General features: G+C 46.0%; 1 protein-coding gene across 1 annotated transcript; it reads right to left on the reverse strand.

Annotated features, from left to right (window-relative positions):
- Window positions 1-8059: 8059 nt before the first annotated feature.
- Window positions 8060-115302, reverse strand: LOC147700978 (ly6/PLAUR domain-containing protein 3-like). Its single transcript, XM_086929811.1, has 5 exons — window positions 115067-115302; window positions 58743-58901; window positions 54318-54488; window positions 9597-9746; window positions 8060-8788 (listed from the first exon to the last, which is right to left on the reverse strand). Exons 1-5 carry the CDS (start codon window positions 115278-115280, stop codon window positions 8343-8345), a joined length of 1140 nt encoding a protein of 379 aa, XP_086785937.1. The 5' UTR covers window positions 115281-115302; the 3' UTR covers window positions 8060-8342.
- Between the last annotated feature and the right edge of the window lie 28877 nt (window positions 115303-144179).

The following is a 144179-nucleotide window of genomic DNA, read 5'->3' on the forward strand; positions in this document are numbered from 1 at the left end:
CACACTTACAGATGATCACCAATCAGTGGTCCACACACCTACAGGGGATCACCAATCAGTGGTTCACACACTTACAGATGATCACCAATCAGTGGTCCACACACCTACAGTGGATCACCAATCAGTGATTCAAACGCTTACAGAGGATCTCCAATCAGTGATTTACCCACAGAGTTTCACTAAGTTGAACCAGTGCTCCACACACATATAAGCCGTAGGGATATAGACCACTGGACACCTTCGGTTATTCAAATCATGTTACTGATCTTAGTGGAATTTTGATTAGTAATGTGTTTTTAATAATTATTAGGGTGGATTTAGCACATAGAACCAACAGACAACTCTCACACCATGCAAAGCATTACACCACCTCCCTTCTTTATGAGTACTCTTAGGGAACCATAAACGATTTGGAGTAAATGGAGAACGTTTTCAATAACTGTGTCTTTGTTTGTGTTCCTAATGTGAGCATTGAAAGAAAAGTGGCATTGTTGTTACATTGCTTGGGTACTGAGGGGCAAGAAACCTTAGAACACTTACCGGAACTAGCTGAGGATGATGCAAGGGATTTCAGTAGTTTTAAAATATGTTTAAAGAATCTAGATAACCATTTTTTTACCCAGAATAAACACCATGCTGGAGAGATATCATTTTGGGGAAAGGAAACAGAAGGATGGTAAAAGTATGGAGGAGTTTGTATCTGACCTGATAAAAGTAGCGATAACAGGCAAGTTTGGCGAATTACTTAATGAACAGATTCATGACCAGTTCTTGTTAACATGTAGCATTGATAGGGTAAGAGAAGAATTATGTCTCAAAGGTTACCCTCCTTAAATGAAGTTTCGAAGTAGAACATATGTTTTTGTGTGTAAAAGAACTGGAAGTTGAAGCTAAATATAGCACACATGCAGAAAAGTGGGAGGCAAATGTTGTGAAAGAGTTGTTTAAAACAAATGACCAGACATTGAAAGGGCAATGTTACAGATGTGGAATGACAGGCCATTTGGCTAATTGGAGATCGCCCTGGATGGAGGGCTATATGCAATTGTTATGGCAAGAAGGGACACTTTGTTGGACATTGTAAAAATAAGAAAGGATGAAAAAGAAAACAGAAGCTCTGGGGTATCAGAAATATGTGATGAAATAGTATTACAGATGGGTGACGCAGATTCAATCCTAAAGATATAGAGAAAATAGAAGAAGTAAACTTAGAGACAATGATCGATTCATGTTTTAGGCAAGCTAACTTTTCTGAAAAGGTGTTTCTCGAAAAGTCCAACATAGAACCGCCTAAACGAATGGACATACAGCCTGGTGGGTATGAAGGACAACCTATAAATATGAAAGGATACTTCTTAGGAAGAATTCAGAACCAGGGAAAAGAAGAGAAGTCCAAACAAAAATGTATGCATCTGAGAAGGCAAATACTATTTTAGGTTGGCCTGCCCAAAGAATATATTAGGAATATATCTTGACTAAAAATGCTTGTCCTCAAATCCAAATACAAACAACTCAAGAAAACAACTTGGTGAATAAATTCACAGAAGTTTTCAGTGAGAAGTTAGGGTGCATTAAAACATACATTCACAAAATAAAATTAAAGAATTACACTACTCCTGTTGTATCCAAGGTCCATAGGCTTCGAGTGAATGTCCAAGATGCTGTCAAAAGAGAGTTGGAAAACTTGTGTGAACAAGATGGTATTGAACCAGTGGAAGAGCACAAGTGGCTAGCACCCATTGTGGTAGCACGTAGGGCTGATAATAATGTACGGCAATGTGCGGATTTCAGGGCACTCAATAAAGAGGTTGCGGTTGATAGATTTCCCTTACCAACCATTTATTTCTGGAATGTTCACAGCTCAAATGAGAGCCAGACATTTCTCAACTCTAGATTTATCATCAGCCTACTGCTAGCTATAAAACCTTGATTGCCATGTAACTCTACTGAAAACTTGTAAACACATTGATTGATAAGGCTCTGCCTCAGGTGAGACAAGCCTGACACACATAGTATTTAAAAAAAAATCTATCTGGCATAACTGCATATGTCTCCATTTTTATATTCAAATCGTTGTAAAATGTGAGTTTTTGCCAAAATATTTAATTAATGCATTTTAGTATAATGGTTTTAAATTACTAAACACTTGAATGAAAAAAAAAATGTAAACTTGAAAACATCAGAAAATTGCCACGTACATCTGCATTCTGAGTCACAGTACCAATTTCCCTTTATTACACCATGTGGCACTTATAAGTTCAAATCCATGCCCTTTGGACTAGTGTCTGCTGCCTCAGTGTTTCAAAAAGCCATATCAAACATGCTACACAATATTCCATGAGTCTTTTACTACCAAGATGATGTAAAGTTATGCGGGGCCATGAAAGCAGAGCACGATGGCAGAAATAAATAGGTACTAGAAAAATGCAAAGAATTTGCATTGATAGTAAAAGCAGACAAGACATGAAATATTTGTGTACACAATCACCAGCAAAGATATTGAGCCCAAAGAAGAACTTGTAAACTCTATTTTAACCCTAGCATCTCCAAAGAACAAAGGAGAACTTAAGGCATTCCTTATAATGATAGCATTCTACAGCAAATTCATAAAAAGATTTTGCTAGCAGAACATTCCAAATGAGACCACTAATAAAAACCAGAGCAGATTTCGATTAGGATCACAAGTGTGAAAAGGCGTTTCAAGATGTAAAATGTTGCTTAAACATGCTCCTAAATTGAGTTCCATTGTACCAGGCAGAATAGTGATAATAACCATGGATGCAAGCACAAACGGCCTGGGTGCTGTCCTATCCTAAACAACAGATGAAGGTGAAAAGACCATCGCCTTTGCTTCACGGTCACTACGTGGGACAGAAACAAACTACTTTGTTATAGCGAAATAAGTCTGAGTGGTATTCTGGGCTATTAACAATTTGAAGAATGTTGTCTGGGGAAGTGATTTAAAAATCAGGTCCAACCATAAACCCAGTTGTTGTTGTTTCCATCTGTCTTGAGCGCCTAAGGACCTGACGGTGATTTGGCGCTATATTCGTCCCAGTTAACATTAACAATAACAATAAAGTATTGAAAGAGATCTTTGGGAAAAAAAGCTTGGGCTCGATCTCCAGAAGCATCAGAAGATGGATCCTTAATCAACAGGAGTTTACGTTTAGCCTGAAACACATCCCGGGAATAAAAAACAAAGGAGCTGATTGTCTTTGTAGGCTGAATGCCAATGCTGAGAATGTAAAAGATAAGGGGATATTGGAAGATTCAGAGGATTTAGCACTAGAAAATGGTTGCATAATATCTGATGGTGTGATTGCGGATGGTGAATGGAAAGAAAGATTAGAAGATGAGCAGATTCTTAAGAAGATGAGGAAATATGTAGGTGAAGGCTGTCCCTACAAGACACTGTCAGGAGTGACTTCAGGGCATATTGAAATGTGAAAGACGAGCTTTCAGAAATAGATGGATGTTTGTTTAGGGGAACCGAGCTAATTCCCCCAGTTGGTGTACGTCTCAAACTCATAAACATGGCACATGAAGACCACTTTGGAGTCTCTAAGACAAAAGAAAGACTAAGAATGGACGTCTGGTGGCTGGGTATGGACAACCAAATGGAAAGTACCATAAAAGAGTGTGAGGTGTGTAAAAAAAAGTGACAAAGTTTTAGTCACAAGAAAACCTCCCATGCATCGATATCCTTGATACATCATGGAACAATCTGACCATGGACTTATTGGTTCTTTATGGGGCGGAATCTCAACACAATATATAATAGTTTTAATAGTTTTAATGGAGCTCTAATTGTGATGGCCTGAAATTAAGATTGTTCTTGACACCAGCACAAAAAACGTCCTAACATTTCTAACTGAAATTTTGCAAGAGACGGTCTATCATCTACAATACTCACAGACAATAGAATACAATTCTGCTGGAAGGAAATATAGATGTTTATGGAAGAAAAATTGAATCACCCACCTATGTTCGGTATCATACCACTGAGAAACCAAAGGAAATATGGAACTTTTTAATAAAACCATAAAAGAAGGAATACAATTAGCAAATGTGAAAAAAGTATGTTTGAAAATAGAAATATTCAACAGACTCAATGCGTTCCACCTTAGGCCACAATAAACCACCCTACAAACCTCATTTCAACTGCTAAAAGGCAGGCAGACACACTCACAATTGGTTCTGGCATTGTTGTAGTGGCATAAATGTTGGGTAAACATCCATACTAAGCAGACCTGGAGACAATATGAGAAGGCACTCCAGGAAGTGAGAAAGGAAAGATGTGACCAAGACTACCAAACCAGAGAGTCTAATGCTCATGTGGGAGATTGGGTAAAATAAAATGTCCCTGGGAAGATGTTGAGAACTATAAATTCTCAAAAGCCATGAGATTAACAAAATTGTGTTGCACCACCATTAAAATGGAAGATGGCAGGATATGGTTCTGGCCAGGATAGCGAAGCTCAATTACATAGCTGTCAAGAATAATTCAAGTCAGTCTCTAGTGTGGAAATTAATAACAATAACAGTATGCTTGATAATGTGACCCACATGATGAGTAGAGGCACAAACAAACATCCCACAGGTGAAACTCCGCATAGAGTGCGGACATGACCCATTAGACGACCTGAGTTCTTGAAATAAAAACCCCTCTTAAATTTAGGCCTGCTTCAGGTCACTGTTACATGGGAGACTGTGGGTTAAAGGAAATGCAGATGAGCTGTCTTCTTTCTTATCCATAGTCACTGGTTTTAATGTTCTACTAATTGTACTCATGAAAGGTAAATGCAATACATATCCAGTAAGGTTTTTTACTGTTCTGAAAGTCTGCATGATCATCCCCTAATCATAAGAGTGCACCTTTTCTTTCCCTTTTCTTGTGACACCACTCCCTGCCCTCCTTCCATGTATTATGAAGAACGGGAGATGTTTGGTATCTTCCAAGTGTTTCTTCCCCAGCTCCTTCCGCCCCCTCATGTAGAATGGAATGTTCCGTCCTCTTGTTCAATCAGCGATTGACTGTCATTCTGATCGGTGTTCTCTCAGCTGTGGCCGGGGTGTCTTGCAATAAACTTATGTCTCCTCCACGTGGGGTTCCTTGTGAGGATTTCATCTTGCTTTCCCACAGCCTCCTTTCAACAGAATTTGCCTCAGTGGATGTGTAAGTTTAGTAACTTGACACCATTAGAGTTACTTCCATGTCTTCAGATATTAAACTGGATGAAGTATCCACTGATGAGTCACCAACACCCATGCACCTGAGCTCAAATTTCAGCAGATTCCAGAGGATCATGATTGAAATTTGTTCTGATGTTTATAAACATAGAAGCCTTCTGCCACAAGTTTTTCCATAGTTACCCGCTTGAACACAAATGATCATATTATCAAACAAGTCTTCTTCATGGAGGTTTAAAAGGCCCACAGTCCCCATCCTTATCTTGTTGAGTACTAGACAAGGATGTTGTATAGAACTTTACTTTCTGACAACTTCACATGTAAACGAACCTCAAAGTCAACTTTTTGCTGAAACAATTCCACAGCATCATCTTCCTGAAAACAGCAAAGGTCTTCAACACTCATAGGCAAAGTGCTGAATATATGACATGTTTATAGTCAAGAATCATTTCCTATAATGTTTATTGATATAAATATCTAAAGCTAAAAAGGTTGCAAGATGTGCAAGTCTACAGGATTAAAGTCAGTATCCTCAAAGAGGTCATATGTCACTGAATTTTTTCTAGAAAACACACTTCAAGTACAAAGTTTGGAGTCTTCCAACCCACACAGTTATCCTACATTTGGTGAATAAAGGGGGTGGCAGCAATGTTAAAGCTAATGTTACCTGTATCTGACAGGTCAATAAATCAATACATTCTACTTGGTGCAAGAAGGTCATGACTACAGGATCATCATCCTTAGAACCGGTGAATAGGGTGGGCCTTCTGACGCATCAAAGACATCGCTGATGAAGCAGATGGCCCAGTGCCAAAGACTGGCTGCTTGCAGAGTCAGCGGATGCTCCACCAGCTGTCAGTCTGCAGTTCCTACCCCTCTAAATGGGCCAGCAAAAGGGTTGATTTGTGTTTCTCTCCAGCACCGGCAAACACTACATTACCCAAAGGTTTATTTTTATATCAGTAGTAGTAGTAACAGCAGAACTAAAGACAACTTTCTAAAGTCTTCATTATGAGTTTGTTTGCCCTGAACAGGGACTGACCACACGAACTGGGATTCAGGTCTTTTTCCAGAATTCTCCCCAATTCCATGGATATATCTGATGGCATCTCCACCCTGCTCGGAGCAGGTGGAAAATGACAGCAGAGAGATGGTGGCTCTTGGGGATTGGGCAGTCTGCAGGCCTGGGCATGGTAGCATCAGTCCATGGGGAACATGGTATACTCAATGTTTGCGGGGGCAAAGGGTCCGAGGCCTCAGCAAACCAATATTAATAGAGCTAATCTGGTGAGTTTTACTAGTTTGTTACAATGGGAAACCCCACCCCATTTTGGTTGGTTATAGTGAAGATGTGGGAATGAGTAAGGATAGTAATCAAAAGATCCTGGGGTAAAATCCAATTTATTGTTGTTGTGTATCATAGCCTGCTGAGACATTTTGTAGCCAACACGTGTTTCGTTCCCTTATATCGGTCGTCTGGCCTGGGGCTTCCTCAGGGCGTTTGGTATAAGTAGGCTGCAAAATGGAGGGACAAACGGTCCTTTCCCTGTAGTTATTTGTACTCGGTTAGACGATGTAAATTCTCGCCCCTTGCAGTCAATCGGCAGGTCACCAAAACATGTGTTGGCTACAAAATGTTCTCACCAGGCCATGATACACGACAACAATGAATTGGATTTTACTCCAGGATCTTTTGATTACTCTCCTTATTTGTTTCGACAACATTGTATACTCAGCCTGTGGTGCTGCAGAGGACGGTGGGGGTTGAACACTGCTCCCGTCATCAGCCCCCCGCTTGCCTCTCCAGGAACTGGACTGGGTGTGGGTCCAGGGTTACAGTATCCACTATTTGCAGATCTAGTAATCTCTGACCCAAGTACCTAGCAGCATGCATTGGCCCCTGGTGGGATTCCCTTCCTCAGTGTGAATTCTCTAAGCGGAATTCCACCACTCACAATGAGATCCTCAGTATGTTTAAAATTATAAAACTTAACTTGTGCAAATAGCTAGAGCATAGTGCGCGACCTAACTTCTGAAGATTGTGCTTGCATACATTTCTCATACTGAATCTGCTGACAATATTGTACTAGGAATCATCTAGCAATAGAAACATCTGAGAGTCTGACAAGAGCGTGTGGTGTCTCCTGCTTTCCCTGCCAAGAAGCCAAAAACCAAAAACATGCCTTCAGCTGTAAAGGGCTGAGATTTACATAAAAACAAATGAAATTTTGACTTTGGGCGTCCCTGGCCTCTAGCCAGTCTCCCCATGGTTCCATAAAAGTTTCATCTTTGAGTCAATACCTTGTCCTTCATCTAATCACTGTTGCAGCAGCACAGAGGGGCATTTGCCAGGAACATAAACTCTGCTAACCTGTCAAAGCTTGCAGCAATATTTGGTTCTGGAGAAGCCTTGAAACAATGAACTGCTTGGAAGGGAAGTAAAAGTATATTAGCCCACGTCTCTGGGGCTAATATACGTTTACTTCCCTTTCAAGCAGTACATTGTAGCCAGGCTTCTCCAGAACCAAAGATTGATGGAATCATGAGCACTTTCATCCCAGCTAGGCAGCTCCAGAACATGTGCACCGCCTGAGGGTCATGGGTCTATAGAGACATGGTGTGACCATGGAAGTGATGAGCCATCATTCACACTGTTTAGCTGAAGAGGGTCCTCCTGGTCAAGAAACCCTTTAAGTTCTCCCTTTTGTAGGGTCATGACTGTGTGGTGGGGTCCTGACGGAAACATCTAGGCATAATTGTTGATCTAGTAGGTCCAGTGATTGCCCAAGTTTCCCCTTAGTGCCCCCCACCAACCCAAAGCATGCCAGCAACATGAGCTCATTATGAATGTGATTTTCTTACATGATCTTGTTTCAGACCTTTATTTCATCCTGCAGTTAGCCATGGGAGCTTGTACTGACTACCATGTGAGAGTCTCAAGCACTGATACTGCCTTGTTACCCCTGGATGCCCACCGACAGATGGCAAAGGCCTCACATTGTTCACAACATGTTATGAATCAGCAGAATTCACACTCAGACTCAACTAGCATGGAAGCTGCTGTCCTTCAACAAAGCCTACCAGAAACTACAAAGGAGGGTAACTCAATGCAGCAAGAGGAAGTTGTAGACAGAAAGAATGGGTTTTACTTATAAATGGAAAGAGGCGAGAAACAGGAGTGCCCAGACTGGGCTGAAGACCTTGGAAGCGGAATTCCTCTCCCTTATGTCTGCTGCGCGTGTTGTTGTTCCATAGGTGGGTTTGTGGTAGAGGGAGTTGGAAGTTACTGTTCCTGCCTTCACCCTGGTCATGCTAAGGGTCACGTTGGTGCTCGAGGTGGTATTTGCCATGGCCTGTGTGGCACTGTGGCCGGTTGAATGATGTCCTGGTTTAGCTTCTTCGATAATTCCAGGGTACATCTCCAGCACGGGGAAGGATTCTTGTTGAGTTATGTTGGACAGGTCCTTGTTGCACAGAGCCCCGGAGCAGCACGCACCTTTAATAGTGAACGTCGCCCCACCCAGTTTCAAGGTCTCCTTGGCACAGATGGACCGTTTGGAGCAGCTTTTGATGGGTATGGACACTGTGGAGTTACCTAAAGGCAAAATCACAACATTGCAAATTTAATTCAAGAACGATCATTCCGTAGCAACAATATATTCATTCACGCTCCATGCCAACTACACAAAACGGTCAGCAGAACTCTTCACCATCACCCTTATACCTCAATTAAAAGAAGGTGCTGGCTTCCTAGAAGTTCAGGAAATAGCTTTACCCAAAGAGAACTTACTGACAGTGGCGGACAGCCTGAATCTGAGCCTGAATCTGGGGTGGTGGGCCGGGGAGGGGCAGCCAATAAGGAGGTATAATGGAAAAAAAAAGAAAAATTCACTGACCTCCTCACCGCTCTGTCCCACATAGTCTCTCCTGTGCCAAACAGGAATCAGCCAGGCTCCTTGGAGCCAATCACAATGCTGCAATGGAGCGTTGTGATTGGCTCCCTTAAACCAATCACAATTCATAATAATAATCTTAATGCAGTCTGCATGAAGGACATGCTAAAGTGTGCATGACTGTTTGTCCGGCTGAGAGTGCCAGTCAAAGCATCATGCGCACTTTAGTGTGCCCACCACTCCTCCCCTGCTCCGTCAGCAGAGCAGCTCCGCCCTCATGCTGCCGTAGCAGGGAAGAATAAAATGCCAATAATGTCGTGCTATTATCATTTTATTTTTCCTTTCTTTTACTGTTGCACAGCAGCAGTGGGGCGACGCTCCTCCGCCTTAGCAAAGGAGCCGCCACTGCTTACTGAGTCATATTTTCATTTGTTCCTGATCGAATGACTTGTTGGAGTTGGATAATTGTGATGTAGAGGCATGCATGGACAGGACACAGCACTGACTCACCCACTTTGACAGTGGTGTTGCCATCGAAGCAAGATGTGTGGCCACTGAAGCAGGAGACCTCGAGGGCGTCCGAAGGGAGACACTTGTCTTGCACTGCCTTCCCCATGCAGCTGTAGCACTTCAGCTCCTTGGGCACTGTGGTGGAGGTGTCTGGAAAGAAATCCAAAATGGCGTTGGGAAAGGTTCTTATGTATATTAGTAATAATACGCAAACACAACAGGTGATGGACCGAATGTGGATCAATGTCACACACTCACCCCAGTCCAAAGATCTGGGCCCAAATCCATCGTTTTTTTGCACTCCACACCACCCTGGGTTAGACAATGGCGATATGCAAATCAGCTCTGACCCTGTGCCCCATGGGAACAGTCCAGTCTGAACTACAAAAGCCATGTCCTTCCCAGAACGGAATCAAGCATCCGAGGACCGAACCGGTTTCGAGGTAACACCTCTCATCAGCCCGACTAGCTTGACTCCAGTGGTGTGGAGTGCCTGGGACCCACGTCTGGGCATCCCCAGCGCACTTAGGGCGGAATATGCAAACACAACAGGTGATGGACCGAATGTGGATCAATGTCACACACTCACCCCAGTCCAAAGATCTGGGCCCAAATCCATCGTTTTTTTGCACTCCACACCACCCTGGGTTAGACAATGGCGATATGCAAATCAGCTCTGACCCTGTGCCCCATGGGAACAGTCCAGTCCGAACTACAAAAGCCATGTCCTTCCCAGAACGGAATCTAGCATCCGAGGACCGGACCGGTTTCGAGGTAATATAGTATATTAGTAATAATACAGCAATACATAGCCCATGTGAAGCTCATTGCATCTATCTTTACATTGGTTTGCGTGAGGATAGATTTCAAAATGGTTGTTGCCCTTGCAGCCATCTTTTTAGTATTGGGCATCTTTTTGTTTGTGTCTCACTCTACACAGACGTTTCGTATATAAGCGACTTTGCAAACACTTCTTTTGAGATGCAATGTCACTTTCGCAGGTGCAGAGTGATGTTTCTTTCTTTAGAGCTCTATAGTACAATGCTCTAAAGATAGTGCATGTTCCAAGGCCTCTCCTATTGGGACCCAGGTGGCTTCTAATGAGAACTTGATGTATAACAAAGTGGCATAATTTGTACTAACAGTTCTGGTGTCTGGAGAGAACTTGGCAACTGCATTATGTTAATCTGTGGTATAGTGCTGTATAATATGAATTGAAATTTTGTATCTTTCTTAAACTTGATTGGTCCAAATCTTCAGACCCTTATACAATGATATATTCGTGTCTGGGATCTATTGTGTATTACATTATAAAAGAAGCCTCTTCTTGACAGTTGCCTTCCTTGAACTTTAGGACGCCATACTATGTTGATCAGACCTCTGATTTACAACTTTGATTTATTCTTTAGAGCTGAACTATACCTGTTTCTGTTTGTTTCATTCCTGCATTTTATTCTGAGCATCATACTATTTCTTGATTTGATTGTCCAATTGACGGATTGCAAACCATTTCACTTTTTTTTCTGTACACAATTTGAATCCGTTGTTAAACCTTCATAGTTTCATTTTAAATGCGTTGTAAATTCTCAAGTGCTTTACTATTTACATTGTAATTTGCATTGAATGTTGTTGGACGGATCCAGTTGATTAGCAACAACATCCTTAGCTGATTAACACAGCTCCAGGTCCATCAGGAGTAATTTAAATTTATGTTAGTAGGATAAAAGTGCCTTGTGAATCCCCAGTCGGCGCGTTGAAACGCTTTTGGAACATGTGGCCACCGCAGGCCACAGTGAGATGTAAGATTCATGCTCTGGGGCCCAAGAGCGGACTTGTACCCATTAGTCAGGACTAGTTGACTTCCAGAGATGTCAGCCTTTGGACAATTGAACCAGTGGGTTGTTCTCAGGCACAGTACCTCTATCAGGCATTGTGGTGAGTGGTCGAATTCGCAGCGGAGATGAATCCTCTGAGATGGGACGATTATAGATATAATTTACTGATAGATTTTTAAATTTTTTTTATTTTACAAAGTTTTATATAGCGCAAACTTCACCCGAATCGTGTATCAGAGCGCTTTACATAGCACCAGTTGCGTTACATGAGGACACAATCATTTTTTTGTAAGGCACGGGGAGATCAAGTGATTTGCCCAGAATCACAGGATGCTCAGCGTCATTGCCGAGACTCGAACCCGGTTCCCCAGATTCGGAGGTCCACCACCCTAGCTGTTAGGCCAACATGTGAAATGTAACAAAAGGGATTCAGGCCTTCAATCAATCAAACAAACAGCATTTGTAAAGCGCAGCACTCTCACCCCTAGGGGTATCAGGGCACTGTGTCTACGTTGAAGAGCCGGGTCTTCAGTCTCTTTCTGAAGTCTGCCCGTGAGGGGGCTGTATGGAGCTGGAGGGGATGGTGGTTCCAGGTCTTGGCCGTGATGTACAAGAAGCAGGAGAAGCCACTGCTGCGGCTGTGACCAGCCCAACAGGTATGGAGCAGGCAAATCCCACTCTATATCCTTGGGCTGGCTAACTAGATGCCACGATTTATGAACAGTCCTTATGGCAGAGTTGTTTGCCTGCGCCTAGGGGATTTTTTATAGAGAAATGCGCTACATAAGCAGTACAGTGATCCCCATGGGAGTATCTACCATTGCGTGTTCCTAAGTTTTGGAAGGAGGTTGCACTGCAGACGATGAAAGCACTTCTGTGTGTCAGAAGGAAGGCTAGAAATGGCTCTTTGGCAAATGGACTCACACCGCTGGGGCCTTTTAGACCCTAGACCCCTGGAGAAGGGAGCTGTTGTTATCCTCTGGTACTTCGAGAATGAGGCTGTGAATGTACCTGCCTACTAGAGAACGAGAGGGAATGTATTTCCCTGAAGTAGAAACCACCACTGTTAGGGTGGATGAGCGGGCCAACCCAGTGGCCGCAGAGGTGCTCCTGTTTACTACCACCGAGCCATGGCATGGGACCAGGCATCAGCAGCATTTGTGAATGAAGATAGCAACAATAGCTCTAGGTGGCTGATCTAGGCAGTGGCATCTTTGAGCCCAAATGACTAGCCTTTGGCATTGGCTGTAGCAGCACCCAGTGGGCAAAGCATCTGGTTTTCAGCAGTGACACCTAGTGGTCAGACTATGGCATTAACAGTAGTAACATCAACTGAATGGTCAGAGTTTGGTATTAGTGGCGCTGACACTAAGGTTCAGATTATATAAGATAAATGTTGTCCCCGAGCACAGATCAACAGTTATCAATAGTTTCGGAGAAAAAAGAAGAACCAAATCAAAATCTTTCTCTTTCACAGTTCTTTAAACAGGGAGAGTATACACTCTCCCTCTTTGCACATTAGGGCATTGATGAAGCGTTGGATTTTAGTGATCTTGCTTTTGGCGACACATGTATATATATTTACATTTATATTTTCCAATTATTTTTCTCTTCCTTGCAGACATAATTTTATTATTCCCTTTGAAATTCTTGATCTGTGGAGTCAAACTGAGGTAACCCAATTTTGAAAAAGGAGTTTGTTCTGAATCCTCCGTTTAGTTTATAAAGCTAAAAAGGAACGTTGTTATAACAAGGATGAGTTTTAGTGGTAAGACACTTATGATGTCTACCTATTTCTCTCATTTAGTGATTGAGCGCATTGATGAAGGATATAGATTATCACACATGCAGAATAATTGAACTTAAGCAGGTATTATGAGCTGTATTATTAGTTGGATTTTAGATACTGTCTTTGGATATATTTTGAATCTTTATCCACTTTTATTTCTAGTGATATAGTACTACATGAGTAATAGATAACAACTTGGAATGACATTGGTGTACCTGTGAAGGAAATTCCCTTATGGTGAGTGAATTTATTACTATGAAGATAGCGGTGTTCTTTGGGTAGTAGCTTTCTCTGATAAAGATATACTTGAGATCCCCAAGCGAAATTATGGAAATAGGGTCTTCTTTTAATTGTATATTATTTTACTGGTGGCTATATATTTTAGGCGAATGCTATCAGTAGTTGGTATTCTTTACTCTCCGCCAACATTCTAATATGTGACTACAGGTATAATGATGAGTGATACTGTAAAATAATTCTTCTTTACTCTTTTGTATTCACTGTGTTATTGGTCGGTGTTTTAAGTGACTGTCCTTTCTTCTGCACCTCCTTATCTTGTTTATGTTTTCTTTTTGCTTAAAGACGTGGTGGTAATAGGTGTCTTTGCTATCACAATAGGTGTTGGTTGATACTATTAATTTCAAGGAAATTGTATATATTATTTGCTTTTGCATTTTTCTGTTGTAGCCCTGAAGAAGTCATTGGTGATTGTTTCCCGTGACGAAACACGTTTTGGCATTGTTTCTGTTTTATTGGCTACATTCTGTGTGAACTGAATGAATTATGAAAATTGAAATGGCGATCTTCTGATAATTTGAAGAGGAAGAAAAAAGAAGAAAGAAAATAAAAAGGAACTGTTTAAAGAACTGTGAAAGAGAAAGATTTTGATTTGGTTCTTCTTTTTTCTCTGAAACTATTGATAACTGTTGATCTGTGCTCGGGGAAAACATTTATCTTGTTGCATCCTTTGTTTTACAGAGGATTTTTGGGGACGTGAGTGGCCGTTTTTCCCTTGTTACCTTGAGCAATCTAATTTGGAAAATTACTAATGTTAGTTGGTGTTGCGCAAAGCTGACTCAGCCACTAGATTGCAATTGTAAGGTTCAGATTAAATGTCTTTCACGCAATGGGCCGAGGACATAAAAAAGAGGAGCATCAGAATTTGTAGCCGTTGCCGTTTACATCATCAGCGTCACTCATAGCAGATCTGGCGTTATGGTATCCTCATGCGTGAGGTACAAATTCCTAGGTATAATAAACAGCCCAGGTGTCAGACGCCGAAGATGTATCCTTTTAGGTTAAGCAAATATGACATGGCCATATCCTGCTTAACCATACTTTTGTTGGGTGTTAGGATTTTGGAAAAAGAGAGAAAAGGGTAATATAGCAGGTCTGGTTTTGCACCAAATCCCAAGGTTTCGGTGCCAGCGCGCCTGAAACACACTCCTTGCATACATTAACTGGGGAATTGTGTGAAGGGATTGGTCGAGGTCCGAGGGTCAACTTTCAGTGTAAAAAGTTTTTTTTTCACATGAAAGTTGGGCCATTGCTACTGCTTGGTGCTTCTTTATGCAGCACTACGTCACACAATCACCTGTGGAACCCTTGGGGCTAAGTTACAAGCCCAATGCGCCACCGGTGTATCACTGTTTTTTGCGCTACGGCGGCACAGTGAGGCCGCCCATAATTACAAGGCCACGTAAAGACACACTGCATGACTTTTCATGGCCTTGTACATATGGCCCCATTTCCCGCATGACTCTGCATTCCATGAGTGTTGCAGTGGATGTTCCAATGCAACATCCATGTACCTGATGCTTTCCCAGATTTAAAAGGTTTCGTAAACCTTGGATGCATCAAATTCGTATGCCTCGCCAGGAGAGGCATAGGGGAGGTGCAACAAGGAGAAATACCATCCTTTCTCTTCGTTTTTCCTTTTTCTTTGTGTGCCGCTCTCTGCAGCATAGATAGAAATAAGAAAACACCTCTCATGATTGTTTTTATGCAGGAAGGTATCTCTTCCTGCACAAAAACACCACCTGCACAACATAGATACCCTTGCACCATGGAGCATAGGTGTCTGCATTGGTGCATGGTAGCCATTTTGCACCAGCAAAGGGGAAAAAGACAGGAGTGCACTTTATCTCTTATATACAGCACATTTCTTCCCTTTTCTTATGACACAAGGCAGCACAGCAGGCAGGCTTCCTGCGCTGCTGTGCTTCATAATATTGTAAATGATGCCCCTTGACTGCAGGGGAGAAGCTTGGTCATTAAGATTTTGGGGGGGGGGGGGTGAGCTTCATATTTTCCAACAATCACGCTGTCATATAATGCTAAAATACATCACAAGCAGGGTGCATGAGAGGGCGTAAGTGACAGTAAAAAGGGAGAGGAGTGGTGTTGGAAAGAGTACCAAGTGCGAGAAAACATAATATGTTAATAAATAACCAACATTTTGGGGGGACTTCCAATCCAGATAGGAGAGAGAGTGTGTGTGTTTATGTCTGTGTATGTAAAATCATCTGGTGAAATCCCACAGACATCTCACCATACCAGACTGAATGCACATGTACGCAACTATTTATCAGAAATTACATATTAGAAGGGAGTAAAACACCAAACACCCCTACACCCCACATCTATGCCCTTGAGTGAATCTGGGCCCTGGAGTGCGACGTGGGCAGGAGTGGATGCCCCCATGACTGGTCTGAATTTGATATTGACAGCTGTGGCACCAAAGTCTCATTTGTAGTATTGGAAAATGCAGCTTTTTCAGGGAAAATGTTAGGAAAACTTTCTCACATTTTAACTACGATCACAGCAGAAAACAAGCATTGGCATATTCAATAGGTCTCACCTTTGAGACATTAGAATTGTTTCTAGCCATAGCTATTGGCTTTGCCATTGTCTTTAAGCTACGATGCAGAGCAGCGTGGCTGCTGTGCAGCATGTTGAAAAGTTATAATAAAGTGTGATAAACATTTTTGTTACCTTATATATAACCAAGTAAACATTATGTACTACTAAACAACCCTATTAAAAAAGAATTAGCATATACAATTTCTTCTAGTTTGTCTGTTCTGGTGCTGAGGTGATGCTGTGCTGATGCTCAGGTGATGCTGACTTATACTGACATGGTGTTGATGTAGTGGTGTGGTTGTGCGGAGGTGGTGCTGAGTGATACTGAGGTGGTGCTGAGTGATGCTGAGGTGGTGCTGAGTGATGCTGAGTTGGTGCTGTGCTGTTGCTGCACTAATGCTAAAGTGGCGCTGCATTTGTGTTGACGTGGTACTGTGCTGATGCTGTGATGGGGCTGCACTGGTGCTTAGTTAGTGCTTTGCTGGTGGTGGTGCAATGATGCGAAGGTGGTGCTCTGGTGGTGTTGTTGTGTGATGCTAAGGAGATTCTGCACTGGTGGTGAGCGATGCTGTGGTGGTGCTGAGTGTTGCTGTGCTAGTGTTATGCTGATGCTAAGGTGGTGGTGCTGCACTGACACTTAGGTGGTTGTGCTGCTCTGATGCTGAGGTAGTTCTGCACTGGTAGTGAGGTGGTGCTGCACTGGTGCCGTGCTGAGGTGGTGCTGCACTGGTGCTGAGTTGATGCTGCGCTCATGCTCAGGTCATGCTGAGTTAAACTGAAGTAGTCCTAAGTAACCCTGGGTGAAGCACTACGCTACCCTCGCTTAGTTTGTGAAGTTTGCGAAACTTCGCACTACGGGAGCTGCACGTAGCACAGTGCGAACACGCGTAGCATAGTGCAGCGGTCATTTTTTGCTTGTTCTCGGTCCTCAATGTCATGTTCGCGACCACGAGCAAGCAAAATGACATACCAGCGAGACTCTCAACGTGGGGATGTCAGGTTTCTCAATGCGAGTGGTCATGCATGCTCGCGACCGCTCGCAATGAGAAACTACCAGTTCGCGTTGAGAAAGCTTCTGCTCGAGTAAAAATCTACTTGAGCGGCAGAAAACTACAGCTCGCACTGTGCAAGAGACTGTTTTCAATGATTGCACAGTGCCAGATGCTTGTTCGCACTGTGCAATCATTGAAAATGCTTCTTGCACAGTGCGAACATGCTACTACGCAGCTCGCGTAGTGCTACGTGAAGTTCGCATAGTGCGAAGTGCACTTCGTATAGCTTCACGTAGCGCTACTTCGCAAACTACGCCCACCCCTAGTCCTAAGGTGGTGGTTTACTTGTGCAGAGGTGGAGCTCAGGTGGTGCTGAATGATGCTTTGGTGGTGCTTCGGTAATGCTCTGATGGTGCTCAGGTGATGCTGAGGTGGTGCTGTGGTGGTGTTGAGTGATGCTGAAGAAATGCCGCTGCTGAGATGGTGCTGAGTGATGCTGTGCTGGTACTGAGGTGGTTGTGCTGCACTGATGCTGAGGTAGCGCTGTTTTGCTAGTCAGATGGTGCTTCACTGGTGCTGTGCTAGTGCTGAGGTAGCTCTGCGCTGCAGCGCTGGTGCTAATGTGGTGCTGCGCTGTGGCTAAATAATGTTGAGGTGCTGTTGTACTGGTGTTGTATTAGTGATTAGGTGCCTCTCAGTGGTGTTCAGGTGGCGCTGCAATGCTCCTGCTTATGTGGTACTGAGTGACGCTGACTGGTGCTGAAGTGGTGCTGCGCTTATGCTGACGTTGTGCTGAGGTAGGGCTGTACAGATGCATTGGTGCTGCTGTGGTGCTTGCTGATGCTGCAGTAATGCTCAGGCAATGCTAAAGAGACTCTCTGCTGGTGTTGAGTGATACGGAGGTGGTGCTCAGGTGCTGAGGAGGGATGATCGGGTGGTGCTGCAGTGGTGCTGTTCTAGTGGTGATGAGTGACAATGACTGGTGCTGAAGTGGTGCTGTTCTGTTGCTGCAGTAGTGTTGTACTGATGTAGGGGTGGCGCTATGCTGATACTGTGGTGCTAGAGTGGTGCTGTGCTTTTGCTGATGCTGAGTCATGCTGAGTCGATGCTGTGCTGGTGCTGAATGGTGCTGAGGTGGTGTTGTTCTGATGCTGCGGTAGTGTTGCCCTGATGTAGGTGTGGTGCTGTGCTGATACTGTGGTGCTAAATAGGTGCTGTGCTTTTGCTTAGGTGGTGCTGAGTCATGCTGAGGTGGTGATTCTGTGCTAGTGCTGAATGGTGCTGAGGTGATGCTGAATGATGCTTTGGTGGTGCGTGGGTAATGCTGGGATGGAGCTCAGGTGGTGCTGAGTGATACTGAGGTGGTGCTGTGGTGGTGTTGAGTGATGCTGAAGAAATGCCGGTGCTGAGATGGTGCTGAGTGATGCGGCGCTGGTGCTCAGCTGGTGGTGCAGCACTGATGCTGAGCTAGCACTGTTTTGGTAGTAAGATGGTGCTGTGCTAGTGCTGGGGTAGTGCTGCGCTGGTGCTAAGGTGGTGCTGCGCTGTGGCTAAATAATATTGAGGTGGTGTTGTACTGGTGTTGTGTTGGCCCTCAGGTGCCACTGAGTGGCACTCAGGTGGCGCTGCGGTGGTACTTCTTAAGTGGTGCTGAGTGATGCTGACTGGTGCTGAAGAGGTGCTTCGCTTATGTTGACATGGTGCTGAAGTAGGGCTGAACTGATGCATTGGTGCTGCGGTGGTGCTTGCTGATGCTGCAGTGATGCTCAGGTTATGCTAACGTGATGCTCTATTGGTGCTGAGTGATACTGTGTGGTTCTGAAATTCTCAAACCTGTCTGCATTTCAATCTTGCCTTCACGTAGGCCAGTAAAGTAGGCCCAAAACAAGTGGCTTTGCCTTCTGAGTTCGTGCATATATTAATTTGGGTTTCTCTGACTCTGAATGAACTGCAGAGAGAGTTACCCTTTTCACCTGAAGCTGACCTTTTGCAAAGCCAGTTTCGCTAGCTGAGCGTTGTCTGAGTTTTTCAATCACTGTTCAGGACCTTGTTAACCATTAGTTTCCTTTGTGCATATGTTATCTTAAATAACATCTAAATGGTTTCTTTCCTTAAAGACTTTCTTTTCTGAAACTTGGGTTTTTGCTATGTGTTGTGACTGCCCTCTAGTGTTACTTTTTATGTAGGCTTCAGAAGTTAGTTTGTGAGCAAAGCAGTCTGACCTGTTGAGAATCACATATACACATTAACCAGGGATTTCTTCGTGCGCTGGAGTTAATTTTAGAAGCTGGCCTTTCACCTAGGAATTGACCCTGCCAAGCCAATTTCCCTGCAAGATCGTTATTTACCTTTTCCAATCACCATTCAAGACATTTGTTAACTTTTAAAGTTTCTTTACGTATTTGTTATCTGGCACATTATCTGAAACTACTTTTCCTGACTAATTCTCCATCTCATGGGTTATGCTTTCAATTAAGGGTTTGTGGGGGCCTTCCAGATTATTATTTAGATATGCCTAAATATTAACTTGTGGGTTGGGACACTGTAAAATGAGCTTTACTGTATGATGCTGTGTGATGTCATGTACTTTCTATTGCAGGGGTGTGCATTTTAAATGTACCTTTTTGTGTATAAATAGGGATGTCTGGCCTTAGTAAAATTGAGCAGTTTCTTGAGTTGTACACCGTGTTGTATTGCTGGGATTTCTGCTACTAGCTGCAGCTAATAAATTTGATCTCTGACGCCACCTAGAAGTATTCCGTGTCTCTGTATACCAAGGCAAGGGAACCTAGAGGACTCTGGGCGTGTCCCTGACGCCGCTGGGTACTTGAAAACCCGGTTCTTCAGTTGGCGCGACCAACACGGGCCGACTTCAGTGGTACCGGTCCAAGCCTGAAGATTGCGAGGAGCCACGTTGAGGAAATATAAATTTCTGGTCAAGTTATGTTCCCTATCGTGTACCCCACCGTCTCCATGTACGAGTTAAAGTGCATGTAACTTCCCTCCTGTGCCAGCTATGAAGACGCAAATACATTTGCGTCCAACGTTAACATGTCCTCTTTCAGACCCACCCTGAATGGGTTGGATAGTCCGTTCCTAAGTATGCTATGCCAACGTCTTTTTGTAGTGTACTCTACATGTTTTTTCAGCTCTGGCAAAGTAGGCCCAGAATTTCTGCCATCGAGCCTTTTCCTTCCTTCTGACTCTGAAAGCCTCAGCCCAGGCTGCCCAGGCCACCCCCGTACCTGTGAACTCTGCCTTACTTTCAGCGCGGCCCACCACGCTCCGCTCAGCCTGCTGCCTGCCAAGACTGACTACAACCTTCGAGTTATCTGTTCCGCTCCTCGAAGATACATTCCTGCCTACTAGTTTCAGTAAACATTCCCCAGCTGCAGAGCCAAAGGCCCGGCCTGTCTCCGTGCAAGTAATTCATAGCCTCTGTTACCATGCTCCCATGGAAGGCCCATGCCCCCACGCTTCTCATGCAGACACTCAGGCGCTTATACACGCACTCACAGTCAGTATAGAATAGCTTCTGCCCCAGAGACCTTTCCGCCCAGATAGCTCCGTTCCTAAAACATCAGATATCAGATATGATAGAAGCACAAGTTGATCTGACATGCCAGACTTCTGTCTCTTTCCGTCAGTGTAAACGTCAAGCCCCCTGCACCCTCCAGTTTCACGCCAAATCACACGTCATGCAGCTGCGCGCGCATCCAAGCTTCTGATTTCTGCTGACATTGCAACATTTCTGTTTTAGTGCCACCCACATGTGACACCTACCTATGACGTTTCTAGAGCACACCTCCAGTTACGCCTAGTCCACGCCTTCTGATTACGTGCTAGTAACACGTGGATGCTGTTATCTTGTCTACTCTCAGCTGTTACGCCTACTATATTGCTTCCTATGATGTAAATTAAGTATATAAGCTATGTATTGGCAATAAAACATTGCTCTATCCCTTCCTGAACCCCGTGTGGTTGCGGGAACATGATATCCTATTCCGGAATAATTCCTTTTTAAGGAATAAAACCCCTAAGAACTCTAACACCACGGACTCTGTTTTCTTTCTTTCCGATTGAGTTATTATTGATTAAGTACTTACCTGCATAGAAATTAAGATAGTAAATTAAATATTTACGACATTTTGGCGCCCGAATAGGGACCCCTCCCCCACCTCACGCGCCGGTAGGTGCGTTGCAAGCTCTGTCCCCTGCCATCAGTTAGAAGGAAACTACGCGTACCGGCAGGATTTCCTGTATCTCCCTCTGGCCCACGGAGGTGACGAAGATTGCGATCAGTACCCAGACGAGGCGGTGAGGAGTGCGGAGGATCCCGACCAGAGCCTAGCCGAAAGAAGCAAGGTCCGAGGTGTCAAGAGGCCCACCAGTTTTCCGAAGTGTCCACGTGTCGAGTCGAGTCGAGTCCGGTCCAGTCCAGTCCAGTCGAGTTTTCCGAGGCCTTCTGTTTTCCGTGCTTCCCGGTGAGTACCATTGCTGGGACGTATCTAGACGGGTTTGGGTACACAAGTCCGGTCTGCACTGTTTTAGGCAGTGTATCTGTACTGTTTAGCAGTACATCCGATGATTCAAGTTCTTGCACTGTTTTCAGCAGTGTATCTGTGCTGTTTAGCAGTACATCTGATATAGGGGGTAGTCGTATATGTCGCAAATGTCTTTTTTTTTGTGATTAATGTCGTGGTATGAGTGTGACTGTTTTTATGTGCATTATTGTGTTCTTGTATAACTAGCTGTACCTAGTATTAAGTAGCAAGGATTGAGCGTTCAGTACTGAGTAAACAAGATGCCGTTTTTCAACAAGTTAAAGCAGATAGGAACTAGGAAAGGGATACTAGAGGAAGAAATTCCTATCCCCCCTAAGGATACTCCTGGAAACTTTATGTACCACAAGCATGGCATAGATGCCATAGTGTATCTAGATTTATGGGCCGACTATACTAAACATCTAGACGAGAGACACAGATGGCCAGTTACTGGAACATGGGATGCCGAGTGCATCATGAAGGTAGAGGAAGCATTATGGAAAAAGAAAGCCAGACAATCTCAGAAAGACGCCATAGAGTTTTGGCGTAAGGAATCACGTAAGCGTGCTGAAAAAGAACTACGTAGAGAGGACAGACTTAAAGAATCGGAGAAAGCCCAAGAAAACGAACTAATTACTGAGGGGATCCGAGTAAAGTCAGAACAGATAGACCGTGCACGAAATAACCTCGTAAACGGTATGTATCTCGCGGCCGAGGGTTCGTCTGAGGCCATTTCAGAAATACCGAAAAATCTACCGTCACCATTGGTTCCAACTAAAGTAACTCACAAGACTACTAAAGACATATTCCTGAATTCCTATCTAGAGGATGTAGCACCCGCTTACACCAATCTGCCTGTCCGCACCCTGCCTAACGACAGGGATGGGGGTGGTAACCCGCCCCAAGATCATATTCCGCCTGTTCCACCCCCTCCACCGCCTCCCATACCTAAAGTTAATCTACCGAAGCCACGTTTACCTGACCCTACTAAAGGACAAATTCAAGTACAGATACAGACTCCACAGAGAGATAATGTCCAAACTTCCGCCTCGGGAGGTGCGATGGGGGGTCACCAGACCCCGCCATTAACACGCAGGTTACAGCTCGGGGACTTGCAGAGTCCCTACACGTACAAATCACCCCGTCTCGATATATTCAAAGGGCAACTTACAGTTTGCAGATATGATCCAGTACCCGGCAAAGACGATAGAATGATAATGGCATCACTACGATTACGATCTGCTACTGATTTCCTGCTGATGTTTCCAGGAATGAACGAGCACCTAGATAGAATATATCAGTTTATTCAGACTGGGAAAGACCCCGACAGTATTAAGGATGCCATGGAGCATCAGAAAGTTGACGTTCAAAAACAGATATTAAGTTTTTTTATAAATTGCCTAATAAGAGAACGAGACAGGCCCGAGACAGATCAGGGTGAATTAGATGCACTCAACAGGTGGGGTCAAAATATATATGAAGGAAAACACGACAAGGGGACTTGCATAGCCAGTATGTACAAGAAGATAAGAAAAGCAGTGATAGATGTACACTAAGAAGAGAAAGAAAAGGCTTCCTCTGAGGGGGAAGAAGAACCTGAAGAACCAGAAAAGACTACAGACACTATAGCGTATGTAGGTAAGGGAACTTACCTTAGGAAAGGCATCCGTCCAGAAAGCAAGAGAGTTCTTTTCTCTGCCTTGACAAACCCAAACTCTGCTGAACATCAGTTCCAGGAGACTGATAAAAGGCTTCGAGATCGAGTAGGGTACCATGTACTCAATTCTATGGATGAACAAGAACTAGCCCGGTCAGCCATATTATGGACTGAAAATCCGGATATATACAATGATGACACCGTAGCACAGACATTCTTGAACCTTTCCCCAGACGAGCAGAAATTAGCAGGTGTATACATGATTCAGCACCTTCTCACGAAATACAGAAATCAACATTCTGATCCAGGTCCCTTACACGAAACATTAGAAGAACTACTCATGGACAGATGGAGAGGTTTAAGTACCAAATTAATTCAAATAATTCTAGAACAACGCCATAGATATGATACTTTCATAAGCTCCGAATATGTTCCCGCCCCGCCCCCAGAAAGGAAAATGTATCATATGGAACGTCGGCATGGCATTGAAAGTCAGAACCCCTTACGAGAAGTGCACCCAGTTATGGGTGACGATCATAACTTGAAACGAGTATATGTACACACACCTCTGACTAAGTTAGAACTGTTAGAAATGAAGAAACTAGTCCCGTGCCATGATAAAGACCCTGCAGGTTTTCATAGAGAGCTTAAAGACATGTTACTGATGGGGGATTATACGTACGAAGATATCACGAAAATGTTAAAGGTATTGCTGCCCACGGGCATTTACGAGAAACTAAAAGAAAAAGAATGGGAGGTGGGAGAGAAAAAGATTGTATGGACAGAAATAGAAGACGAAGAGAACAAACGGGTCCCAGGGGTAGGCCTTGGGGAGAAAACTAAAGCATTACCAGGCCTGATAGTACAGGTTCTGCCAAGATTATTGACAACTAGAAAGGAAGACTGGGATGCAATATCAGCCTGTAAACAGAAACCCGACGAAGATACTAGTGACTTCTATTCAAGATTCGAGAAATGTTTCATTATTAATAGTGGTCTTAAACCAAGTAGCGAGTCGTACCCGCATCTTTTTGTATCAAAGTTAGTCGAAAATTCCCTGTTAGCAGTTAAAAACCGTGTATACAAGGTCGAGAGTACATGGCAAGCCAATACGCCATCCCAGATGTTACAAATGTTACAATATCATCAGAACAGAATTAGAGAAGAGCAGGATCAGGAACAAAAACGTATGAAAGACACGAAAATGAAAATGCTAGTAGCCCAATCGGTCCCAACCGATGGCCACAGAAAGGGTACGACCCAGACAGGTCACACGGCAGCTCCCGTTAAAGGGACATGCAACTATTGCAAGCAGCCAGGTCACTACGTACATGAATGCCCAGTTCTGAAACATAACATAGCGACAGGTAAAACTAAAGAAAGACCGCATCCGCCTAGACAAGACCATAATCAGCATCAGTCTTCACAGAATATGCAGCCCATGCAGAATACACAGCCTACGCATGCTCCATCACATACAGCACAGACAGTAGCGGTATCACAGCCACAGCCCATTGCCGCAACACAGCAAGTTTCACAACAAATGTACCAGTATGCCCAGTCCGCTTACCCCGATTATCCACGATATACATGAAACAGCCTAGAGAGGGAGGGTGGCTTGCCTCTTATTGAGATTCCTGTAGATCAAGAGGGTCCTTATGTACACAGTCAAATATTGGGAAAAGACAGAAAATTTTTAATTGATAAAGGGGCAAGTCGCACCACAATCAGTCATGAGGAAGTTCCAGGGGCACCCCTCTCAGGCTCACAAAATGTTTCCCTTGGTTTTTCAGGACAGCCCATTGTAAATGAGGTATCAGAACCAGTTCCCCTGGCTGTGGGTCCATTATCACGTGTTACAGACTTGTTACTTACGAAATCATGTCCAGAGAATCTGTTAGGAATTAAAACATTGAAGGCTCTAGGAGCCGTGATCTGCTGTTCCCCGGAGGGAGTTAGACTCTTTTTGCGGGATTTCAAGGGTCATTATATGTTACGTGAGTTTGATGTCAGATTGAAAAATGTACCAGATCACCTGTGGGCAAAAGGCCCAACTGATGTAGGTTGTATGCACATTACCCCATACCGTGTTACACTCAAACAAGGTGTAGTTTTACCCAGAATCAGACAATACAAGTTACCACCCGATGCTGTAGTGGCTTTACTGGAAATCATTGAAGAGCTCATTACCCAGGGAGTGGTCGTAGAGACCGACTCCAATATCTGTAATTCACCCATCATTCTGATTCTTAAACGTACTGATCCCAATGCACCGCCAGTATATCGGCTGGTGATTGATCTAAGAGAACTGAATAAATGCATTATTCCACAGTACCCTGTGGTTCCCGACATCTCATCCTTATTGACTGCTATTGATTCAGAAGCGACGTTCTTCACTGTAATTGACCTCAAGAACGCCTTCTTCAGCGTACCTATTGATCCAGAGAGCCAATATCTCTTCGGATTCAGTTTAAATGGACGCAGTTTCAAATTTTCACGCGCACCTCAAGGATTCACAGAAAGCCCCAGCATCTATAGCCAAGCACTGAAAAGACAACTTGATTGTATCACAATGCCAGTTAACACCGCTTTACTGCAATACGTCGATGATCTGCTGATCACCGCACGAAGTGAGCCCGAATGTGAACAAGCATCACTGACAGTTTTACATTTTCTGGCCGACAAGGGGCACAAGGTGTCTCCTTCGAAGCTACAATTCTGTGTTCAGCAAGTTGTGTACTTGGGTCACTTGCTGTCCAAAGTGGGGAGACAGCTCACTCCCGATCGCATTCAGTTAATTGCAAATATGCCACAACCCCAGACACAAAAGGAAGTGCGGGCCTTCATAGGCCTCACCTCGTACTGTAGACAATGGATTCCTCAGTATGCATTTCTAGCCAAACCACTCATTCAGTTAACAACGCAGGAGGCAGCGACTTCGACTGTCCTCCCCTGGACTCAGGAACATACACAAGCCTTTGAGGAATTAAAGAAAGCATTATGCCAAGCAGCTGTTCTAGCGACACCATGTTACAGCAAACCTTTTACACTTTTTGTTACAGAACGTGAAGGTACAGCACTGTCTGTCCTCACTCAAGACCAAGCAGGTTCATACAAGCCTTGCGCTTATTTTTCGAGTACATTGGATTCAGTAGCCCAGGCACTCCCTGCGTGCTTAAAGTCAGTAGCAGCAACAGCATTAGCAATGAGACAGAGTGATTCAATTGTTTTAGGACATCCATTAACAGTTCAAGTTCCACATTCTGTAGAGGTTCTTTTAAACAGAACCCAGACTCAACACTTGACCATAGCATGATTGACAGGTTATGAATTGACACTATTCCAGCCACACATAGAAATCAGACGCTGTAGCATCTTGAACCCCGCAACATTGTTGCCTGCAATTATGACCGATCCAACACCGCATGATTGCATAGAGATCATTAATACAGTAACAAAACCTCGACGAGATCTAACAGATGTTCCGCTGATAAATCCAGACCTGACACTTTATGTGGACGGTTCATGCATGAGAACAAGTACAGGAGAATTAGTGGCCGCATATGCAGTGACCACTGAAACTGAAGTTAAAGAAACACACCGTATTGACACATTGTCTGCTCAAGCAGCGGAGCTCATCGCTCTGACCCGAGCTTGTATTCTAGCCAAGAACAGAAATGTTAACATATACACTGATTCCCGCTATGCGTTCGGAGTCGTACACGACTTCGGCATGTTATGGCAAGAAAGAGGTTTTTTGACCTCTCATGGTGCCAAGATCCAACACGGTCCCCTCATTCAAGCATTATTAGAGGCAATACATTTGCCCTCAGGCATATCAGTCATGAAGTGTAAAGCACATACTAAGGTTACAGATTCTGTTTCCCAGGGTAACGACCTGGCAGACCAGACAGCGAAACATACAGCATTGACTCACACCCAGACTACTGATGTGACAAAGACAATAGTACCAACTCAGTGTATGTCAGTCAGGGATCCCACCCTAGACGTAATCGATATCCAGACACATGCCACTTCAGATGAAATAAAGAAATGGACCGAACTAGGAGGGATCCAGACAGATCAAGGATGGGTCACAAAGGGAAAACCTACATGGTTCCTCCCCGACTCCATGGTTCAAATCATGATAAATACAGCACATAGTCCTGCACATCTAGGAGAAAAAGCTATGTTAGACAGTTTACAGAATCTCTGGTACAACAAACACTTACGAGCAGCAGCAAAACAGAAAGTGCGTACTTGCTTGATCTGTTGTCAGTTCAATCCAGGTAAAAGCGTCCCCGTAGAGCAAGGTGGATTCCATCCTCCCGATCACCCTTTTGAAGTCCTCCAGATGGATTATATCCAGATGGACCGTTGTCGAGGATTCAAATATGTCCTCGTAGTTGTTTGTGCACTGTCTCGTTGGACCGAAGCATACCCAGTCTCAGATTACACTGCCCCGACCACTGCCAAGCAGCTGGTTCGAGAATTCTTCCCACGATACGGCCTGCCTCGTGTCGTGTACTCAGATAACGGACAGCCGTTCTCATCCGAACTCATGAAGCATGTCTCCCTTTTGCTAGGATATCAGTGGAAATTCCACTGTGTCCGACATCCCGAAGCCGCAGGCCTTGTAGAGAGGCATAACCAGACACTCAAGATACGCCTTGCCAAAATATGCCAGGAGAAAGGGGTCGACTGGATAGCCGCCCTGCCAGTTGCACTGTTCTATATGAGAATGGTTGCACATTCGAGATCAGGACTATCCCCGTACGAAGTGGTCTTTGGCAGACCACCGAATATGTGGGGGACGCCCATTCCTAAGAAAATTACCGATGTTGATTGTAATATGTTGACAGATTACCTTGCCTCCTTGATGTCTGCACTCCAATCATGTTGTTCACAGGTTGCCGCAGCCTTTCCTGACAACACTGATGTAAAGCCACATGATGTCCGTCCTGGCGACATAGTCCTTGTGAGGAATTTTGACAGGAAAAGCCCGCTGGAGCCCCGCTGGAAAGCGCCGAAGACCGTCCTTCTTACTACGAGGACCGCTGTGAAGTTGGAGGGCAGAAAGGGGTGGGTCCACACGAGTCATATTAAGTTATGCAATGAACTGAAACCAGACCTTGACTCGCCCACCCCCACCAAAGACTGTATTAAACCTAGTGACTTTAAATTACCTGAACGAGAGAAAACTCCCCAAGAGGAGTACCGACTCAAGCTCCGATCTAGCAAGTCAGACAGTTTAATTGTTTAAGTCCTCCCCTAGGTGAATCGGTTAAATAGTTTCTGACATGTATCCCCTAGATCGAGATAGAGAGAGAGAGAGACAATTCAAGAAACGTACATACTGCAAATCACTGCGTAGTCACTGTATAGTGACATTATTAATTATGTTTTTTCTAAGTATTCTGATAATTGTTGCAAGTTTACTTCTTCTAATCTATTGCCCTATTTTCAAGCGTGACCAATCTGCTTACAATGTTTCTGCTGAACATTCTTTTAGCGAGTTACCTCCACATGAACTTTCTTACAGACTTGCGCTGCGCAACAACACATTCATTAGTATGTTACACCACTCCCATCAGACTAATAATGCTACAAATTGCTGGATATGTGGCCGACTCCCTCCCTACCAGAATTACAAGGGAGCTCTGCCCCTCTTTCCGTACCCGTTCACTCATAACGGCTCCTGTGGTGCATGGTTCAAAATAATTAATTCCTTAGATCCTGATATTGCTGTTCTCGACGGGAGCTGGGTTTGGGGAAACTTGAACTTAGTCCTGCTCAACGTCTGTTACCCTGATAAGGAGAGACTCCCCATTAGAATAGGAACTGATCTAGAAAATGAAGTATATGGATTAAGTAATTACACAATTAACCTTATGATTCTTACTGTTGAATCCGAAGCTGCACCAGTTCTGCCCGCTATGTCAGTATTACCAGTCACTGGTGAATTATGTGTCAGAAAGAAAGGTTCAGTACACTTAGGTCATAGTAAATGTACTACTGTGGTCGAATTCAGTGATCATGGTAAATCATCCTTTAAGGCTACCCGTCATTCTTATTTTGTTTGTGGTCATACCGCATACATACGTCTGCCTCCAGATTGGGATGGTACCTGTTATATTGCATTCCTTCTGCCACCTGTTTTTCTAGCTCCTCCTGATTACCACAGAAACACAAATCTAGTAAAGAATAGACTCCGAAGAGATCTCCCGCTTGTCGACTATACAGAAACGGCATGGGAACAATACACCGATTTTAATAAAGGATTCTTTTTCTTTTTAGGCCCCGTCCAAAACAGTAAATTAATACGTAGATTAACTAGAACCCTTGAAGCTGTAGTACATGAAACTGCCTCCGCCTTAGGTAACCTAACAGAGGAACAGTCCGCCATGCGGGTTGTTGTCCTTCAGAATCGTCTTGTTATTGACGTCATCTTGGCAGATAGAGGTGGAGCCTGTAAGGTCATCGGGTCAAGTTGCTGTGTTTTCATTCCAGAAAACGCGCCATCTGTATACAAAGCTATTACACGTCTTCACAAAATTGCAAGTTTAATACATCAGAATCCAGGCACCTGGACTTGGTCCGGTTGGTTCTGGACAACGTTGTCCGCTTGGGGATGGAAGATCCTATCCTTCCTAGGCTTCGGCCTTGTCATAGTATTCAGTTGCTGCCTGTGCCTACAGTGTGGGCCGGCGATATGTGGGCTGTGTGCCACATCGTGCATTGAACATTCCAGTTTTCTCTCAAACAGACAACGGAAGAGAGACGAACAAATTATGTTACAAGAACAAACTGATCAATTTATGATGATCGATATATCATGAAGGGTCCGTAGGGAACAAGGAGGGAATGAGGAAATATAAATTTCAGGTCAAGTTATGTTCCCTATCGTGTACCCCACCGTCTCCATGTACGAGTTAAAGTGCATGTAACTTCCCTCCTGTGCCAGCTATGAAGACGCAAATACATTTGCGTCCAACGTTAACATGTCCTCTTTCAGACCCACCCTGAATGGGTTGGATAGTCCGTTCCTAAGTATGCTATGCCAACGTCTTTTTGTAGTGTACTCTACATGTTTTTTCAGCTCTGGCAAAGTAGGCCCAGAATTTCTGCCATCGAGCCTTTTCCTTCCTTCTGACTCTGAAAGCCTCAGCCCAGGCTGCCCAGGCCGCCCCCGTACCTGTGAACTCTGCCTTACTTTCAGCGCGGCCCACCACGCTCCGCTCAGCCTGCTGCCTGCCAAGACTGACTACAACCTTCGAGTTATCTGTTCCGCTCCTCGAAGATACATTCCTGCCTACTAGTTTCAGTAAACATTCCCCAGCTGCAGAGCCAAAGGGCCGGCCTGTCTCCGTGCAAGTAATTCATAGCCTCTGTTACCATGCTCCCATGGAAGGCCCATGCCCCCACGCTTCTCATGCAGACACTCAGGCGCTTATACACGCACTCACAGTCAGTATAGAATAGCTTCTGCCCCAGAGACCTTTCCGCCCAGATAGCTCCGTTCCTAAAACATCAGATATCAGATGTGATAGAAGCACAAGTTGATCTGACATGCCAGACTTCTGTCTCTTTCCGTCAGTGTAAACGTCAAGCCCCCTGCACCCTCCAGTTTCACGCCAAATCACACGTCATGCAGCTGCGCGCGCATCCAAGCTTCTGATTTCTGCTGACATTGCAACATTTCTGTTTTAGTGCCACCCACATGTGACACCTACCTATGACGTTTCTAGAGCACACCTCCAGTTACGCCTAGTCCACGCCTTCTGATTACGTGCTAGTAACACGTGGATGCTGTTATCTTGTCTACTCTCAGCTGTTACGCCTACTATATTGCTTCCTATGATGTAAATTAAGTATATAAGCTATGTATTGGCAATAAAACATTGCTCTATCCCTTCCTGAACCCCGTGTGGTTGCGGGAACATGATATCCTATTCCGGAATAATTCCTTTTTAAGGAATAAAACCCCTAAGAACTCTAACACCACGGACTCTGTTTTCTTTCTTTCCGATTGAGTTATTATTGATTAAGTACTTACCTGCATAGAAATTAAGATAGTAAATTAAATATTTACGACAACGTGAGGAAATTCTGGAGGAGGGCCCCCACTTCATCGACCCCTGCATGTCGGCGTGGACCAAAGGACTTTTCTGCGAGGCTTCCCACTTTCCAACAGCTGCGAAGGACTGCTGCCCTGTCTTGGACCCTCCGATTGATGTTTGTAAAGCGAGACGATAGACGGTCTTCTGGTGGCGTGACAGATATTTGGTTAAGTTTAAGTGGGTCGCTCCCACGACTTTGTCTGGTTCCTTGGTTTTGATTTGATTGTCTTTGATTTGGCTGCTGCTGCAGTATCCAAAGCCGAAGGGCTTGTATATTTACAAGTGTATCATTTTTTGATTCCCTTTGAAGTTTGAAACCAGACTAGTGAGCAAGATGCCTGGTCTTGGTAAATTTGGTCATTGGTTTGTTTGTGGTAGTAACAGGGATTCCCGATTGGAGGATTCATGTCCGATACCTCCGGTTGGAACTCCGACTTATGAACTTTACTCAAAACATGGAGTGGGCCCTATTACTTATAATGAAGTATGGGTCCGCTACACTAAAAAGGATGGTGTTTTACAATGGCCCCCATATGGTAGTTTTGAAACAGAGATTTTTGACAATCTAGAAGTTAAGCTATTTAAGAAGAAAGCCCGGCCGGCAATGTTTGACTATTTCCGCCTTTGGCGTAAGGTAGGCAAACAGAGAGAAATTAAACAAGCAAAGAGAGATAGGAAAGATAAAAATATGTCAGTATTACAAGCTGCTAGACAGTTTAAGGAAGATGGAGAAGAGCGTGCGAGTGAAGTCTTAGATAGACAGCGTCGCATGGCCATAGATAAATGTTATCCGGCCTTGCCGTCTTGTCCTCCGAAAGTGATGGATGACCTTGAAAAAGATCCTTTGATCTCTCATTTACTGAGATTGCCTCCTCCCTATGTGCAGGATGCTACTGCGCCTCCATTACCCCCAGTTGTCCCACCCTTTGTTGTTCAACCTCCTGCTGTTGTTCAGCCACCCGGTGCTCCACAGATGGTTTTGCCTTCTCCTGCGCAACCCATCTAGGGTCGCCAGCTTTGCTACCAGCTTTGCCTCAAACTCCTTTGCCTTCTGCTTCTGCATCTTCGACTTCTACTGTTCTTGTCCCTACGCCTTCCTTGCCTCAGAATACTTATTCTCCTGTTCTTATGTCTGCTTCTTCTCCTTCTGTTTGAAAACGAATGACAGAAACTGTTTCTAATTTGTTGTCACCATTGTTTGGGTCACTGAATATGACCCCTGTTTCGGAACGTAAACAGAGTCGTAGTCAGCTTCCTAGTTCTGAAGAACAGACAGTGTTGGATTTGTTGGCTCGTAGGTGGATTTTAAATGCTTCGAGGTATAATTTGCCAGCAGTTATGGATGTTTTCTTTCAGTGGGAACCGCCTAAGCAAAGGTATGTTTTTGATGTAATGTGTACCTTTGTGCGTCAGGAATGGGAAGATAATGAGTTGGGTCCGATTCTGCAGGATGTGCTTGATGTTCAGTCAGATTTTGCCAAAGGGATGATAGTGGAATCTGATGTTACAGATGCCGTAGAGCCGATACTTGCTTTCAGATCTAGGCTTTCACCTCAGACATTGTATGAACCTGATTCTTCTGTTAGGAGGAAAGTGAAACAGTACCCTATGAGAGAAGTTCCTCCTGTATGGAAAGAAGCAGTTCAGGCTAATGTAAATTTGGGTATTCAGGACGCTCCGGCTCATTTTCAGCGAGTATGGGTACATGTCCCTTGGAAGAGATCAGAGGTCTTGGCTCCAAAGCAGACCTTACCTGACCCTCGTAAGAATCCTGCTGGTTATTTCAAGGAGTTGTCCCAGACAGTTAAAGCGTGTATTATGAATTTAGCTGACATCGATATGTTGATGGGTAATGTAGTCCCTCACCCCTTGTGGGCGAAGATTCGTCATGAGAATCATGCTGCTGAATTAGGTGATACTTGGGCGAATATTGTTGCTGCAGATGGTAGACAGGAGGGAGGTGCTAAACCTGAACCTTTAGTTTCAGAATTACCAGGTAGAATTATTAATCTGATGAAAACGATGATGCCCGCTTTACGAGTGAATTGGGATAAGTTGGCAGCATGTAAGCAGAAGAAAGACGAGAGTGTATCTGATTTCCTCACTAGGTTTGAAGAAACGTTTATTGATCATAGTGGTCAGGATATGAGTATGGAGGGTGGTCAAAGGTTGTTTGTGGATAAATTTGTCTTTAATTTGCTTCCCGAACTTTCTAATAAGTTAAAGGACTCTGAGAGTTCATGGGCTGTCTCTTCGTCGGCCCAGATATTGGCTACTGCACAATATTACTAGAATAGGGATAAAGATGAGAAGGATAAAGTGGAGAAGAAAACTAAAGAGTTAAAGACGAAAGTTCTTTTGCAGCAAGCTTATCCGCCTCGTCAGAATCAGCCTCAGTTTCAGCAACCTCCACAATTTCAGAGATTGTTACAGAAGCCCGAGCCTTATGTTCAGAGATTCTTTCCTGGCCCTAATCAGTGTGCTTATTGCTGAGAGGAAGGTCATTACAAGAATAGTTGCCCAGCTTTGTTACAGCGTGCAAATGGTGTATCTGGTCAGAGAGGTCGTGGTAGTTTTCAGCAAGCTCCTAGGGGTAGGGGACGTGGTGTGATCCCTCAGAATGATCGTTCCTCTTCCCTACAGAATTCTGCTAATTATTTTGACGGACAGAATGTTCCGAGTGGTCAGTCTGCCCAGTATTATGTTGAGGATTACTATGTCGAAGGTGAGAGTTCTGGTTATAATGATAACAAGGACAGCCAAGGACAAAGTGAGGGAGTAGTGTCAGTTCCAGTAGACCAGAGCGGACCTTATGTTGAAGTAAATACATCAGGTGTGGTAGAAGCTTTTCTTTTGGATACTGGTGCGATGAAGAGTTCTATTATGCACTCTAAACTTCCTGGCGCACCTTTGTCTGGCTTGATCAATGTTTCAGTAGGATTTTCAGACGCCCCAGTTCGTAATCCGGTGTCTAGTCCTTTGTCCCTTTCGATTGGCCCTTGTGAAGTGGAAGCTCCACTTATTTTAACGACTGGTTGTGGTGAGAATCTGTTGGGTTTGGACTTGCTGAAAAGATTGTATGCGACACTACATTGTTCTCCTTCAGGAGTACAGCTTACCCTTGGTAAGAAAGTGATTTCCCCAATGTATTTGTCTAAGGATTGTTTGCCACTGGAATTGTGTTCGCTTCCTGATACACTTTGGGCTACAGGTCCAAATGATGTTGGTCTTTTGCAGATTCCACCTTATGTTGTCACGCTTAAGTCAAATGCTAGGCTACCTCGTATTCCACAATACAAGATCTCGAGCGATGGCGAGAGAGCTCTTTTAGCGATTGTTTATGATCTGGTTGAGAAGGGTGTAGTTGAGGAAACGAGAGGTAATGTTTGTAACAGTCCTGTTTTGCCTATCCTTAAACGTACTGATGCTTCTCAGCCACCTGTGTACCGGTTTGTGATCAACCTTCGAGAAGTAAACAAGATAGTCATGCCACAGTTTCCTGTGGTACCTGATATCACTGCTTTGTTGACTTTGATTCCTGCTTCGGCAGCTTGGTTTTCTGTCATCGATTTGAAGAATGCTTTCTTCAGTATTCCTATTGCTGAGGAGAGCAGGGATATTTTTGGCTTCTCATTAGGAGGCCGAAGCTTCCGCTTTAAGAGAGCTCCCCAAGGTTATTGTGAAAGTCCCTCCATCTATAGTCAGGCGTTGAAAACTCAGCTTGACGGTTTTGTGTTACCTGTTGGTGCTACTCTTATTCAGTACGTTGATGACTTGTTGATTACTGCTGATGATGAAAAGATTTGTAAAGAGGCTACTCTTTCTTTGTTGCAGTATTTGTCTGACCTTCATCATAAAGTGTCACCTTCAAAGCTGCAATATTGTCGCCAAGAAGTGACCTACTTAGGTCATCTCTTGTCGAAGGAGGGAAGGAGATTGACCCCAGAACGAATTCAAGCAATTATGTAAATGAATGTACCATCCACACAGAGAGAAGTGCGTGCCTTTTTAGGTATTACATCGTATTGTAGACAGGTGATCCCCAATTTTTCACTGTTGGCGAAATGTCTGTTAGCATTGACTCTGAAAGATACTCTGCATCCTCTTCCTTGGTCTGACGAATGTCAGAAAAGTTTTTCTGAACTACGCGATGCATTGTGTTCGGCTCCTGTGTTGGGTACTCCAGACTATAGTAAGCCTTTCACGTTGTACGTGCACGAGAGAGAAGGTTGTGCGTTGTCAGTGTTGACACAACCATTTGGGGACAAGCAGCGTCCATGTGCGTATTTCTCCTCTACGTTAGACCCAGTTGCTAAGGCGTTGCCGAGTTGTCTGAGAGCTACAGCTGCAGCGGCTGTTTCTATCCGACAGTCTGCTAGTTTGGTATTGGATAACACGTTGATAGTGATGGTCCCACATGCAGTGGAGACCTTATTAAACAGGACTAAGACACAGCACCTTACTAGTGCACGTCTGTCAGGTTATGAGGTGACACTGTTGGCTAGTCATGTTCACATTAAAAGATGTAATGTGCTGAATCCAGCTACGTTGTTACCGATCTCTACAGAGACGGATCCTCCGGAACAGCATGATTGTTTTCTTCGTACAGAGGAAGAAACGAAAGCTAGAGTTGACCTTAGGGATACTCCCCTTGCGAATGTTGATGGTACCCTATGGGTAGATGGTTCGTGTTTTAAGCTTCCGAATGGTGAGCCGACTGCAGCATATGCTATTACAACTCTACATACAGTTGTTGAGACAGCACGCGTACCACAGAATTCTGCGCAAGCAGCAGAATTGATTGCACCGACTAGAGCATGCGTGTTGTCAGAGGGAAAGCGAGTGAATGTTTACACCAACAGCCAGCATGCGTTTGGAGTTGCCCTTAGTTGTGGACGCTTGTGGAGAGAGAGAGGATTTTTGACATCGCATGGTACGAAAATTCAGCATGGGCAGTTGGTGAATGAACTTTTGGAATCTCTCACTCTCCCAGAGCAGATTTCAATTATGAAGTGTAGTGCTCATAAGAAAGTTGTGGACGATGTTGGTCGAGGGAATGCGTTTGCGGATGAAGTTGCGAAGGAAACGGCGAAAGATATGATGAGCCGTATGTATGTTGCAGGCCCAGCTAATTGGGTTATGGCTGGTGGAATGTGTGAAGACACAATAGAAAGTGTGAAAATGATTCAGGCTGAAGCGACTGAGAAAGAAGTGAGTGTTTGGAGAGAAACTACGGGTATGTTGAATTCGGCAGGTTGTTGGATTGAGTTGTCAGAACACCAGCGATGGCTGTTGCCAGATGCGTATGTGCTCCCAGTGGTTACAATGGCTCATGGAATGGCTCACATAAGTTCGAAGGGAATATGCAAGTTGTTGGCTCCAGTTTGGCAGAATGCTGGCATTCCGAAATGTGCAGAGAACGTGGTGAAACATTGTATGTTTTGTCGGAAGTATAATCCTGGTAAGGGAACTCCAACTCCAGCTGGTCATTTTGCTCCTCCTACGTATCCGTTTGAGGTGATACAGCTAGATTATATACATATGGAGAGATGCAACAATTTGAAGTATATCCTTGTGGTTGTTTGTGCCTTTTCCAGGTGGATAGAGGCCTACCCCCTAAAGGATAATACTGCCTTGTCTACAGCCAATGTTTTGCTGAGAGAGTACTTCCCTAGGTATGGTTTGCCGAGAATCGTATGGTCGGACAATGGGAGTGAATTTGTGGGTCAAATCATAAAGAAAGTGTGTGCTGGATTGGGAATAAATCAGAAGTTCCATGCAGCAAATCACCTCCAGTCTGCTGGACTTGTTGAATGTTACAATGGTACCTTGAAGCTGAAATTAGCTAAGGTACAAGCGAGCACTGGCCTTACATGGCCGGATGCCTTGCCGTTGGCTCTTTTGTCAACAAGGACGACTGTGCATTCTCGAGTGGGACTTAGTCCGTATGAAATTGTGTTTGGTCGTCCTAAGAATGTTTGGGGTGTGCCTCGTCCTAAAGAATACAGCAGTATTGAGTACCCTATGTTGGTGGATTACTTACATGACTTGACTGCTAAATTACGTGTTCTCCACCAACAGGTCCATGACAGTTTGCCGACAGCTACTACAGATCCAGGACATTCAATCCAACCTGGTCAATACGTCCTCATCAAGAACTTCCAGCGTACCAAGAATTTGGAGCCTAGATGGACTGGACCGCATTTAGTTTTGTTAGTGACTCGAACTGCTGTTAGAGTAGCTGGCAAGAAAAACTGGGTGCATGCCACCCATACGAAAAAAGTTCCTTTGCCTTTACCGTATGATCAGTGGGTGAGGGATGGTATAGCTGATACAGATTGCGAGCGAGTCCCCACATTTGTGCCTTTTAGTGATGCTCATTTGACATGGACACGGTCAGAACGCCAGGATGAGGATGTTCTGCAAGCTGCTGTGCCTCCTCATCTAAAGATTGACACCACCAATCCAGAACTTTTGTTTACGGACCAAACTGTGCCGACTAAATCACGTTACAACCTCCGATCTCGGAATAAATAAAGGGACTTTTAACATTATTTTTTTTTCTCCACACTGAGATCAAAAAGAGACAATTTCTTCAAGTATTTTGCATTTGACTTTTGTTTTTCTTTTTCTCTTGCTTTTTTCTGAAATTGTATTATGGTTTTCTGTTAAATTTTTGATTGGTTACAATTTGCCAGTTGCAGGGTCACGTAGGAGTACCAACGGTTCAGTTTGTGACCTGAGTAGTGGCAGTAGGTCTGCAGAACTTGCAGGGTCCCTATGACCTGCTAATAATCACAGCTGAAGTACTCTGTCAAGATTGCGTGAGCGACATTAGAAAATGGAGATTGTATTGAGGAATGACGATAAAAAGCAAGAGATGAAAAACCGATATTATAGAATGTTGTTCTCTAAGTGTGGTATAGCTTTATCTATTTTAATACTTTTATGTATTCTATTAGCTACTATATTCTGGTTTGTTCCTTCTACACAATTGACTTCTGCACCAACTTCTCAACCTACTCTTTCTTTTTCTACTGTTTCTTCACATGAGTTTCATATGTTACCTGAACATGAACAGACACAAAGATCAGAATTTGTGAACAATTCGTTTATACAGATGTTACATCAGCATCAGCTAGTCATAAATACCACGAATTGTTGGGTGTGTGGTCTTATGCCACATACTACAGATAAGGGAATGCCATATTTGGTTTTGCCTTTTACGCCTAATGGGTCAGTTTGGGCACTCCAATCAATGTTTATCTATGCGAATGAAGCCTCTCCTGTACGTTCCGTCAAAGACAATGCAAGTAATAATGCCTTGATACAGGGAATAGTTGATATGATTAGAGATATCGATGCGTATAACGCTATCCCTAGAGATGAGGTACGAGCATATGTCGGTTGGAATAAGACGACATATAGTGCTAGCTTGACGGAGAAAGAAAGACAGCGAAGGCCTCCTCCTATTTGGATTGTACCCCACCGAGGTCATCTTTGTTTGCAAGGTAATGGTCAGAATCGGAGAGCTCAGCTTGGTAAGAGTGTGTGTGTTCACACATACGTTTATACGTCCCAGAAATCTCCTCCGTTCGTGCCAGCTAAAGGCACGTATTTTGTTTGTCACGATAGAGCATACACATGGTTGCCATCTGATTTTTCTGGCACATGTTATGTGGCATTTTTGCTTCCCCCTACATACACTGCTGTTTTCGACTACCATAAGACAAGATATGGTAGAGGTGTAATTGATGCGAAAGATACTGTCGCACAAGAAGCTGGAGACTTCTTTAAGGGTTTCCTACCCTTTTGGGGTCCTATGGCTAATAGTAGGAATATTCGTCAGCTTACGAGAGTGGTTGAGGCCACTATAAATGAGACTGCAGGTGCCCTTAGCAATATTACAGCTGAGCTTCAAGCGGATCGCCTTATGACATTACAGAACCGTTTTGTTTTGGATATTATACTTGCAGGTAGAGGTGGAGTATGCAAATTGATTAGATCTAGTTGCTGCGTTTTCATACCAGATATTGCCCCGACAGTGTACCAAGCCATCTCTAGACTACATAAGATCTCTGAGTCTATTCATATGGACGAAGGAGACTGGTCATTGATGGGATGGTTATGAGAGTCGTTGTCCAAATGGGGATGAAAGATTCTGACGTTACTTGGTATGGCGTTAGCTATCCTTTTCTCGTGTTGTTTATGCATCCAGTGTGGTCCCGCCATTTGTAGTCTTTGTGCTACGATCAGTGTGAGAAGACTAGTTCCGAGAGAAGTGAAGGATAATAAGATGATGTTACAGCAACACCTTGATGACCTGATGAGAATAGATATAGACCTAGATTCAGATTGACATGAGTTTAGGTTATTGCCTACGTAATGGCAAAAGGAGGGGCTGTGGTTCTGAAATTCTCAAACCTATCTGCATTTCAATCTTGCCTTCACGTAGGCCAGTAAAGTAGGCCCAAAACAAGTGGCTTTGCCTTCTGAGTTTGTGCATATATTAATTTGGGTTTCTCTGACTCTGAATGAACTGCAGAGAGAGTAACCCTTTTCACCTGAAGCTGACCTTTTGCAAAGCCAGTTTCGCTAGCTGATCGTCGTCTAATTTTTCAATCACTGTTCAGGACCTTGTTAACCATTAGTTTCCTTTGCGCATATGTTATCTTAAATAACATCTAAATGGTTTCTTTCCTTAAAGACTTTCTTTTCTGAAACTTGGGTTTTTGCTATGTGTCGTGACTGCCCTCTAGTGTTACTTTTTATATAGGCTTCAGAAGTTAGTTTGTGAGCAAAGCAGTCTGACCTGTTGTGAATCACATATACACATTAACCAGGGATTTCTTCGTGCGCTGGAGTTAATTTTGGAAGCTGGCCTTTCACCTAGGAATTGACCCTGCCAAGCCAATTTCCCTGCAAGATCGTTATTTACCTTTTCCAATCACCATTCAAGACATTTGTTAACTTTTAAAGTTTCTTTACGTTTTTGTTATCTGGCACATTATCTGAAACTACTTTTCCTGACTAATTCTCCATTTCATGGGTTATGCTTTCAATTAAGGGTTTGTGCGGGCCTTCCAGATTAATATTTAGATATGCCTAAATATTAACTTGTGGGTTGGGACACTGTAAAATGAGCTTTTTCTGTATGATGCTGTGTGATGTCATGTACTTTCTATTGGTTGAATTTTGGTGCAGGGGTGTGCATTTTAAATGTACCTTTTTGTGCATAAATAGGGATGTCTCGCCTTAGTAAATTTGAGCAGTTTCTTGAGTTGTACACCGTGTTGTATTGCTGGGATTTCTGCTACTAGCTGCAGCTAATAAATTTGATCTCTGACGCTACCTAGAAGTATTCCGTGTCTCTGTATACCAAGGCAAGGGAGCCTAGAGGACTCTGGGCGTGTCCCTGACGCCGCTGGGTTCTTGAAAACCCGGTTCTTCAACTGAGGTTGTGCAGGTGATGATGAGTGATGGTCAGTGGTGCTGCAATGGTGCTACTCCAGTGGTGCTACTCTAGTGGTGATGAGTGACAATGACTGATGCTGAAGTGGTGCTGTTCTGATGCTACAGTAGTGTTGCACTGATGTAGGGGTGGTGCTGTGCTGATGCTGTGGTGCTAAAGTGGTGCTGGCTGGTGCTGAGGTGGTGCTGAGTTATGTTGAGGTGGTGATGCGCTGCTGGTGCTGAATGGTGCTGAGGTGGTGCTGAGTCATGCTGAGGTGGTGGTGCTGTGCTGGTCTATGACATTTGTTTCCTGAAATTCTGTCTGCTTACAGTGTCCTAAACCCTCTGAAGAAGTTAAAGTGCAACACTTTGGCAGCCAAAACAATTAAATAAGATAGATATAAATCAGCTTAAACACAAGACCGCCATCATTAATTTATAGTAACAACAATTTTGTTGTTTAAAATAAATACGGTGGAGGTGAGCAAAGAGAAAGAGCTGCAACAAAAACAAGGCTTTTTAACACTTGGACTAAAAGACAAGTGCTTTGTGTAAGGTCAACAGCACTATATATATTCTGTGTGCAACTGCAAGAGTACTGAACAACAGCCTGTAAAAACAAATACAAATTCGGACTGTTGAGTTGTGGTTACATTGGTATGCTGATCATGGAGTTTATGCAGAACACAGAGCTGGCTGGAAAGGTAAGTCTGTCTCAGCTCTCACCTTCTGTTCATCATCCAGAAGTGCGGTGGGGCCGTGGGGGATTTCGAGAGACGACCACAAGAAAAAAAAAAATTATTCATTTAATTTTACTACCTTCCTCATTAATCAGCTTTCTGAGAAAGCTGATTACTGAAGAAGGTAATAAACAGCAAGCTACTCGGCCCGCTGGCAGGAGCTCGGCAACCGCTGTGCATGGAGGAGGGGACAGAAATCTGGCACATACCTGTGGCGGCTTCAGATAACATAACATAAGGAACAGCGGAATCTAGACATCGTACTTAAGAGGGTCAAAAACAAGAGACAGCAAGAGGAGGGCGGGAGGAGGCATCAAGATGAAACTTTCAAATATTGTTTCGTCTAAAAATGTGAAGTCAGGCTATTATTCTGTATTTATTATTATTATTATTATTATTATTAGAAAAACATTTCTTGAGTGCGTAGCTACCCGAGGGCATCACAGCACTAATCACAAAAGAGAGAACTACTAATCAACATTAATGAAAGAGACATGTTTTGAGGGATTTCCGAAAAGCTAAATAGTTAGATTCAAGACAGAGATGGAGGGGGAGGGTATTCCATAACCTGGAGGCATTAAAAGAAAACAAACGGCCCCCACTTCTTGTCTTTCTGATTCTGGGAACTATAGCAAGGCGGCGGTTGTCCGAGTGCAGGCCACTGTTCGAGCAGTAAGGTGAGATGATGGAGCGTTTAATAGGCGCTACCTTTCCAGCTAATGTCTTGTGTGCAATACAGAGAGCCTTGAACTTAATTCTCTCCTGTAAAGGGAGCCAGTGAAGGGTGACAAGAGCTGGTTTAGCTGATTGATGATAAGGGATCCGCAGGGGCATACGTGCTGCGCAGTTTTGTACAGTCCGTAACTTAATGAGGTGGCACACCTAATTAGAGAGCATTTGCATGGTTGAGGACCATAAGTCTTCTGGCGAGACAAGGTAGAAGAAGGAGGATTTTTTGCAACATCCTAAGGATACCCTAGCAGCTGGCTGCAACTTTCAAGGCCTGCTGCTTAAAATTCAGGTTATGATCAAGCCAAATACCCAGACTTTTGATCTGGTCCTAAGGCTTGGGAGCTGGACCAAGACAAACTGGCCATAGCACTCCTACGTTAAAGTTGGAAACATTTCCTAGGAGCATCAGCTCTGTCTTGTCACCATTCAGTTTCAGGTATGACTGCTGCATCCAGTTTGTAAACTTCTTCAAGCAGGGTCGTAAGCCTGGCAAAGAATTGTCGGAGTGGTTAAGGGTGACAACAAGTTGTGTGTCGTCAGCCTAGGTGAGCCCCGAAAGGCCTCACTATCTCTGCTAGCAGGCTCATATAAACGTTAAATAGAGTGGGGTTCAGATACGACCCATTTGTGACACCACAGCTAAGAGGAATATGTTTTGAAGTAGCATTTTCTTCAAAGACCTGGAATGACCCATCATCCAGAAAGTACTGTAGCTAATTAACGCCCTCCCCCCAGTCCCTCCCACCCCTTTAAGTCTCTAAATCAGAATGTGGTTGTTAACAGTGTTTAAGGCAGCACTGAGATCCAAAAGAATGATGACTGCTCCGCCTCCCCGTCTAAGATTTTCTTGATCTCTTCAACCACTGCTAGGAGGGTGGTCTCAGTACCTTGTTGGGGTCGAAATCCAGTCTGTGAGGGGTGAAGGTAACTATAGCATTCCAGAAATGTAGAAAGGGCTGAGTTAACGTGCTTCTCAGTGATCTAACTAATACCTGGCAGAAGTGACATGGTGGCGATAGTTTCCCAGTAGATCAGGATAGAGAGTCGTTTTTTTTAGCAGCACCTTCCTGCTTCTTTATTCTAGTGTTTGCGATAACAGTCCAGAGCCAAGAATAACAGGGAGGGTATATCCAAACACGCACTGTCCTGTGTGCCCTTTTAAATATCATAATTGTTTGCCGATCTATGGGGAGAGATATAGCCATGCTGCTGCGGGATTGAAAATAGGGTATAGTGATAAACGCTCACAACAAGGGAAGAGGGGCATCAGCACAGGGACGACAGTGTCCTGCAATAAACTACATGCAGTCTAAGACAACCTAGAAACCATTCGTGTGTAACCCTTACCAGGGCAGGGGACTGAAAAAACATTACACAAATATCTGATTGATTGATTGTGGCCAACGAGTGCTAAAGAACACTAACTAAACTATGAGGCATGCCTCCTACGTATACTTTAGCCAGGTTATGAATTACTGTGTATCAATTAAAACGCAACACTTTTGCCCCTCTTTAGGTCTTGCCTAGTGATGCAGCGCATGCGCTGATCGCCTTGGCGACATCTATTGTCGTCGATTTGGCTAGCGAAGGGGGACAGGAGATGTGCACATGCCCCGTCTCCTTTCTGGGTCGCCCATCTGGACTGGAGATTGTGCACGTGCACAGTGTCTCTTTGCTCGCGGCGTGCACGGCATCTCTTTTGTTGCAGAGTCTCTCTGCCTTGATTTAGGTAAATAAACTTTACTGCTTCATAGGCCAGGAAACTACCTAAATATCCAAGCAGAAAAACACAATTTTGCACAACTGAAGTTGTGATTTTAAAACTCACCGATCAGCTGAGAAGTAATACACCCCGCTGTTTTGTGAATGTTACATGATATCATGGTGGAGACTCTCCCTTTTGCCTATTTGCTCTGGCTCACAGTGTTTCAGCTGAGTCAGATTAATTAATTAATAAATTAATTGTGGGTTTGTAATGCGCTAGAATCGACTCCCGAAGGAGTATTTCTGTGCAGCAGACCGCTGGGGAACCCGTCCTGGCTTCCCCTGTGAGATGGTCCTTACTGGGTTTCTCCAAGGTGAAACCAGGCATCCCCGGCATATGGGGGGGGCCATTGTGGAGATGAGGCAAGCTAATGCCCAGAGTTGCCGAGTGTGATCCCTGGTTAGAGTAGGCACTGAGATGAGAATTATCGAGTCCGCTGACCCTGGTCCACAACCCCGCCGCGTCGGGAATCGAACCCTGTTCCCAGGCCGTCCTCTGCTCTCGGGTCTGCCGCCTCTAACCGGTGAGCCATTCCACTCTATCAGATGAGGCCATTCCAAGCATGTGATGCAGTGAGGTTAATTAAGGGCTTCGGAAGGATGAAAGTCTGGGAAAGAAACACTGGGCCCAAACCCGCCATCCGAGGAAACAAGCAGCTCCCGAAATCCACTCTGCATGTGAAGCAAAGCCAGCGCCAGTCAACAGAAGTGCAGAGCACTGATAACCCTGCCCCATTGTCCCACCGGCCTGTCACCCTACTGTGACAGCCACCAGGAGATGACTCCCCTCCCCCCATCCAATGGCCCCCTGCATCCTATTGTGCTGTGCCACGGCTATCCCGGTGTCACAGATGCAGCAAAACACCTACTGAGACAACAAAACATTATATCCAGCAACAGTTGACTTACGGCGGCACCCTATTTGCAACAGCTACATTTCAAGCCGAAAGCGTCTCATTTGCACCCCCCACATCAAAGTGCCACCGTGCTCTGCACAGCATGAAGGACGGCCGACCCTCCCGTAGGTCAGCCCCGGCCTGCGTGATCATAAACTGGGATGCCCATGCCATCATCCCTGCTCATTCCCTGCAACTCCTGTGGCAGAGCCCCAATGCCCCGGGACTGCACTGAAGGTGTCACCGCGGAGCCCCTCCAACCGCTGGCGTCCCTGTAAGAGCACCCCTGAGGATGGCACAGTCCACAGCCAGGTACCGAGGGGAGCCTACATGCACACCGTGCGTGCCACATTCACACTGTTGAGCCACACCAAGACCCAAACTTCACTCCCCTGCTCCAACGAAGGGGGACAGGAGATTTGCACGCGTACGGACAGGAGATGTGCACGCGCCCTGTCTCCTTTCCGGCTCGCCCATTCGGACTAGAGATTGTGAACGCACACAGCGTCTCTTTGCTCGCAGCATGCACAGCATCTCCTTCATCGCGGCATCTCTTCCGCCTTGGTGTGTGCCACGATTGTGCTGCTGAGCTCAGCCGGTGACCCCGATTTCGCCATTAAATCGCAGTGGAGTATTCAGCTTTTGCTCATAACTGCAGCTGGGTCTCACTGCTTTCCCCTCCACCTACAGCCAGGACCCTGACTTTCACCCCTAGACTACAGCTGAGTGTTTCTGCTCTTGCCATTGACTGCAGCTCCGTTTCCTCCTTTTCTCATTCACTAAAGATGGGCCACATTTCTTTTGACCACTGACAGCATATAGCTCTCCTGCTTTCACCACTAAAACGTACCTATTTACTTCCGCTAACACCACTAAGGACCTCTAACGTGGAGGTGGAGGGTGCTAGCGCCTTTAGTAGTGTTGCAAACGCAAATTGGCTGCGACGAGGCCGTCTCAGAACATCACTTGTGTGTTTTTTATAGAATTTACATCAAAACTGACTGCAGCTCTGTTTCCTCCTTTTCTCTTTCACTAAAGATGGGCCACATTTCTTTTGACTACTGACAGCAGTTAGTTCTCCTGCTTTTAAGTAAAGGTCGCAGACCAGTCTTCCCCTGGAGTATTCACACAACGGCTGGAAGGACAAGGAGGGGATGGGATTAGAGGGGCAAAGGAAGAGGCGGGAGCTGGGAGGGGATATAAGGTATCAGGAGTGGAAGATTCAGCCTCTTCCTGACACCTGAGCACCACCTGGGGGTTAGAAAGGAAAGTTTGTACACCCCCCCCACCCTACAGGTCTTAAGCAAGGGCTTGGGGTAGTTTGTTGGGTCTGAGCGTGCCAGCTTAGGGCAGGTTACAGAGCAGCGATGTTACGGTGCTTTAGAGGGGTGGTGAGTCACATACAGGCAGGTCCACCCCTCGGGGGGTGAACGGTGCACGGGTGACTGATAGCAGGGCTCGGGAGGCAATGAAGGAAATTCAACAGAGGATGCTTGGAGGGCAAGTGAAGGTGAGAATTGGGAGAAGAAGGAGGTCACAGCGTAAATGGGGAAAAGATGGTTTTGAGAAGGGTGAATGAAGAATGACTCAGTATGGGTGGTGAAAAATATATTTATTGCAGTTATGTACTCTTTAATAAAGACTAAATGTTTGCAACCTTGCCCTAATAAAATGGCCTTTTACGCTTCAAGTAACAGCGTGGAGTGTGGTTCTTGCGCGAACCTTAGCTGTCGTACAGCTTGCACTACTGACCACAGTGTCTGTCTATTTTGAAATAATGCACCTTGTATTTGGATTGTACACAAAAAATGTTTTATTTAAACCCCGTTTTCCTTTGGACTGCAGTAGTGTGAGATTGAACAAGAAAATCTTGTTTTTGTAATACTATTTTGTGTTTGACCCACTCTGGCCACTGTGTTTTTTTTTAATAAGAACTTTAACCTAGGGTTCATATAAAAGGCGCCTGCCTTCCCTGACCACTGTCTGAGTTGCTTTGCTCCATCATACTTATTGCTTTATGCTCACCCTCCCTGTAGTTCGTGTTGCTTTGCCCCATACTCTTCAAATGTCATCTGTTTTTCCCCTCCCTGCATTTTGTCAGTGTTGTTTTGCCCCTGCTTCTTGGACTATGTTGCTTTGACCTCACTGTCCCTGTCTGCTGTAAGTGTACCTTTGCCCCCACCTGCCCACAGGACACGCCATAACAAGCATTTGCAATGCAATAGGTCTCGCATTTACACGAGTTTGAGCTATTGACATTGCAAATAACAATGCTTTTTATTTTTGTTTGCGTTTTTTAAACATAAATACCAGGCAGTGTCATTTACAATGCCAATAGCTTAAACTTGCATAAATGTGAGACCTATTGCAGTGCAAATGCTTGTTTCTATAGCATTGCATGCTGGTACTTGTTTCTCATCAACTGATTGTAGTAGCCAATGCCACAAAAGCCACCGGAATTCACGCTACCCTTAATTACGTATTTGAATTCGACAGGGGAAACGTTTAGTCTACAGCAAACTGGCTCATTGTTGCGATCTACTAAAATATATATTTATATCCATGTTCATGATGCTCAGTGAATTCGTACCCCGACTAGTGTGCCTTTTATTTTTGAAGTAACATAACTATTTCTGGGTCGCTCTATCAGGTGAGATCTCTAGTACATTGTCAATGTTCTTTGCTGTAACTGTGTAACACGCAAACACAATTACAAAGAGATGGCGAAGTCTGCCGCTCCCTTTCCTCCCACTCCCTAAGCTACAGCAGCTACTTCCAGGGCCGTTTCTACCATTAGGCAAGACTAGGCGGTCACCTAGGGTGGCAAAAGGAGGAGATTTTTTTTTTATTTGAAATCAAACAGCGAAAACATTGAGAAAATTAGGAGAAAAAGGGAGGGGTGGCTTTTTTCTATTCTCGCCTAGAGCGGCAAAACACCTAGAAACGGTCCCCTACTTCAATAATTGCCTCTGATCAGAATATGGAAGCATTTAATAGTTATGATATGGTGGAGTACATGCTCTGTTTACAGAAGGAGTGTTCCATGCCAAGGAGGGCAGCCTCCCAAGCCTCTGGTATCCAGGGATTCAAAGAGTCTGTCCGAGAGACACGCTGCACCGGTGCCCTGGCCCCTCCGCGCATAGCTCTTTGGAAGTTTTTTCCATGAGCACCAAGTACTAATCTGAAGTGTAAAGAGAGATGTGCGTTATGAGTTTGGTGTATTAGTGACCTCATGCGTGAATCTTAACGACTCTCATTAGGTTATGTTGACTTGACCCCTCACTCGTTAGGCAGCGGATGGCCATGGGCCGCTTCATTTCAACACCGAGGTACATTTTGTTGTTAAATTTGATTTTTTTTCTGTAAATAATGGTGGATTTTTCTTATGTGTTCCCTTCTTCCCCTCCCCTTTTTTTCCCTATTTTTCTTTTTCTTTTGTCTTTTTATAGAAATACTAGCAGCCCGTCCCGACATTGTCCAGGTATGAATTGCTGCTGGCAAATTGTCGCGCCCATTGGCCACGCCCCCAGAAATCAAAATATTGCCCAATAAAAATGACCATAACAAATGCCTAAATCCTAATATGTGAGCGCCCTCCATAGAACTTCTGGCGGGAGGTGTGTCTACAAGTGTATCTCGGTGCTGGCCAATAATGAGAGAGACCTGTGCATTTTTCAAATGGGTGGTGAAACAATATGAGTATGTTGCTGGAGATGTGGCCCGCCGTGCCAGCAATGTACTTACCGGGGGAGGGATAGGCCGTTTCTTGCTATTTCCGTGGAGGAGGGCCTTGTTTCCGGATGGGCGTTGCACGAGGCCTGTGCGCAACGGAAGTGGTAAATCTCCAGTGTGCGCATTAGGCATCACCAGACGATAAGGCGAGATTACATTTCCTGCACAATGGCCCCTGTTTGCGCTCCTTCCGGCCCTTGGGAATAGCGCCATGCCTGACCTACATCAGTAAAGCAGGTGCACGTCACTGGGAGCACGGGGCAAGCACACCCGGAGCTGGAATGTACACTCGCTTTTTTTTTCATAATGCCGCGCCCCGCACACGCCCACGCCCCCAGCACAGGATATGAGATATGGCATGAAGGGCGTAACGTACCACAAGCCCCCAGGGTTTGTCACGCCCCCAGCACACGCCCACAAGGGACTACTTTGCTGGCACAGTTCTTTTACCTTCTAAATGTATATGGTGGGCGTATGCATAGCCTAGGTCCTTCTGCTGCAACTGCCCTTTCCAATGCTGTATTGGGTGTTGTGATTGGTGCTGTGGTTACTGAGATTACCCGCCTCAAAAGTTTGGGCTCCCTCTTTATTATATTAGTATGGATCAAAAATTTTAAGTTAATATGGTACATTTTTCCATTTTGACTTCCTCTTTTGCTAATTAGTTCCACTGTTGTATAACATATTCTTATTATGACCCTTATCTATATGTACTATGTCTCTCTGGTTACTTTTGATCCATGCTGTAAGTTGTACCCTTGTTCTTCTTATGCTTTAATAAAGCTACTTTAAACTTAAAAAAAGGTAAATTTTGTCTTCGTTAAGGTTTTTATTTGTTTTTTTTAAATCTCTGTTGAACAAAGTCGGTAAATTAATGTTCATATTGTTTCTGACTGCAGTCTCCTCAGTCTGCTTATTGCTTACTGCGAATTCTGTCTTTGACAGTACTCACATGCTGTAATTCTGAATAAGCTGGGTAGGGGAGGAGAAAACTGACATGGACAAAAGAAATGCATGCAGCCGCAATACTTATAGATGAGGCTGTGGCAGATGTCGCACTGATTATAACTAAAATGTTACCTGCAGGTGCCGGCCTACTGAAGCTGCCACCATTTTTTAGGTTGATTTGAGTTGCAACACTGTTATAAAGGGAAGCGCAAAAATGTGCGCAAAGAGCTGTTCAAAACAAGGAAACAAAAAAAAGGTGTAACAACTTGATGAAATAAAACAGAAGGGCAATACCACAATTAACAGGACCAGTCGCCAGGGACCGGAACCACCCACCAAAAGGCGGGATAAACATGAGAATTAGTCAATACAAGGATGGAAATGTCTAAAAACACACAAAGGAGCCAATGGGAAGCCAGGGGGCGTTATCAATGCCCCTGGAGGACATGCTGCATGTCTTGCAGAGCAGCCCATGAGCGCTGACTCTAGGCTCGACCTAAAAAGGGTGGTCTAATCAGAGCGGAAAATGCAGCCTTTACGTGTACAAAAACTGCACTTTCTTAATTCGCTCTGTTTACACACATTTTCCTCCAATCTCCAATTTATGGTTGCAGGAACCCATTGGAGTTTAGCCTGAGGCTAGATGGTGTTCTTTTTTCAAGACTTAAAGTAGTATCTTGCAATTTTGAATTGTTATTCTTTTATATTGCATTGAAGGTGCCTGAATTGCTATATGTACCAGAAGTGTACAGTAGTGGTTCTAGGAAATGCAGTTCAATCTATCAGGATTTAAATAGCGCATCTGCTTCACACCTGAGGGTCTCCAGGCACTATAACCTGTTCTACTCCTTGGTTTGAATGTACAGAGTGGTGCAGATAAAGCTTTTTAGGAAATCCATAGTGCTTGAAAATAGACTTTTGCATGACTCAGAACTGGTGCTACAAATACTTGTACCCCTCTGATGTAGGATCGGGCACCTTTCATCATGCAGGCCATAGGAAGAAAGATCAACCTTCTTCTGTGCGTGCAAAGAAAAGCAAGCGCTGGTAAAGCTGGTAGGTATCGTTTTGTCCAGATGCAGCAATGTCTAATTCTTACAAAAAAAAAAATACAGCAAGTATATGTAAAAAAAAATATATATATATATATACTGTCAATTTAATCAGGGCTGCCATACGCTTGCAATAAAAAAATCACAGGCAGCTACAGTGACAAAAAACATAAACACTTTGAGATAAAAAAAAGAGCGAGGACCTTTTTTGACGTATTTAAACAATGTGCAAAGGCTGTGTGCAATCACTAAGAGTGAAGAGAGACAAAGGATAAAGTAGACTTACCACTGCCCCATGCTGTTGGTGCAACTGTGACATCCAAGAAACAGAGGGGCATATTTACAATCTTGCAACACCACCTGGGCATCAATTTTTCCGCCGCTCCGGTGGCGTTGCTCCATACCCCATATTTACAAGGTGGAGTAAATCCACTTAATGTGGCTTAACTTAACGCCACCTTGTAAATATACCCCTTTCAGCAGCAGTCACCTGTTGCCATGGGCGTTCCACCGCAATACTCATTGCTTTTTGACGCGGCCCCATATTTACAAGGATGAGGTCGCGCTAAAACCTAGGGCCTGAAAAACCTGGTCTTAGGATGATGATAGTATTATGCTCTTTCATAGAAACAGCAAATTGTCTTTAATGATTGTTTATGTGCAGGAAGTCCTCCTTCCTGCAAATAAACAATTGCCCCTGCAGCGCAGACACCCCTGAAACTTGGTGCAAGGGGGCTGCGCTGGCGAGAGGCAACATATTTTAGTACTCGTGCTAGGGGAAACGCAGGGGTGTGCCATATGTTTGTAAATACAGTGCATCCCTGCATTTTGATAATGTCAGAGCATGGCGTTGCCAAATTTGGCGCTACACCACGCTCCAACATTTTCTTGTACACATCTCTCATGGTGCTTTGTGTGGTTCTGCGTTTCCCCTGTCTCAGGAAACACCGCATGAAGTCCACAACTCTGGGTGATTTTCAGTCACCCATGGCTGCCTCCCCTTGTGCTCCTGGGCTTATAGCTGCTGCTCCTTGTGCCTCGAGGTCCAAAATATCAATCTCCTGCCTGAGGTTATCCTGCTTCCTTTAAAAGCAGATCCACAGCTAGTTTGGAACAAGTTACCAGGTTACCAGTTCTATTCCTTCATTGATTCCTGTCTGGTTTTCCCAACCCTTTGTGTTTCTGGTCATATGATGTTTGATTTTATTTACTTTTCATGGTCGTGAAAGGTTTCAATCAAGTTGGAGTGTGCGTCGCAACAAAGCCATGTTCCTTCGTTTGTTTCCTCGCTCCCTCCTCTTGCTGATCTTCATTCCTGGCTCCTGGAAAATTCCACGATTGAATACCGGATTCCTGGTTTTCTTTAATCCTTTGAATCCTTCATCCAGCTAAGACGTTTTTCATACCCTTGCATTTTTTCTCCTGAGAAGGTGGCAGCTTCTCAAGGGGACGTCCCTACTACATATTCCAGTATTTGGCGACATTGTGGGTTCCGGAAACAGTTGCCCATCCATCGGACAGGAGAAGACCTGGACCGGAAAACGTGTAAGCGTCCAGACCTGAACAACTTTATGCTGTAGTGGGCGGAAGTAAAATGTGAATGACACTTTAACAGACCAATGGGATGATTTCCACTTACGAGAAGTCCCTCTGTGGTATATTTATTATGTATATTTTTCTGGATGACAAATAGCCAGGCGTAACAGCAAGATCTATCCCAAAGACCAGCACAAAAAAACAAAAAAAAAAAACAGCTGGACAGGAGCATGCGCACTTTCATGATTCCTGCTTTCAGCTCTGGTGACAGAAACAATCCGCAGACTGGGCGTATAAAGTTGTCCCTGCATGTACGCCATATTACCAAATAGTTACAAAACGATGCTGTTTTTTTTTTTTTTTACAAATAGTGCTGCAGACATGCATTATCTGCTTATGTGCTCATTAATTCCCTATGAGCGATTAATGAATGAAAGACACAACTGAGGTACCAGTAGCCATAAAATGATGCCTCAAAATATGGGGCTGGCAGCACCATGTGAGCAGTCAGTCTGCTGACACACCTAGTGGACAGAGGATGGCACTGGTATAAGAGACACCGAGAGGGCAGAGGATGGCATTGGCAGCAGAGACACCTGGAGGGCAGAGGATGGTATTTGTAGAAGAGACACCTAGTGGGCGGAGGATGGCATTGGTAGAAGAGACACCGAGAGGGCAGAGGATGGCATTGGCAGCAGAGACACCAATTGGGCAGAGGATGGCATTTGTAGAAGAGACACCTACTGGGCGGAGGATGGCATTGGTAGCAGATACACCTAGAGGGCAGAGGATGGCATTGGCAGCGGAGACACCTAGTGGGCAGAGGATGGCATTGGCAGTGGAGACACCTAGTGGGAAGAGGATGCATTGGCAGCAGAGACATCTAGTGGGCAGAGAATGGCATCGGCAGCGAAGACACCTAGTGGGCATAGGTGGCATTGGCAGCGGAGACACCTAGTGGGCAGAGGATGGCATTGGAAGCAGAGACACCTAGTGGGCAGAGGATGGCACTGGTAGCAGAGACACCCAGTGGGCAGAGGGTGGCACTGGTACCAGAGACACCTAGTGGGCAGAGGATGGCACTGGTAGCAGAGACACCTAGTGGGCAGAGGACGGCATTGGTAACAGAGACACCTAGTGGGCAGAGGATGGCATGGGTAGCAGAGACACCTAGAGGGCAGAGGATGGCATTGGAAGCAGAGACACCTAGTGGGCAGAGGATGGCATTGGAAGCAGAGACACCTAGTGGGCAGAGGATGGCACTGGTAGCAGAGACACCCAGTGGGCAGAGGGTGGCACTGGTAGCAGAGATACCTAGTGGGCAGAGGATGGCACTGGAAGCAGAGACACCTAGAGGGCAGAGGGTGGCATTGGTAACAGAGACACCTAGTGGGCAGAGGATGGCATTGGCAGCAGAGACACCTAGTGGGCAGAGGATGGCATTGGCAGCAGAGACACCTAGTGGGCAGAGGGTGGCATTGGCAGCAGAGACACCTAGTGGGCAGAGGATGGCATTAGTAACAGAGACACCTAGTGGGCAGAGGATGGCACTGGCAGCAGAGACACCTAGTGGGCAGAGGGTGGCATTGGCAGCAGAGACACCTAGTGGGCAGAGGGTGGCATTGGCAGCAGAGACACCTAGTGGGCAGAGGATGGCATTAGTAACAGAGACACCTAGTGGGCAGAGGATGGCACTGGCAGCAGAGACACCTAGTGGGCAGAGGATGGCACTGGTAGCAGAGACAGCCAGTGGTCCGAGGATGGCATTGGCAGCAGAGACACCTAGTGGGCAGAGGATGGCACTGGTAGCAGAGACAGCCAGTGGGCAGAGGATGGCATTGGCAGCACACAGTGAATGAGCAGAGTTTAGTATATGCCACAGCGATATGTTTTAGGTTTATAGGTGAACTCTGTAACTTCACAAAACTCTGAGTAGGATTAAGGAGACTTGTGCCCTCCCGCCCCTAGAATACTCTGGAGTTACCAGTGAAACAGAGACCTTGCGGATTTGACTGGTAATACTAGCAGCAGGACCGGCCTACAAGGAGGCGTGAGCGAGCAGCACTCACCGATGGGAATGAGCCTGTACTTGGCCAGGTCGATAATGTTGTTGCAGCGGCTCGTGTTGCATTGCTGCACCTGTATGAAGACCGTCAGTCCGTTGTAGGGCAACGCCTTGTCCACCTTGCCGGGTCCGCCCAGGCCACAGTGCTTGATGACGGTGCTGAAATGGTCATGACCTGGAAGAGGAAACCAGAGGTCAGGGTCACAGGTTCAACCACTGATGAGAGGTAATCTGTTGGGTAAGCATCACTTGGGAGACCCTCACTGCAGATACACTCTAGGACACCCCCCCCCCCCACATGCTGCCATTACTTTCGAATAAACCTGTTGTCCTCTTGCTACCCACAGACGCAAATGGAGAAGAAGCTCCCTGGCCCACGAGCACATATAATTAATTGTATTTTCACGTTGACATAGAATGAAGGATGTTTTTTAAAAGGCAAACATAAGGAAACGACTGGGAACATGTGAATCTCTTTGGTTAAAATAAGGAGTCAAAAATAGTCATAAATAGTGACAGCTTGTTTATTGCAAAAAAAAAAAGGAAGGAAACTCCATTAGGAATTTGCAACATATGTGAGCCACAAACGCTGACTGCCCTTTCAGTACATCAAGACTAGAGTGAAACACTGGTACTGGTGGGGGAGGTCAGTCGCATGTCAGGTGCTTGCCTGCATGTGACTGTCTTACCTTTAACAATCTTGGTAACAAAAAGGCAGTCACCATCCTGTCCAGAACTCCCCACATTTCCTGTGGGAGGCATGCTTTTCATTGGCAGAATACTGGAGTATGGTCCTTCATCTTTGACACTCCCAGTGTCTCTATAACACGAGACCAGTCACTTAATATAATCCTGAAGGCGGTTTTTAGAGCAACTGAGTAACACCACTCTAAAAACCTTTCTCTTTAAACAACCTTTATAAGCGTCAGCTGAAGTGCCTTTTATCTCACTGTACAAATTCACCCCACCCCCTTGAGCTATAACCCCAATTACTCTTGAGGAGTCAACTGTTTTGGACTGACACATAAATACATGTCCTCGTGCCTAAACCCTGCCCTCTTGTCGTTTCACCATAAATCATCTACACCCCCCTCTGATGCTTCGCTTGAAATCCCTCTTATTGACTTGACCATTTAACTATTGATCTTCTACTATAAAGAACTCTAATACCGCATGGGCAGGGTAGCGCTATATACACGCGGCAAATGAATAAATGGATACATTTTCCAGGCTCCGGCCAAACATCTCTGCCCTGGTTCCAAGACCTAAGTAGATTTTCACTTTCCAAGTTGTCACCAGCAGACTTGGACGCATTCTTGTGCGTCATCAGTATCCCATTATTATTCTGTGCTAAACAAAACGAATATGGCCATCCAACCGCTGCAATAAGTTGAGGGCAGACCGATAAGTTAGAATGAGAAGGCCTTACTCAATCTCTTGAACTGCAAGAAGTTGTACTTTTCCACTGGGAATAGGTCTAGAGAGATCCAAAGTTAGCAACGCAAAGAGTTTTATACACAGTATGTGGTAATGGTTAGAATTAGATGATGCGGTCATGATGCAGTGGAATTGCATCAATGTGAATGTTCTAATTTAAACCAGTATTTGTGGGTTTGCTGATGGTTGCTGTACTTGACTTGTACTGAATAAAAGTCCTCTCAACTCAACCTTTTGTGTGGATTACTACATATTTTAGCGACTAGGGTGGGATTGCAGATTGTCTTTCTAGGATGCCAGTAGAGGATGATATTTGTATAGAAATTTTAGAAGACTATGTGGTGAATATTGACAGTGAATTCGCTGTTAGTCAAGAAGAGTGGAGAGAAGCTTTGGAGTTGGATATGGAATACAAAAAGATAAAAGAATTGATTATGAATTCTTGGGAAGGATCTAGTGAAGAGATTGTACATAAGCAATTTATATCTGTTAAGGATGAACTTAGTTTGCAAGGTGACAAAATTTTAAGAAGAAATAGGATAGTTCCACCAATTTTGTTGAGGTCAAAGTTGTTGAGAATTGTACATGAGGGACACCTAGGTAGGAGTCTGACTAAATGTAGGTTGAGAGAATTTTATTGGTGGCCAGAAATGGACAAGAATGTGGAGGATCTTGTGCATGATTGTCATGCTTGTAGCAATAGTGATAAAGTGAAGATTACAAGGGAACCTCCGTTGAGGTGTGTGGAATTGCCCATGAAACCTTGGGAGAAATTAGCCTTGGATGTTTTGGGTCCAATTGACAAATTGGGTTGCAATAATCGTTTTTTGCTAGTGTTGGTGGATTACCATAGCAAGTGGTTTACTTGCAAATCAATGGGGCAAATTTGCACTTCAAATGTGATTGCATTTTTGAAAGAGGTTTTCCTGGAAGAAGGGGTACCCAAAACTCTCATAACTGACAATGGTGTTCAGTTAGTTTCTTCAGATATGACTAGTTTTCTTCTAAGTTTGGGCATTAGTCATGAGAGAGTGGCTTTGTTCCGTCCGAAGGCAAATGGACTTGTAGAGAGGGTCAATGGAATGATAATGGATTCCATACAGCTTTCCTTGGCTAATGGTTTATCTTGGAAGGATGAGTTGCGAAGAATGATGTGGGGTCACAGAATTACATCACATTCAGTTACTGGAGTTTCTCCTTTTGTGGCTTTGAAGGGAAGAGAACCAGGTACCAAGGAGTCTCCAATGTGGTTGAAGGAGAAAAATCAAGTTTGGGTTGATAGGGAAAAGATGAGGTCGAGAGCTGTTGATTGTCAGTGGCGCAACAAGATGGAATTTGATAGTAGGAGACATGTTAAGGATTTAATTTTCAAAGAAGGTGATTGGGTTGTTGTGAGGAAGTTTGGTTTTGTAAGAAAGGGGGAAAGTAAGTTTTCTCAGCCACATAAAGTTGTTTCAGTTAAAGGCTCTGTGGTTGAATTAGACGATGGGAAGAAATGGAGTTTTGGTAGTTTGTGTAAAGTGTCTCATTTGTAAGTATGTTTTGATGCAATGCAAATTGTGAATGTGAATTATTTGTAAAATAGTTCATTGATATGTATTGTACTTTGCAATGTGTTACATTTTCTAATGTTTTCTTACTTTCTTTCTTTTTGATTCTATAGGGGGGAAGATATGTGGTAATTGTTAGAATTAGATAATGCGTTCATGATGCAGTGGAATTGCATCAATGTGAATGTTCTAATTTAAACCAGTATTTGTGGGTTTGCTGATGGTTGCTGTACTTGACTTGTACTGAATAAAAGTCATCTCAACTCAACCTTTTGTGTGGATTACTACAGTATGTATAGCAGCTTGTGCTGTGTGAGTACAAATTTAGGGGTCTATTACAATTGCGGTTTTTCTGCATCCTCCGGGCCGGCGGAAGCCACCGCCGGGCCGGAGGATGCGGAAAAACCGCAGCGGACCCACCAAACACCCACCGCCACATTAGGATGGCTTGTGGGTCCTGGTTTCCGTCCGCAGCTTTTCCGTCGCGGTTGGCTTACAACCGCGGCGGAAAAGCTCTAATATGGTGACGGTGTCTCTCAGACACCGTCAGCCATATTAGAATGGGCTGTTTAAAATGCTTTTCCGCAGCGGGTTTTCTGCCGTGGAAAAGCATGTGTAACTTCACTGCTGGGGCCCATTGCGGTCCCCCTGGGTGAAGGGTGACATGGGGGGTACCTATGGTACACCCCTGCATTTGTATGCAGAAATCGGCAGGCAGCGCACGGTGCCTGCCGCTTTCTGCATACAAATGCAATGTATGCATTTTTACCATTGCGGCGGATGCAGCTTGAAGCCGCACCCGCCGCAACTGTAAAAATAGATGATGTGACCGCCAGGGTGGCGGTCACATCCTAATTGCACAGGAGGGAACTCCGCAGGCCATGCGGAGGTTCCCTCCTACTCTATGGTTGCAGACGGACTCAGGTCTGTCCGCCATCATAATCGGCCCCTAAGTGCCTGAGATAGATCTTGGAGAACAGGATACTCTTCCACAACTGTACCGATATACCATCAGCCAGAAGATAAATCCCAATATTTCCCATATGATTTATATCTCGTGATATACAGGATATCTTTCATTGTTGCGACAGAGTATCCAATCCGCCAAGAGATACATCAGGCCCTAAGTACTCTAGCATGCCAGGTCATACATAGCTTTGCGATTAATTGTTAATAAAGCACTTGTAGCTTCTGGATATGGTTGTTGGTACCTAAAATGACACTTACAGGCTCTACTAGTGGATAGTGGACCGATATCTCCCCATATCCTAGAGCTCCTAATACTTGGCGACAGGCTTGTGATGACAGATTCAGCTCAATGTTTTGCCCAGGTCTCAGAGAGCCTAATATTCTTGTGATGGCCGATGAGAAGTGCCTTCCTGCAACCATCCCTCCAGGTATAAGAAGCCCAACTTCCAAAGTTTTCCTTTAAAACCACTTACTGGACTGGACGCCCATCACAGCCTCAATGCAGACGTCATGTTCATTCACGCATTGCACAATCTCCAGCTTTTCTGTAGCGCAGCCATCATCACCCCTGTCAATGCAGCTGTAGCACTCCAACGGCTCTGGCTTTGCTGTCTGGTTCGGGTACTTCTGACCTGTAAAGATCACAGGAGGAAGAACTATGTAAGTATTACCCCAATAAGAAACAAGTAAATATTAAATTTGCATGTTAGATTTAGCCATGCTAAAATTTACACCTGCTATAAAGTCTTCAACCCTACATTTTATGCATTAATTTTTTTTTACTATTATTAATTTACTTGAGCACTCCTGGGTCCGTTTTTATTCCAGTAAACGTTGTAAATTTTCTCCAAACATAAGAGAAGTACTTCAGAAACAAATGTCCAACTATGAATGCTAGCATTAACAGATTCAGATGCATAATTCTTGGAAATTGGGTTACTGGTTGAGGGGCGGTATACCATACTCAAGAAGCAACCACAATTTTTGTCATGGTAAAATACAAGCAAACCACAAATTAACCTGCGCTTAACCTTCTCGTAATTTAGCACAAAAGCAATCAGGCTTGACTTAGAGGCAATGTGTAAAGTATTTATGCAACCCTTCAAACTGTAATAAAGTGAAAACACAACTCAAGAAAAACCCTAGACCAATTTCAAAAAATAGGGAAAAATGTGATAGATCATTTTACTCTAAAACAACAAAGATCTAATCAGTAGAACCGGAGATATGTAATTTTAAAGATATTAGGGGGGGTCATTAGGATGCCCGCCCGCCATCCTGACGGGGATTGGGACCGCCCGCCATAAGGGCGGGGGCCCCGGGGGTGGCATTAGGATGTGCCCGCCACTGTGGTGGGCACATCCTGCATTTCTAGCATTGTGGCGGGCGGTGCCCTCAGCACCGCCCGCCACAATGCTAGAAATGCTTTTCAGCATTGGCATAAACAAGGCGGCAGGCACCGCGCATTGCCTGCCGCTTTGTTTATGCAAATGAAAGGGGGTACCACAGGTACCCCCCCATGTGCAATTCCACCCCTCCTTCACTCTGGGGGCCCGCAGGGGGCCCCCACTGTGAAGACCGCATGCCTTTCCATGGCGGCATCGCCGCCACGGAAAGGCAATGCCCATTATAATATGGCTGGCGGTGTCTAATAGACACCGCCACCATAGTAAACATTTTCCGCCCCGGTCGCCTTAAAGTGGCAGGCGGTGTTTTTTGCTGCTGCGGTCTCCCCCGCCATTGTAATATGGCGGGGGAATTCAGGGAAGGATGTCGGGCGACCGCCAGCCTGGCGGGGGCAATCCACCCGACATCCTAATGGGCCCCTAGGTACGTAAAGCACCTAAAAGCACAAAGCACCAGTCATGGTTCTGGTCGTAACCGGATGAAAGTCACAAGTTCATGCCATGCACGATGGAATGCGGCAGGACACAGTGACTGGTTAATTCTCCTGAAAGAGTTACCTTCCAAGTCCAACACAAAGAGGGTCCAGTTGCTGCCAGCTTTGAAGTAGGAGATATTTCGAGCAAATCCCTTTGGAAGTCCTTGAAGTACCCTGCCTCCCATGTGCTGGATCCTATCTGGATGCACGAAAGATGTAGTGGTGACAAGTCCTTTGTGTGAAGGCAGGGCAAAGCCTATTCAGTTGTAAGTGGGGTTGTGCCAAACTCCGCCCCTCCCATCCCATCGGTTGATAGTCCATCCAGGCACACCTAATCCCTCTATGGTGTGGCTGTCTAGGGGGAAAAAAACAAAGTCCATCTGCCGACTACACCCAGTCATGTGACCAAGGAGCAGGCTGCAGGCACAAAATAGTAAGGGGCAGGAAAATGCCAACTTCTAAAAGTAGCATTTTCAAAATTCTTACTTAAAATCCGACTTTACAATTAAGGAGTATTTTTAATTACAATTTCTCAGACACCAAATGTGAAAGGTTCATCTGTTCCCAATCATATGTTAGCACATATTAAAAGTACTAAGGCAACCTAATGTTATCTTACTGAAGTAAAAACTAATTTAGGAGATTTTCATTACCAGGACATGTAAAACGTAAAAGTCCACATCCAACTTTTTATATACACCTCACCCTACCCTCTGGGCTCTGTAGGGCCTACCCTACGTGTTGAGAAATCTCACTGGGAGGTGGCTTGGAGTAAGATTTTCCAAGCTCGCCAACTTAACATTGGCGAGCACAAGCAAGGAAACAATTCCACAGAGAGGAACAGAGTTTTCTTCCAGAACTTTGCAGGTTATTTGGAGTGGGAAAAACTCAACAAACTCTGCGACCATATTGGAATTTCACGCCCAGGCCTATCGGTTAGTCACAGTATCAATCACGTGTCCCCGCTTCCTTTGACTTGTTTTGAAAAAAACTGCATAAACATGACCAGCTAATGTATAGATTCGTGCATTTTATGCTCCAACTGATTTCGGAGAGACTCTGGTTGATTGAAACGGTAATTGCCATGCCGTAATTTGCTTGCATATTGGCTATTTTGCATTAAACTCATGTTAGCCTTTATAGCCTATCCTGAGTGTTGTGTATTTCTCTGAAAAGGGTGCCTGGTTTTTATCCTGCATCTTGTTACCTGTGAGGGCAGGATGCGGGTGGAATGGTGTTGGTGGAAGGCTATGGGATTCAATGTTAAGGTAGTTCCAAAAAGGCGGTTGGACAGAGATTGCTCTGTTTTTGACTGTGATTGTTGGCTGCTCCTTTTGTGTGCAAATAAACTTACTTTGAAACCCTTGCACCAGAATATTTCTTTTGTGCACTTAGCTCCCACACCCACAGCCTTCATACGATCCGGAGTACGACTAGGTTTCTATTTGGAACAGAATATAAAAAAATCCAATTCAGGAACTAGAGATTGTGTCAATTACTTTAAATGTACGTGTTGCCATGGTGAGCACTGATGAAAGCGCATGTTTTATTCCCTAAAGTGTCTTCCACTGTTCATGACCTTTTTTTGCATGTCTCATCACTTTTAGCTAGGGACTCATCATCTTTCCTAAGATCCTTCCAAGACGCAGAAGCATCTATAAATTTAACCCCTGGGTTCAGGTAAGGCAGGATATAACTGGAACACTGTCAGCCTAGAGTCTGGTTTCTCCTTATTCATCTGCAGAAGGCTAGGCTACAAAGGACCTTCTCCATCAAACGCCATGACACTTGTGACATTAGACACCATTAATTCAACCCCTAATAATTGAATGTTATACAGTAGTGGATTCTCCCACCTGATCTTGAGTAGCCGAAACCTGTTTGTTAAAGACCAATGTGAACGCTTTCCATCAAAATTTAAATATTTGTCTAACACCTTATCAAATCTGTATGTCATCTCTATAACAAGTGCTCATAAACAGCCCCCCTTACCAAGCCTTCCAGGTACCACATTCTCTCCAACAAACCACTCTCCCTAACAAAAAAGACCAAAACACTTGTGATGAGAAGAGTCACTCTGTTGTTAGAGGGTTGGAATGTCTAACATCACTCCAACAGAGTGCCATGTACCCATGCCATCCAACACCGAAACAAGCCAAAAAGGCCCATGTGGCTGCGGGTCCTGTACTGGGTCTGTCACACGCTGCTGATGTAATCAACACAATCTTGTATTCCAAGTGTGAATCAGGGTATGCTCTTCTGACCATGCCCACAAGCGCAGTTAAGCAGGGGAGTTGCTTTATGTCTTGGAGGTTCAATGAAGGAATGTTTTGTGTAGTCCAATTTTACACAACCATTATTTTGTAGATCTCAGTGCTGTTGCTGGAGCCGGTCGCTGAGCAGCAAGTATTACATATGAATCAACAGTTGGGTTTAATTTGTGCATCTGTCCAGAGTATTGTTGCCTTTCCGAGTGTACACGGGTTGACCTCACGTAGGAAATATATGGTGTGCTATTGTTGCCTTGTGGAAAGCCTGGGCCCATGCCTATAGGAAGAGGGGAGATCATCAGGTGACAAATGAGCCCCCCCCCATCATCATCTGCAGTTCATGAAGAGTGTGAAGAGAAGATAGGGTCCATGGTGCGCTAGCACGGCTGTAGGTCATGGAGCTTTCTATGTACAGCCTATAGGAATTACTGACAAAATATCGAAGGTCACAATATCGACCTACAAAATAATCGCAGCAAAAATATCGAAGACAAGAATATCGACATCCTATGAACATTATGGTAAGTAGAAAAATATTGAGAAAAAAAATATTGATGCCAAAAATATAGTTGTTAAACATTTCGTTTTTTATTTAAGTTAAACAAATAATGTAAAATTAAGTAAATAATGCATATAATTAAAATAAACATAGTTAAATATATTTTTAAATGCTTTAAAATTATAAGTAATATATATAAATAAAAAGACATGAAAAATATACTTATAATATATAATATATACTTACTTATTAATATGTTTTCATATTATTTTATTAAGTTATACATTGTTTATTTTTTTTATAAGTTATAAATACATCCATACACATAAAACAATATAAATAACAGTTAAATAATTATATGTAACAAATTAAAAAAATGTTTTTAATCTTTCTAAAAATTATTTATACACTACATTAGCTAAAATAATACAAACCATATTAGATAGCAGAGGAAATAAAATTACTATTACTATTCCAACTCCAGTGAGTGCAACAGTAGGAAAAGTGTTGGATAGTGTAGGAGTAAAAATTACTATTCTCACTCAAGTGAGTGCAAAAGTAGGGAAAGTGTTGGATAGCGTAGGTAGGGGTAAACATTACTATTCCCACTCCAGTGAGTACAACAGTAGGGAAAGTGTTGGATAGCGTAGGAGTTAAAATTACTATTCCCACTCCAGTGAGTGCAACAGTAGGGAAAGTGTTGGATAGCGGAGAGGTTAAAATTACTATTCCTACTCCAGTGAGTGGAACAGTAGGGAAAGTATTGGATAGAGGAGGGGTAAAAATTACTATTCCCACTCTAGCGAGTGCAACAGTAGGGAAAGTGATGGATAGTGGAGGGGTTAAAATTACTATTCCCACTCCAGTGAGTGCAACAGTAAGGAAAGTGTTGGATAGCGGAGGGGTAAAAATTACTATTCCAACTCCAGCGAGTGCAACAGTAGAGAAAGTGTTGGATATCGGAGGGGTAAAAATTACTATTTCCACTCCAGTGAGTGCAACAGTAGGGAAAGTTATGGATAGCGTAGGTAGGGGTAAACATTACTATTCCCACTAAAGTGAGTGCAATATTAGGGAAAGTGTTGGATCGCGTAGGGGTTAAAATTACTATTCCCACTCCAGTGAGTGCAACAGTAGGGAATATGCTGGATAGCGGAGGGGTAAAAATTACTATTCCTACTCCAGTGAGTGGAACAGTAGGGAAAGTATTGGATAGAGGAGGGGTAAAAATTACTATTCCCACTCTAGCGAGTGCAACAGTAGGGAAAGTGATGGATAGTGGAGGGGTTAAAATTACTATTCCCACTCCAGTGAGTGCAACAGTAAGGAAAGTGTTGGATAGCGGAGGGGTAAAAATTACTATTCCAACTCCAGCGAGTGCAACAGTAGAGAAAGTGTTGGATATCGGAGGGGTAAAAATTACTATTTCCACTCCAGTGAGTGCAACAGTAGGGAAAGTTATGGATAGCGTAGGTAGGGGTAAACATTACTATTCCCACTAAAGTGAGTGCAATATTAGGGAAAGTGTTGGATCGCGTAGGGGTTAAAATTACTATTCCCACTCCAGTGAGTGCAACAGTAGGGAATATGCTGGATAGCGGAGGGGTAAAAATTACTATTCCCACTCCAGTGAGTGCAACAGTAGGGAATGTGCTGGATAGCGGAGGGGTAAAAATTACTATTCCCACTCCAGCGAGTGCAACAGTATGGAAAGTGTTGGATAGCGGAGGGGTTAAAATTACTATCACCACTCCAGTGAGTGGAAGTGTAGGGAAAGTGTTGGATAGCGGAGGGGTAAAAATTATTATTCCCACTCTAGTGAGTGTAACATTAGGGAAAGTGATGGATAGCGGAGGGGTTAAAATTACTATTCCCACTCCAGTGAGTGCAACAGTAGGGAATGTGCTGGATAGCGGAGGGGTAAAAATTACTATTCCCACTCCAGTGAGTGCAACAGTAGAGAAAGTGTTGGACAGCAGAGGGGTTAAAATTACTATTACCACTCCAGTGAGTGGAAGAGTAGGGAAAGTGTTGGATAGCGGAGGGGCTTGGCAGTGTGGGCTGGAATGTTCCCATGAGGCACAGGGTCAAGACTGATTTGCATATGTCTGAACTGGGGTAGCTTGGTGAGCAAAATAACAATGGATTAAACCCAGATCTGTGACTGGGGGTGAATGTTTTGCCATTGTGCAAATTTCCATCCATCATCTTGTTTGTTTTGCTGTTCACCCTATGTGGGAAGGGTATGTCCAGACGTAGGCCCCTTGCTCACCAAGCCACTGAAGTCAAGCTATCCTGGCTGAAGGCGGCTGATAGCCAGAAACCAGTCCTAGGATGCTTGATTCCGGTCCAGGGAAGACATGGCTTGGCAGTTCGCGCTGGACTGTTCTCATGAGGCATAGGGTCAAGACTGATTTGCATATGGCCATGTCTGTACTGGGTTGGTTTGGTGAGCAAAATAACGATGGAATAAACCCAGATCTGTGACTGGGGGTGAATGTTTTGCCATTGTGCAACATTCAATCAATCAATCAATCAGAACAATTTGTAAAGCGCGCTACTCACCCGGAAGGGTCTCAAGGCGCTGGGGGGGGGGGGGGGGGGGAAGGATCCGTTACTGCTCGAAAAGCCAGGCCTTGAGTTGCTTCTTGAAGGAGAGATGGTCCCGGGTCAGCCGCAGGTGGATGGGGAGGGAGTTCCATGTCTTGGCCGCCTGGTAGGAGAAGGATCTTCCTCCGGCGTTGGCTCTGCGGATGCGTGGTACGGTGGCGAGGGCGAGGCTGGTTGATCGAAGCTGGCGGGTGGGCCTGTAGAAAGTGAGGCGGTTGTTGAGGTACTTGGGGCCCAGGTCATGGAGAACATTCCGTCTATCATCTTGTTTGTTTTGTATTACAGATGTGGGCACAGAGGCAAAGTAGCTCTCAGGAGGCACTCTAATGGTGTGCCATCAAAAGGGTGCGCACTATCATTGAGCCCTCTCCGATTGCAGCCCTTTCAGCCTGTGCACTCACTCACTTCACCCGCCTGCAAGGAGATCTCTATTAACCCTTCAAAGTGCAGGCAGGTTGCCGTCTGCATTGTGAAAACACAGAGCAGCTTCAAAGCAGTCGCTCTGTTTTTTACATGAATGCGGTGCCATGCGGACAGAGCAAGTTCGCAGCTGCCTTGGGTGCAGTGCATTCACCCTAATACAGTACATTTTAGGGTTTTAAACAAAATTGACAAATTTAAAACATCACACATTTTACGTACCTAAAATAGCAATGGGATGGCAGATCTGTTGTCTGAATCCAAACAGTCCAACATACTATTTATCTTAGAATCTTTATTGGACCAGATACTGATCCATAATAAAAGTGGCACCTGTTTTATCAGATCACTAATATGCAGAAGCTTGAGTTCTGTATGCAAAATGAGATGAGAATTCTAAGGTGCAAGTGTATAATCCATCTACAGATACGATTTTCTTCGACCTGTGAGGCATCAGTGTAACCATGGACACAGAACCCACCCCCATAAAGAGTGTTGAAGACACATTGAGAGTTACAAATATAAAAAATTGGGGCAATGGTACCCCTTCCATCCCCCAAAGGTACATAAAGACTCATTCCAGCAGCTCTACTAAGCTTTCCGTGCATATTTTTGATCTGTGAGTGCTGTGCCCCCGCATTTCAAAAGGGAACTATGAAATAATTGAAATCACTCATGGCACTTAGGGTTTGTCTCCTGACCAATTCATTTGCCTGAGGTTTCTTTCCCAGTCCACAAGCCATTTTAAGCAATTTTCTGGATTTTGTGATCAAAGTCAGTTCGCTCATAAAGGTGGCCAAAGCTTCATTAAGTAAAATAAGGGCCACCAGCGTCCTTGCCATTAAATCTGCTTCATCTGCGTAGAGCAGTGCTGGCATAAAAGCTGTCTTGACTTTCGGAATATCCCTCGTGAGATTACCCAGAGAGGGGCACAGCTTGTTGATATAAACCACGAAAAGCAAAGGGGCCTGGATGCAACCTTAGTGCACCCCACCTTGCCAGCTGGAATGGATCTAAACACTTCCCAGCCTTCCACAATCGAGCCCTGGTAGGCAAGCTTACCTGCAGGAAGTATAGGAAATGAATCCCTTCACTGCTAGGCCTTTTCCCTCCTTGTGCTAATCCTTCTTTGGGCTATTTGGGGTAGTTCACACCTAAGCCCCTGTAATGTTTTGACCACATAAGGTATCCACGTCAAATTTGGGTCCTTTTCTTCCAACATCATGGGGATTCTAAAGGTACCCAGGGTTTGTGGATTCCCCTGGTGGGGACACAGAAATTAGCCAAATACAGCTAAATCTTTCTTTTTTTATTTTAAATGGTAAAAAAGTTATGCAAATTAAAGCATCTGGTTTTTACATTTTACTGGGACATAGACTATTTCTGTTATATTTTGTGCTTTCAACCTTCTTCCAGTTAATGGTAGAAATGAGTATGAAAGCAATAATGAATCCTGAAAAGCTATATATTTTAGAAAATGAGACACATTTCAAAATTCAACAAGGGATCATTTGTGTAGATCCATCAAGGTTTAAAAAAAAACAGCTATTTGTGGCAACGTTTTTTATATAGGACTTGTAGGTTCACCAAGAATACGACGAACCCAAAGCCAATAACTGAGAAGCGTCTTGCAATGGTTTTTTATTATGTACCGGGTATATAGCAATTAATTTGGGAGAATATATACAGTGAAAAATTGGGATGAAAGACACCTATGTTTTTCTGAAATTGGAACAAAATATAGAGTTTAGAAACATTAGATATTTGCACATTTCCGAAATTATGAGTAGCATGAGAAGTATAGGACATTTTTCAAAGTGACTTCTTTTTTACACTTTGTCTTTCATTTGGAAGGCAGAAATGCATATATAGTCAATAGGTAATAACAGTTGCTCTACATTTCTGTGTTATCCTTAGTCTCCCGATAAAAAAGGTACCTCACTTGTGTAGCTAGGCCTAGTGCCCACAACAGGAAGCACTGTAGAAACACAGGTTAACCCAATAAGTCTCTGGGATCTGGGTGAATTAATGATGCATACAAAGTGGTCCCAGATACTGGAGCAAATGAACCAAGATTAAATAAAATCTCAACTAGATACAAAGAGAATATCACAACATTGTTTTTAATCACAACGTGTTCAAAAATATTCAATAAAACACTGTTCATAAAATACATCAATTATTTAGTCATAAGTGGTGCCCCTAACAGAATGGAAAGGGAGGGGTGGTGATGTGGACGGTGAGGGAACTCTACAAGTGACAAGGCAGTGGTAAATTTGACCTAAATGAAAAGATGCTAATAGTTAATTAACACAGGCTAATGATCACAATTCATAAATTAATCTAACAGACTCATGCCTATCAAAACAAAACCGCAAATGATAAATGGGGAAGAAGGCTGAGGATGAAAAAAGTGTCGATGTTTCACCCAAATTGATGCAGGCGTAGGATAAAACCTTGCTAGAGGGTCTTCATCAGGACAGGAATGCAGGAGGGGCAATAAATCTCATTAGTAAAACATGGTCGCATGGTAGGTAGGGAATCTGCAGCATGGGTCAGGATTCTGTTGTTAATTCGTAAGCCACTGGCCCAGGCGGGGTGTGGGGGTCAATATCTGTAGATACGAAACTGCCGTTAAGATCGATCCAATGTCTTAGAAAGGCAATTCCCGGGCTTTGACGGGGGTCTGGTATGTGCAATTTAAGTTCGTAGAGGTCAGATTCTGTGGTTACGAAACGGCCGCATAAATCGGTCCAATTTTTGAGAAAGGGAATTCCAGGGCTTTGACGGGGGTCTGGTATATGTAATTCAAGTTCGTGGAGGTCAAATTCTGTGGTTACGAAACGGCCGCATAAATCGGTCCAATTTCTGAGAAAGGTAATCCAAAGGAACAACAGGAAGCAGCCCAAAACGGTTGTATGATTAAATAACTACCCCTGAAATCACGAGTGCCCTAACCACGAAGGCTAAACAATGACCAATAGCTAACCACTAAAGTATTGAAGCCCGACTTAACTGAACCACGAAAAAAATTCTATTGCCATACATACCGAATCTACCCATATTTTTAAACTGTTGGCAATTTAAAATGATATGCTATCTTTGAAAATGCCACTCTTACAGTGTTTTTTATTTTTTAACATTACTAATATTGACACGTAAACGCTTACCTCAGAATTTAATTACATTTTCTTCAATGCTACTAACTGTTAATCACCAGGCTTGAATTAATGAAAAATGTTGCTTGTATTTTCGTTTTATTTTTGAAATTCTATTTTCACTTTCCTAACTGGACCACGCTGTTTTTGGATGTTGTTATCAAACATGAAAATACTCGTAGTGGAGCCATTCCTAGAGCTACAGAAATAATGGCAGAAAAGAGAGAGGAATGGAGGAAAATAAAGTAATGAAACCCGCGAAAAGGGCGCTCGTAGTGATGAAAAAGAAACCTGCTAACATTGGATAAAGAAAGCGGAACTCCCGGGTGGACTGTTCTTAGAATGATAATTTATATTCCGAGCTGCTTGATGCAGCAGGCCACATCAACCTAATTTATTTTTTTGCACTGAGTATTAGAATCTGATTTAAAAAGTGCAAAATGCCAGAGATCACACAGAAAGACACTGTGAAGCTGGGATGTGAACGTGGGCATAGCTAGAATGCTAACTTAATTGGCGGCATATTAAATAGAAAATGTTACCCAAATGCACTATTTAAAACGATAAAAAAAATAAACATGTCAACATGAAAACTTCATTTGAAAACAATCCTACAGTGCTATCTACTGGCCTCAAAATGATCTTTAAATGTATAAAAATTTTTTTTCATGTTTAAAGTCGTTGTTAAGGCCAATCGTTGTTTAATTAAGTAGTTGTTGCAGTGGTCGTGGTTCAGTTGCAGGTCGTTGTTTATGACTCGTTGTTAAAAAAATTGTTGTTCAGGCTGTTTCCCGCCCAAAACGCAATGTAGACACACTTCATTTTCACAGTGAAAACTGACCCTTTTCTTGCAAAGTGTCTTGCTGTTGATTTTGAACCCTAGCTCTGCTGCCACCAATGGAAACCTAGCAAACCTATACATTGTTTTAAACTAGAGACCCAGGGGAAATCAGTATGGGGGGACTTGTCTGGCTCCTACCTGGTTCTGTTACCCAGAGTCCTTTACAAACCTCAAAATCTGTCCAAAAACACATTTCCCTCATATTCCTCTGGTAGAAAGTTCTGAAATCTGGGTGGCTCCACAAAATTCCACCCACCCCGCATTACAAGAAAAATGGTACCTCACCTGTGTGGGTATGCCTAGTGCATGTGACAGGAAATCGCCCAAAACACAACGTTGAGACACCACATTTTCACATTGAAAACTGACCCTTTTTTTGGAAAGTACATAGCTGTAGATTTTGAACCCTAGCTCTGCCGGCACCTAGGGAATCCTAGCAAACCTATACATTTTTGAAAACTAGACACCCAGGGAAATCCAGGATAGGGTGATTTGTTTGGCTTTCACCAGGTTCTGTACCAAGAATCCTTTGCGCACCTCAAAATGTGTCCAAAGAAATACATTTTCCTCACATTTCTGTTGTGGAAAGTTCTGGAAAATGTGTGGATCCACAAATTTCCTACCACCCAGCATTCCTTCAGGTCTCCCAAATAAAATGGTTCCTAACAAGCATAGGCTGGTCAAGTACCAGCGGCAGGCAAGGCCCCAAAACGTATTGAGGAGACATCAAAATGACCTATCACAAAACAACCTTGGTTTACAAGGGGGGGTCACCTGTGTTTTTGGCTCCCGGCCTCTGCGGCCATCTTGGTAAACCTACCAAACCCATATATTTCTAAAATCTAGACACAAGGGGGAATCCAGGGAGGTATGGCTTGCATGGGTCCCCCAACGTTTCCCAACCCAGAATTCCCTGCAAACCTCACATTTAGCTGAATAATTCACTTTTTCCTTACATTTTTGTTTGACTCACTGTGCCAGCACACATGTCCTACCAACCAGGGTTGCCCTCGTTTTCCTGAGTAAAATGATACCTCACATTTCTTGGAAGACTTAGGGAATGTGGGGTGGGTGGAATTCTGTGGATCCAAGCAGATCCCAGAACTTTCCATCATTGAAATGTGAGGAAAATGTGTTTTATTTTTAAACTAAGTTTGAGGTTTGCAATGGATTCTGGGTAACAGAACTGGTGAGAGGCACACAAGTCACCCCATCCTGGCCTTCCCTTGGTGTCTAGTTTCAAAAAATGTTCAGGTTTGCTACTTTTCCCTATGTGCCGGCAGCGCTAGTGCCCAAAATTAAGCATGGGCGAATGTTGCGAATTCGCGATCCGTGAATTTGCGGATTTGCGAATTCGCGATCCTCAAAATTCGCGAATTTGTGGGAATTTGCAGATTTTTTTATTTTTGCGTGTTCGCGGGGCGCTTGGCGTGTTCGCGGGGTGCTTTGCATGTTGGCGGGGTTATTTTTTGTGCAAGACCGCGATGCGCCCTCTGGTTTATCACTGCCACCCTCTCGTTTTTTGTGCCCTTCTGCCCCACTCGTTTTTGTGCCATTCTGCCCCCTGCCCCACTCGTTGTTGTGTCCTTCTACCCTCTGCCCCACTCGTTGCTGTGCCCTTCTGCCCTCTGCCCCACTCTGTGACCTTCTGCCCTCTGACTCACTCCTGTTTTATTTTAGAATGGCACCAGCAAGCTGCCAGCGCCATTCTAAAATAGTTAATAAGTTAGCTTCATCAGGAAGCACGAGTAGATAAAATAAAGCAGGTGCTCGAGCACCTGCATTTTATCTATTAGGGCTTCCTGTTGAAGCTAACTTAGTAACTATTTTAGAATGGTGCTGGCAGCTTGCCGGCGCCGTTCTAAAATAGTTACAAGCTTGAAGCTTGAACTTTTGCCCCCGGATCCGTTCCCCTAACGGATTCTAAGCAAATTCACGGGAATTCGCGGATCGCGAATTTGCCGAAAATCCGCAAAATCCGCGAGCTGAACGGATTTTGCGCCCATGCTTACCCAAAATCCACTGGTAGGCATATTGCTAAAATCAAGTCTGTACCTAGTGGGCTTTCTGCCGCCCTGGGCTTTCTGCGCCCTGGGCCGCCCTGCCGCCCTCAGATTCGAGGGGGCGGGCTGCCCTGATATGCCCCCAAGGGTGGGGGCATTGATATGCCTATTCTGGGCAGGCCCCCTCCCCTACGCATAAAAAAAACAAGTGTAATCGCTGGTGCCTAGTGGGGTATTCTCCGCCCCAGGGACAGATCAGAGGCCATTTCCCCCATCTGCCCCCCTGGGGGGGGCAGAAAGACTGGAATTTCTCTGGGGGGGTTTGAGGGTATTGTTATGCCCATTTTGGGCAGCCCTCACCCCTACATGAATACACAAAAATAATCCCTGGTTTCTAGTGGGCTGGAATTCTTGCGGGGGTGGGGTGGCGGCATTGGTATGCCCATTTCGGTCAGCCCCCACCCCAAATTCAAATTAGCAAAAATAATCCCTGGCGTCTACCGGGATTTGGCCCCCCCCACCCCCGGGGCAGCAGATTGTGGGTTACTGCCCCCATCTGCCCCCCAGGGCCAACAGAAAGGCTATCATTTTTGTGGTGGGGGTAGGGGCATTGGAATTCCCATTTTGGTGAGCCTCACCCCTAATTCAAACTGCCAAACAAACTCCCTGCTGTCTAGTTTGCTTTTTGCCCCCTAAGGAGGGAGGGTTGAGGGCTATTGTCCCCATCTGCCTCCCAGGGTGGGCAGAAAGGTTGTAATGTTGGCAGGGATGGGGGCCCATTTTTGGCAGCTCCCACCCTAATTTAAATTGCTCCAGACAGGGGGTGGGCAGATTGTGGGCTTCTGCCCCCACCTGCCCCGGGGGGGGGGGGCAGAAAGACTGAATTTAGCCATTTTTGGGGGGGGGCAAAGGGGCTTCCCAAGGGGCCGCTCCCTCTTCCCTGGTGTCTAGTGGGTGGATCCCTTCTTGGCGATTCTCCCCTTTCCAATGATACCTGAGGATTGAATATTTTCAGTCATAAGGACAGACCAAAAAGATCTTCGTGCAAGAGCACCCTCGAGGGGGCCGTTGGGCATTGCATTGCCCTCCCAATGAGGAACACCCACCAGTGATAAAGCTTGCCACCTTGGTGGGTAAGGGCTTAGGCATCCTAAAATAGAGGCTCTAAGATCTGTGAAAAGATCCTGTAACCTTAGTTGGTTCAGCTAGTAAATCCACCCCCCTTTTGTATTTTTCAGGACTGCACTCTTAGGGGCATATTTATCAAGGTTTTGCATTGCCCGTGAATCCCTTTGCGTGGTCTAAGGAAAACCTATCAAGCCCCGAGTGGCTTGATAAATCTAGAGGTATACAGGGCCGCGCAAATCGCTGCACTGCATTACTCTACGGCAAGGCGGCGCGCCATGGGTGGAGCGTGGGTGTTCCCACGCATCCACCCTTGGATTCTGAAACATCACAGATTTCCAGCATTGGTAGAACTGAGAATACGTCAGAATTGTACCCCTCCCTATCAGAGGTGCAACGAGGAGAAATATCTTTATTTCACCTCCTTGTTTCCTCTTTTTAAGTATGCTGCATTTGCAGCACACCTAGAAAGAGGAAAAATGCTTCTGAGAATTGTTGTGTGAAATAAGGTGTCCCTTCCTACTCAAAAACAATCCTGCTCGCAACGCAGACACCCTTGCAACATGACGCAAGTGAGCATGTAAAGGCGCTAGGCATCCAAAAGTATGCCAGCACTTGGAAAGGACAGGAATGCAGCGTATACATGTAAATATGGCGCATTCCTGCCCTTTCACGCAGCGCAGCAGGGCAGGGTGGCTTGCTGCATTGTGTTACATGAATGTTTGATAAATATTGCCCCTATTTTGCATGATAACTGTTTGAGAATAATGTGTGCTAAAAAGTAATTACTTCTCAAACTCCTCCTCTGGTTTTCGAGATTACAGTCACTTCTTTTCATGGATCAGTAACAGGATTCTGTAGTTTAATTTCAGCTTCATCTTTTAGAGCATTTTTTGTTTTCCGGACTGCAGGAATCATCTGATGCTTGACTGGTTCATTAAATTCAAGACTTTTACTTTCTGTATTAATGTTCTCACAAATTGTTTGGTGACCTGCTTATTCTGAGAAACACTATTGTATTCTGCACAATTTCTCTTCATGGTAAATTTCGAATTGTTTTATCTTCCAATACATAAGCCAGTCTTCAGTAAAAAATAGAATCTCTTCTCTTTCCTTCACCTTTCATTCCAGTATGTTTGATCCATATATGTGTTGCTAATGTGTGTGTCATGCCAATTCTGTTACAGCAGACACTCGCAGGTTTTCCTTGAACTATGAGCAATAAACACTTAATTGCACCTGTGAATGTAACATGGCCTCCAGAACTTGTTTGAACTGGAATTAACCTGATCATCAGCATTTAGTCTGTATTAAACACCTGGAACTTTTTCATACAGAGATTGTGAAATACAAAGATTTTCAGCAGGCTTGATGTTGTGTTTAGTTTCTGCTATACGTGTTCTGCAGGTGCCTATCTTACATAAAAATCCCCCAAAAATCCACAAATATATATATCGAGGCCAGACCTATTGGCTTTGCCAATGCGTGTTGTGATTAGCATTTTTTATGATTTGATTTGATTTCTGATATCTATAGCGCCCGAATCACCCCCATTGGGGTATCTCAGCGCTGTGACTGCTAGTGGCCAACTAAAGGAAAGTTAGAACAGCGTCGTTTTCAGCAGTTTTCTCAAGGCCTAGAAGTTGGGGCATTGACGCAGCTGGGGAGGGAGCTGGTTCCAATAACGCGGGGCAAGGTGGGAGAATGCTTTACCGCCCATGCGGGCTAGTTTGAAGCGCGGGACATGGAGGAATCGTTGGTAACTTCTTCACAAGGTACTGGGTGGCATATATCTAATTTTTTTGGTCAGGTAGCTGGATCCCATGCTGTTCAGGGATTTGTGAACCATGCAGCATATTTTGAATTTTACTCTTTGTTTCACTGGAAGCCAGTGAGTTCTCGAAGTAACAGAGTCACTGAGATTCTGGGAGGGGCAATGTTCACCAATCGAGCTGTGGTGTTTTGAACTACTTGCAGTTTACTAAGGGAGGATTCCTTGGCAGAGATAAGTAGAGCGTTGCAATAGTCAATGGAAATGTGTTATATAGCAAGGATAAAGGTTTCCACATAAATATATCATATTCATTAATTCCATATGTGTGACGGGCAGGCGTCAAACTGCTGCAGTATCAATCCTGCTTATGTGACGAACAGCGGTGGACATGGAACATTCCATGGATTCATGTCTGAACTTCCTAGATTTGAATGAAGTGGTACTCCTGGAATCAAGTGTACTCACTTAGAACATCAGTAGGTTGATGAGGTGATGGGTGTATGAAGGTTGTAGCTACAATAGTGCCTGGCAAGCTATGCAGCTGCCTTATTCAGCTTTTTGACTAAAATTACCTTCTTGTGTTTAGGTCTGAGCTAGAAACAGCTTTAGTTCTTTCTAAGATCTAAGATCTTTCTAGTTCTTTTCTAAGAACCTTAAATAACAATAAAAATCATAAATCAAAAAATACATAAATATATGCGTATACAGAGGTGTTCTTGGTCAGCCCCCTTTATCCTTCGTTCTGTACACGTGTCATTCTCATTTTGCTTCTGCCCACCGCATCATTCAGGATGGGGCAGTGCGTCAGCCCACTTCAACCATTGGTTCTCTTGAACTGTAAGTGACACAAGGGCAGTGGTTAATTTGTGAACAAAAAAGTGCTGAGGCTCTCGTCAGGAGGCAACTTGCACCAGCCCATTGCTACTATAAGCGCTGCCCATAACCAAATATTAACAATGAAACCCTATAGCTATCGATTACCTGCTTGAAACTTTCCCGCACCCAATGCCCTAAAGCTCCGCCCACTCCTCCCAACCCATATAAATAGCATAATGTAACCCCACCTACATATCAGAGTGCAGATTATAGGGTCTATGCAATAAAGAGAGAATTGCAGGAAATTGAGCTGGGAATTTCATACTTAAGGCCAAAGTAGCTAAGTTGGAAAAATTCTCAACGTCAGCTGCATTAGAGAATTTTTCCAACTCGGCTACTTTAGCCTAAAGTTTGAAATTCCCGTCACAATTCCCTGTAAGACACTTGCCGGGACTGTCCCAGGATAGTGAATTACCCAGAACAGTCTTCAATTTGCAGGGACTGTCCCAGCAAAAAGGGGAAAGTTGGCAGTTACGTAGCTGCCAACTTTGGAGCTGAGGTACTAGGTTTGGGTCTCAGCATAGGGTCAACATCCTGTAATTCTGGGCAAATCACCTAATCTCCCCATGCCTACAGACAACGAATGTGACCTTAACTGGTGCTCATTAAAAGCGCTTCAATACTATGGGTCAAGTTTTCGCAATAAGCACTGGTGTTGATGATTAAGTGTTGTGCAGAGCACTAGAAAACACCGACACAAATTAAGACTAGGATCTGGACAAGGGTGCTGCTTTGGTATTTTTGTTGGGCTCCTAATAATTAAGAATATGGTCATACTACCCTACAGTGCAATCTGGCAGTGCCGGAAGAGCTAGTCTCACACATCAGGGTAAGGGTTCTTTTTGAGCAGTTTGTGTGCTGGTTTGATGGTCTGCTGAGCCCTTTTTTACTGTTGATTCCTCTGATGTAACCACAAAAATTGCCTTTGGTGCACAACTGCATGCAGTCTACGATGCCTTGCTAACCACCCATACAAAATGTGTTTATAAATTTAAAACAACCCTGATTTGGCGATGTGGGCCACTTTTTTAAAATATCCGATTTGTTAGGAGAGGACACTTTTTAACTTGGTGCCTGGGCCTATTTTCTCCTCAGTCCAACCTTGCCTTGGAACAGGTTGAACTGAAGAGGTATGTGCTCAGGGTCACACCATGAGTCCTACAGAGGGAGCCTCCTGGATGGGACCTTGACTGGTAGCAGTTCATGACTTGGTGTTTTGGGGCATCATGGTGCATTCAGGAGAGCTGCATATTCGCCTTTCTCCGTAAATTCAAATCACCTGTACTTATATCATTTTTTTTCGCTTTATGCCTTCAGACTTTGAATGGGATGCTAACACCTGCATTAATCTGATCTAATATAAGTTTTTTCGAATTCCCATTGCTCATCCACACAGGAAATGGCATCACTGGATTTCCCATTATCCATCTGCATAGGAAGTGACATCACTGGTTTCCTGCCCACAGTACCCTGTGCTCCTCCTTCCTCGAAGGACCTATTTAATGGCTGTCCCAGCATCGATGCACAGTGGACAGTCACAGAAGGCAAGTCCATCTGTGCCTTATTAAGACTCGACTGCGCCTATCACCAGATACTTTGGTCCTTCCCATACCCACTGATACCCTGCTGTGGTTCTCCATGTTCTTATCCCCAGCTCCCGCTTGCTGCACTGCTGCCACACCCCACGGAAGGAGTGTTTGTATGCACCTCTTAAAAGTTCTTATGCTCTCTCACACTCCCCACTCACGCATCAATAGCAACCTACGGTCCACTTGCTCAAACTCACAAAAACCAGCCACCCTCCCACACCCACACAGACCAAACACCACCCAAACAACATGCCACACTTGCATGCATGCTCCTCAACACCAGCTCGCTCACCAAACATGCGACAGAGATATGGGTGCACAACCATACTCAGACCTGCTCTTTCATTTAGAAACATGGCTAAACCCTACCTGGCCATCATACAGCTCTATAGCTGTTTCTTCTGGCTACAAGACGTTGGGCAAGACTGTTAGTACAAGTCCAGTGGTACAGTTGCCATCATATTCAAAGATACCATCAGCTACGCCATTTACATGGACTCCTGCACCACGTAAATGAAAACACCTCATGTTCAAGATACACCTTGCAGCCAACCTCATACACAGACAGCCTGATGTCACCACCTGTGCATGTAAGAGTACTGGGGAAGTGGGATGGGGGTGCGGCATGGGATGGGGTGAAGTTGGCAGAAGACGACGAGGTAAAATAAGATTTAAAAACAAAGAAAACCACTTACATATCACTCAGTGCAGTGAGCACAAGGTAAGTGTCAACTTAACCTCCTCTATGCCCTGCCCTTGCCCCGCCCTACCGCTCCTACCTGCTCCAGTCGCAACTGACAGCCAGGAGCCCACACCAATTTTGCCAGAGGCATCACAAACTTTATTGCACCACTCATCGTCAACACCAGTCCCTTCATCCTCCTCAAAGACCTTTTACTTCACCTAGAAGACAGCACCAACTCAAGCCAAAGACCCTTCTAGAAAACCTCTGAAAACTTGGTCTCATGCAGACCATTACCAAACCTCCGCACACCATTGGATATCTATTGAACTTAATTCTCTACTCAATCAACAGCATCATAGTTGACAAGCCAGCATTTATGACCTGGACAGCTAACACCCTTGTCAGTTTTAGCATACCCATCCCGCACCATCACAGACCTATCAATACCAGAACTGCGCGCCACAGCTGGAAAAGCGTCTCTGAAGAGAAGTGGACTTCTGTCTTCTCCCAGCACCGTCCTGATCACACCAGTGACTTGCTGAAAGCCATCAAGAACCTTAACACCTGGAACACTGCATGTACTGGTAACCTTTCCAACCTCAACCTCAAATCAAAGGCAAGAGTTTGGTACATAGAAAAACCAGCTGGTACATAGAAGAACGCGGGCTGACAAAACACTGCTGCAAGCAACTGTAACGCAAATGGAGAAAAGTCAAGACACCACAGATAAAGGCATCTTCAGATAGTCTTTAGATGCGACCACCAGAAGATACGGAACTCAAGCACTTACAGCAGCAAGAAAAACTTCGCCATCAGCAAAGACTACACTGTCCCTTATGCCACCTTCAGTAATATCTCCACCTTACAAGACCTTTGCAAAAAACTTTGAGAATTGTTCTGTAACAAAAACACCTTCATAAACAGCAACTTCGACCCTCACCTGGACCACGTCACCATTGCAACTCAACTTCTCATCATGGCAGATTAAAGAACCCTGAACTCATGGCCTGCCATAACCACTATCAAAATTACTGCTACCATGAAGATGATCTACTAGGGTCCCCATCTGACCCTTGTCCCCCGCACTCTTTCACCACAGGACTCCAACTGATCACTGAAGTGCTTGCACCGATCCTCAATGCCTCCATCGCGTCAGGCACATTCCTAGACACCTGGATACATGCCATTGTCATATCCCTACTCAACAAATCATCCATGGACCCTGCCACGCCTGCCAAATACTGACCCATCTTGCTCATACCATACCTGGCAATCCAAGGACCCACTTTCCGTTGGATTTGCTCCTTCTTAACGATTGGAGAACGTAAGTTGTCAGCCTGGCATCTTACCCCTCAGCAGACCACAAACCTATCTTCAACCCATACATCATCCACACACACATCATCAACATTCTTTCCAATGCAGATGAAATGTAACTCATACTCTACATCTTACAGTAAACCCCCAACATAAGAAACAAGTTCAATGCCTGCCTGACCAAAGTCGCTAGCTAAATGAAAGTCAGGTTTCTCATGCTCAACTCCAACAACACAGAAGTAGTGATCTTCGGCAAGAATACCTCACCACGGAACTCCAACTAGTAGCCGGCTAAATTTAGACCCATACCTAACACCCTAGCCATCACTCTTGGAATAATCACAAAAGCAAAATAGACATGACTGCCCAGGTCAACACTGTCACTTCGTCCTGCTTCCACACCCTGAAGATGCAGAGGAAGATCTTCAAATGGCTCCCAAGCAACACTAGATAAACTGTCACTCATGACCTAGTCATTCACAAGTTGCACTGTGGGAACACCCTTTATGCCAGGTTGACCGATCAACTCACTAGAATACTACAGCTGTCCAGGACTTGGCAGCCAGACTCATCATTAACCCCTCACACAGAACCCACATCACATTACAACTCAACTCAGGTATCTGAACTCGATTCCAATACTCAAATACGCTCAATTAAAACTCCACAAACACACATTCAAGACACTACACAGTTCAGGCCCCATCTACTGGAACAGTGACAACACCTTAAACCAACCACCGAGAGAAATCTATTCCGCAGGACTCCTACTTGTACGCATCCCATGCATAAACCGAATCAGGTCAGGAGGACTAGCGATCTCTCACATCCCTCCTAAAGCTTGGAATGAGCTCCCACTCCACTTCAGGGCCTCCTCCTCTCTTTTTTAATTCCTCAAGAAGTTGAAGACGTGGCTTTTCAATTAACCCAGCTACAATAGGAAGGGCAAGGCACAGACACCTGCCCAGCACCAGGATACCCTCAGGGGAGGAGGAAGGGGGGGGGGGGTGGGAGGTGGTGTGACCTTTACGAATATATACATGACAAACCTTACTAGTTTGCCTCAGTTACAGGTTCACTCAAAGGTTTGGAAATATTTGTCATAAAAAAGGAATGGGGGTTGAAAGATGAATTACTCCTTTGTTTTAGTAGTCTGGAGAGAATCCAGAATCACTTGCATTCCCTACTTGGAGCCATCCCAAACTCCTCTGTAAGAAAAGAAACATTGCACCAGCCTGGCAGGCGAACAATTGATTTGATGTGAACTGGCACCTGCCCAACGTTTACAACCATTAGTATGCAGAGTGATACTGTATAGATTGTTCAGCCTGGAGTGTTGACGATGACTTTGCATATATGTTGCAAGTCTCTACTGAATAAAATCAGGCTGCCAATGCTGATGTACAAATATCTGCTGAGCCCACCAATCCCTATCCACAAAACAAACTGGCTGAGCAAGTGTAGCCGAGATGAATGTGACAGAACGAGCAGGGCACCCCCTTTTTTCTACCTCTTACCAATATTTTAACTATTCGTTTTCGTTTGTTGTCATGAAACTGCCATTTGTAACAAGTGACCTGGCACCAGATCAATAGCCACCTCGCTGGATCGAGGAGCCCCTGTCGTTCACCTTTAATCCCTGACATCTTTTGTTTCGGGCTGGACCTATTCATAGGGCTATACTGTTAGAGAGAGCACAGCCTTTCAGGCACAGCTAGAGGGGGCACAGCTTTTCAGGCACAGCTAGAGGGGGCACATCCTGTCAGAGCACCACTAGAGGGGGCACATCACTCAGGGCACTGATGGAGGGGACACATCCTGTCAAAGCACTGCTAAAGGGAGCACATCCTGTCAGAGCACCACTAAAGAGAGCACATCATGCCAGGGCACTTCTAGAGGGAGCACAGCCTGTCAGTGCACCACTAGAGGGGGCATATCCTATCAGAGCACCTCCAGAGGGGGCACATCCTGTCAGAGCACCACTAGAGGGGGCATATCTTGTCAGGGCACCACTAGAGAGAGCACATCCTGTCAGGGCACTGCTAGAGGGAGCACATCCTGTCAGAGCGCCATTAGAGGGAGCACATCTTGTCAGGGCACCACTAGAGAGAGCATATCCTGTCAGGGCATTGCTAGAGGGAGCACATCCTGTCAGAGCACCATTAGAGGGAGCACATCTTGTCAGGGCACTGATGGAGGGAGCACATCCTGTCAGAGTACAGCAGGAGGAAGCAAATCCTGTCAGTGCACCGCTAGAGGGGGCACATCATGTGAGAGCACCACTAGAGGGGGCACATCCTGCCGGAGCACCACTAGTGAGAGCACATCATGTCAGAGCACCACTAGAGGGAGAACATCCTGTCAGGGCACTGCTAGAGGGAGCACATTCCTGAGAGCACCGCTAGAAAGAGCACACCCTGTCAGGGCACTGCTAGAGGGAGCACATCCTGTCAGAGCACCGCTAGGGGGGGCCCAAACCGTCAGAGCCCCGCTAGAGAGAACACATTGTGTCAGATCACCACTAGGGTGAGCACATCCTATCAGGGCACTACTAGAGAGAGCACATCCTGTCAGAGCACCGCAAGAGGAAGCACAGCCTTTCAGGGCACTGAGGGAGCACATCCTGTTAGGGCACTGCTAGAGGCAGCACATCCTGTCAGGGCACCGCTAGAGCGAGCACATCCTGTCACAGCACTGCTAGAGGGGGAACATCCTGTCAGAGCACCACTAGAGGGGGCACATCCTTTCAGAGCACCGCTAAAGGGAGCAAAGTCTGTCAGGGCACCACTACAGGGAGCTCATCCTGTCAGAGCACCACTAGGGGGGAGCGCATCTTGTCAGGGCACTGATAGAGGTAGAACATCTGTTGGGGCACTGCTAGAGATAGAACATCCTGGCAGAGCACCGCTAGATGGAACACAGCCTGTTCGGGCATTGCTAGAGAGAGCATATCCTGTCAATGCACTGCTTGAGGGAGCACATCCTGTCAGAGCACCACTAGAGAGAGCACATCCTGCCAGGGTACTGCTAGAGGGAGCACATCCTTGCAGGGCACTGCTAGAGGGAGCACATCCTATCAGCGCACCACTAGAGTGGGCACATCCTGTCAGAGCACCGCTGTAGAGCGCATATCCTGTTAGAGTACTGCTAGAGGGAGCACATTCGGTCAGAGCACTGGTAGAGGGAGACACATCCCATCAGAGCACCGCTAGGGGGACCACATCCTGTCAGGGCACTGCTAGAGGGAGCACATCCTGTCAGAGCACAGCAAGAGGGAGCACAGCCTGTTAGGGCACCCCTAAAGGGAACACATCCTGTCAGAGCACCGCTAGAGGCAGCACATCCAGTCAGAGCACCGCTAGCGAGCACATCCTGTCAGGGCACTGCTAGAGAGAGCACATCCTGTCAGAGCACCGCTACAGTGAGCACATCCTGTCAGGGCACTGCTAGAGAGAGCACATCCTGTCAGAGCACCGCTACAGCGAGCACATCATGTCATAGCACTGCTAGAGGGGGCACATCTTTTCAGAGCACCGCTAGGGAGCACAACCTGTCAGGGCACCTCTAAAGGGAGCTCATCCTGTCAGAGTACCACTAGGGGAAGCACATCTAGTCAGGGCACTGCTAGAGGTAGAACATCCTGTCAGGGCACTGCTAGAGGGTTCACATCCTGTCAGGGCACTGCTAGAGAAAGCACATCCTGCCAAAGCACTGCAAGAGGGAGCACATCCTGTTAGAGCAGCACTAAAGAGAGCACATCATGCCAGGGCACCTCTAGAGGGAGCACAGCCTGTCAGTGCACCACTAGAGGGGGCACATCCTGTCAGAGCACCTCCAGAGGGGGCACATCCTGTCAGAGCACCACTAGAGAGAGCACATCCTGGCAGGGCTCTGCTGGAGGGAGCACATTCTGTCAGGGTACAGCTAGAGGGAGCACAGCCTTTCAGAGCACCACTAGAGGGGGCATATCTTGTCAGGACGCTGTGGTAAGGAGCACATCCTGTCAAAGCACCGCTAGAGGGAGCACATCTTGTCAGGGCACCACTAGAGAGAGCACATCCTGTCAGGGCACTGCTAGAGGGAGCACATCTTGTCAGGGCACTAATGGAGGGAGCACATCCTGTCAGAGTCCTGCAGGAGGAAGCAAATCCTGTCAGTGCACCGCTAAAGTGGGCACCACTAGTGAGAGCACATCATGTCAGAGCACCACTAGAGGGAGAACATCCTGTCAGGGCACTGCTAGAGGGAGCACATTCTGTCAGAGCACGTCAAGAGGGAACACATCCTAACAGGGCACTGCTAGAGGGAGCACATTCCTGAGAGCACCACAAGAGGGAACACATCATGTCAGGGCACTGGTAGAGGGAGCACATCCTGTCAGGGTACTGCTAGAGGGGGTACATCCTGTCAGAGCACCACTAGAAAGAGCACATCCTGTCAGGACACTGCTAGAGGGAGCACATCCTGTCAGAGTACTGCTAGAGGGAGCACATCCTGTCAGGGCACTGCTAGAGGGGGCACATCCTGTCAGAGCACCGCTAGAGAGAGCACATCCTGTCAGGGCACTGGTAGAGGGAGCACATCCTGTCAGAGCACCGCTAGGGGGGGGGGGCACATTTATTTATTTAGTATTTATTTAATGGTTTTGTAAAGCGCGTAGTAACTCAAAGAGCATCCCAGCGCTGACCTGCTTCTCCAAGGGTTTCTGCCGTCTGATGAAATTATGTTTGAGGGAAAAGGAGGGTCTTTAGGGTTTTTCTGAACTGGAGATAGTTCGGTTCTGTCCTAAGTCTTCGTGGTAGATGGTTCCAATGTTTGGCCGTGTGAACCGAGAAACGACGGCCGCCGGTCTTGGCTTTTTTGACTCTGGGAACTGCGATAAGATTTTCTACACTAGACCGGAGATCTCTCTCCGCCTTGTAGGGGATTAGGAGTTCTTTGAGAAGAGGGTGGCCGTTATTGTTGAGGGTTTTATGGGCCAAGCAGAGGGCCTTGAAGACGACCCTTTCTCTAACTGGGAGCCAGTGGAGGGATTTAAGAGCCGGTCTGGCGGAGGATCTTCCTGGTGTGCCCGTGAGTAGGCGGGCGGCGGCGTTTTGGACTCTTTGCAGCGTGTTCAGGGTGGCTTTAGGAGCTCCCAGGTAGATGGCGTTACAGTAGTCCAATCTTGCCAGGATTAGACCCTGAATGAGGAGCCTCCTTGCGGTTTCGGGGAGCAGGGGGAAGATCTTCCTGCAGGCTCTGAGTAGCCCAAAACATGTTCCTGCCGTCCTTTTTGCCTGGGTTTTAAAGCTCATGTCCTTCTCGATCCACACACCAAGGCTCTTGACCTCTTCCTTGGGTGCGGGAGGGTCACCTAGGCAGCTGGGCCAAAGGTGAGGTGGCAGAGAGGGCTCCTTGTGGCCCATCAAGAGTATCTCAGTCTTGGACCCGTTCAGCTTCAGTGAGGAGAGATTCATCCATCGGTGGACTTCGGAAAGGCAGCTGTGGAGGTCAGATGGAGCGTGGTGAGGGTGTGAAAGGGTTACGACCAACTGAGTGTCGTCGGCGTAGTTAATAATTGACACGCCGAACGAGCTGACCCTCTTCTCCAGTGGGGCCATGTACACGTTGAATAACGTAGGGCTCAGGGATGAGCCCTGCGGTACTCCACACCGGAGGGGGATAGTAGGTGAGTGGCTGTCATTTTCCTGCACCTGGAAGGAGCGTCCTGATAAGAAGGATTCTAGCCACTTCAAGGCCGAACCTTTTATTCCGATTTCTCCCAGTCGGTGGATAAGGGTGGGATGGTCTACAGTGTCGAAGGCCGCACTGAGGTCCAGGAGGATCACTGCCACTGATCCTCCTGTGTCCAGAATGCTTCTGGCCTTCTCCACTGCTGCCAGGAGAGCGATGTCCGTGCCCTGACCTGGACGGAACCCTGTCTGGGAGACCCCTAAGAGGTTGTTGCTCTCTAGGTAAAGCGATAGTTGCTTGTTCACCAGCTTCTCTGCGATCTTGCTGTTTCCAGGGAGAAGGGAGATGGGCCTATAGTTGGAGAAGTCCTGCGGGTCTAAGGAGGGTTTTTTTAGAAGACCTATGACTGCTGCTGCTTTCCAGCTGGGGGGGACTATGCCCTCCGAAAGAGAGGAGTTGATCAGGGTCGTGAGGGGAGGGATGATGGTGCTCGACACTTTTTTTAGGAAGCGGAGGGGAGCAGGGTCGAGGGGGGAGCCACTTTTAATTGAGGCCAGAGTTGCTCCTACCTCTTCCGTTGTTACAGGGCCGAAGGCGTCCAGGGAGGGTTGGAGGCATGCAGACAGTAGGGGAGGATTAGTGGTGGTGATGGTGAGATCCTGCTCTGTGTGGGCCTGTACGGGGGGGGGGGTATAGTAAGAAGAATTTTTTGAATCTTCTCATCAAAGAAGGTGGCTAAGTTGTTACATTTGGTTTCAGCTTCTTTGGGATCGAGGCGTTTAAGTGGGGGGTCAGGGGCGTGGAGGAGTTCTTTGAGAACGGAATAGGTTTCGTGGGCCAAGCAGGCAGCGTTTTTAATTCTGTTCTCGTAGAAGCTGATTTTGGTGTTGCGGAGCTCTTTTTTGTAGGATTTTACAGAGGTACGGAATGATTCTTTTTGTTCCTCGGTTTTTTCCTTCCTCCAGATGCGTTCATTCCTTTTGCAAGCCTTACGCAGAAGGTTGAGTTCCGGGGTATACCAGGGTGAAGGGTTAACTCTCTTGGTGTGTTTCAGACAGTGGGTTTTTGGCAGAATGGCGTCGAGCGATTGGGTAACCCAGGTTTTGAATTCTTTATCCCCTGCCAGGGTGTCGTGGGGGGGGTAGGGAACGTTTTCCCTGAGTTTGGCTGCCCAGACTTCTGGTTCCAGTTTCTGCCATCGTCTGGTATACGTTCTGATTTTGGGAGGTGGAGGGGGCGGAGTGATGATGTCCCATACTAGGGGGACCAAAAAGTGGTCCGTCCAGGGAAGGGGGATATGGTCAAGCGTTTTCAGGTTGGGGATGTTGGAGAAGATGGGGTCAAGCAGTTGCCCTCTTTCATGAGTGGCCTGTGGGTTTTTAAGGTCAAGGCCCATTGAGGTGAGGTCCTGGAGTAGTTCACTGGCCTGTTTGTCATCCGGGTCCAAGAAATGTACATTCAAGTCTCCTAATAGTAGGTAGTTAGAGGTGGACGTACATTTAATGGAGGTCTGGTCAGTAATTTTGTCCGGAAAGTCTCCTAGATTGCCTGGCGGACGGTATACCAGTGTTCCTGACAGCGAGGTAACTGGGGAGATTTGTATCGTATAGTGGCAGCTTTCGTATCCCTTGATGTTGCCGTCAGATGTTCTACAGGTGAGGCTGTCTTTAAAAATGATGGCTAGTCCACCTCCCCTTCCCTCTGGTCTGTTCAGTGAGCACATGACGTGCCCGGGGGGGAGTGCTAGAACGGTGTTGGGGCCACTGCTGGGAGTGAGCCAGGTTTCTGTTAGAAACAGAATGTCTAAGGCATTGTTTGTGATTAAGAGGTTCACTTTGTGTGAGTGTTTCACGAGCGACCTGCAGTTAAGTAGACCTAGGCGCAAGCCCTTTGGTGCCGGGTTCTGTTCGGCGGGGTCGCAGATGTTACATCCGGAGAATTGGGTATCTCCATTCAGGATGCGCGAGCAGGAGGGTTGTTTGTTAGGGTTTAAGGCTAATAAGTCCTCATGGGTGTAGGTCCGGTCGTTACGGGCTGAAAAGGGCAGAGTCGCTGACGGCGCGCCCGCTGCGCCCGTCCGCTGCGCTCCCTGTGCTGACACATGTTTTTATGGGGAGGTTATGGGCGTTGGAGGGGTGGGCGTGGCCAACAGGGGTGGGCGTGTCCCGTGGCTCCTCGAGGTGAGTGATGGCGGCGAGCAAGCGTTTCCTGCCCGACAGCGCTTAGATCGGCTGATTAGGGTTACCAGGTGAGCGCTAAGGAGTGGTGCCAAGTGGTTTAAAAACACAGAATACAATTTTAAAAGCAGTGAATTTTCGAAGTTTTTAAGCAAACAAGACTCCCGGCTTCCGCCTCAGGAGGATCAGGTACAATGCGGCACTAGGAATCAGGGCGCGCTTTTGTACTGGCGAGGGGTGGGCGTGGCCAACAGGAGTGGGCGTGTCCCGTGGCTCCTCGAGGTGGGTGATGGCGGCGAGCAAGCGATTCCTGCCCCTGACAGCGCTTAGATCGGCTGATTAGGGTTACCAGGTGAGCGCTAAGGAGTGGTGCCAAGTGGTTTAAAAACACAGAATACAATTTTAAAAGCAGTGAATTTTCGAAGTTTTTAAGCAAACAAGACTCCCGGCTTCCGCTTCAGGAGGATCAGGTACAATGCGGCACTAGGAATCAGGGCGCGCTTTTGTACTGGCGAGGGGTGGGCGTGGCCAACAGGAGTGGGCGTGTCCCGTGGCTCCTCGAGGTGAGTGATGGCGGCGAGCAAGCGTTTCCTGCCCCTGACAGCGCTTAGATCGGCTGATTAGGGTTACCAGGTGAGCGCTAAGGAGTGGTACCAAGTGGTTTAAAAACACAGAATACAATTTTAAAAGCAGTGAATTTTCGAAGTTTTTAAGCAAACAAGACTCCCGGCTTCCGCCTCAGGAGGATCAGGTACAATGCGGCACTAGGAATCAGGGCGCGCTTTTGTACTGGCGAGGGGTGGGCGTGGCCAACAGGAGTGGGCGTGTCCCGTGGCTCCTCGAGGTGAGTGATGGCGGCGAGCAAGCGTTTCCTGCCCCTGACAGCGCTTAGATCGGCTGATTAGGGTTACCAGGTGAGCGCTAAGGAGTGGTGCCAAGTGGTTTAAAAACACAGAATACAATTTTAAAAGCAGTGAATTTTCGAAGTTTTTAAGCAAACAAGACTCCCGGCTTCCACCTCAGGAGGATCAGGTACAATGCGGCACTAGGAATCAGGGCGCGCTTTTGTACTGGCGAGGGGTGGGCGTGGCCAACAGGAGTGGGCGTGTCCCGTGGCTCCTCGAGGTGAGTGATGGCGGCGAGCAAGCGTTTCCTGCCCCTGACAGCGCTTAGATCGGCTGATTAGGGTTACCAGGTGAGCGCTAAGGAGTGGTGCCAAGTGGTTTAAAAACACAGAATACAATTTTAAAAGCAGTGAATTTTCGAAGTTTTTAAGCAAACAAGACTCCCGGCTTCCGCCTCAGGAGGATCAGGTACAATGCGGCACTAGGAATCAGGGCGCGCTTTTGTACTGGCGAGGGGTGGGCGTGGCCAACAGGAGTGGGCGTGTCCCGTGGCTCCTCGAGGTGAGTGATGGCGGCGAGCAAGCGTTTCCTGCCCCTGACAGCGCTTAGATCGGCTGATTAGGGTTACCAGGTGAGCGCTAAGGAGTGGTGCCAAGTGGTTTAAAAACACAGAATACAATTTTAAAAGCAGTGAATTTTCGAAGTTTTTAAGCAAACAAGACTCCCGGCTTCCGCCTCAGGAGGATCAGGTACACATACTGTCAGAGCCCCGCTAGAGACAGCACATTCTGTCACAGCACCACTAGGGTGAGCACATCCTATCAGGGCACCGCTAGAGGGAGCACATCCTGTCAGAGCACGGCAAGAGGAAGCACAGCCTTTCAGGGCACTGATGGAGCACATCCTGTCAGGGCACTGCTAGAGGCAGCACATCCTGTCAGGGCACCGCTAGAGCGAGCACATCCTGTCACAGCACTGCTAGAGGGGGCACATCTTGTCAGAGCAAAACTAGAGGGGGCACATCCTTTCAGAACACTGCTAAAGGGAGCAAAGTCTGTCAGAGCACCACTAGGGGGAGCGCATCTTGTCAGGGCTACTGATAGAGGTAGAACATCTGTCGGGGCACTGCTAGAGGTAGAAGATCCTGGCAGAGCACCGCTAGATGGAACACAGCCTGTCCGGGCACTGCTAGAGAGAGCATATCCTGTCAATGCACTGCTTGAGGGAGCACATCCTGTCAGAGCACCACTAGAGAGAGCACATCCTGCCAGGGTTCTGCTAGAGGGAATACATCCTTGCAGGGCACTGCTAGAGGGAGCACATCCTGTCAGAGCACCGCTAGAGGGAGCACATTCTGTCAGAGTACCGCTAGACGGAGCACATCCGGTCAGGGCACTGCTAGAGGGGACACATCCTATCAGCGCACCACTAGAGTGGGCACATCCTGTCAGAGCACTGCTAGAGAGCGCATTTCCTGTTAGAGTACTGCTAGAGGGAGCACATTCTGTCAGAGCACTGGAAGAGGGAGGCACATCCCATCAGAGCACCGCTAGGGGGACCACATCCTGTCAGGGCACCGCTAGAGGGAGCACATCCTGTCAGAGCACCGCTAGAGGGAGCACATTCTGTCAGAGCACCGCTAGACGGAGCACATCCGGTCAGGGCACTGCTAGAGGGGACACATCCTATCAGCGCCACACTAGAGTGGGCACATCCTGTCAGAGCACTGTTAGAGAGCGCATTTCCTGTTAGAGTACTGCTAGAGGGAGCACATTCTGCCAGAGCACTGGTAGAGGGAGGCACATCCCATCAGAGCACCGCAAGGGGGACCACATCCTGTCAGGGCACCGCTAGAGGGAGCACACCCAGTCAGAGCACAGCAAGAGGGAGCACAGCCTGTTAGGGCACCCCTAGAGGGAGCACATCCTGTCAGAGCACTGCTAGAGGGAGCACATCCTGTCAGAGCACCGCTAGGGAGCACATTCTGTCAGGGCACTGCTAGAGGGAGCACATCCTGTCAGTGCACCGCTACAGCGAGCACATCCTGTCACAGCACTGCTAGAGGGGGCACATCTTTTCAGAGCACCGCTAGGGAGCACAACTGTCAGGGCACCTCTAAAGGGAGCTCATCCTGTCAGCGCACCACTAGGGGGAGCACATCTTGTCAGGGCACTGCTAGAGGTAGAACATACTGTCAGGGCACTGCTAGAGGGTTCACATCCTGTCAGGGCACTGCTAGAAGGAGCACAGCTGTCAGAGCACCTCTAGAGGGAGCACATCCTGTCAGGGTACTGCTAGAGGTAGTACATCCTGTCAGAGCACCACAGGAAGGTTATCACTCTTGGTAGTACGATGGTTGCACAGGAAGATTGTTATTTTCAGCTCTATTTTTATTACCCAGAAGACTTGTTGTTCTCAGTGGAATGATGTCTGCACAGGAGACTTGTTGTTCTCAGTGGTATGATGGCTGCACAGGAGACGTATTGTTCTCAGTGGTATGATAGTTGCACAGGAGGCTTACCACTCTTGGTGGTACTATAGCTGCATGAAAGGCTTATTGTTTTTGGCACAATGATGAATTCCCAGGAAGGAGGCTTGTTGACCTTGGTGGTAAGATGTTCGGAGGTCAAGGTCTAGATGTTCTCAAGCAGTGTCTCCTGTTCTCGAATGGTGTCTCCTGCGACCTATGACCCTGCTCACAGGCAGGTCGCTCCCCACGCTGCTGCACGGCTCTGCCTGCATTGTTTTTGCCTAATCTTATATTTTTCCCCTGTGCCTAACTTGCTTTCTAGCCCAGACTTGTTTTTATTCTCCTGTGCCTGTACTTGCTTTCTTGCCCAGACTTGTTTTTATTCCCCTGTGCCTGTACTTGCTTTCTTGCCCAGACATTTTTGTATTCCCCTTTGCCTAACTTGCTCTCTTGCCCAGACTTGTTTTTATTCCTCAGTGCCTGTACTTTTTTTCTTGCCTAAACTTGTTTTTCCTTCCTGTGCCCAGTACTCCCGCGCCCCGCCTGTTTTTCCCGCCGCTGCGTCCCTGCGGCCCGCCCACCTGTAATCCCATTCGCCGCCCCACTCCCGCCTCCCAGCTGCTCCTCCCTCCCACATCCCCTCAAATGGAAGCTGCTATGTGGCCGCATAGCGGCCGCCCGTAGTGGGGGCGCCGCTGGTGCACCTAAGGCAAGCCCATCTGCGCCTGGACCGCGCCCAGTGCCAGAACCCCTGGCCCCCGCCCCTCCCAGTGCACCCGACCCAGACTCAGCTACGACGCCGACTCCCTCCACGCTCTCAACACCGGCCGAGACCAACGCTGCAACCAGGCCACCCCAAAACACACCCACGGACCCTTCTCCTGCCGCAGCTGCAGATTCACCTGCGACAGAACCATCAAACCACCAAGAACCAGACCCAACCACCTCTGCTGCATACTCCTCAACACCCGCTCTGCACGTTAACATGCCATCGACCTTTGGGACCTGCTCGACACCACAGGCCCGGACGTGGCCTTCCTGACCGAGACGTGGTGGAACGACTCCTCTGCACCAGGCATCGCTGTAGCCATCCCAGATGGATACAAGATCACCCACAGGGACTGCACCAACAGCATCGGAGGAGGAATAGCCATCGTCCACATGTCCACCCTCAAGGTCACCACCTACGCAGACGACTCCCTCAACACCGCCGAACACCTGCACTTCCGGATCCACACTGACCCCAACACCACGCTCACAGGAACTCTCATCTACAGACCCCCAGACCCTGGGCCCGCTTCAGTGACTCTGACGCACACCCGGTCCCATCAACTGCGTATGATGGCAGCTTAATTTGTAGAATATGAAGTGCAGGTGCTCAAAAGTTTGTTGGAGGGCACACCTACTTTTCTCTGGCACCACCCACTTCCTCCACTGGCTTCACCCACTTACTATATTAGCTACACCATCAGCATGCCCTTGTGTAGAATCAACAGCAATTCATGGGTGCCATGCGCTGTCCATAGCATCCGCACTACTGTCGCTGTAGTGGCAGTAGTGCTATAATATAGATACCATGGTAGTCTTTCAGTACTCTTAGCATGGGCCTGAACCACCTTTGACCCTCATCTCTTGTAGCAGGCTGTATAGACCCCGAGGTGAGCTATCATCAGTTATCAGTAGTATCATCAGTCTAGGCACACTGCAAGCTGGGGTTCCACTTCCAGCACATTTTCAATAAAAAAAAAACCTGTGTACAGTCAGGGTGCCTGTGTATGACTGGAGGCGGTAAGTGCTTCTCATCATTCATGCTAATACCACATGGTGATGTGACCTGCTGCGACCGTCACGCCACCACCACACTGCACATTATGCCCCATTTCATTCTAAAATAATCAACACAATCTGTTTTCTTCAGTTACAAGAGAGAAGTTATATCATATGACCTTGTTGTTCGATAACTAAGGACGCATGGACTCCAGTCAGTCAAGTCACATGAAGCAACCCAGAGAAATGCAATTGCACTGCAGGCAGGCCTCTTGTCCAAACTGCGCCCCCATAAGATTAAATCCGCTTTGTTCTTACAGGACTTTGTTCAGGGTGGATTCCGAGGGTGGAGACACGCACCCAAACACAAATTTGCGTTTGTTGGCTTGCCATGGTTTGGCATTAGCACCGCCACCCACGGGCGGCATAATTATTCATGCCCATGGAGTTGGTGGCATGGCGGCTACGCTACTAGAAGTTACTATAACAAATTATTTAACTTCTTCAGTACTGCTTCTACTGTGTTACTGTTACAGTAACTGTTAAGTAAAACTTAAGTTACCGCCTCGGGCCCGGGACACACACTGAACTGCTGCAGTGCACTGACGGCTGCTGCGCAGCTTTTTAGTTAACTGACTGGGCCTGGCTCACCTGGTGCTGTTACTGGTGGGTGGCCAGTTCTAGCAGTACTCACTGGCAGCGGGGCAGCGGGCTCTCAACACTAAACAATGCAATCATAAGGCTGGCTGGTCGCGCTTGCTGGCTGGCTCTGAGTCTTTTCCACTTAGTGAGAAGAACTGAAGGGTTCGGTTCTTGAGCCACTGAACGGAGGCAGCTGAACCACCCACGATAACTTGGTGGTGGGGTGCAGTCGCGCAGGTATGTTGGGGCGTGGCAATCGAGGCAACGTGCACACAATGAATATGAAAACATCTGTGCACGCTGCCTGTTGCCGCGAACAGCCCCAACCAATGAATGTATAACGGGAACCAGAACCAAAATCCAGCCCGGGCCGGCAACATCAAACTAAGGGCCGCGGTCGCCACGCTATCAAAATATCAGTCGAATGTGAGAGATATAACAACATTGAGATTCATTCATTCATCATGACTGTCCATTCTCCTCTTGGCCAGGCCTGGCTCACACAGCAGGCGCGCTCGCAACACACTTCACGGGGACTGGGAGGGTGGGACCCATACAAGTAAATTGAGTGGGACTGACTCACTCGTGACACTCTGCCCTGCCTAAAGCTACGCAGCTTTATTATCTGATTAGGCCTACTGGCCCTGCCTCACCTGGTACTGTTGCTGCCAATACTGGCTACTGCCTACTCCCAAAAGGGCAAGGCTCAAAGCCAACGTTGTCCACTGTCCAGTTCGCACTCACAGAGCTTAGTTGAAGACAGTGAATGGCCGCTGAAAAACAATGACTCGGAAATGGGGTGCAGACATGTGGGTATGCAGGGGCGTGGCAATGCAGCGAATGTACTCGCAATTAATCTGAAACAATCTGCGCCTGCTGCCGTTTACAGCCCTAACCCCCGCAGATGACCAAAATCTAGCTTAATTCAGTGTCCAGTGTTGGGCCGGCAACTGAGAAGAAGAACTTAAAGAATAAGAGACAAACAGGTTCAACATAGTAACTATAACACTCGGTGCCACTGCCAAGTCCCATAGCGGCATAGTAAGGTAAATTACTATCAAATCAATTGTTGTGCAGCAATGCATGTAGACCCGGCCCTGACTGCGAAGGCCAAAGTTCGCACTGCTACATTTTTTTTTTTTTTTAGCATTACCAGCTCGACTGTCTGAGAATAAAAACAAGAATGAAACGAACCGGACTCCGGAGGTGTGGGGGGAGGTGGGGCCTTGCTGCTCCGGGGTTTTTCACTGCTCAGTGCCCAGCAGCCGGCCTGGTTCCTCCTCTGCGGCGATGCCTCGCTCCTACCTCAGACGCAGCTTCCCCCTGACGGTCTCGGACCTGTCCCCAGTGGCCGGCTGTGGAATTGCAGCGCCTGCGCCAGCAGCAGCGCGCGTTCGGAGCCAGGAAGGGAGCACGCGCACGCTGACAATCTGCACGTTCACAGACCCCAATCTGCCCCCTCGCGTTCACAGACCACAATCTGCCCCCTCGCGTTCACAGACCACAATCTGCCCCCTCGTGTTTTCACCGATCATGCTACGCAACCGCATTTTGTTTTAAATACAGGTATTTTTCAGCTCCCCCTGTTCTGCCGTTTTAGTGAGCATGCATGTCGTTTGCACAGGCTTTGGGCGGGTCTCCGGCATAATTAGGCATAATTAACCAGCAGGAATACAGCCCGCCGGCGAACTACTGCACGCGCACCAGCGCGAGACACCGCAAAAACGATCCCGTTCCCCAGGTTCAGGCGTGAGTAGTGCACGAGGTTGGAGAGCTCGAGACGCCGCCGTGAGCGTGCATGCAAGCAGGGGAGGATCGCCGGAGAAGACATGGAGCCTGATGCCGATGCCGAGACTGACCTGCTGCGGAGGGAGAGTGACACGCGGAAAGAGCCAGGTGAGTGGGGGTGTGTGGTATTGGTGGGGGAATGTGTGTGTGCATGTGTCTGAGTGTGCCGCTTAGTTGTGTGGGGTGGGGGGTGGAGGGGGGGTTCTGTGCGCTCCTGTGTGTGTGTGTGTGTGCGCGTGATTGAGAGGCGAGAGGCTGCCTTGCTGTGCACAGTTGGAGCAAGAGATGTGCACGGCTGGGGGGGCGGGGCCAGGGGGCGCATCCACGAGGTGTAATCGGCGCTCGTGGCCAGATCTAGGTCGCTTGACAAGGAACTCGGCAACAATAGGTCTAGAGAGACCTAAAAAGAAACACACATTAAAAGAGAAGCAGGTCTACAAAGAAAAAAAAAGAAACAACTATTACAAGAGTAGCAGGTCTAAAAACTAAAATAAAAGAAATACACATTGAAAGAAGTGGGTCTACAAACTAAAATAAAAGAAACACACATTAAAAGAGAAGCAGGTCTACAAACTAAAAAAAAAGAAACACACATTAAAAGAGACGTGGTTCTACAAACTAAAACAAAAGAAACACACATTAAAAAAGAAGCAGGTCATAGTACAATAGTCACAAATGCAGGCAATATTCTGGCAGCCTAGTTCATATCCTACCTGCTACATAAAAACTCTAGATGATATTCTGTAGCTGTGGAAGTTGGCACTCTCATAAGGAGACCAGCGTGAGATGTGTCATCCAGAAGATAATGAAACCAGTGCAGCAAATACAGCAAGATAGCATAAAAGGAGAGATTAGACACCACAGTGCAAACCTCAACAGCAAACATGTCAGAATTAAAGTACCTACTGATCTGTAAGAATCAGATAGATAGGAAAGGAGCCCATATGGATCCATGTATTTGAGCCTGATCTCCTAGTCTATCAATTATTTTTCCATGTGTCGTTCTCATTTCTAATCCCTGCATCCAGTTGGCATGATTGGGGCAATGACCTTGTCTTTATCTTCTCAATGTGCACATCTTTGCAACGGCCAGCGCAGTGTCTATCCACCTTTCCTGCGGCGAGCCTGTTCCAGAAGTTGTAATGTATAAGGCAAAAAGGCAGTGCTGAGGAAAAGCCCAGTGGAAGATTCAATGCTGCATTCATAGTGCTGGCTTCCTCTCTCCAAAAGATTTACAAAGATCCACAAGGCCATATAAAAGTTCTGTCTCTGCATCTCCAGAAGTATGAAGACTGAGAGAAGGTAAAAAGCTCCAGATGCTGTGGGGACCAATGGCAAGCATGCAATAGTTAAACTAGCTAGATTTCAACTTTGCCTCTTGAAACCCCCTGGAAGTCTCTCCAACGGAGTGGTCCAATTCCCTTCTGAGTAGTTTTTTTATTGAGTTTCATCTGTCATCATTCTCTCAAGTGGTGCCACTGCTACTTAGATGCTCAAATTGCGATTTTTTGGGAATCGCAATTAGAGAATCGCAAAATGAAATGTAGGTAGGATTAGCAAATTTTCTTGTGAATCCCAACTATTCCTTATTTGCGAATCGCTAATTGAGATTTGCAATTAAGGAATACCTTCTCATTCATTCCTATGGGTTAGAAGGCCCATAGGAATTAATTGGAAGACATTTTCAATTTGCGATTCTCAATTAGAGAATCGCAAATTGAGAATGAAATTTCAGGGTTACAAGAGTGTCAATAGGACACCCTGTTGCACCCCTGAAATTAACATGTGTGCACATGTGGCCCACATACATGCCCTAAGGGCATGTGTGTGCCCCACATGGCACTTTGAGAAATGCCAAAAAGAGCATTTTTCAAAGAAATCGCAATTTACCACCAACCTGAAGTTGGTGGTATTTTGCGATTCCTTAAGCCACAATTCGCACAACTTGTGTGATTCCTGCATTGCATTTAAGGAATCGCAATTAGCAATTCCTTAAATGCAATCTCAAAATAAGGAATCACACATTTTGCGATTCCTTATTTTTCGTGTGGCTTTTTGTGTGCTTCATAGCGCACTGCCCAAATTGCGATAGCAAACGCTGAAATTCCGTGAATTTCAGCATTTTGCGATCGCAACAAGTTGCAGTGCAGATTTGGGAAAAGTAAGAACAGTTGCCCTCTTAATCATCTGTTCTCTGCCCCAGATCAACAGCTTAACGCCTAACCATCTAGCAAAGTCACAGACTGTCTTAGTAATGAGCGCTGTCTCATTTTTCAATACTTCGGCCCACGTATCTGTACCAATATAGCCTCTGAAGTATTTGGCCAGCTGTGGAGAACATTTGAAGGGTAGGCCTGCTACAGAAGAGGGTTCAGTACAGGCATTCAAAGATAAGCCCTATCTCTTGTCTTATTAATTCTATACCCAGAAAACCCGCTAAATGTGGACACAATATAGAGAACTCCTGGCAATTACGCGCTGGTAATGAACCAGTTTTACTTTATCCACTGCTGTTTTTATGGCACACACCTGTAAGAATGATCTTATTTTTGCTGCTAGAGGTTCAAAGGTCAGGAGGAAAAGAAACAGTGATGGAAGGGGCACGAGGCAAGGGTGCCCCTTCCGAGAGCAAAGCAATCGGGTAAGTATCTGATATTTTGTCGAAACCTCTTTCTAAAGCCCGCTCTAGCTGAGGAGCTGTAGAGATAAGACCATTTAACTCAGTCAAAGGCCTTCTCTGCATTTAGCGACACAGATATAGGGCTGTCAAGCTTATCTCTGATCTGACAAAGAGATGGAAAGGAAGTCTCATATGATGGCTCGAGGACCTTGCTTCCTGTTGATTAGTGCTGGTCTAAGAGCCTGATCTCGATTATTTCCCATGGGATTTAGATTTCAGCGGACGGGATATATGAGATTGACCTGTACCTACCACATTTCAATGGGTCTTCATCTGGCTTTAGAAGGAAGAGTTTTGTTGCCTGATTAAACTCTAGCAGCAGACAGCAAGGTGTGCCTGCATGTTCGAAGACTTTGCACAATAATGAGTCAATGTGTTCCACATTCAACTCCCAAAACTCAGCAGCAAATCCATCATCCAAGGGGGCTGTCCCTGATGGTATAGATTTCATAGCTTCTGCTCCTTCTGCTGCAGTGGTTTCCATCTCCAGCTGGAGAGCCACTTCACTGCACATTCTGGGTACATGTAAAGTCTTAATAAAGCTGTCCTTTTGCACCAGGTCCTTGTCGCTGTTCTCTGATGTACATAATTCTGATCACAATTCTGATAATTAATCTGTTATCTGGTTTGGAATCGCAACCAGTGCATCCTCCTGATTTCTGAGAGTCCATGATAAAACATCTTTCAATGAATGCTCTCGTGTGACAATGGGTCACATAGTTTGGGGCTGGGCTCCATTATGTGAAACAGGTCAGAGTGCCTCAGTAAAGTGAAAACAGACAGGGTTTGCTGCTGAAATAGTTATTCACCAGTACTAGGACCCCTCCCTCGGCTTGAGGTAATATGAATTTTTATAGTCATGAAATGTCCCCTAACGTGTACCCCACCGTCTCCATGTACGAGCTTAAAGTGCATGTAACTTCCCTCCTCGACCAGCTATGAAGACGCAAATACATTTGCGTCTAACGTTAACATGTCCTGTTTCAGATCCACCATGAATGGATTAATAATTCAGTTCCTAAGTATGCCTTGCCAACGTCTCTTCATGGTGCACTTTCACGTTTTCCTAGCCCTGCAGAGCTAGGCCCTGATTTCTGCCATCGAGCCCTTCATGCATTCTGTCTCCTGAAAGCTGCAATGTGGGATACATCCCTGACCTCTGTCCTACTCCCTGCGTGGCGAGCGGTGCCCGGCTCGGCCTGCTTGCCTGCCAAAGACAGTATTTTGCCTTCGAGTTATCAGTATAGCCGAGCTCAGCTCCTCGAAAACACATTCCAGTCTAGCAGAATAGATAAACAATTCCCCGGCTGCAGAGCAAAGGGCCCGGCCTTTCTGTCTCCATGCAAGTAATTCATTGCTCCCGTTACCATGGTAGGCCCATGGCCCCTCGCATTACACGCAGACATGTAGTCGCATATGTACGCATTAATAGTCAGTATAGAGTAGCCTCTGCCCAAGAGACCTTTACTTCTAGATAATATAGTTCCCCAAACACAAGATATCAGATATGATTTAGGAACGAGTCGATCTGACATGCCAGACTTCTGTCTCTTTCCTCTAGTGTTAAATGTCAAGTCCCCTGCACCCTCCAGCCTCACGTCAGTCACACGTCATGCTGCTGCGCGCGCATTCTTGCTACAGATTTCTGCTGACACTGCAAGATTCCTCTATGTATCCGCCCATTTGTGACACTTTCATGTGACGTTTCTAGCACACACCTCTGTGTACGCCCTCGTGCACGCCTTTCTGTTACGCACATGTGTTCTTATCTCATTTCTCTCAGCTGTTACGCCTTCTGTATCCATCACCATTATATGCATTTACTATAAATATTGTAGTCTGTCAATAAAGTATTGTCTATCCCTTCCTGATCCTTTATGGTGAAAGGAACATGATACCTGGTTCGAACCATTCCATTTTTTGGAATAAATCCCTTATAAACTCAGATACCACGGATTCTGCCTCTTATTTCCGAGTGAGTTATTTCATTGAACTTTACCGCATAGAAATTCCGACGGTAAATATTTATTTACCACATTAATTTGGCGCCCGAGCAGGGACCCCTCCCCCACCTTACGCTCCGGCGGTGCGTTGCAAACCTAGCCCCCTGCCACAGCCAAGACGGACAATTACGCGTACCCGCAGGATTTCCTGTATCTCCCTCTGGCCAACGGAGGTGACTGAGACTGCGATCGACACCCAGACGAGGCGGTAAGGAGTGCGGAGGATCCCGACCAGAGCCTAGCCAAGAGAGCAAGATCCGAGGTGTTTAGAGGCCCACCAGTTCCGACGTGCCTGTGACGTCACGAGTCGAGTCGAGTCCAGTCCGGTCCAGTCCGAGGTCCAGTCCGAGTTTTCCGAGGCCTTCCGTTCCGTGCTTCCCGGTGAGTACCGTTGCTGGGGACGCATCTAGACGGGTGTATTACTATGCATCCGGTCAAGACGGGTTTGGGTACACAGACCCGGTCTGCACTGTTTTAGCAGTGTATCTGTACTGTTTAGCAGTATATCAAGTAATTAGTCAACAGTTCAATTTTTGTTTTCGTTATAGAATTCAAGCCTAGTTAATCTGTGTTCAAAATGTTTCTATGTGATTAATGTCGTGGTATGAGTGACTGTTTGATATATCTGTTTTATATACATTACTGTGTTTCTGTGTCAAAAGTGTGTTCAGGTTCAAGTAAGTATCAAGTACCGAATATCAAGATGCCACTGTTTTCCAAATTAAGACAGATAGGAACTAGGAAAGGGATACTAGAGGAAGCGATTCCTATCCCACCTAGGGATACTCCCGGAAATTTTATGTACCATAAGCATGGCTTAGATGCCATCTTATATCTAGATTTATGGGCTGATTATACTAAGAACCTAGACGAGAGATACAGATGGCCCGTTACAGGGACATGGGATGCAGATTGCATCATTAGAGTAGAAGAAGCGTTATGGAAAAAGAAAGCCAGACAATCTCAGAAAGACGCTATATAATTGTGGGGTAAAGAATCTCATAGACGTACAGAGAAAGAACTCAGAAAAGCAGAGAAACATAGAGAAGATTCAGATAAAGCCCGAGAAAACGTGCTAGTTGAAGAAGGAATACGAGTTAAAGCAGAGCAAGTAGACCGACAACGAAACACCCTTGTGAATGGTATGTATCCTCTTTTGGCCGAGGGTTTACCTAAGGCCACTCCGGAAATACCAAAAGATCTGCCCCCTCCATTGGTTCCGACTAAATTACGTCACAAGACCGCAGCAGACATTTTTATTTCTTCCTATTTAGACGATGCAGCTCCTACCTATACTACTGCACCTACCCATGTACCCGCACCACCTGCACCTGCTGACGGTCTTTTACCCCAAGACCATCCGCCCCCAGTTCCGCAACAGCAGATCCATCCAGCCCCGCTACCCGCACCCCTTCCCGTTGTCCCCCCTGGTATCCAACAACTGCATCCATTAAATCCTTTTGGGACTGGCGTGGTCCAGGACCCAACCCAGCTACAGCAAGTACCGCCAGGTTATGCTCAAGCCTCCGGTTCAGGAGGTGCTACAGGAGGTTATCAAACACCCCCACAGATACACCGAGTTACAATGAGAGATTTAGCAAAGGCGCGGACACCAAAAGGCGTTCCGGCCGAACTACTTAGAAGAGAACTTACAGATTGCAGATATGACTCAGTGCCTGGTACGTCAGGCCCCATGTTATTAGCGTCCATCCGTTTGAGGCGCGTTACAGACTATTTGATGCTACTACCAGGAATGCAAGAACATCTAGACAAATTGTATTATTTTATTAGAACAGGAGAAGGGCCGGAGTCTGTTGCTAAAGCCATGTCACGTCAGAAAGTTGAGACTAAAGGTTTAATAATGCGATTTTTGGTTAATTGTTTAATAAGAGAACAAGATCAGGCAGGCTTCCCGCAAAGTGAGATGGATAGACTGATTAAATGGAGCCAGAATATGTCAGAAGGTAAACATGATAGGGAGAAACAAGTACATCATATGGTTAAAAAGATCCGCAAAGAAATAATAGATATACATGCCGAACGAGCACCTGACGAAGATCTTGAATTAGACGATCCAACTTCCTCGCAAGAGGAGGAGGAAACTGAGGATCTAGCAGAAACTTCGCAACAGTCAGATAAAGGGACAATAGCATATGTAGGTAAGGGAAAATACCTTAAGAAAATAATACGTCCGGAGAGCAAAAGACTTTTTCTCTCTGCCATATCAAATCCGAGTTCACCTGAACATATGTTTCAGGCAACAGATAAAATACTTCAAGATCGAATGGGGTACCATGTACTCAATTCCATGGATGAACAAGAACTAGCCCGGTCCGCAGTACAATGGGCTAACAATTCCAGTACATATAAGGATGATGCAGTAGCACAGACGTTTTTGAACCTTTCCCCTGATGAACAAAAATTAGCTGGTATATATATGATTCAACATCTCATTACGTTATTTAAAAGCCAACACTCTGATCCAGGTCCCTTACCGGATATACTAGTAGAACTGCTCTCTAATAGATGGAGAGGCCTAGGTACTGATTTAATTAAAGAAATTCTAGAACATAGACACAAGTATAGTACTTTTCTGAAACCACAGTTTATGTCAGCTCCACCACCCTCAGAAAGAAAAATGTTTTACTTTGATAGACAGAATCCCTTACGGGAAGTACATCCGGTCAGAAAAGACGATAACACATTAGAACGTGTATTTGTATATACACCCCTCACTAAAATAGAATTACTGGAAATGAAGAAAATAGTGCCCAGTCATGATAAAGATCCCGCAGGTTTTCACAGAGAGATTAAAGATATGTTACTCATGGGCGATTACACGTATACAGATATAATGAAAATGTTAAAAGTACTGCTGCCTGCTGGAATTTACGAGAAACTGAAGGAGAAAGAATGGGAGGTGGGAGACACGAAGATTGATTGGGCTGCGCTAGAAGTTGAAGAAAATGGTCGTACCGCAGGTTTAGGCCTTGGGGATAAAGCTAAAGCATTACCAGGTTTATTAGTTCAGGTTTTGCCTAGACTGTTAGCAACTAAAAAGGAAGACTGGGACGCAATCTCAGCCTGTAAACAGAAACACGATGAAGACACTAGTGATTTTTATTCCAGATTCGAGAAATGTTTTATTATTAACAGTGGCCTGAAAACAAGTAGCGAGTCATACCCACATCTCTTTGTATCAAAATTAGTCGAGAATTCCCTGCCTCAAGTTAAGAACCGTGTTTTGAAAGTCGAAAGTACATGGCAAGCAAATACACCGTCCCAAATGTTACAAATGTTACAGTACCATCAGAACAGAATTAGAGAAGAACAGGACCACGAACAGAGACGTATGAAAGATACGAAAATGAAAATGTTAGTTGCTCAGTCAGTTCCAGCTGACGGTCAGAAAAAGGGTATGACACAGTCAAATAATACGGCGGCTCCCGTTAAAGGGACATGCAACTATTGTAAACAGCCAGGTCACTATGTGAATGAATGTACAGTTCTGAAACACAACATAGCAACAGGTAAAACTAAAGAGAGACCACGTCAGCCTAGACAGGACCAGGTCCAACACCAGGTTCAGCAACATATCCCACAGAACCTGCAGCCTATGCCTGCTCCAAAACAGACAGTACAGACAGTAGCGGTACCACATCCACAGCCCATTGCCGCGACACAGCAAGTTTCACAGCAGATGTACCAGTATGCCCAATCTGACTACCCCGACTATCAGCGATACTCATGAAACAGCCTAGAGAGGGAGGTTGGCTTGCCTCTCATTGAGGTTCCTGTAGATCAAGAGGGTCCTTATGTACATAGTCAAGTATTAGGAAAAGACAGAAAGTTTTTGATTGACACAGGGGCAAGTCGAACAACAATAAGTCACGACAAGGTACCAGGGGCACCCCTCTCAGGCTCACAGAATGTTTCCCTTGGATTTTCAGGACAGCCCATTGTTAATGAAGTATCGAAACCTGTTCCCCTAGCAGTTGGTCCATTGTCACGCACTACAGACTTATTGCTCACGAAATCATGCCCAGAAAACTTGTTAGGTATCAAGACGCTAAAGGCCCTAGGAGCAGTGATATGTTGTTCTCCGGAAGGAGTTAGACTGTTTTTGCGTGACTTTAAGGGTCACTATGTATTACGAGATTTTGATGTCAGATTGAAAAATGTACCAGAACATTTGTGGGCGCAAGGCCCAACTGATGTAGGTTGTATGCACATTATACCATACCGAGTTACACTCAAGCCAGGAGCTGTACTGCCCCGAATCCGACAATACAAGTTACCACCCGATGCTGTAGTGGCTTTGCTGAAAATATTTGAAGAGCTCATTGCACAGGGAGTGGTTGTGGAAAGCGACTCCAATCTATGTAATTCCCCTATCATTCCGATTCTTAAACGTACTGACCCGAATGCACCACCAGTTTATCGGTTGGTGATCGATTTGCGAGAATTAAATAAATGCATTGTGCCACAGTATCCTGTGGTCCCCGACATCTCATCCTTATTGACTGCTATTGATTCAGAGGCGACGTTCTTTACTGTAATTGACCTCAAGAACGCCTTCTTCAGTGTCCCCATTGATCCGGAAAGCCAATACCTTTTCGGATTCTGTTTAAATGGCCGTAGCTTCAAATTTGCACGCGCACCTCAAGGCTTCACAGAAAGCCCCAGCATCTACAGCCAAGCCTTAAAAAGACAACTTGACAGTATTCACATGCCAGTTAATACTGCCCTACTCCAGTACGTCGATGATCTGTTGATCACCGCCCGTAGCGAACCTGAATGTGAACAAGCATCACTGACGGTCCTGCATTTTCTGGCTGACAAGGGGCACAAGTTGTCCCCTTCAAAGCTACAATTCTGTGTTCAGCAAGTGGTGTACCTTGGGCACTTGCTGTCCAAGAGGGGGAGAGAGCTAACACCTGACCGTATTCAGTTAATTGCACACTTACCGCAACCCAAGACACAAAAGGAAGTGCGGGCCATCATTGGCCTCACCTCTTACTGCAGACAATGGATTCCCCAGTACGCATTTCTAGCCAAACCACTCATACAGTTGACAACACAGGAGGCAGCGACTTCGACTGTCCTCCCTTGGACTCAGGAACATACACAGGCTTTTGATGAATTAAAGAAAGCATTATGTCAAGCACCAGTTTTAGCAACACCATGTTACAGCAAACCTTTTACACTTTTCGTTACAGAACGTGATGGCACAGCATTATCTGTCCTCACACAAGACCAAGCAGGTTCACATAAGCCGTGTGCTTATTTCTCGAGTACATTAGATCCAGTAGCCCAGGCCCTGCCTGCGTGCTTGAAATCAGTTGCAGCGACAGCCCTAGCAATCAGACAAAGCGATTCCATAGTGTTAGGACATCCCCTGACAGTGCAAGTTCCACACTCCGTGGAAGTTCTTTTGAATAGAACACAGACTCAACACTTAACTATAGCACGACTGACAGGTTATGAATTGACATTGTTTCAACCACACATAGAAATCAGACGCTGTAATATACTCAATCCTGCCACATTGTTACCTTCGAACATTACAGATTCAGCTCCACATGATTGTATAGAGATCATTAATGCAGAAACAAAGCCCCGACGAGACTTGACAGATGTTGCACTGACTAACCCAGACCTGACACTTTACGTGGATGGTTCATGTAAGAGAACAAGCACAGGAGAATTAGTGGCCGCATATGCAGTGACCACTGAAACTGAAGTCAAAGAAACACACCGTATAGATACACTGTCTGCTCAAGCTGCAGAACTCATTGCTCTGACTCGAGCCTGTATAGTACCCAAGAACAGGAATGTCAACATATACACAGATTCACGTTATGCATTTGGAGTCGTACACGACTTCGGTGTACTCTGGCAGGAAAGAGGTTTCTTGACCTCTCACGGAGCCAAAATCCAACATGGTCCGCTCATTCAAGAATTATTGGAAGCAATACATTTGCCATCAGCCATAGCTATCATGAAGTGCAAAGCACAGCACATATTAAAGTTACAGATACTATTTCCCAGGGTAACGACCTGGCCGATCAAACTGCGAAACACACAGCTCTGACACACACACACGCAGCTGATATGACAAAGACAATAGTTCCGACACCAACACATTGCATGACAGTTAAGGATCCCGCACTAGATGTAATTGACATACAGACACATGCTACTCCAGACGAAATAAAGAAATGGGCTGAACTAGGAGGGATCCAGACAGATCAGGGATGGATGACGAGGGGAAAAGCCACATGGTTTCTCCCCGACTCTATGGTTCAAGTTATGATTAATACCGCACACAGTCCAGCACACTTAGGAGAGAAAGCCATGTTAGACAGTTTACAGAATCTCTGGTACAACAAGCATTTACGAGCAGCAGCAAAACAGAAAGTGCGTACTTGCATGATCTGTTGTCAGTTCAATCCAGGCAAAGGTATCCCTGTAGAGCAAGGTGGATTCAATCCCCCCGATCACCCTTTTGAAGTCCTCCAGATGGATTATATCCAGATGGAACGATGTCGAGGATTCAAATATGTCCTCGTAGTTGTATGTGCACTTTCCCGTTGGACAGAAGCATATCCAGTCCCAGATTATACTGCTCCGACCACTGCCAAACAGTTGGTTCGTGAATTTTTCCCACGATACGGTTTGCCTCGTGTCGTGTACTCAGATAATGGTCAACCATTCTCGTCCGAACTTATGAAGCAGGTATCACTCCTGCTAGGATATCAGTGGAAATTCCACTGCGTCCGACATCCCGAGGCAGCAGGCCTCGTGGAACGCCACAATCAGACACTGAAAACACGCCTTGCCAAGATCTGTGCCGAGAAAGGGGTAGACTGGATGGTCGCCTTGCCAGTTGCATTGTTTTACATGAGAATGGTTGCACACTCCAGAACAGGGCTATCCCCGTACGAGGTGGTCTTTGGTAGGCCACCGAATATGTGGGGGACGCCTCTGCCTCGTAAAATAACGGATGTTGACTGTAATATGCTGACAGATTACCTTGCTTCCTTGATGTCTGCACTACAATCATGTCGTTCACAGGTAGCTGCAGCCTTTCCCGACAATACCGAGGTGAAGCAGCACGAGATTACACCGGGGGACCTCGTCTTCGTAAGAAATTTCGACAGGAGGAGTCCGCTGGAGCCCCGCTGGCAGGAGCCGAAGCTTGTTTTATTAACTACAAGGACAGCCGTGAAAGTGGAGGGCCGCAAGGGCTGGCTCCACTCAAGTCATATAAAAAAATATCATGGACTACTGCCAGAGTCAGACTCCCAGCCCGGCCCCGTCCCAGAGACTGACACCAAACTCCCACTGGTAGAGAAAACTCCTCAGCAGGAGTACCGTTTAAAGTTGAGGTCTAGCAAGTCAGACAGTTTAATTGTTTAAGTCCTCCCCTAGGTGAAGCGGTTAGACAGGTTCCTGACATGTACAAGCCAGACCCCAATAGAGAGAGAGATAGACAGAAACAGATCAAGGAACAGAAACATTGTAAATCTCTCCGGAGTTATTTTATCATTACGTTATTGATTATGTTTTTTCTGAGTCTTATGGTTATTGGCATCAGTGTATTAATGCACATGTTCTTTCCTATTGCACACTCTCCTCTTAATAACACTGCAGAGCACACGTTCAGTGAACTGCCTCCACATGAAGTGTCTTACAGACTTGCGCTGCGCAACAATACATTTATCAGTATGTTACACCATTCCCATCAGACCAGCAATGCTACAAACTGTTGGATATGTGGCCGACTCCCTCCCTATCAGAAATACAAGGGAGCTCTGCCCCTCTTCCCGTACCCGTTTACACATAATGGTTCCTGTGGTGCCTGGTTCAGCTTAATTAATTCTGTAGACACTGATTCCATAGTTTACGAAGGCAATTGGGTATGGGGAAATCTGAACACAGTCATGCATCGAGCATGTTTTCCAGACAAGGAAGGTCTCCCACAAAGGACAGGTACCGATCTAGAAAACGAAGTATATGGATTAGGTAATTATACACTTAACCTCATGATTCTGAATGTCCAGTCTGAAACCGAACCAGACTTGCCCTCTATGTCAGTGTTACCAGTAAAAGGCGAATTATGTGTCAGAAAGAATGGTTCAATCCATTTAGGTCATAGTGAATGTACTACTGTGATCGAATTCAGTGATAAGAGCAAGTCCACATTCAAAGCTTCCCTTCATTCCTATTTCGTTTGTGGTCATACCGCATACATACGTTTACCTCTAGATTGGGATGGTACCTGTTACATTGCATTCCTACTGCCCCCTGTTTTCCTAGCTCCTCCTGATTACCATAGAAATCCTCAGCTTATACAATCTAGACACAAGAGAGAACTCCCAATTGTCGATCAGACTGAAACAGCATGGGAACAATATACAGATTTCAATAGAGGATTCTTTTTCTTTTTAGGAACTGTCTCTAATAGTAAATTGATACGAAAATTGACCAGAACACTTGAAGCAGTAGTGAACGAAACTACTTCCGCCCTAGGTAACTTAACGCAGGAACAGTCTGCTATAAGACTTGTTGTTCTTCAAAATCGTCTCGTCCTTGACGTCATCCTGGCCGATAGGGGCGGGGCTTGTAGAGTCATCGGATCGAGTTGCTGTGTTTTCATTCCAGAAAATGCACCATCAGTATATAGAGCTATATCCCGTCTTCATAAGATAGCTGATCAGATTCATCAGGATCCAGGCACCTGGACTTGGTCCGGTTGGTTCTGGAGTACGATAACAGCCTGGGGATGGAAGTTACTTCTTTCCTAGGGATTATATTGGCCATAGTATTCAGTTGTTGTCTGTGCATTCAATGTGGGCCTGCGATATGTGGCCTGTGTGCCACGGCCTGCATTCCCAGTTCAAGTTCACGCTCTACATCCCGCCTGAGAAAGGATGAGCAAATGATGTTATATGAACAGATAGACGGATTAATGAAGATCGATATATCATGAAGGGTCCGTAGGGGACAAGGAGGGAATGAGGTAATATGAATTTTTATAGTCATGAAATGTCCCCTAACGTGTACCCCACCGTCTCCATGTACGAGCTTAAAGTGCATGTAACTTCCCTCCTCGACCAGCTATGAAGACGCAAATACATTTGCGTCTAACGTTAACATGTCCTCTTTCAGATCCACCATGAATGGATTAATAATTCAGTTCCTAAGTATGCCTTGCCAACGTCTCTTCATGGTGCACTTTCACGTTTTCCTAGCCCTGCAGAGCTAGGCCCTGATTTCTGCCATCGAGCCCTTCCTGCATTCTGTCTCCTGAAAGCTGCAATGTGGGATACATCCCTGACCTCTGTCCTACTCCCTGCGTGGTGAGCGGTGCCCGGCTCGGCCTGCTTGCCTGCCAAAGACAGTATTTTGCCTTCGAGTTATCAGTATAGCCGAGCTCAGCTCCTCGAAAACACATTCCAGTCTAGCAGAATAGATAAACAATTCCCCGGCTGCAGAGCAAAGGGCCCGGCCTTTCTGTCTCCATGCAAGTAATTCATTGCTCCCGTTACCATGGTAGGCCCATGGCCCCTCGCATTACACGCAGACATGTGGTCGCATATGTACGCATTAATAGTCAGTATAGAGTAGCCTCTGCCCAAGAGACCTTTACTACTAGATAATATAGTTCCCCAAACACAAGATATCAGATATGATTTAGGAACGAGTCGATCTGACATGCCAGACTTCTGTCTCTTTCCTCTAGTGTTAAATGTCAAGTCCCCTGCACCCTCCAGCCTCACGTCAGTCACACGTCATGCTGCTGCACGCGCATTCTTGCTACAGATTTCTGCTGACACTGCAAGATTCCTCTATGTATCCGCCCATTTGTGACACTTTCATGTGATGTTTCTAGCACACACCTCTGTGTACGCCCTCGTGCACGCCTTTCTGTTACGCACATGTGTTCTTATCTCATTTCTCTCAGCTGTTACGCCTTCTGTATCCATCACCATTATATGCATTTACTATAAATATTGTAGTCTGTCAATAAAGTATTGTCTATCCCTTCCTGATCCTTTATGGTGAAAGGAACATGATACCTGGTTCGAACCATTCCATTTTTTGGAATAAATCCCTTATGAACTCAGATACCACGGATTCTGCCTCTTATTTCCGAGTGAGGTATTTCATTGAACTTTACCGCATAGAAATTCCGACGGTAAATATTTATTTACCACAGGCTGCCTGGTGAACTCCCCTACGATTGCTGGTAAAATGTAGGGTGCAGGTCAAAGCTCTCATTGTACATTTATTTTACTCTTTGGTCGCAGCTGTTCCTTACTTCTTCCACTCTTGTTGGCCCTTACTGTTCCTTACTTCATCCTCTTCCTGTTGGCTCCTGCTGTTCTTTACTTCTTCCTCTGCCTGTTGGCCCTTGTTGTTCCTTACTTCTTCCTCTTCCTGTTGCCCCTTGCTTCTCCTTACTTCTTCCTCTTCCTGTTGGACCTTGTTATTCCTTACTTCTTCCTTTTCGTGTTGGCCCCTGCTGTTCCTTACTTCTTCCTCTTCCTGTTGGCCCTTGCTGTTCCTTATATTTTCCTCTTCCTGTTGGCCCTTGTTGTTCTTTACTTCTTCCTCTTCTTGTAGGCCCTTGCTGTTCCTTTTTTCTTCCTCTTCCTGTTGGCCCTTGCTGTTCCTTACTCCTTCCTCTTCCTGTTTGTCCTTGCTGGTCCTTAATTCTTCCTCTTGGTCCTTACTGTTCCTTACTTATTCCTCTTCCTGTTAGCCCTTGCTGTTCTTTACTTCTTCCTCTTCCTGTTGACCCTTGCTGTTTGTTACTTCTTCCTCTTGGACCTTGCTGTTCCTTACTTCTTCTTCTCCCTTTTGGCCCTTACTGTTCCTTACTTCTCACACTTCCTGTTGGCCCTTGCTGTTCTTTACTTCTTCCTCTTCTTAGTGGCCCTTGCTGTTCTTTACTTCTTCCTATTTCTGTTTCCCTTGCTGTTCTTTACTTCTTCCTCTTGGCCCTTGCTGTTCCCTACTTCTTCCTCTTCCTGTTGGCCCTTGCTGTTCCTTACTCTTTATTCTTCCTGTTGGCCCGTGCTGTTCCTTACATTTTCCTCTTCCCGTTGGCCCTTGTTGTTCTTTACTTCTTCCTCTTCTTGTTGGCCCCTACTGTTACTTACTCCTTCCACTTCCTGTTGGTCCTTCCTGTTCCTTACTTCTTCCTCTTCCTGTTGGCCCTCGCAGTTCTTTACTTCTTCCACTTCTTGTTGGCCCTAGCTGTTCCTTACTTCTTCCTCTTCTTGTTGGCCCTTGCTGTTACTTACTTCTTCCTCTTCCTGTTGGTCCTTCCTGTTCCTTACTTCTTCCTCTTCCTGTTGGCCCTCGCTGTTCTTTACTTCTTCCACTTCTTGTTGACCCTAGCTGTTCCTTACTTCTTCCTCTTCATGTTGGCCCTTGCTGTTGCTTACTTCTTCCTCTTCCTGTTGGTCCTTCCTGTTCCTTACTTCTTCCTCTTCCTGTTGGCCCTCGCTGTTCTTTACTTCTTCCACTTCTTGTTGAGCCTAGCTGTTCCTTACTTCTTCCTCTTCATGTTGGCCCTTGCTGTTACTTACTTCTTCCTCTTCCTGTTGGTCCTTCCTGTTCCTTACTTCTTCCTCTTCCTGTTGGCCCTTGCTGTTCTTTACTTCTTCCACTTCTTGTTGGCCCTTGCTGTTCCTTACTTCTTCCTCTTCCTATTGGCCCTATAAGTCTTTATTCACTTTCCACTCCATCGCTCAACTGTTTCGCCACCCCCATCGAACCACATTTTACTCTTTCTCCGTTGACTTTCGTTGCACTGCCATCTTATATTTGGATTTCTCTATATTATCTGTAAGTGTCACACACACACTATCTCTTTTAGCTGGGTACTATTTACAGACTTTTCACTGTTGACCTTCTGGGGCTCACCTTTGACGTGCTAGTCTTCACCAAATATTTATTTGGCTCTACATTATGAAGCAGCAACAGTTCTATCTTGAAAATATCTCTAGGCGCTTGAAGGAAGTTGCAGATCAGCTGAAATGCCTAGTTGAAACTGATTTACTGGATTCATTCCAGTCAGCAAAACTTTTCCCTGCCCCAGGACCTGAACACCTATATTCTCATTAGGAAACTATCACCACTAGCCCTTGAAGTAAGGTGCTTGTTTCGCACTTAAGACAGTGCTGTGGGTGATCTTTCCCACGGACCTCTAGGAGCTAGATCTTAATTACTCCATTGCTCATCTATTCCAGGCAGATCTCCCCAGGAAATAGGCAAAGGAGGCCATTTTAAAAGGTTAATCCAGCCTGCATGGGAAAAGACTAGAGTTGTCAGCCCTCACCCTGCACCATCAAAGGACATCTCCACGCCCAGCTCTGATTCCGCCCCTGCCCTCCTGTGAAGATCTGTCTCTGCCCTCCAAGCTGAAGGGGCAAGGGAACCATAAGTGTCTATCTTCCACATTGGGGATTTGATCTGCAACCTGGCTGCAGAAAACATGTGCTTAAAAAAGTCATATATTACAGGTTAAGGTGCCCTCCACATCTGCACTGCATACCAACCATCAATGCACAGCTGATTTATCAAAATTATGGAGTAAAAGCAGTAAACAGAGCACCAGCATCAGAGCTCCTTCAGGTGATGTGCCCACTGAAGAGACTCTAATCATCAGATGTTCAAAGCAGAAAAATAGAGAAAGCATGGCACACTGAAAGGTTTCATCAATAGGTTCCTCTTTCATCTAATTTCCAAGCGTGAGCTGTGGGGATGTGGATTACTTGTTGTTTAACACGTTTGAAGTGGCCCATTGAGTTAATGTTTGATGCTGATGTCTACCGTGATCTGTAGGACTAGAGCATGGACCCCAGCGGGACCACCTCAGTCTTCCATCCCTCAGAGGTACCATTGTCTTTTTTCCTATTCTAGAGTTTATATGCCCTTTAATTCCACTGACGATGCCACAAAGTGCCTCAGTTTGCAAGAGGTTCCTGATGTCCTTTCAGAGTGTGGCGCTAATAGGATGCTGGATGGAGTTTAGCCAACATGGGCGGTGTTGGGTGAGGTTTAAATGCATGCTTCAGACATAGTGTGCCCTGCGTAAGCGTGACGTGTTGCAGAGAGTATGAGAGTAGAAGCAGGAACATATGTTCACCTTTTTTTAATTAGTCATCAGCATTATTGAACTATATTGATGGGAAAAGCCACATTTTTATGCAGTTGGTAATTTGATAGATGTAATAAACAGCATCATGTTTGGAGGTTCTAGGGACCTCCTGGTAGCCCAGTCCTACCTCGATGCCACCTTAGGTCAGAACAGCAACAGTGGCACGACCTAGGGGCACTGCAGACCAACCTGCTGGCAAATCAAAGCATTTCTAGACCACCCAGGGGCGGGAAGTGGGTCACCCCTCAGGAGCACCATATGTAGCACATGCTATCCAGAAACACTGTGATGCCAAACATTATAACCTGTTGTGGCTTTAAAATGTACAATCATGTTAGCTAGTCAGAAGTAAGAAGACTAGTCTATGTCAGAAGCCTTTTAAAAAACTCCCTATCCTAACCTATTCTAGGATGACCAGCACGTTGAGCGTAGACATCTTGGAGCAGATTTACAAAAAACGAACGGTTTTGTAGAAATGTCTCAGTTTCCCAACGCCAGCCTGCGATACCCTTGCGCCGTATTTGCAATATGGAGCACCATGGCACAAGGACTGACAGTTGCATCGGAAATTCTGATGCATCTGTTGGCCCAAAAGTCACGCATTGCTAGAGTTGTGTCACAAGCACGATGCAATTCCAGCAATGCATGTATAGGCCTATACTTATTGTACTGCGACACTTCTCATGCCTGCCTCAAGCAGGTGGAACAGGTGTAAGGTTTTGATGCAGTTGCATCCTAGAAGTGGTGCAGTGAAATCTTTATAGATTTCACTGAGTCACTTTTACAAGGCTTTCCTGTGAGGGAACGCCCACCCTGTATACATTCTACCTGACGCAAGGTTTTACAAAGTGACGCATCTACCGAGATGCATCTCCTTGTAAGTTAGCCGCATTGTTTATGCCACCGTTATGTCAAAAAGTAATGCAACGGCTGCATAAAAGTGTTGCATGGGGGTTGTATATCTTCCCCCTAGAACCAATGAGACAGACATCTTGATGCGGAATGAGTGTCATAAAGAAAATCAGCCAATTACATTCCATAATGTTCGTGACGCTATTGGTTTTGACAATCAATGCACCACAAGCATTTGCAGGGACTATACCAGTAGCAGCGGGTGGTGGACCTTGTGACGAGGCTTCAACGTGCTCGGAAAAGATAGGAAGATAGAGTGCCTTGGAAAAGCAGTGAGAGAGGGAATGTGACAGGGAGTGAGGTGTGGAGACAGAGGGAGCTGGCAGTGGGACATGACCGAAATGGAGAGGGAGAGGAAAATATACCAGGGGAAAAAGAGGTACCCTATGCACACCTATGGAGTGGCAAAAGGCAAATGTCCCAGAAACATTCAAAAGAAAAAAGTTCCCTGACGTCAGAAGTGATAGAATACACCTTATCCAATAAAAAACCCTTTGTGAACTAGAAATACTACAGGGCCACGACAAACAGAATTAAATGAAAAAAATATGAAATTTAGGAGCAAGGAATTGGACTGCTTCAAAAGAACCTATGTCCATCCAGATCCAGCTGAGAAGAACGACCAACTGCTCTTGAATATCATCAGTAATGCCCTGTAAGAGAACTTTCACAACAAGTTCTCAGACTTGGTAATACATCAGCTCCTGACTGGAGACTCCATGCTCGCTAGAACATTTATGAAACTCACCGGATAACAAGAAATTCCTCTGAACATTATTCACTCCATATTCTTTACTAGAAGGCACAGCTTGTTCTAGACCCTCAGTGTAACATCTGCTGACCTAAATACTACTCAGGGCCTTATGAGTGGAACCTCCATGCAGAATACAGAATGCTTATGACCCATAAAAGTCCCTCGCTGTCACTGATAGTCCAACGTGTCCCCCAGCTTGCTCACAGCTCAAGAACTCGAGGGAGTGCATAGTCCTACTGAAGGCCTATTGCTTGCACACCACTGAGAAACATATAAACCGCTAGAGCAAGATTATTAACCTCACAATGTAGCAATTATTTGAAGACACTTGTTAAAGACACTTGTTCTCTAGCTTTGATTCAGTTCTTTGAGCCAAAAGTCAATGTAAGTCCAGTGGAGTCCAATACCCATCGGACGTCGGTGTCCAGCACCCTTCAGCAAACTAATTCCCAGCAAAACTGTGCCCGCTGGCTGCACAAATGTGGGAACCCAGTCTGCTTTAGGACTTTTGTCTTTGACATGGACTTTGGAAATTTGAATATGATGCTATTTCATCTTTTTGTGAAGGTGCACTGAACACACACACGGAAGGGAGATGCCGGGGACACGCATCAGTGCCATGCGGGCCACCACTCCACCCAACGGCCACAGGCAGACTCCAGCGGAAGAACCCCAATGCTTGCTCCACACTGCACAGACAAGACATATCAGATAGAGGAGCGCGCCGCTTGCCTATGAAGCGCCATTGAAGTTGGACAGCGATATAAAGCTGACATTCTAATGCATGGACCAGAAAAACACCCAGTAGGAGAAATTGTAGCAGAACAACCTCACCACCAGCACCGTGACAGTCCTACCTGTGCCTACCGTTGACCTCAGGCAGCAAAGGAAGACCACCACGGTAGTCCACCGTAGACCCACAGTCGATGGCATCTTCCAGGCACTCCCCTCTGCAGCTTGTTTCTCTGAGGCTTGGGTGATAGATAATGTACAGGGCTGAAGCTCTCCAGATGAAGCCGGCCCTGGCTTTCCTCCTAATGTACCAGCCTTTGGCACCAGCCCATGCTGCATAGACGCAGACAAGAGTGAGTTCAGACTGGAAGAGGGATCTGGGTCAGGCAGGGTGGAGTACCCTCCCAGTCTCACTACCAGAGGCTAGGGTTGGGTCGCTGTCTCTGGCGCTTGCTACCGTCACGCCTGAGAAGTCAACGTAGAGGACCAGACAAGCAGGTGAGGTGTGGCTAGCTTCGCAAGCATTATCACACCTCTAACAATTAGAGCATTCTCATTACATCTATTCACCATGAGAATTCAGAAATGCTGCAGCACTGCCCTTGGAAATCTTACATAGAGTGTGATGCAATCACCCCAATGCACAGAGACACTGCACTGGGGTATGTGAAATCTACTCCAATATACAGGGATTCTAGCGCTCCAACAACATTTCAATATCCAGGGTAAATAAGTTACAGTATGCCAAATCTACCAATAATACGCTCCATGATGTGCCTGGTTCTCTTTAATATGCTACATCTGCCACAAATGCACAGTTTTAACGCCAGACCCACCACGGTTAACCTTGTTCTCTTTAATATACTACATCTGCCACAAATGCACAGTATTAACTCCAGACCACTATAATGTGCTTAGTTCGCTTTAATTTGCTATGTTAGACCTGATAGGGTAGTGTTTCCTAAAATGTTTTGCTTTTTCCTCCTGGTTTTTGCTGATTCTCGTTTTTTGGCCTTAGGACTAGGGAGACTTTCCCACTGTAATACAGTGTGAAAGTGTGCGTGCCCTTTCTGCAAGGCTAAGAAGTTGTGCTTACCTGATATTTTTAAACATCTCAAGCCTGTCATTGCAGGCCTGTGCGTGCACATTTGCACTTATGCTCAGGTTGGCCTTTCTAAATCAATGACCAATGGTGAGGGTGCCTTTCACCAATAATAGAGTACTCCCAAGGGGAGCCCTGGGGGGTGGAGCAAGTGATAGGGGAAAGGTAGGGCAGGTACACGTGTGCTCCCTGCCCGAGAGTTAAGAATCCCACTGTGTGTTTTTACTACCTATGAGGTTTGCTCTCCCATAGGTTAACATGGGGGAATGGCTGGGATTACTTTAGGCAGCAGTGGTGGCTTACTGTGGAGTAGCCTAATGTTGTTTACTACAATTGGATTAACAATGACAAATCCTCCTATGTGGTAAAGGTGGATTTAACTTAGAAGAGGCAACTCTGGAAAGTGGGCATTTCTCTGCACTAAAAGTCTTTTCTGTACCTTTTAGTTAGACTCCAGTCCACACTTGAGGCTGGGGGAGCACATCTGTGCATTACCCCTAGACATCCATAAACATTAGGCATGCAACTGGAATGACAGACCTCTGCCATTTGAGGACTTGGCTGGATAGATTGGGGAGAGAGGATTTGCCACTTGGCACTGGGAAGCCAGTATATGGCCCCACTAAAGATTAAGACCTGCATTCCAAGGCCTCATGGCAGACTACTGACATTTAGGGGAGACACGTGAGGTTCAAACAGAACCCTCTGAACCACCCCCTACTTCAAAGACACACTACAGTATAACTAATGGTGCCATACTTCAGCAGGGCAGAGATACACTTGAAAGGACATGGGATCAGACATCTTGAACTACCTGGTGCACACAGCCAGAGGAATCAGCTGGGCACAAAGAGGAGACTGCTGTTGGAAGAGGATGTGCACCCTGCCTGAATAGTGACTGGCCTGGCTGACTACCTGCTGCTTTGTGGCACCCTGAAGTTTGCTCTCCAAAGGCTTGTTGGCTTGCCCGATGTTCTTGTGGAGGACTCAAGAACATCAAAGACCTCCCGTGAGGGACCTACACTGTCTACGTGTTTCACCTAGAGAGAGGTGCTTTCTCAAGTGTCTACTTCGTCTACTGGTGGAGAGCGGTATGAGTGTGGAACTAAACTGGAGACAGGATTGCCTTGAGCGGAACCCCAACCTGTACCTACATATAAGGACCCCTGCATCTTTGGACCCCGCACACACAAGATTCTCATTGATGGTGAACGGATTCACGGGTTGCGAGACACAGAGCGGCCCACTTCGTCGTTCATGCCTCATCCCTCTTGAGCGATCCTCCAACTGAATGCTCATTGTGTGCGGTGTCTGATTCACAGGTCGTGACCCTCAGAAGGAGGATGTAGATACGTAGTAGTGCCTCATTCGACTTTGTGCAGTACCAGTGCTACTTTGTGTGTGGGATCAGTTTGTCTGGTGGGACTCGAATCATTGTCCACCCAACATTGTGCCTCATTCCAGGGATGTATGGCAAACTCAGTTGTGCGTTGATTATGACCTGATTGTCTGGTGCTACTCATATCATTGCGCACCAGAAGATATGCCTCATTGCAGGGATGTAAGGTGTGTTAGGATTTAGCAGTAGTCCTCTTTTTCTGACCATGTCCGTGTGCTCATGTGACCTGCTGGGGGAGTTAAATACATCCTTCTCCCTTCCCTCCTCACTTGATATCTATTCCATGTGGTTTCAGGTCTTGGGCTCGGGACTATTTTGGATCCGGTTATTTGAGGGCTCGTACAAACCTTGAGTGCCTCTCCTGCTGTATTGGACTTTCCTGCCCCTTTACTCTCTTGTCCCCGTCCCTTCCTACTATTTGTTTGCTGTACTTCCCTACCTTTGTCCCTTGTTTGGTGAAGACTTTTAGCCCGGATGGGTACTGAGGGTGGCTGGGGCTCCAGCGCTCTCTAAAACACCCGTCGGTAGTCCGGCCGGATTACATTTTGATTTACCTGCAGACGGTGTGTGTCACGTAAGGCGCCTTTCCGCATCTACTCTACCCTATCAACATCGTTGTGTGAGGCGGAGTGTGTATTCGGGCGCTTCCGGAACAAGCGCTTCCTGATTGAGCAGAAGCAGCGTAGGACACCGGAGGTGTATAGCGTCCTTGCCGGAGTACTTCCCCGTTCTGTGTGGGGACATTACAGAATCCCACAGAGGTTTTTTCAGTCGTTCAAAAGACTTTTTCATCCTTCCTTGATAGACTCTGCGTGCTGCAGAGAATCCCTTTAGGCTCCTGGACCCCTTTACTCGTCATTTGCAATTGATACCTGTTCTTCTTGGACACCTCCACAAGGTTCCAGACACAGCTACAGCGGGTAAGGAGGTTTCTGGGTATTGCTGGACGTGGTCACATTGAGATGTACTATGAGTTGGGTTGTTGTGTATGTTAGTCTATAAACCTTGCCTGTTTTGTAGGTGCTGTAGAGATGAGAACATCCTGGTCGTTGCAACAGTCCATAGAAAAACTCCCGGGGTCCCTTATTTGTCTACTTCCCTTTCCCATCCCCTGTCCATTGTTCCTCTGCTGGCTCATTGTTTCACCCTCAGTGAGTCGCTTAGGGACAAGGGTAGTGGATCGGTTCATTCATCGCTCCTGCATTGTATGGGCATAGACGGCCGAAACCAACAAGGTGAACCCAACCGTGAGTTGATTGTGACTTGATTGTCTGGTGCTACTCGTATCATGGTGCACCAGACGTTGTGCTTCATTTCCAGCGAGGTACGGCGAACCTAGCTTTTGTTTATTGTGACCAGATTGTCTGGTGCGACTCGTATCATTGCGCACCAGACGTTGTGCCTCATTTCTAGGGAGGTACCGCAAACCCAATTTTGGTTTATTGCAGCAAGATTGTCTTGTGCAACTTGTATCATGCAAATTGATACTTGTATAGCGCACTACTCACCCGCAAGGGACTCAAGGCGCTTGTACGAATACCGCTGTGGAACCCATCCCGGCTTTCCCTGTGAGGCGTCCACTCCTGGGCAATCCCAAGGTGGAGGCCAGGCATCCTTAGCGTTGTGGGGGCCGTTGTGGAGATTAAGCATGCTATTGCCCAGAGTTGCAGAGTGGGACTCCATGATTGGAATAGGCACCGAGGCGAGAATTATCAGGTCCGTGGAATTTTGAGCCCAAGACCCGCCGAGGCGGGGAATTGAACCCTGGTCCCAGCTAGACCTCTGCATCAGGGTCTGCCGCTCTAATCATTGAGCCCCACTACTCCACAGAGTCTTCTATCTTGCCCTCAGTACAGCGAATCAGCTGCCCTCTCCTTATCCTGCCTGACAACTTTGTGCTGCCAGGAGGTAGCATCAACCATATCGGGCCTCGGTGGTGAGGGTAAGTGACTGGGCTGAGGGAAATGTCTGATAGCAATAAAAAGTAGGTCACGAGGCGGCATGGCTCCCCACCTTGGTGCCAGAAGGTGAATTTAGGGTCCTCTAGCCTGTTTCTGTAACGTATTAGGTGGGTGAAATTCCCTGGCCAACCCCCCCATTGTCGACTGTTGCCTGGTTACCCTTATAGTTACTCCAGGCTTCTCGCCTGGGCCCCTGACTAAGTGTGCCTCCGGCCTCAAACCAGTATAGTAAGGGGTGTTTTTTATTTACTCTAACCTGTGGGGAGAGTAGTGAGCAAAAACTGAGAGGAGTATGTGGGATTGTGCCATGGGGTCCGCATTCATAATATCAACTGATCTGCATGCAAGTGTACTTCATACAGTCTTGCCAATATCCTTTTGTTGGAACTGGCACTTTCTGATTGGCTGAAGGGATGCCCCCAGCCAGGCAGAACCTACTTCTCCCGTCAATGGTAGGTGAATACACTCGCTGTATATTCTGTGCTCACCCTTGGGGAGTTTGGCGCTGAGCAGTCAGGCTAATTTCAGAGGCAATATTTAAAGCAAAGGCACAGCAGTTACTCACAAGAAACACACTGAGCAAAAAAGACTTCACACAGGATCTATGTAAATAAAGTTTATATTCAACACGTATTTAATCATTATAAGCTGCAAATCATATACTTTTGGGCACAAAATAAATTTGAAAATATTACTAGCAGTACTAGGCCCACTCATATTGTTATGATATCAATAGTATGCACAGTGCGGACGATTCCAAATCTAAGCACTTAGATTTGGAATCAATTTGGAACAATTGGCGTTAGATGAAAACTTATTGTTCTCAAATTCAAAACCTCATCGGAGCCGCGTTGAGGGAAGGCAGGCAACTAGCTTTTGCAGTAACCGTTACTTTACTGAGCAGTAAGGAAGGATCCCCCAATACCACGCATAGGCTCATGAGGTTTTGAATTTGAGAACACTAAGTTTTCATCTAACGCCAATTGGGCGCAACTGCACCTACCAACATATAAACATTGTTAGGTACATTACACATTGCTGTAAAAAATGTTTACACTTTTACATTTACATGTGAGTAAGGGGAGGATATGTGCTTATCCCTGTCCTGAAGAAGGAGCCCCTGCGCTCCGAAACATGTTGACACTTTTGAGGTGGTTGTATTACCCTAATACGTATTCCTACAACCCCATTTTGCACTTTTTTTAATAATACCAGCCGAGGACTTAATAAAGTTATTTTTTACCTACGTGCCAGGTATTTTTTAACTACTCACTTTTCACCTCACCTCACTCACTTCTTAGTAAACACACCCCCTCACATAGTTCACTATCTAGTGCTCCTGCGTAGCCGCGAGTTGTAGCACGCCACATCCCGTAGAGGGGTGCGAAGGCCCCGATGATGAAGCATGACACCAAGGGGCCTGTTGGTGTGTGAGGGGCATTTAAACAACACTGTGTGTTCCCCATCACTTTAGGGATCACTACCACTCTGAGTGGATTCCACTTTGTTTATCCCCCTCCACCAAATGCCAATTTTTGGGAATGATCTTTTTGACTGGCTGGGTATATGGTGCAAATGTGGAAAGACAAACGATGCGTTGTGTAGATGGTTTACATTTCTTGGTCAGCAGGTGGTCTCTGGGTGTCCAGCGTGCTCTTTTTAATGAATGTCAGAGCAGCTTCCGAGGGTATCCCCTCTCCTTGAGTTTGTTAAACAAGGCTTTGGCATGTAAGTCAAAATCCTCTATTTTTGAACAATTCCTCCTGACTCTTAAAAATTGTCCATATGGCAGATTGTTTTTTAGGCTTCTAGGATGGTAACTCCGGAATTGTAGAGCATTATTCTTGTCTGTAGGTTTCGGGTGCAAGGTGTACATTAGTCCCTCTAATGTGAATTTCATCTCCACATCCAAGAATGATAGATTCCTGGAATCATATGTCAAACTGAATTTGATATCAGGGTTGCGATTGTTGAGCCATTCATGAAACTCCTTCAGCAATGGTTTCGACCCTTCCCAGATGCACCACACATCGTAGATATACCTTACCCACAGTTTGATGTGGCTGTGGTATGGATTCTTTTGGTACACACATCTTTCTTCGTACTGCACCTTACATGATATTGTTATCTAAGACACAACATTACAATGGAATGTGAAAAGTTCAAACTTAGGCAGCTGGATAAATAAAAAAAATGACCACAGCTGCATGGGCGGGCGAGCACATTTTTTGTGGAAGCACACAACTTCTGCCCAATGAAAACATGCACTCCTGGCTCCTTCTATGTTGGACGAAGCTAAAGCCCCTTTCCTGGTGATTCTTGCATAACTGGCGATGGCTTGGTAGTCAAGCCAGACCATACAAATCTCATGACCCTATTAAATAAAAGTACCCCGCCCTACAACAAGGTCTTTGTAAGCCAATCCTGAACATGATCAAACTCCCTGCTGAGATGTGAGAGTGTGGTTCCATTATAAGGAAACCTCCCTCAGGGCATCCCTGCTGAGAGGAGTCAGCACTGTCTCATTGAAGGATGTCACCAGTAGCTTGAAGTCGCCCACGCCGACTGCCCGAATGAATGTAGGGTACTCTAAATGCCAGTGTTCCCTGACAGCAAATATAGGTGCTCTGCAGAGAAGTGCTGAGTCAGTTTTTCAGAATTAATCACTGTCCCTGAAAAGTTACTGCCTGTCTTATTAAAGGTGTGGCAGCCTGAGCTGTCAAACGCTGATCCGCCTGATTACAAGTAAAATGTGAACTTCCCAACTCCAGCTATAGCAGGTCTGCTCAAGAGCATCAGCTGTGTCCCACTAAACGTACAGCCATTCTGAGAAGACCTGCGATTGGCTACAGAGTGATCATTGCAACTCAAATTATTTCAAAGGAAGACATGCATGTAATCAGAACTGAACTCAAACGTGAGTGTGCGTGCTGCAGCTGTCAGTGTGAGGGAGATTACTTCTGCCCATGATCTGCACTTTTCTGCACTTCCCATAGTGGGTCAAGCAGTCCCACCCACCCATTCCGTGCTAGCCACACTTGTAGCTGGCTACTAGGCCTTGGCAATAGCCCGTCGCCTTCAGAGCCAGGGCTGAACCAGGCCTTCTCCACAATGCAGGATTTCTCACTCAGCCATCTTCTGTTACCTCTTCATTGGTGACGCGTTGTCAGAATTTTTATTTTCGTTTGACTACACGCTAGTACACTTCACATATACTTCACAAAAAACATGAATGTGTCCTCATGTAATGCAACTGGTGCTATGTTAAGCGCTCTGATACCTGATTCGAGTCAAGTTCGCGCTATATAAAAGTCTGTAAAATAAAAAAATAAATAAAAATAAACATATAATCTAAATTAGACATTGTCACTGTAGGCCTCGATTTGGAAGGCTTCATGCTAAATGAATGTTAAATGAATGTTGTTTTTCTGCTTGCTGTGCATAATCTTTTCTCTCGTTTCAGAAGCCAAGTTTCTGTCACGTACCGATTTAATTGTACTGTTATTATTCGACTGTGTGGGAAGGCATCAAAATGTATCATTTTAATGAGCTGAACAGTAAATATTAACCCTTGTCTGTGAGACAAACCGATGGAGAAAAATCCCCCCTTGTGCAATATCTTTGAATGTGGAGAAGCGTGGCTCAATGGTTAGAGCGGCAGACCCTGATGCAGAGGTCTGGCCGGGTTTTGGGCTCAATCTCCCCAGACATGATAATTCTCGCTTCGGTGCCTAGTCTAATCATGGGTCCCACTCTGTGACTCTGGGCAATAGCTTGCTTAATCTCCACAACGGCCCCAGCAGCACTTGGATGCCTGGCTTCACCTTGGGGGTGCCCAGGAGTGGACATCTCACAGGAAAGCCAGGAAGGGTTCCACAGCGGTATGAATACAGCGCTACGAGACCTCTGGGTAGAAGGAGCTACATAAATACAAACACATTTATATTTATTTACATTTGCAGCGCTGAACATCTTTACCACTCCTGAAACCTAAGGCTTCTTTTATTCCTGTACAATCTCTCGAGCCAACCCCTTCCTTCTCACATTGATCATTGGAACCTTTGTTTTGTTCCTCCATACAGGCTGTATTGTGCTGACACCTGCTGTTAAAACTACACCAATTTCACATCTGAAACCGTACCTTTAGCATTAAGGATTTTCCCTTTGGAGGAGCTAAATCTTTTACAATTTGCTACAATAATCTCTAAATACCTTGCCTTTATATTTGCTATCCTGGTTTGTTTGGATTTTTTTAGTTTATATTATATCCAGAGGATTATTAATTTACAACTAATTCAACTGTTTTGAGTTTGTAATTTGCTGATAAACCTCTATGGTTTGCAAATCTACTACTCTCTGTCATCCTTGTGGGGCAAATTACTCTTCACTGTTACTGATATGCTATTGAATTGTTGACCTTAAACTGCAATTTGAATCAAAGATCCATCTGCTTGGGTACAGCTGGGGCCTGAGATTTGCGACAGCTTTTGCACAACGCAAACACCATCCTTATCTGTTATGTCAACATCTACTGTTCTCCTCTTGATCCCCAATGTGCTCGACAAGTCATGTAAATACTGAGCCTTTCACCTTGAATTGATGACATTCACTGACATTGGGCATCTTCTCATTGCAGATTAGGCCAACAGAAGAAAAACAAAAAAAAGACGAGAACCAATCAACACATGGTTTGACCAGATCTGCTGCTATTGAGGTGCCCAATCAAGAGATACGTTGATTGGGACACAATGGCCCGCTATTGGTTCTAAAAGTGGCTGCATTGTTAGAATAATGTGCATCTCAAAGGCAACATGCTTCAATTCTTAGGGAAAGCTGCCCCTGCTCACAGGTGCAACTCGTACCTATCAACACGTTTCATGTAGCCAATATGTACCATAATGCATTTTTGTCAAGGTTTTATTGAGGATGCACATTTCATCAGGAGAGGCGATTTTCAGGTAGAGCTGAGTATCTACTTCATACATGTGGTAGGAGATATGAGCGAGTTTCAGGAGTTTGGTTAGGGGCTCCATATAAACGTTAAACAGTGTTGAGAGAGAGAAGAACCTTGGGGGATGCCAAGCAACACGGGAGACTGCTTGAACTGATATGATTGATTAGAACACACTGGGATCTGCCTTGAAGGAATGATGAGAACCCTTTTAATACAGTACTGGAGAAGCCCATCCTGTTCTAGTACGTTCAGATGGGTTTCATGATTGACAATTTTGACTCCCACTGACAGATCATGTAGGATTAGTAGGCAAGATTCACCCTGATTCAATGTGCAGAGGACATTGCCCATAATGTAGACCTGGGAAGGTGGAACTGCTTGATGTGACTGCGAAGCTGTAGGTGCACACATTTTTCTAAAGGTTTGGCCAAGGTTGGGATGTTGTAGATAGGGCAGTAGTTTTTGGAATTAGACTGCTCAGAGCTGGGCTTTTTTAATATAGTGGCAACTTGGCCACTTTTTAAGCAGTCTGGTACGGAGCCTTGGGTAAGTGAGGCATGAATAATCCTAGTCCATAAGGGGAGTAGGAAGTGAATGGACTTCGTAAGGAGTTTGGAGGGGAAGGGGTTCTGTAGTTCTTGGACTATTTCAGAGAGATCAATAGTCCAACAACATCCAAATATACAATATAAAGCAATACAAGTGTCATTCATAATTCCACAGAGGTTCTGTTCTTATAATCTCTACGTTGTCTTTGATGGAAACCGCCGACACGTGTTTCGTTACAAATAGTAACTTCTTCAAGGCTTGAAAAAGTCCAAAAGGAACGGCAGTACAAATCTCTAGAGGATATTCCCAAGTGCAAAGGAGGCACCCGTATCTTGTATATCAATCATTAAGGGACTAGTATATGCCAATCCTACTTCAAAATTATGGCATAGGTATTGCAGAATATGCGAAATTCAACTGAGGGTCTTATATGTGGCATTTTCACTTCATATATAGGACAAAAGGTTCTAAAGTGTGCGAGATTCCAGCTAAGGTCTTGATAATTCTTATTGTGGTATCAAGGGCTATGATATGCCCCCCCCCTGCTTGCGCGGTGTGCTGTATTCCTAACGTGGTGTCCCCGACTTGTAAACCGTTTACTTTGTAAGCCTTGAACAAGTTACTATTCATAACGAAACACGTGTTGGCTGTTTCCATCAAGGACAACATAGAGATTACAAGAACGGAACCTCAGTGAAATTATGAATGACACTTGTATTGCTTTATATTCTATATTTGGAGGTTGTTGGCAAATATAAAGTCACCACAATAAGAAATGAAAGAATATCAACATATTAAATAATGCTCTTTTGCTCAAATTGACTAGTTGGTTTACTTGCCTGTGAATTGTGAAATAGAAATTCATACAGACTAGCTACATCACTCAACGTGAGTGCTATTTAATTTTGTGGAGTGCCGAGATAAAATCGTGTTGTGTATATTACCATGGGAGTTTTTTGTACTTCTATGTGTTCACATTTGTTAGAAAGATACTGCCATATAAGTGATATGCTACCCTGTATTCCACCGCTTCCGTTCTCTGTGATTTGCTAAAGAGAGGGGGTATGTTGCCATGCTATTTCAGCAACTCTAAGGTATAAGCATTCCTCGCTAAGGTCGCTGTTGAACCGGGGATTGGATCTTTTGGATGGCACCTTCTTTAATTGGATGGGGGCAATGATGAGCATGAAATTAGACATGGAATTGATGTAGTGATCCATGAGACCATGAACGTCATACGAGTAGGGGGTGGTAGCAGGTTGCCATTACTAACAGCGGATATCATGAGTGGGTTAGTGTTGTGGATGTCTCTGACCCAAGGTTTTGCTTTCACGGGTTGACCTCTAGAAATAATTGCTCTTACAGAAATGAAGAAGGTGATGCAATGGTGGTCAGAACAGTTGCAATGTAGAATTGAATCACTTTGGAAGGTGTTCTCTTTTGCAATGATTACTTCTAAGGGGGTCCCTTTGTTATGGGGAGCGCTGTTGAAGACTTCGATAATGTTGAGGTCCTGGAGGATGGATTTAAAACTATTCATAAGAAGCTCACTGGAATTGTTCCAGTGAAAGTTGAAGTTGTAAAGTGAAATCTGGTTGTTGAGCACTTATTCTCATGTAGAGAACATGTTGAGTTGAGTTGTCGTTGGTGATATTGTTGATCCTGAGGTATTCACAGGAGGGAAGTAAAAGAAAATTTCTTTGTTTCATTGATAGTGTGGACATTTATATACAGGCTAGGCCACTCCCTGAGCGGCCTGAAAGATCATGTCTGATGATGTCATGACCGGGGGGACCATTATGTCAAGAACTGGGGATGAGGAAACATTCAGCCACGTCTCTGTGAGTATAAGGATGTCATTGTCAGAGTTATGCAAAAAATCAGCTACGGCAGCTGCATGTTTCACAGCTGAACGACAATTGAGTAAAGAGCGCTTAAGGGAAGCTTTTTGGGTGATCATAGACGCATGTGAAATGAGTACTTGTTTGAGGTTTGCATTATTAATGTATCTAGGGCTGGGGGGGGACTCCCGGAGAGGGTGGTTGATAATAGTCTCAATTTCTCTAGCAGGTATAGTGTGATTGACCAGAGCATGGTTGTAAGTGGGTTGGAGGAAGAAGATGTCATTATTTGATTGCTGTCTCACTAGTCTGTTGGGTTGGGAGTATAGGGAAGGGAAGAAGCACAGTGTGATAGTGAATTAAGGACCACTTGTGTTTAAGGTTGGAAGTGATGTGCCCTAGTTTGAGGATGCCAGCCCTAAGCAGCTGCATTTCAGATATTATAGTGTCAAGCGTAGAGTAAGAATAGCAACTACTAATGGGCTCCTGGCTAGTGGAAGAACTGTGGTACATAGATCTAGCAGAGTTAGGAGAAAAAGGGGGGTAAGGGTCGGTAGTGTCGCCAGTCAGAGTCTTGATGATGATTGTTTAAAAGGGGGCCCTGGATATACTGAGACAGTTGGATAGAAAGTTGTAACAGGAATAAAAAAGATTGTGAAGTAGTGATGTTGGATAGTTGTCATGGAGCAGGGACAACAATATTGATGGGGCTGCAGGTGTTTCAGATTGCAGTGATAGCCATGGCTCTATGGGTGTCTGTCAGGGAAGATAGGTGGGAAGAGGGTTATATGGAGGTGGGCGAGATGGCGACCCTTGACCCTTTCACCAGGTAGGTCACCCCCATAGCCACAGCGTGGTCCTCCCCGTGCTGCGCTGCTTCTGCTGCTTGCATCCGTGACCTGTGGTGCTTCCTGCATTTCTCCATTGGATCTTGTGCCTGCAATCTCATCATTACCCTTTCACTTTTTGTAAATCTTCATTTTTTCCCCACTGTATCCTTGTGCTTGTGCCTCTAATCTCGTCATTACCCTTCAGCACTCTGTAATTTTTTCATTTTTTCTCCCCATTGTATCCTTGTGCTTGTGCCTGTACTTTCGTCATTACCCTTGTAACTTATTTGTTATTCTGCCCCTCGCTCCCCCTTGACTTCTGTGCCCTCCGCTTCCCGCCTCGCCCTCTCGCTTCCCGCCGCTGCACCCTGTGGCCCCGCCCTACCCGCCGTTCCCATTCGCCACCCCGCTCCCGCCTCCCAGCTGCTCCTCCCTCCCTCAGCCCCTCATATGGAAGCTGCACGGTGTACGCACAGCGGACGTGCACAGCGGGCACGGCGATTGTGCGCCGAAGGCGCGCCAAAGGCCCACAGTGAATTACTCCTGGCCTTTATTTTGTTCCTTTGTTCCGCCCTCCCTGTCCTCTTCCTTGTCCTTCCTTTCCTTTCCCCCTCCCTTGGTCCACTGCACTCAGGAGATAGGATTTTTTAGCGCTGGGATACCTCCGGGTGACTACGCGCTCTACAAAAATAAATAATAATAATAATAATAATAATAATAATAAAGGCGAGTCTGCCTGGACCGCGCCCAGCGCCAGGACCCCTGGCCCCCGTCGATGCCAGCCCAAACGACGGATCTACAATGCTGCCGCCCTCATCGCACTCAAACCCGACCGAAACAGAGCCTGCCACCAAGCCTCCCCGAGACGCACCCACGGACCTTTCACCTGTCAAGCCTGCAAGTTCACCTGCCTCCGGACCTGCACAGCACCCACCAAGCCGAGTACCAACAACAGCCACCTCAAGTGCATCCTACTCAACACCTGCTCCATCCACTGACACGCCATCGAACTTTGGAACCTGCTCGACACAACTTAACCAGACGTCGCCTTCCTCACAGAAACCTGTATGAACGCCTCTTCTGCACCCGACATCGCCATGGCCATCCCAGACGGATACAAGATCACCCGGAAGGACCGCGTCAACCAGACTGGAGGAGGCATCGCCATCGTACACAAGAACACCATCCGCATCACGACCGACTCCAATGACACCTTCTCCGCCGCCGAGCACCTCCACTTCCAGATACACATCGACCCAAAGACGACCCTCAGAGGCACCTTCGTCTACAGACCCCCGGGACAACGCACACAATTCAGCGAAGACATCACGGACTTCATCAGCCCGCACTCCCTCCCCTCCGCCGACTACATCCTCTAGGGGACCTCGACTTCCACCTGGAGAACAACAAGGACCGCAACACCGCCGCCCTGCTGGACAACCTCGCCAACCAACTCAAGCAACTGGTCAACACCCCCACCCACTACGCTGGCCACACGCTTGATCCCGTCTTCTCATCCAGCAAGCACATCACCTTCAGCCACTCCACTGGACTTCACTGGACCAGCTGCGTCCACTTCAGCTTCTGAAGAACCACAACCCATCACCACCCGCAACAGGTTCCTCACAGGAGCTGGAGCAAGATCACCGCCGAGCAGCTCACCACCTCCCTCAGCCAGAATCCACCCGCCAGCACAACAGACCCCAACGAAGCAGCCCGCAACTTCACGCAGTGGCTGACTGCCTGCGCCGACGACCTCGCGCCACTGAAGAACCCCCCAGCAGACCAAGAAGCAAGAAAGCCTCCTGGTTCACCGACGAACTAAAGGACTCCAAGAAGAAATGCCGCACCCTCGAGAAAGCCTGGCTCCTCGACCAGACCACAGACAACATGACCGCCCTCAAACAAGCCACCCGCAAGCACCACCAGCTCATCCGCACCACCAAGAAGAAATCACTGAAGGAACGACTGGACAACAACGCCCACGACAGCAAGGAACTCTTCAGCATCATCAAGGAGTTCTCCAACCCCAGCACCGGCAACAACGACATCACTCCTTCACAAGATCTCTGCGACTCTCTCGCCTCGTTCTTCCACCGCAAGATCGCCGACATCCACAACAGCTTCGGCACACCACCCACGCACCCAACCGTCGAAACAATGCCCCCCACCGCCACCCTCCGCACCTGGACCACGGTGACCACCGAAGACACACCCCGCACGATGAACACCATCCACTCCGGATCTCCAACCGACCCCTGCCCCCACCACGTCTTCAACAAAGCCGACTCCACCATCGCACCCCAACTCCGGAAAATCATCAACACCTCCTTCAATACCGCCACCTTCCCGGAGAGCTGGAAGAATGCCAAGCTCAGCGCCCTACTGAAGAAACCAACAGCGGACCCCACAGACCTCAAGAACCCCATCTCGCTCCTCCCTTTTCCTGCCAAAGTCATCGAGAAGACCGTCAACAGACAGCTTGCCGCCTTCCTCGAGACGAACGGATCCCTCGACCCCTCGCAGTCTGGTTTCTGAGCCAACCACAGCACTGACACCGCCCTCATCGCAGCCACCAACGACATCAGAACCCTGCTCGACAATGGGGAAACAGGGGCCCTCATCCTCCTGGACCTCTCTGCAGCGTTCGACACCGTCTGACACCGCACCCTAGCTCAACGCCTCAACAACATCGGTATCCAAGAGAAGGCACTGGAGTGGATTATCTCGTTCCTCGCCGGAAGAACACAGAGAGTCCGCCTCCCCCCGTTTCAATCCGAGGCCATCGAAGTCATGTGCGGCGTACCGCAAGGATCATCACTCAGCCCCACCCTCTTCAACGTCTACATGAGACCTCTCGCAGCCATCGCTCGCCAACACAAACTCAACATCATCTCCTATGCCGACGACACCCAACTGATCCTCTCCCTCACCAGAGACCCCGCCATCGCCAGAACTAGCCTGCGCGAAGGGAAGAAAGTCGTCGCCGAGTGGATTAAGAACAGCCTCCTGAAACTGATCTTAGACAAGACGGAAGTCCTCATCCTCGGAACATCACCCTCCGCCTGGGACGACTCCTGGTGGCCCCCCGCCCTGGGCACCACTCCCAAGCCAACAGACCACGCACGCACGCAACCTGGGCTTCATCCTGGACTCTTCCCTCTCGATGACCAGACAAGTCAACGCCGTTTCCTCATCATGCTTCAACACCCTACGCATGCTCTGCAAGATCTTCAGTTGGATCCCGACCGAAACCAGGAAGACGGTCACCCAGGCACTCGTCACCAGCCGACTGGACTACGGAAACACCGTCTACGCTGGAACCACAGCCAAGCTACAGAAAAGACTCCAACGCATCCAGAACGCCTCCGCCCGACTCATCCTGGACATCCCCCGACACAACCACATCTCCGGCCACCTGAGGGACCTACACTGGCTCCCCGTCAGCAAGAGGATAACATTCAGGCTCCTCACCCAAAAACACAAGTCTCTCCACGACCTAGGCCCCAAGTACCTCAACGACCGCCTGACCTTCTACAAACCCACCCGCCAGCTACGTTCTGCAGGCCTCGCCCTCGCCGCAGTACCACGCATCCGAGGAGCCACCTTCTCCTACCTGGCGGCCAACACATGGAACTCCCTCCCCATCCAACTTCGGCTGACCCAGGACCATCTCGCCTTCAGGAGACAACTCAAGACCTGGCTGTTCGAGCAGTAGCAGCAGCCCCTCCCCAACTCCCCCAGCACCTTGAGACCCTCACGGGTGAGTAGTGCGCGATATAAATGCTATGATTGATTGATTGATTGATGTCATGAGGTGAGGATTCAGAGTGGAGTTGAGAGGGGGGGGCATAGCAGTGGTCATGTCTAGTTTGTTCTTGAGGTTGAAGAAGAGCTCAGCTAAGCGTTTCAGGTTACGTTCTGAAGATTGAAAGAGCATAGTGCCATTTTTATAGATGCATCTGCATTGTGTACGGGCGAGGGTGCGATAGTGAGTTTACAACCGTAAGAAATTTTCTTGGTGATTGCGTTGTTGAGTGAGGAAGATAGGATTTTTTTTATTTGAGAGTGCCGATTTGTAGTGGAAATGAGGCTGTTCAGTAAGCTAGTTTGTAGCAGAAAGCGAGGTTCAAGGATAATGGTTTCTTTATTTTGGTGGAGGATTCTGTATTTGAGTTTTCTAGTGGCATTTTTGGTTAGGCTCGGGGGATAGTTTATTATACATGAGTTGTTTCTTGCAGGGGATAATAGGGGGTTCAACTTGCTGACATGGGAAGGGTCCATGATGAGTGAAGTAGGCAGGTGAGAGCATGAGAGAGCAGATGGGCGAATCTTCCAAGATAGCTGCCATTTTGGGAGCACAGGTAATTATTAGGAGAGGCATGAAAGTCTCTTTTTAATCTCTATTTCCAGATGGGTGTTGCAAGTCCTATATCTATTTCAGTAGCTGATTTGAAAGCAAAGTTCAAGGAACAGAGGAACCATCTTGGTTGGTAAAGTAGAATGGGATAGGGTAGAAGGTGCAAATATAGGTGAATTAACCTTTGAGGGGTATAATCCAGTGCGCTGGAGAGAAAAGTTAAAGTTATCATCCAGGTTACAAATATCTTATGACCCTGCCGGCAGGATCAATTAATTCTGGCAAAGTCCTATAAAACTTGAGGCAGGCGTTGAGTTAAGGGCGTCGTTAACTGTGAGCAGCCTCATCACCGCTCTCAAGATGAAGGTGAGAGACTGCGAGTTGATAGGTGACAAGAAGCAAGAGAAAAACAATGCAGTGCAAATCTTTGCTGAAGGGGCCAGAGACATGCAGTGCTGCCTGGGAATAGGTAGGGGCCTTATATAGGGTAGCCACCAGTTTGGGGTTCAGGTAGCCAAGAGTAATTATCCGGTGGCACAGCTCGTAATCTGGAGAGCTAGGTTCTGTACAAATAGGGAGTGTAGTGGTGCTATCTCAGAGCATCTGTGAACCTGAGAGGGCTTGTGAGTATGATGCTCAGGCAATGCCATGTTGGAAGCAGCAATCCAGTGGTAACAGGAAAGCCTTGTCGTAGCTGGGAGTCATTGAGGTACATCCAAGACTGGTCAATTGCTGTACGGCAGGCAACATGCTGGGTACAGGTGAAGGAAGTGACCCGTTTAGGACCACCCGGGTCACTCTGGACCTCCGCTAGCCTTCCTCTACTGAAGTCGATGATGCAGTAGAGAATACAAATAAACTAGTTTATGCACATAATACACTGCGGTGGAGTACAATCAAACAGCCCCCCATGAACGCTGACAAGGGACTGACTCTCACAAGCATAAAGTAACATTATGTATGTTGCAGAGCCCCATAAGACCCGCCTACTATGGAAAAACACTGGTAGCTGTTGTAATACAATGGGGGCACAGAGCTTCGGTTTCCATTCCACAACCTGATACAATCTATCTTCTATCCAAGGCTGACTGGTCTATCCTCCCTTCTAGACAAGTGACAGAAGGCCTCTATGCAACAAGAAAGGTATTCAATAACAAGTTGGTTTTAGCATTGGGAAAAAACTAAACTTACCAGAGACAATTTCTTGTAAATGAGCAAATAACGGTTTTGATATCAACAGGAAAAAGGCACCTTCAGGAGCTAAAATGGCAGCACAGTTGTCAACCTAGTAAACTTAACAACTGCATTTACTAAATGCATATACATACAGTGTGCATATATCATAATTTAGCTATATAACGCTTACATGAAAATGAAGTAATATATAGGTAATATAACAATTTACGTTTTGATTCTAACAGACCCACCTTTAGGCATTAGATGCTAAATTTGCTATTAGGTAAGGGTCTTTACAATTCTAATAGTAAATGAAGGTATGATAATATGTCAGATACTAATATATATGTATAGCCAACACAAAAATGACACTAAACATCAGTGATAAAATTGTCATCAGGAATCAAACCTGCCAGAGAAGTAGAAGAACCGAAAACCCCTTTATCAATCTGTATAATTGTTTCAATCTCCTTTTGGAGCATTATAGTAGCGTTTGTATCATGAACTGAAGTCCTTTTGGGAGTGAGGTAAATGGCACAGTATGATCAGCACAATGGAAGGCACTGGATCAAGACACAACAGCAAAACAAAAGAACAAGGAAATATCTCACCTTTTCTAGAATCCAACCTCAAACACCAAATAAGGAGCAGCTCCAGTTACCACTCTCCATCCCTTTGACGTTTTCCAAAATATCTAGAATACGCTGAGTGATATTCTTTTCCATATTGATGATACCGCCTACAAACTGCTCTCCTATTATTGCACATGCACCACCATTCTTGGCTAAAATAAAGACAACTTTATATTTTGTTTGTTTGGAGTATATGCGCAAGCTTTCGACCTGCGCGGTGATGTCCCATAAAGCTGCCACTGCAGAATTAGATAAAATTTGCAACTTACACCCAAAATACTCTCTAGCTCGTTCACCCCTGGCCATGGCGGTACCACCAAAAGTAATAATAGAGGAAAGGATATATCCAAAAGTGATACCATTACTATAGTTATTGACTTGCAAATCAGTAACACCCTCACAGAATTCCTAGGTCAATGTTCTCTTTACCCATCTTATGTTTGGTCTACTAAACTTGCAAGGCACCCCAAGAGGCAAGACCAAGCCCAAGGCTACATCATCTGTACCATTATACATAATAGTCTATGTACCATTTGATAAAAAATAAAAACCTGGGTGTGCATATAGTGGACTCTGATAGTCTAAAGGGGCAAATCTAGTACTCCTTCCCTTAATACTTGGATCATCCTTTGTACCTAAATGCAAAATGTTTTTATACACTATTTCTCCAAAAAAACGGATGTACAGGTAAGCATCAGTACTAGTTATCACAGGGCAACATGCAGGATACATACCTGCCTCCTGAGTAACAGTCAAATCCTGATAGTGGCAACCTGTCAAAGTAATGATTCTGTTAATAAGGTGCAAATCACTACAATACATTTCAGACATACCCTGTCCCCTTTGGTTTAGTATAAGCAAGGTCTAGGGTATCCCAGGCCGAATTAACCTTTTACCTCTACGAAATGAGGAGGCCGAACATATGTACAATTAACCAATGACAATGGATAAGCGGTCCATAAACTTGTGACAGAATCAGTCAGGTAACAGGCTGTATTATCTCCAAGGCATTTCCGATGAGTGTCTAAGAAAACATTACTGTAGATTGGTCTTTTACTACGATTTGAAGAAACAGTTTGATATAGATCACATGATGAGTTAACCCCAGAAAAACACTCCAGTATCCAAAACAATCCCTCACCCATTAGGAAGAATAGCAATATGACCACAGCCCAAAACATTTTCTTCCTGAGGAACCATTCAAAACTGATCTGCCTTGGATGCAAGGCAACAAAAAACTGTTCATCTTCTACACGAGGGTGAGCAAAAGGATACATGTTCGCTATGGAATTACAAAAAACACCAGAGAAAAATACCTTTTTATAATGGAATTAACAGTGAAAAGGACACAGGAAAAAAGAAAAATAAACTAATAAGAAGTTCAGGGTCCATTACAAGCCTTCCTGGCAGGCTTCTATTAATCAATGCTCGGTGGTGCTGTTGAGCATGTATGCAGTGGAGCCACACTATTGTAGCCCGTCTGCAAGTGTTCACTGTCCTCAGTATAGCGCAATCGCCTTCCTTCGAAGATACCCTCAACCCATCCTGTCCTGCTTCTCAGATAGTGCACCAATCTTTTAGTCCCTAATCTAATGATAAAAAGCAGAAACAATGGGAACTTTACTATCTGTATCCATGAAGTCCATCCCTTCTACACTCACTTCTCTTGAAGTGCACCTTTCTTTCGTCGAGGATGCAAATTGTACCTTTTCACTCCAGGTACTGTATCATCATGAAGACGAACCTGCAATTCAGGGGCGGTGGTGATCGAGACTTGGGCTCCCGCAAATCAGATGAAGGAGATGCCTGTGCATCTTGGAGAACTGCAGTTGTCAGGGCTGCCTTGCTGTCTTCCTCTGGCTATGTCCCAAACAGCTGGGCATCAGAAAAGGGCACCTAATGAGGGATTGTTTCTTCTTCATTGTCCCCTATCCCCTCTTTTATCCACTGATCAAAGGGGAGGGGAAGCGGGACATGCCGGCAGTGGGAGGCTTGAATCCGGTGTTCCGACCATTCACTCTCAATACAGTCGTGTTGAGGACCACATATGGGCCCTTCCACCTAGGCTCCAAGCTTTCTTGTCTCTGGTAGTTTCATACAAGAATGTAGTCACCGGGCTGTATAGCATACCCGGGCCCCTCTGGTGTTGGGGGTCACTTCTTGTGAATCTGTTGGTGAACAGAATGCAAACTTTTAGTAAGATCATATAAATAATAGACTAACGGAGGATAAAGAATATTGGAAAACTTTTTCAGTCTAGGGCCGCCACACACATTGGCGGGACGGCCAAAAACCAGCTCATATGGCGATAATCCTGTTCTAGAATGGGCTGTCGTTCTGGTGGACAATAGATCAAGGGGTGATGCATCTGGCCATTGTAACCCAGTACTTTCATTAATCTTTGCCAATTTTAGCTTGAGAGTACCATTATAGTTCTCATCTAAACCTTCTGACTGAGGATAATTTGCTGCATAAAATTTCTGCTTGATGTGTAACCCATCGCACACCAACTTGATAACCCTTGCTTTTGCCATAGCCATGGCTGTATTTTCTTTCATCGGGTAAGCCTTGATCCATTTACTAAATGCACAGACCACCACCAACACATACTTCAAATTATTAACTTGTTGCATTTTGATGTAATCTATCCGGTGTACCGAAAAGGGAGAGAAGGTGGCGCTAAATTACCAGAAGGTGGAGGTGTACCCTTCCCAGGATTGTGTGTCATACAATGTTTCACTAAGTACATAGCAACCTTTAAAAAAAATCATTTGTCCACACAGGATCCAATACCTTACATATTCCCTTAGCACTAATATGAGCTGGGCCATGTGCCATGGTAATCAAAGAAAATACAAATGCATTAGGCAACATCCATCTCGGCTGCTCAGATTCATCAGTCCAAAACCCTTCATCCTCTAAACGGCCTGTGCTCTCCTGCCACACCGCCAACTCTTCGATTATTGCGTAACTTTGTATTTCACAAACACTCTCCAATGAATTTCCGAACATGGTAAACATCTGGTTCCCGTCTAGCTGGTCATCCCACAAACATCCTTGTTGTTTTAGACCTGGCTGTCTCCTTAGATATCCGGTCAGCAAAAGTATTTTCCCTCCTCGTTCATCAGTAATTGCCTTATGAGCACTACACTTCACTATTGCCAATCATGTCAAAAGTCTTTCTATCAATTGACCGGTTTGGATTTAGTTCCATGTGAGGTCAAGTATCCTCTCTTGGTCCGGAGGAGGACAGAATTATGGGCCACCCGAAGGCATACTGGCTGTCAGTATAAATATTGACAGTCAGTCCCTCACTCAATTTGTATACCTGCAAATGGGCTATCAACTCTGCAGCCTGTGCAGATTGGTAGGGAATACGTAATGTCCCAACTACAGTGTGCAGCATGGTAATGGCATACACCTCTGTAGTAGTGCCATCTGACAATTTGAAACATGGACCATCGAAATATAGTTCCCCTAGCGGGTCAGATAAGGGAACATGAGTCAGGTCTACCCCTCCTTTTGTCTCTTCTTCTGTCCTAAACAGACAATCATGGACATCTTTGTCCTCTTCTTCTGAAGGGAGGGGTAGTAATGTAGCTTGGTTCAGAGTTGCACATCTTTTGATAGTAATATGAGGTGCAAACAATGTTAATTCATAGCCAGTCAAACGAGCACTGGTGAGGCTCTGCATTTTTGTCTTATTTAGTAGTACATCCACAGAATGAGGTAACATTACAGTGAGGTCATGATTAAGAACAAGCCCTGTCAATTGTCAAATAGAGACAGCCACAGCCAAAGTGGCTCTTAAACAGTTCGGAAGGGCTCTGGCGAAAGGGTCAAGCATAGCAGCAAAGTAAGCACACAGCCTCTGCTTACATCCAAAAGCTTGTGTTAACACTGAAAGCGCACACCCAGCCACTTTGTGTATGTACAGCACGAAGGGCTTCTTATAATCAGGCATTCCAAGTAAAGGTGCATATCAAAGCACAACTTTTAATTGCTCAAAAGAATGCTGACATTCATGTGTCCAAGGCAGGAGCTCATGCACATCTTTAGTTGTTAAGCAAGGCAAAGGCAAAGTCTGTATTAATGGAGAATAAGTGGGAATCCAATGCTGACAATACAAGGTGAGGCCTTTAAAAGTGCACACAAACCTCTGAGTCACAGGGACAGTGTGGGAAATGGCCCTTTTTGCTGGGTTATCCCTAAACTTTTTGCGTTTTTTCCCTATTTTTTTCATGACCTGTTTGTATTGGTTTTAGGACTCTGGGTACTTTCCCACTGCCAATCAGTGCTAAAGTGCATATGCTCTCTGTGTAAACTGTGTTAAGGATTGGTGTTTTCATCATTGGTCTATTTGATTTATGTGTCAGTCCCTAGTAAAGTGCACTGCGAGAGCCAGGGCCTACAAATCAAATGCTGTTGGTGGGCTGCAGCACTGGATTGTGCCATGCATGCAAACAGCCCGTAAAGTGTAACTCTGGTATGTCATTGCAGAGCCTTTGTGCAGCCTGGGGCTGCCATGTCGACTTGGCAAGTGCACACACTTACCAGTCCCTAAAGCTTCACTTTTCTACATGTTAATCACCCCTAAGGTAGGACCAAGTTAGCCCTGTGGGCAGGGTGCATTGTGTGTAAAAGGTAGGACATGCCCTGGTGTGTGTGGCACGTCCTGATAGTGAATTACAGCCTTCTTCGGTTTTCACTATTGCAATGCTACTTGTTCCCCATAGGCCAGAATGGGCAGTTTGATTATAACATCCTATAATCCTAACTGACCCAGGGAACATGGAATCCTAACTGACCCAGGGAACATGGTAGGAGTTGTTTATGCATGAACTCAGAATGATAAAATACATATTTTAGTGAAGTTGATTTTAACATTTTGTGTTTGAAATTACCACTTTTAGAAAGTAGGTATTTTCTTACCTAATCATCCAGCCTGCCTCTGCTATCTTGTGTATTGTCTGTTTGGTGTGTGAGTGACTGGGGCTGTGGGAGACTCCAGGAGACAGGGTGAGTCAGCACAGGGCTGAATAGACCTATCTACACATAGATGGGCGGCAGGAGTAGCACCTGTGTCTGAATAGGGCTGTGCCAGCCTTCCACAATCCTGGCTCTACCTCATGTCTGATGACCTTGGCTCACACTGAGAAAAGAAGAAGCTGCCAGGAGGACCTACCACTTTGCTGTGTTGGCCTGCAGTGGCTGCTTCTGTCTTGGGCAGTGAAAGGACTGGACTGAACTTTCTGCAATCTACATTTTTAAGTTTCTTAAAGGGCTTGAGGTAGAGCTTGCCCCCTGTTCAAGAAGTCTCAGGAACAGCAAAGACTTCAAGCTCAAAGCCGTTTATGACGCCACTGTCGACTCCGTGTCCTGAAGGTACTGCAGAGGGCACTGCCGCAATGCCGCACTGTGACCCTGGTGCACTTCCTCTACCAGCACCCCGTGGTCTCTTAGTCGGAGCAGTGCTTCGCCACCTTAAAGACCCTTTTGCGACTTGATGCAAAAACACCCTCGTTTTCAAATCCTTACTTTTCTTCTCCACCTTATCTTTTTCCTCATTATCTCGATGCTCATATTACTGAGCCATACTCAATATCACTAAAGGGTAAGAGGTTGTCCAAGTGCTCTCCGTAGCTTTCAATCGAGCTGCAGTCTCTGGAAACACATTCGTAACGAACCTATTAACAAATAAACAAACATCTCCTTCAACTGACAAATCCTGTCCACTAAAATCCAAGAACACCCCTTCAAACCTCGTGAAGAAATGAGACACACTTTTTTTTTTTTTTTTTTTTTAAACCTTTATTATGAAGAAAAGGAGTACAGTTACAGACCTACAACCACGGAGGCCGGTCAGTAGCAATAAATACCAAAAGCACAATAATACACAGCTCATCAGCCGACAACCCGAGGGCCCGGCAGCGATAACGCACGATATTATAGAGAGCCTGTGGCGATAGGAGGATAAATAAAAGGTTTCACATTTTATTTTTTATAAAGAAAAACACAAAAAGGGTTCGAGGCGGGATCTACACATTGTAGTGGCTGTCTCCTGCGGTAGGGGGGAGCTGATTGATCAGGGAGCAATTCTATGAAGGATGAGAGATCTTGAGGAGGGAGGGGGGCCGAGAATAAACTAATAAATCGTATACAATCGGAAGCAAATAACCCGAAACGCACAGTCAAGGGGACAGGGGAATGTCGGAAGCTTCTATAAAAGGGGGAGTGCAGATCTCTCCTCGGTACAAATTCCATTGACCCCATATCCTTCCCCACTTCTTGGGCCTACCACGGGAGACATATACAATTTTTTCTCTAAACATGCACCAGTCCATATTTTCTTTCCAAGTTGAGACTAAAGGTGCCCTTTGAGACCCCCACAATTGGGCAATGTCCCTTTTTGCGATCATGTTGCCGAGGGTGGCCCATTGAGTCTGAGCAACACTGTAATCATTCGGCTCCCAGATGTTCAACAAACAGCGTCTGGCCTCAGGCAATAACTCAACACCCGTCACCTCTCCCACCACAGCATGCACTCGGTTCCAGAAAACCACAACCTCCGGACATTCACATATAATGTGAAGGAAGGTAGCAAGCATACCACAACCACGCCTACACAGCCCATCCACAGAATAACCCATACACATCAGTTGTGAAAACGTGACATAGACGCGGTGCAAAATCTTTAATTGCACCAGCCGGAGACGCGCCGGAATTGCGACCTCTTTGGGGGAGGATATCGCAGCCTGCCAGTCTTCATCGTCCAACTCCAATCCATCGCCGGTCCAAGCCCCACAAAGCTGTACAAGGAGGCCCGAGCGGTCATTCATGAGCTTTTTGTAGATGAGAGATATGGTGCTATCAGGGACGTACCCGTCAAGCACTCTATCTTCCAGGGGAGAGGACTCCGGAATAGTAGTCCCAGCCGGGAAGACCGACTCAAGCGCGTGGCAGACCTGGACATATCGGAAGTATTCCCTATCACTCAAGGTATATTCCTGTTTTAGTTCATCGAAAGTCTTGACTCTGTCTATGACCCAGAGATCACCGGACTTACTCATGCCAATAAGGTCCCATCGATCGAATCCCTTTGTCGTCCATAGACTGCCCAGTCTTTCCGCAGCATACAAGGGGGTTGCTCTAGTTAGCTTGGCCGTCCACCCCGTGGCTGTAGTTGCACTACCCCATACTCGTACAGCCACCCCGGAGGGGCCCGTCAGATGCTTCCTGGCAGCTCTGGAGTAGAGCGCCCTATTATAGTCGCCCCCGGGTAGCTGCCACCTATCCATCTCGAATGCGGGATTCAGAACAGGACCGTACATAGCATGGTTGACCGCACTCAATTGGGACGCCCAATAATAGCGTTTGATGTCAGGCAACACTATACCACCATCATACCATATTTTGCCAATGCTATGCGAGGTCGCCCGCCCCATACAAGCTTCCTCTGGAGCCCCTCAATTTCGCGGAAGTAACTGGCAGGCACCAGGTCAAGTGTATTTTGGATGGCATACAGGAATCGGGGGAGAGACATCATCTTAAAGAGGGCCGCTCTCCTCAAGGGGGACAACGGCAAGCCACACCACCCCGCGACATCCGATCTAAGTCGGGCAAGCGGAGGCAGCAAATTTCGCTCATAGCGTATTGTGGGGTCCAACGATATGTAGATCCCCAAGTACTAAAAGCCGACGCACGAAACCGGTATTGGGCAGATGCGGGGCAAAGAAGGCAATTCTCCTGTAAGAGGGTAGATACAGGACCTGGCCCAATTGATGACCAAGCCAGAATTCTTCCCAAAGGAACTCAAAACGTCAAACAAGACTTCCAATGACTTACGAGGAGAAGTGAGGTACAACAATATATTGTCCGTGTATACCGATATTCGATCCTCAAAGTCAGGGGACCATCGAATGCCCTTGAGCGAGGGTTCCCATCGGAGCCACGCGGCAAGGGGTTCAAGGGCAAGCGCAAAGAGCAGTGGCGACAAAGGACATCCCTGCCGTGTGCCGCATCCGAGAACCAAGGGTTCCGAGGCCCTGCCTTTGACCACCACCTGGGCCAGCGGTTGCTCATATAGAAGCCTGACCCACCCGATGAATTTAGGGCCAAAGCCAAATTTAGCAAGGGCCGCCCACAAATATGGCCATTCCACTGTGTCGAAGGCCATCTAGGTGTCAAGTGAAACCAAGGTGGCCGGCTCACCAAGAGACCCTGCCCTTGCTAAGACGCTGTGAAGATGGCGAAGATTAAGCGCGGTGTTTCGATGGGGAATAAATCCAGATTGGTCCGGGTGTATCAAGTCGCTAACCACTGTTATCAGCCGATTCGCCAAAAGCTTCGCTAGGATCTTGGGCTCTACATACAAAAGCAAAATCGGTCGATGCGATGAACATTGTTCGCGGGGCTTTCCATCTTTATGGATGACCACAATGGACGCCAGTCTCTGATCCCGGGGAAGGGATCCGAGATCTCGTGATGCCGAAAACATCCGACGTAGATGCGGCGCCATTTTGTTAGGGCACAGCTTGTACAGCTCAACCGGAATGCCATTCGGGCCTGAGGCCTTCCCCGAGCGAAGGGAGCGGATAGCGAGCGCTATTTCATCGGCGGAAAATTCCGCCTCCATAAGCTCCTTGTCCGATTCCGACAGGCTAGGCAACGCAATATCCCGAAGCAAGAAATGCAAGTCCTCCTCCTGCCTATCCGAGACCGGCGCATAAACCTCCTGAAAGTGCTGGGCGAAGACCTCAACTATCTCAACCGGGTCCACTACTCGCGTTCCATCCACCTTTTCAACAACAGGCACCACCCAAATCAATCTATCTCTTTTGTCCAACCAAGCAATCAACTTTCCCGCTTTATCACCAACATCATACAAACGCCCCTGTTGCTCACGATTCATTGCCTTGGCCGCGTCAGTCACCAGAGCTCTGTAGTCAGACTGTTTAAAGGCCAAGGAATGTATTCCCTCGGGTGTAGCCCCAGACTCCATCTTCTCCTCCAATGCTGTAATTTCATTTTCAAGACCCACCACTTCCACGTTCTGACGCTTCCTCTCGCTAGCAATCAATCACAGAGTTTGACCTCGGATCACAGTCTTATAAGCCTCCCACAAGGAGATGGGGGAGGACACCTATCCCTCGTTCTCTGCAAAGTAATAATCCATGCACTTAACCACCTCGGCTCTAATTTTAGGGTTACGAAGGTGCCAGGGGTTAATCGGAGCAACCCGACCTCCGGTCCCAAACTGTACGTCAATAGTGAGCCAGAGTGGGGAGTGGTCTGAGATCCCCCTAGCTAAATGCCTAATTTCCCTTACAGAGACCATCTGCACCGCCGGTATAAGGATACAATCAAGCCTCGAGAGACTCCCATGAGCTCCCGAGTAAAAAGTATACTGTAACTGTCCGGGGTGCAGTTGCCTCCAACCATCCGCTAGTCCCAGCGTTTCCAAAAAGTTGCCCAGCCATAGTTGCGATGTCGGGAGAAGTCTGGGGGGGCTACGGTCTTCATTACCACTGACAACCGAATTAAAGTCCCCACCCACAACCAACATGCCCTCAGGGAACCCCAGGACCACCCCACCCAAATCAGAAAATGTAGTGGACTGTAGGCCGGGCGGGACTTCCCCTCCCAGCGGCCCGTAATAGCTGCGTATCGGCCTCTATCATCCAGCACAGTGTCATCTATCTCCAGGGGGAGGGAGTTCCTGACTAGGACGCCTGCCCTCCTCGACCCAGTGGTGAATCCAGAGTGAGCCGCCAGGTGGTAGCCCCGTCTATTCAGTGCATGGCACGTGTTTCCTACTAGATGCGTCTCCTGGAGTAAAACTATATCTGGGGAACAGCGCTTCAAGTATTGCAAAACTATCCCCCGCTTTATCCTATCGCCCAGACCATTAACGTTCCAGCTCAGCACCCTCAGCCCCCTACCCCCATCCCAGAAATAAGAACAATGCCCCCGCCAAGAAACAGGCACAAGAGATAACATATGCAGCAAGACGCAGCCTCGAAACAAACAAGAAATTAAAGACCCCCCCTCCACCCCCAAAAGAATCCCCGAAAACACCCCCCCCACCCTGCACCCCTGTGGTAGACCAAAAAGCCACCCCAACTTGCAGTGTGCCTGTCGCCCCATTGAACTAACCTACAAGAAGAGAGAAAAAAGCCCCCAGAGGAGGAAGAGTCCCGATTCCCCCCACCCCGGGTATTCACACTATATATACATAACAGTCATAGGGCCATTGCCATAAGTCCATAAAGTTGGCTCGCCGGCGCAGACTCACTGCTCCTGTTCTTCCAGGCCACCTTCAGCGCCCCTCGATCTTTCCGGGCTGGTACGATGTGTCGGCAGTGTATCGAGCCAGTCACTGACCCCCTCGGGGCGGTCAAGGAAGAGCGCACGTTACTCATATTCAATCCTCAG

The sequence above is a fragment of the Lissotriton vulgaris genome, chromosome 7 (assembly GCF_964263255.1).
Source record: "Lissotriton vulgaris chromosome 7, aLisVul1.2, whole genome shotgun sequence".
Taxonomy (NCBI): Eukaryota; Metazoa; Chordata; class Amphibia; order Caudata; family Salamandridae; genus Lissotriton; species Lissotriton vulgaris.

Excerpts from the sequence above, each read along its gene's own strand:
- LOC147700978 (XM_086929811.1), bottom strand. The coding sequence starts at position 115,280 with ATGCAGCATGGGCTGGTGCCAAAGGCTGGTACATTAGGAGGAAAGCCA. Across the intron at positions 54,489-58,742 it reads TGTGATGGGCGTCCAGTCCA|GTCATGACCATTTCAGCACC; the intron begins GTAAGTGGTTTT and ends TTCCTCTTCCAG. Across the intron at positions 9,747-54,317 it reads GTACAGGCTCATTCCCATCG|ACACCTCCACCACAGTGCCC; the intron begins GTGAGTGCTGCT and ends ATTTCTTTCCAG.